This window comes from Embiotoca jacksoni, unplaced genomic scaffold (assembly GCF_022577435.1).
Source record: "Embiotoca jacksoni isolate LCO1_2020_lvr unplaced genomic scaffold, fEmbJac1.0.p SCAF_22, whole genome shotgun sequence".
In the NCBI taxonomy this organism is placed as follows: Eukaryota; Metazoa; Chordata; class Actinopteri; family Embiotocidae; genus Embiotoca; species Embiotoca jacksoni.
This window is the reverse complement of record NW_027185363.1, coordinates 6,276,306-6,385,812: the sequence shown is the minus strand read 5'-3', so window position 1 is coordinate 6,385,812 and position 109,507 is coordinate 6,276,306. Positions and strand designations below refer to the sequence as shown.

The 109,507-nt window shown below is 38.5% G+C and overlaps 4 protein-coding genes across 14 annotated transcripts in view; 3 read left to right on the top strand and 1 right to left on the bottom strand.

Moving 5' to 3' along the window:
- Positions 1–5,667, top strand: part of rb1cc1 (RB1-inducible coiled-coil 1) — a 14,528-nt gene extending 8,861 nt beyond the window's left edge. For 2 of the 3 annotated variants that reach the window (XM_069157540.1, XM_069157539.1), the window contains exons 16-23: positions 906–1,014; positions 1,311–1,602; positions 3,123–3,171; positions 3,264–3,311; positions 3,741–3,799; positions 4,019–4,146; positions 4,447–4,517; positions 4,761–5,667. In XM_069157540.1, coding sequence (XP_069013641.1) covers positions 906–1,014; positions 1,311–1,602; positions 3,123–3,171; positions 3,264–3,311; positions 3,741–3,799; positions 4,019–4,146; positions 4,447–4,517; positions 4,761–4,838 — 834 coding nt within the window. In that variant the 3' untranslated portion in view covers positions 4,839–5,667. The remainder of the gene's footprint in view (positions 1–905; positions 1,015–1,310; positions 1,603–3,122; positions 3,172–3,263; positions 3,312–3,740; positions 3,800–4,018; positions 4,147–4,446; positions 4,518–4,760) is intronic. The other variant, XM_069157541.1, reaches the window with a different exon arrangement.
- Positions 5,668–12,341: 6,674 nt separating this feature from the next.
- On the top strand, positions 12,342–54,977 carry st18 (ST18 C2H2C-type zinc finger transcription factor). 6 transcript variants are annotated; one of them, XM_069157533.1, is made up of 23 exons: positions 12,342–12,435; positions 13,442–13,616; positions 32,454–32,569; positions 35,557–35,608; positions 36,464–36,494; positions 36,712–36,899; positions 40,800–41,513; positions 42,232–42,366; positions 43,255–43,345; positions 43,441–43,533; positions 44,070–44,278; positions 44,508–44,707; positions 46,658–46,903; positions 48,154–48,275; positions 48,857–48,919; positions 49,261–49,329; positions 49,764–49,826; positions 50,227–50,307; positions 51,655–51,876; positions 52,050–52,138; positions 52,271–52,374; positions 52,464–52,607; positions 52,743–54,977. In XM_069157533.1, exons 1-23 carry the CDS (start codon positions 12,382–12,384, stop codon positions 52,881–52,883), a joined length of 3,402 nt encoding a protein of 1,133 aa, XP_069013634.1. In that variant the 5' UTR covers positions 12,342–12,381; the 3' UTR covers positions 52,884–54,977. The 6 variants fall into 6 exon arrangements, with proteins under 6 accessions (XP_069013634.1, XP_069013633.1, XP_069013636.1 ...); XM_069157532.1 differs by having other exon boundaries at positions 52,461–52,607; XM_069157535.1 differs by having other exon boundaries at positions 12,343–12,435; positions 48,154–48,266.
- Positions 54,978–58,016: 3,039 nt separating this feature from the next.
- pcmtd1 (protein-L-isoaspartate (D-aspartate) O-methyltransferase domain containing 1) lies at positions 58,017–73,442 on the top strand. 2 transcript variants are annotated; one of them, XM_069157530.1, is made up of 6 exons: positions 58,017–58,241; positions 64,493–64,957; positions 65,305–65,407; positions 66,378–66,549; positions 70,206–70,329; positions 70,672–73,442. In XM_069157530.1, exons 2-6 carry the CDS (start codon positions 64,651–64,653, stop codon positions 71,043–71,045), a joined length of 1,080 nt encoding a protein of 359 aa, XP_069013631.1. In that variant the 5' UTR covers positions 58,017–58,241; positions 64,493–64,650; the 3' UTR covers positions 71,046–73,442. The 2 variants fall into 2 exon arrangements, with proteins under 2 accessions (XP_069013631.1, XP_069013632.1); XM_069157531.1 differs by lacking the exon at positions 58,017–58,241 and adding an exon at positions 63,641–64,030.
- A 1,579-nt stretch (positions 73,443–75,021) lies between these two features.
- sntg1 (syntrophin, gamma 1) lies at positions 75,022–109,258 on the bottom strand. 3 transcript variants are annotated; one of them, XM_069157528.1, is made up of 20 exons: positions 108,733–109,258; positions 99,554–99,839; positions 98,743–98,792; positions 98,158–98,232; positions 96,723–96,857; positions 94,788–94,844; positions 94,544–94,601; positions 94,403–94,446; positions 92,992–93,033; positions 92,565–92,667; positions 91,879–91,961; positions 91,428–91,558; positions 88,915–89,044; positions 84,526–84,564; positions 83,325–83,441; positions 81,135–81,206; positions 80,490–80,642; positions 80,212–80,304; positions 76,890–77,000; positions 75,022–76,791 (listed from the first exon to the last, which is right to left on the bottom strand). In XM_069157528.1, exons 3-20 carry the CDS (start codon positions 98,767–98,769, stop codon positions 76,609–76,611), a joined length of 1,653 nt encoding a protein of 550 aa, XP_069013629.1. In that variant the 5' UTR covers positions 98,770–98,792; positions 99,554–99,839; positions 108,733–109,258; the 3' UTR covers positions 75,022–76,608. The 3 variants fall into 3 exon arrangements, with proteins under 3 accessions (XP_069013629.1, XP_069013627.1, XP_069013630.1); XM_069157526.1 differs by having other exon boundaries at positions 99,554–99,744; XM_069157529.1 differs by lacking the exon at positions 98,158–98,232 and having other exon boundaries at positions 99,554–99,744; positions 108,733–109,257.
- Between the last annotated feature and the right edge of the window lie 249 nt (positions 109,259–109,507).

The window sequence follows — 109,507 nt, the reverse complement described above, 5'->3', positions numbered from 1 at the left end:
TACATTTTTGGCTGCAGCTTGAGCTTTGGGAAACACTGGTTGACATTTTTCACCATTTCCTGACATTTGAGAGACCAAACAGCTCAAATTGATTGAGAAAATAATCGAAGGATGTTATTTGCTGCCCCAGTGTGAATGCGTTCCTAATTGCATTAAAGCACTGCTTCAGTGAATGCTAAACTAAGTGACTATTTTACATTGCGATGCAATTCAATGTAGCAGACAGTACTTATTCTGTGAAACCTTTAATTTTTAATAGTTATTGACCGTTCCCCAGTCAGTTACACTTTAATTTCAAGTTGAGCTTTCAACATCTACTGACCAGCCCTTCAATTCATTTATCTATCAAGTGCATTTTTTTCTGTGCTGGCAATAGTGTTAGTCTGTCTGATTGCTTTGCAACGAAGGAAGCCAAAAAGGCAGCAGAAAGGTTTTATTCTTACTTTTCCCTCTTGCCATATGTTTTGTACTCTCTCTTGATGTTTATAAAGATTTCTTTGCATCTCTCTGCGGAGTTGTTAGACCTCTCTCACCTCCCTTCATAGTTTCATCCTGCAAGACTTTTGTTCTGCACAAAATATTGCTTAATTAAACAGTTGTTCCCAGTTTTTGAGCTAACAGTCAGGACCACATTATTCTATTTCATTTTTACTTTATTTTTTATAACCAGGTATAATACATGAAAAGATCAGATATGGACAAACACAAAAATATCAAATGTAATAGTAACAGCCTGCAAATTAACTGTAACTCCCGTAGCTGCAGGCTGACCTGCATGCTTAGAACTAAGCCAGTGAAAAGCATCCTCTGAAATAATTTGTGCTTTGATATAAATTCTGTGTTCTCACCAAAACGATTGTTAAGCTTGTTAAAATTTTTAAACTGTTGTTGTTTTGATTGTCTAGACTAATTTCAACACCGTTCTAACCCGAGAAAAGCTGAAGAAGGAGCATATCATCAATGAGCTCTCAGAGCAGTTGCAACAAGTGACCCAACAGCAGGACAAGGACAAAGGTGAGTGCTGTACTGTACATACCTTGAGAAGAGTGGAATCATTTTTGCCCTGTCGTGTGAAGGAATCCTTTGGTGCAAAGTCTGTGCTAATGTTAAAAACACACTTCTTTTTGTTAAATGCAAGCTGTTGAAATACAACGAGCTGGTTATTATAATCTTGTTAATAAGATACTTAATGAATATTCATCAGTTACCCCTTTCTCTCCTACTCACTGCCTTATTTCATTTTTAAGCTTTGATGGTATGTTAACATGTTGCGTCTGTCAGTGCTTCTTATTCATCTGAACTCATTGCAGCTCTGATAGAGACACTGTCCGAGGACCGGGCTAGTCTGATGCAAGAAAAGAAACACTTGGAAGAAGAGCTCAACCACATGCGCAGCACTGCAACGGTCTCCTCTGCTCTCTTTACCCTGAACCCCTCAGCTCAAGAGGTCACAGAGGCTGGAGCAGCAGCTCGAGCTCTGCCCTTTGCTGGGGCTTGTTCTTTGGAGCCCCTGGCTGAAACCGACAGACTGGCCTCTGTGGCAGCCATTCGAGAAGACGAACATGTCGATTCAGCAGTGGAGGCCAGCATGGTGACCGTCCAGTAAGCATCTACTCCACAATAAACATTGTTCTGTTTGAGATTGGTTTTAGTGATCGCACATATAATTCACAGTTCCATGTCTACATGCGCATGAAACCTAGCCTTGCTCCGCTTGCCTATTGCTCACAGGTTCAGTTTGTGAAGCTGGGATTTTAGACCCGAAACCCTGTTCGCATGAAAGTTTGCGCAGACACTCTGAAAGGCAGACCAATTAGTCACCAGTTTCTCTCTCTGTGTGTGTGGGTGGGATGGAAAAAGTGAAGGTAGTTGCAACAGTGGCTGCGGTGGTGGAGCTAGACGAAACGATACGAACAGTTGTAGCAAGGTTTGCAAACATCGAGCAATTGACTCCATTGCAAGAACAATTCAGATTTTTTTTTTTTTGATTTTTTTTTTTTTTGAAGTCTGTAATGGTCATTTACCAACATGATGTTGAACTCGGCTCATATTGGGGGGGACGGTCTCTTTTGTTTACATCTTTGTGAGTTTTGGTACACAATATACATTATTTGGTGGTCAATCACGTTTGGTTAAAGGCTGTTCCAGTAGTTGAAAAATGTACCACAGGCCTACGCCCATTATGATGCAACGACTGGAAACAATCCTCAATGGAGCGTGGTCAGACTTAGTGAAGGGAATTCGAGTTTGGTATTAAGAGGCTACATGAAACCACAATACTGGACAAACATCAGGTGAAGGCAACCCATTTTAAAGGCATTGTCTTCATCTGATTGAGACCTATATTTACTGAGTTCAGCCACTCACTGAACTACTCCACACCTTATATTTTAATCAAGATTGACAAAAGTTTAGACCTTTAGCTAAAGGTTATGTAAGAACTCTGTATTGTAAAACATATTGCTGAAGCCTTAAGATATTTTTTTAAGTCAAAACATTTTGTTTGCACAGAGGACAATTGGTCTGGAAGGGATGCACACAATCTTTATTTACTGTGTGTGTGTTTGTGTGAATTTTACAAACAGCCTACATTTCAACTGTGGATTGTGAATTCTTTAGATTTCAGTTTAAGTTGGACTTTAAATACTTTGATGCAAGGACATACTGTTACAAGGGGTGAGAGACTTTGCGTGTCTGAGGCTTTATGTGACTGGCAGAGTAATTCTTTTACCGGGATTTGTTTTCTCAGCAGGCTAGTATTAAATATATCCACAGCATAGCAGGCCTGAAATAGGCTGCGTTCATACATAGTACAAGTTTTTAAGGATTATATCAGATTGATTGCCAGCCACAGAAACAGATCTTTGCATTACTGAAGAAGAATTTCAAGAGCCAATTGTGTAAACTATCCAAAAACGGATGGACAGAGTGGACATTTGACAGTGGAAGAAAGGCAGGCTAGGATCAGACAGTGTAAGTTTTTCTTTTATTTCTATTAATTTCAAGAACTGTTGTATAGTCAGTGTAGCAAAATCAAAATGTTTGTCTTAACATTTTAATACGTTTTACCTTCTATATTCTGAATACAGTTGACATCTTTTGCTCTTCTGTTGTTGTCGTAGTGATAATTTGATGTCGGAGGAGAAACAGCGGATAATCTTACTTGAGAGGGTAAATATTCATACTGTCATTGCATTTGATACCTCAGACAGTGTTGTTTTTGTACGTCTCTCTTTGTTTAATCCATCTAATTTATCTTGTAGACTTTACACATGAAGGAAGAAGAAAACAAGCGTCTCAGTCAAAGACTGGTCAGTTCATTATTATGACTATGGGCTATGTAACATTTACACCACTAGGTGGCAGTAGCATCAAAGAGTAAAATCCTGACCTCGGAGGCCAAAGAGCCCAGTTAGGAAAAATTTGTTTTTAGCCAGTCATAGCATGTGTAAAGTGATCAAGTTTAGTGAAGCACAAAAATATATACAGATATTAATGTTAAAAAAACATGTGTTTGTGATCTGAAATGATTTAAGGACAGCGTAGATTAGATTTGACTATAATACTCTCAATGGGTAATAATATTAATTACCAAACCTTTTTTTTTTTTTTTTTTTTTTTTTTTTTTTTTTGTGCAATTTTTCAGTCCAACAAATGTTCAAATAAATTTCCTTGGAAGTCTGTTGTCAATATTGTTAATTGTAACGTAGATAATGTTCACTTCATCGTTGTCTTTGCAGATGTCTCAAAGCATGTCGTCTGTGTCGTCACGGCATTCAGACAAAATCGCCATCAGAGAGTAAGTGAATAAATAAACAACACAGGACCTCAACATTTTGTTACTGATGTGATTTCTAGCATTTTTTATCAGCTGAAACTCTCACCATCATTACATGCAGTATAATTATACACATTATTATATAATTACCATTAACGTGCTGCCATTCCTGTTTTTTTAGTTTTTAGAACTCTGTGTCATCATCCCTTTATCTCTTTGCTTATCTTTTTAATGTTTCAGTTTTCAGGTTGGCGATTTGGTTCTAATCATCCTGGATGAAAGGCATGACAACTACGTGCTGTTCACAGTCGGTCCCACTCTCTACTTCCTCCACTCAGAGTCTCTCACTGCACTGGACCTCAAACCAGGTCAGCTACACCCAAACCGTTTGAGATCAAGATGATTATTGTAGTGTTGAGATTTGTTTGATGGTTTACTCATAGAAATAAAATAAAAAGGGATCAGTTGTAGTTTGTTAAATTTTTATACGTCAGGCATTAGTGGATTTGTAACAATAACAGTATTGTTTATGTTCATGTGCAACATAGCTTATACAGAAAGAGTAACAAAAATTAAGCATAAACCTAATTTTATTTGGGGACCTATGTATTCATTAGTGGTTTCCTTTGTGCTCACTGTTTAACACGGTGATTTGTTTTGTTGTTTAGCATCAGGAACCTCAAGACGGCCGTGGGTACTTGGAAAGGTGATGGAGAAAGAATATTGCCAGGCAAAAAAGGTACTTTGAAGTTCTGAAATGTTTCTAGCTCGTGTTTTCAATGTATATTTAACAACTAATTTACTGACATAGACGTGTGTTTGGCCTCGAAAGCCCCTTTTTATTTTTTAGTAACCTTTCCCACACTGAACTGGGATTTTGTTTGACTTCAGGCATGTCGGTAATGTTGTTATAATCCTGTAAACAGTTTGAACTTTCTTTATTTCTTTCTTACAAAGCTGTCTTTCTTCTTTTCTTCTGCAGGCTCAGAACAGGTTCAAGGTTCCTCTAGGAACCAAGTTCTACAGAGTGAAAGCTGTTCCATGGAACAGAAAAGTATAATAGCCAAGTAATGAGCTAAAATGTATATTTATATTGTTTAATTTTTGAACAGAAACTTCACATCATAATTCATAACTTGAAAATCGAATGACCTTAAAAAATGGAAAGAATTAAGATCGGGATCATGCTATTTTGTGTTTCAGTTCAGAATCCCACCGGTTATCACATTTTCATTTTCTTTTTAAACCCAGATTTGTTATTGTGGACCAAACGCTATTAAACGTATTAGGGCATCGCCCTAAACACTGTGGCATTATGCCAGTTGACCTGTGTGTGAAATTGAACAAAATTTGGATGTTAAATATTAGTTCTCATTATCAGCATTTGTCCTTTTGTGGAAAATACTGTGTCATTATCAACATAATTAAATACAAATATACATTTATTATAAATGTTTATGGAGGAATGTTCATGGCATGCATATTGATATATTTTCTTTGATTTACTTATCCAGATAAATGTTGTAGTTGGAAATGTAGTTAATGCTGTTTGTTACTCACAAAGCAGTATGGCCCTCTGTCAATACTGAAATGTACATTATGACTGACTGAAGGAAACAGTCGTCTTTGCAATCCTTTAAATGCACTTTCAAAAACAATGCTTTTGTTGATTTGAAAAAGGGAAGTTAATTGAGCTGTCAGAACTAAGTAAATATATCAGCACAAACTTCTCGCTATCATAGACTATTCATATGTAGAAAGGAATACTTTGTGACTGTGTTTCATTATCGGAAGACATTGTATATTACCCATCAAATCACATGTAACAATAAATAACTGTATTGTAAAAGATAGAGTTTTGAAACAATAAAGGATTGAACCCAGACATATTCTGCTTGTTTTTAATGGCCAATTTATGGGAAGTATATTTGATGCTAAACAATGCCATCGGACTCACCCTTATAATTATTACTGCCAGGTGGAAACTTTTCCTGTATTTTTAGACAAAAATGTGTTTGTTTCACTCGGAGTCTTGGTGAAAATACGCCGTTTACCTGCTGCAAATTAAGATTTCTTTTCATTAATAAATGAGAAAAAACATTTTATTCTTTTACTATGAAACAAAAAAATACACCGTAGAGACTTTTAGTACATATATAGTAAATAACTTTTATAATGATGCTTTTAGAAATTTCTGTGGGATTCAGGACTCAGTGTGGAATAGCACAGTATAGTGTATTCATTTGATTTAGCATTTTTGCTTTTGTGGAAACATTAATGTTGGCACACTGCTGCAGGAAACAGACTTCAAAAAGGCTTCAAATCGGGGCCCAAGAACGATGCGGCCCTCATGGAGAAGGAAGCCCACCAACATCACTTTCCCAGTTCACAGCGGGGAGCATAGCAGCTCTCCGCCGAGCACTCTCTACCATGTGGGTCTAGGGGTGTTTTAACAATGTTTAGCTCTATTTTCTCCATTTAGCATAAGCCTGTTGTCACATTTGGATGGCTCCTTCATAAATTGATGGTGTGATTCCTACAATTTCGGGACAGGCCTGAATGACAAAATATTCAACACAACATTCGATACCGAGGTGGCTGGCAAGCACCAACCATGTGCACTGGACAGGCTCTTAGTGTAAATGTTTACAACCCCCCACTGAGCTCAGTGCTGCTGGGAGTCACTCTCATCAGGCTGAATAGGATTTAACATTGCCATGTGTAGTCTCTAGCTACTTCCACCATTAAAACTGCCTTTGACTTGCTGTCAGACTCCTTTTTATAACATTTGACTCCTTGTCTTCAGCACTAAATCATATAATTGGCTGTTGTTAAGCAGCATGTGCAGCAACTTGCCAGGCTGTGTGCATCTTTGTTTTTGTTTTATAATATTTAATTTAGTAAACAAAAGAAGTAGCAGCAGTTTTATTATGAAAATGTATTTTCTTCAGTTCTGTGTTAAAGAGAGTTGTACTATAAATGAAAATGTAAAAATGTAGTCATCACCTTTTAAAACCAGACATAATTTACAAGGAGGAGAAAGATAATTAAATACACATACGAAGTGAAAATAATATAGATCGTAAACATTTTGTTCGGGTCAAACACAAACATAATGGATGCTACATATATATTTCATACATTTATAACTACACACATGAAAACATATTACGCGAATGAAATAAACCTTTTTTTTTTAAAAAAGCATTTCATTAAAGATACAAATCTGATATCTGGACTGACTTAGATGACAATATTAATTTTGCAAATGGGAGTTACTTAGGCAGACCACAGTTAAGGTACTTTTACAGAACAGTTTTACCTTCAGCCTGTTTAAATCAAAGATAAGACTATCGTAGATTGTTACTTAACGCTAAAAGGAGGTCACTGTCTTGGAATATACACAAAGAAAAACATTCACCTGCAAAAACACCATACTGACTTATCAACAATATATTTTCATGCACATACTAAACATTCTTTTATCAATATCATGCAAAAAGTTCTAATGTAACATTGACTTTCTAAGGCACAAAAGCATAGATTCATCACTTCAGTAATTGTGTAAGGACAGGTATGTTAATGCAGCTTTCAAATGCCATCAGCTGAAATTCAAAGACACATTGTAATGGCTTTTCTTTGCATGTCAACATATGCTGGAGGCAGTTAATTAAGGTTTAGATGAGTAAATGTGAAATATCAAAACGATGTCAAAGACGACTCACAAAGAATGTCTTACAGTCTAAGATCTTGCCCTTTGTCACTGATATATTCTGTATTTGAAGATAATACACAAGTTGTATTTGATTTTCCAATATCTCTGACAGTAGACTAGGTAGATGGTGCTGCAAATAAACAAGCATTATTTGAAGCGTAAATATATGCATGAACTTCAAATGATGGATAAATGAAAATAAATAGGAAAGCCTTAACATAACATTTATATTTTCGAGATCGAAATGGAACGAGTGTGTTGAAGAAGAGCCAAGAGGCATTAAGGCTGAAACTGCAAACCAAAGAGTAAATCGACTTAATGCCATCACATTTCCACCCTATTCATGCCTAAGAAAAGGGTTAGGGAAAGAGATTAGGTTATATATCTGCTGTCAGGGACTGAAGAGACCAAGTAGAGAACTTCACCTAAACAGAATGATGATCAAACAGACATGCTTTAACAGACATGCTTCATAATCTCATCCGTTATTGTCCCTTCTCTGCCTTGACTACAGGTTCAGTAGAAAATCTTAGACAGGGGCAGATTAAATGTGTGATGAAATGTCTGAGAAATATGTGAGAATGCGCACTATAAGGATGGTTGATTTTCTACCCACATGACGAACATAATCACTATTAGTAACACATATCCACATAAATATGATAATTCAAAAATTTAAACACATTTATTGGGTTTATATTGGAAATCATAACCATCTGATGGCATAGTTTTATGGATAATTACCGCCATAGAGATAATGCAGCATATGAAAGGAAAGCTTTGAGGCTTCTCCACTCACTGGGAGGAGAGTGCGTAGGTTTAGTTGTGCATCTGAGCTGTACCCAAAAGGCAAATATGTGGAAAGTTTGGTGACAAGCATCCAGGCATGTGGTTAACAAGATTGCATCTGGTGAGCAGAAAGTGTAGGATATAGCTTAACTACGTATTTAAAGGGCAAATTATTTTCACATTAAGTTCAATGCCATCGGTAATCCTTCCAAATATAGATGGAACTATTTCATTTTCAGTGGAAAATAATTATTCAAATACCCTATAGTGCAAATCCCCTTAATTTAGTGCATGACACAGTTTTTGATTTCCTACCACAGAACAAAACGGAAAAGAATCCAGTAAACATTAAAATCTGTTGTCTTATTTTGGTAATCTGGCTGCTTACTGACAAGTAAATAATCAATACAAATAGTTCTGAAGTGTCTGAAAATAGACAGGCGATTTAAACTGTAACTAACAGCCATGCATTTTCCAGCTGCAGTGCAGTGTTGAGGAAATGACACCAGCTTTGATGGGCTGTATAGCTTTTGAGATGAGCCTCTTTATGCCGCTTGCAGTTCCATTATGGCTTTGTTCGAAAGCTTGTTTACCTGCTGATAACATACACTGGTGGATTCAGGAGCACCGATCCAAAATCTGCTGCCAAAGTCACTCAAGTCTCATTGTACTGCAGGAGGGGAAGAATGAAATGTTTATGCGGAGGGGAATGCAAATGCTAAATGTGAAATCAAACTATGGGACCAATAAGGGATCAGAATAACTTTGCCAGGTTTTATTTTTAGACCGGTTGCAATGCTAGCTTTGTGGCACACTCTTCACTTTAGCCTCTGTGCATCTGTGTGCTTAGGTTTTACTCAGTGGAGAAATGCTGTTCCAATTGAACAAAAATGTTAAAAACTGTAGGTTATTATTTTTTCAAATAGACTTGGGAGAACATAATCTGATTCCATCAAGCTACACACGGCTTTGTCCTACCTGACAGAAGAAAACCTGAATATGTCGCTGTTTGTCTGTGATAATGCTTAATTTCAAATAACCAGCAGATCAAAAACTGTTCATCAATACTCACCGTAGTACATCACTTGAATATTTTTGGATTTCACTGTTAGAAAAGCTATGGTCTCGGGTCAAAGGAATAGCCCCTTGGTTTGCATATTAAAGAGGATTTGCTAGACCTCTGTTAGCCATGCATCCCCATGCAGGCAGGTCTCCAGGGGGCCAGCAGGGCCCCACAGACGGGCAACTAGGGGGCCAGGTGACCCTGTCTCTGAGGTTAGCAGGAAACACTAAAGAGGGATGGGCAGGGAGCTGAGGAGCCACTGAGTGCGAGTGTGCAAGGCTGGTGATGGCAGCTGTCAATGGTTTGGAAGGAGAAGCAGACAGATTGTGCGTTCTGTTGGTGCAGCCAGTTCGCCACCTGGCAGGCTTTTCCTTGTTAGAACTTCTTGCTGTTTCTGTTCTCATCAGAGAAATGTTTTTCCTCTTATCCTCTATGTTCAGGGGAAGTTAAATTTGTCAGAATGTTTAAAGATGTTTAATGAAATGCAATTGTTTAAAGTATGCTCTGCGCATTGTGCAGAATTGCTGCTGCTCATGTTTGTGATCAAATACAGCCAGGCTATATTAAAGCTATATTAGATAATGCATACCTTGCTATTCATGATGAACTACATAATCAAAATACTACATACAAAAATAGATAATATAGAGTTTGTCTCCTTCATCTTGACCTTATGCGGCATTATTTTACTGTCCTTTAAGAATTTGGGTATTTTTTTAAGGGTGGGATTTGCTTTTTTAGAAATTATCTGTAACTTTCCAATCCCATCATAGCCATAAATACTGCTCTGTTGTTCAGTTGTTACAAAAAAAATGCAAACGGAAACCATGAACAGCTTAAAAGTACATTTAAAAATCAAATTTGGCAGTCAGTCCTTGTTCCAACAGGATTAAAAAAAAGTCTTTCATTTGATATAAATATATGCAAAGAGAGTGGTGTGGTGATCTGGGTGCCAGAGGTGGCGCTTTACTCTGGATATTCTGGCTTGGGCCTGTAAGGGACATAAATTAACATGAATTAACACATGCATGCAATAAGAAAATAATTAATTCAAGTTATCAGTCACCTCTTCCATTCCAGGAATCTGATTGACAAGATAAAGTAATGTGCAAACTGCTTTTCAAAGCTAACAGCCTGGAGCACCCCTCCTATTAGTTAGTCATTCCCTCAGTATCACACCCGGAATCTGTCATTTCACAATTTTCTCCTATAATGCATATGTGCCGCTCTCACCACTCCACTACAGCAACTGCCATCTAACAAGTTGACACAGAGAATGATACAATTCACGTCCAGTATTCAGTTCCATATACAGCAAGCATCTGAGGCAGACGGGTCAAGAATATGGTACATTCTGTTCTCTCTCAAAAACGCTTTTCCAGGACTCTAGAGAGCTCGATGAAGCTCCCATGATATCCTCCAAACACACCTAAGAGGAGTTTTCAGGGTTTTAAACTCTTAACAGGTGTTAAAATAGTTTGTAGAAATAAAATTATGCAATATTTCCTCTCTGAAGATTGACGCCAGTCTAATTTCTGTAGATCTTACTGTGATTCTTGATAAGCATTCACGTTTTCCTAAAACAAACACGTCTCTTTTAAAGAGTAGCTCGCACAGATATCAAACAGCACATAAAACACGCAATAAATGTACAATATAGTGTTATATACAATTTACTTTAAGACAGGGCCTCAGAGCCATGAACAAGGTTTTAAAACTGTCACATTCTTCATTAAACATATTTTGAATGTGGCTTTTTTATTTCTGATAGTTTAATTAACTTTATCTGACAAAACAATTAGACAGCCATTGTGCAAAGTACAAATACACAATGCTGCACTTTATTGGAAACTCTGGATTTGTGTATTTCTGAATCAACATGAAGAGATTCTCAAATAAGGTTTTTATTAAAAATATAGCAATTTCATCATCCATTAGAGACCACACAAAGTTTAGTCTATAGCTTAACAACTTTTGTTAAATAGGTCAGTTGAACAATATTAATTTCCATATTAGCTAGTGTAGCCTGTGCGCAGTGGCATAGAATAGGGAAGAACTCTGGTATGCAACTTTATTTTTAATGGCCATGATGAAAAATTAAAAAAGGGCAAGAATGTTGTAATTCAAACAGCCATATGACAACTTGAAGTTCAGTCTATTCTTAACCTTCTTTTTTCAATACATCGGGTAACTAAGCATCTCAGACGGTTAGTATTGTCAGCTCGATTAGCAAGGTGTTTAAGGGGTTCTTCTTACAGAAATAGCTTCATTCAATAGACCTTATTTCCACTTTTCAAGCTTTATTTAACCAATCTGCTTATGAGTTGAGCAATACCTGAGTTGAAGCTCATTTCACATTATAGTAAGCTAGTTAAGTTGACTAACTAGTCGAATTTCTGTTGAGTAGCACAGTCTAAAATATTAGTTTTATTGGCACAACTGTTGTTGTTTTTTCAAGCTTAATTTGTATCTGTGTCCTTGCTGGAATAACAAATTGAATGTTCTGTGTTGTGTCAAAATATAATTTAAATATTTTGTTAGCTATGTGCTATGTTTTTATCATTGTGACAATAATGTGCCACTGCTTACCGACTATTATCTTACAATCAAATTCGTTTTCAGAAATATCGGTGGTTGAAATTTGCCAACATGTTCATGAAGTACTGTACGACCAAGGTGGCGAGGTAGAGCAAACTGAAAACCAAAAAGGACACTTGTGCAATTTCGGGAGAAAGAGGGGGGAAAAATACTCCAGAGGGACGATGGTAGCACAAAAGTTGTTCTGTTGCCTGTGAGTGTGGTGTCAGCCGGTCCCAGTCCCAGCGGCCCTCACCGTGCACTGTGCAGGCCTGACGGGAAACTGACTGCAGCTCAGGACATGGCCTCGTTTGTTCACGGTCCCCCCTCTCTGAAAAGAGTTATGCTGTCTGTTTTGAATGGACAGCGTTTTTCTTTGTGTGCTCGATCAAAACAGAGGGCAAAGTTAGTCAGCAAGTTGCATAGCTTCTGCATTCTGATTCTTCAAGCCTCTTTTGTATGAAGTTTAGCACAATGTTTTACACTGTGTTTGACCTGAATGGCATGCTGGAGGTAGGAGCATTTTTTTCAAACTACAAAATAGAAAGAGGTAGAAAGTAATTTTTGTCATGAGATATTACTCATTTGTGTCTCTGTGGTAGAATGAAATAACCAAAATGATCATACAGGGTTAAAACCCTCGGCTATAATACAGGAAATGACAGAGTGCAGTGTTTCTGAAATATTTATATGCTTTTATCTGATCTATTTCCTAACCACAAGGTATTTGCCTGTGAATCCCTGGCACTTTTGATATTACCTGAAGGCAAATGGTATATAGATTTATACAAGTTATTTACAACAACAGCCAAGCCATTCCTCTGGAAACTAGGCTGCAGATCAAAGGATTGTTTTGATCTCTACTTAGCATATTTGTTTAACCTAGCCAGTGATTCTGAAAAGTGCACAAGCTTTTCGGTGATATGCAGAGCACCCTTTATCCGTCTTTTTCTTCTGTTAGCTCTGGATTTAAGTACTTTCTGTATTTAGGAGACAACTGGATTTGCCAGCTTTTGAAATTTAGTTGCCCACTGCTAGCAGTCTTGGCACTCAGAAATAGATAACTAGGTATGTTCCACTGCTAATCCTGATCGGCCTTGTAATAGTATTTGCGGACTGTACAGCACTCAATTAGGGCATAATGTGCTATTTTTATTTCCTTTAAGTTGGATTAAATGTGAAAACATGTTTTTTTTTTTTCATTTTCCATCTACTGTTTACTGTGTGGGTACTTTGCAAAGTATTGTTTTATACTGTTTCAATCAGTACGACTCTCTCCACACAGGATTGCAAAATGTCAGGAGAAAAACAATGTCCAAGCGCTCTCTAAAAAAGATGCCAGGGCAATCAGGAAATTTTCTGGAATGCTTAAGAGAATGCATATGCACACAATGCCCTAATTCTCTCTTACTTTGGGTTTGGGAAAGATGAGCCCAGGTTTATTGAGAGCCAAAAAAGGGGGCAGATGGCTCACAAGAGGGATAAACCTGGGAAGTCATGCTGTAAATGTGTTTTACAGAAAACAATGAAAGGAGCGGACAAAGCGATTGTGGCAAAGTCCTTTAGAAAATGGAAAAGCAGCTCTCTAAGGTCCAGGACCATGGAGAAGCCGGATGAGCCGTCCGAGGAGAGTAAGGAGGAGAGCCTTTCCAACTGCACCTGTGAAGCCCCCCAACTCGGCAAGAAACCAGTTGGTAAAAGTACCTTATTTTCTTATTTCAAGTCTATTCATACTGCCCTGTCTCTCAGCTTATTTTTCTTGTGGCAATTTTAATTATTACTGTGGTGACTTGTTTTTTTTTGTTTTTTTTTCAATTTGACTCTCTGGCCCGCCATATCCGGTGAACAAACAAACCACATTGTTGGGCAGGAGAATTCCTTTTGAGGGAAAGTGTGTCTCCGATGATACCGTGTTGCCAGAAAAAGACAAAGCAAAAAATAGCAAACACAAAAACAGTCACAGGTGCATGGGAAAAAGAGAGAACCGAGTGAATGGTCACTGCGGTCCCCAGGAGGTCTTTCAGTGTTAGCCAGTGCGGTGGGTGGACTTCTGACAAGGACGTTGGTTAGCAGCCAGGTGGAGTGTGTAACTGAGAATGCTCCTGTTTATTCTTTTCACATGCTAATGTGGCTCCTATGTGACTTTAATGCGGCAAAACTTTTTCTTGGAGTTAACATTTTTGTTGTTTCAGTACCCGCTCTTGTATCACAGTAGCGGACTGATTCAAAGGCTCCACACTCTTTTATATAAGTTTGGGGCTGTGCCAAGGATAGAGATACATCAACTATGCTGTACGTAAGGAAAGGAAATACACTGGTTGAATATTTTCAGTGCAAACAGGCACAAACATTTTACTTTCAAGTGAAATAATGTCATTATTTGTCTTGTGAATATACATATGAAACATACTTTCACAGTTAAATAGCCTATATGAAATTACTCTGGATTTCTGAAGGTGTTTCAGTGTTTATATGAAAATTGGTATTTAGTCTTCTCTCAATGATAATTCTATTTAATTTAGCATTTTTTTCTTAGCTAATTTGGAACATATTATCTTCTATATTTTAAGGGTAGAGTTTAAAAAACAACCTAAAAGCAGGCTTTCGACACTCTGTAGTAAAAGACTACACGAGGACCCAAGTTCTGAGCAAATGCACCCCTATGTGGACAAAATAAGAACAGTGGGGTATTTGGATGAAACACACAGGCAGTCCTTACTGGGCCATTGTCTCCTATTACAAGTATGCTATCTAACTTGTTAGTATAATGGGCTATCAATATTGCAGTTAACATACACTAAAATATGTCTTAAGCTTCCCAGTAATGTTTCTTGAGACAGTCTAATGTCTAATTCAGGAGAACAAAAAAGGCAATATGGCCTCACACTATGGGTCTTTCCATACCTTGTAGATCTGTACAATCTGTAAATAGCTTCAAAGCCATTGCATCTGCCATCTGCACTTCTAGGAACTCTTCTGCATAACCATTAAAACAAGCTGTCTCAGAGGACATCATTCGTATTTCAGCCTCAACCCTGAATTACTGTGCGTTCATTATAATTATAAGGGAGGAGTGTTGCCAGGCTAGCCTGCAGAATGCCAGGTGCACACTTCCATAATCTACCATTTTAAACAACTCAGAGCATTAACAACAGTATCTACATGCTATTCAGCCATTAGTTCTCTTTGGCTTTCATGCTAAAACTCACATCAGTCATCTGCGCATTTTGTATGCTGCAACAGACGTACAGGAAGAAAGTGCAATACTTTGTAGTGTTCCACTTTCCTAAGCCTACTTAGGTTATGTGACTGAGCCATGCCGCTGTGTGAAATTTTATCCCGATACTGGCACTGTATCCTTGTGAGGGAGTCTTGTAAAATAGGTTTACTTAGCGCCTTTGCTGGCATTTTCCGAAGATAGCAAATGCACACACACTGTCCGTGATCGGATTAACTGTTCAACAAAATGATGTAACTCTTTGTCTTTCTTGTGTGGCATAGGTTTCTCTGCTTAAGTTTAGTGGTCATCCAAAAGAGAATAGGAACACTTCAAATCCAGTCACCGCATAATAATCCTTATATTATAAATATAATAGATGACAGCCTTGGTTAATCATTCTTTCTCACACAAATGTGATATGTGACTGCCCAGAGTGAATCCCCCCCCCTCACCCCCCAAAACAAACAAAAAAAAAAATCAAGAGATTTTTTTTCAGATACTGCCTCAAACTGTACAACAGCAGTCCTTAATTAACACAAATTCTAATTTGTAAGGCATTTAATTTTGAACTTTGCCTGGTGTTCCTCTGTCGTGCTGAGGCGCAGGATTTAAATTGCATGTGATAAGTGTGAAAGATTTTTTTAAGCATCCAATACAGTATAAAGTATGCCATGCCAAGTACATAGAGAACATGAATTTGCACCTGAGGACATAAAGCTATACATCCAGAGTCACAAGGTGTGTCAAGACAAAATGTTAATTACACAATTTATGATAGAAATCAGCTGAAATATCTCCATGGATCTCGCTTATTTACATTTTAATTACTACTATTACTTATTCTTATTTTTTGGATGTGACCATAGCAAGCCCAATTCCTTCCCTACACTAGAAAGAAGCAAAATGACTGTTTTCCACTGGAGGTTTAGATGCTTGTTTATCACTTTTAAATACCATCATCTTTGCTGAAATCCCCTCTCAAAAGAACCTTTCACTTGCTGGAATAAATTCAAATTAAAATTTAAATCCCTCTTTGCATTTCTTCAGCCTTTTTTAAAATAGCTGCCTCCTTTTAGAAAGCTGTTTATGTAGTGATCTGTTCATAATCCAGTTTGTTTCTCAACAGCGAAAAACACAGAAATCGTATTATCACTATCTTGGAGAGATGATGCGAGAAATCAGGAAGTATAAATGTCTGGATCTGTGGAAGTTTTCAAAGTTGTAAAGCTGAAGAATATGGCAAAAGCCTTTCAATAAAGTAGTCTGTAACACTGCAATTTGACTTGCAAATATACAGAAAAAACATTGTGCTGCAAAATCGCAAACACATTTCACCAACCTTTTGAAAAGCTAATGTAAAGGTAGACAATACGTGCTCACTCAACAGATACACAACATTTTGACATGTTTCAGAAAATGTGTCGACAGTATTTCTCATATACAGTGGATAGATGGCTCATCACAAATGTTGATGTGAGTGACATATAGCTATTGAAGCCAGAACTGGAAGCCTGGGCACTGACAAGTCAGGCTGATCTCTGTAAACAGCTCTTTCTAGTCTTAGGAGGTGCTCACCTCCCAATATAATGCGAAAAACAATATCTAATCAGAAATGTAACCAAAATAAACAGAAACAGCAAACATTTACATGCAATGCCTTTTGACAACAATCCATTTCAGATGTAAAATGACGCAGAAGAGGCCATAGGGAAATTTAATTTGCTCAATCTAGATTGGATTTATTGTTTGGAAACAAATTATAATTGTGTCTCCAGAAAGTTAACCAAGATCTAAACAAAAGGAAATCAATGACCCACCCCCATTAATCACTCAAAGCCAGCTACTTGTGCTGTAGAAACTTACTTCATAATCAATTTCTTTGTTTTGCTCAAAGGGCATTTGCATTTTAGTTCATGTCAGCAAGCTTCCTGTATCTGGTGCAATCAAAAATTGCAAGCCATCCACATTAATGGAGTTCTTTCTATTTACTCAAGTGCATATCTCTGAATACTCAAGATGATTTTAGCTTATTATGCATACAGCCCTACAAATTTGTTGTTGAGTGTCAGACTTAACTTTTGTGATGCCTCTCATGCTTCTGGTGTCATAGAACAAAACATTTTTTGGAGGCTACGCCTTCTAACACATTTTTCTTTTAGTTGTAATAACAAACAATCACTAACCAATATCTGATCCTTCTTGCAACTGAGCACCCCGAGGACTTGTGAGACCAGACAGTAATGCCTCCCGTTAGTTGTGTCTAGACATACTATTACGGCCACCAAGGTCATTATCAAAGCACGCATTACACACACCTGTTACCATTGTTTAGATGCTCCTTTTTGGCTGAACATCCAAGCTCCTATCTCGCCATTTGTAGGCGTGTCTGCTTCATTGTCTGCCTGCCTGAGTAGAAAAGATGGGCAGGGACCCCCACAGACACACAGATCTAGACCTAACCTCTAAATTACACAACAAAGTGAGTCCACGGCCTCTGAAAAGGAAGGCAGACATCGATTGACCAGTCAGGCATTGATTTGTTAAATGTAAGCAATCAGATGCTCTGGGCAGTAAATATAAGGAAGCAGTTTTGACCACTACCACTAATGCTGGTCAGTTTTTACTGATAAAATGGATTTAGACCTGCAGTTATAAACGTGAATTTGAAATTTAACCAAATTGGATTATATATCTACATGATGTTAGGAATTACCAGTGATTATTTTTTATGAGCGCAATGTATGGCTATTGATATGATTTTTACACTGCAAAAACTTGGACCAGTTAGATATAAAAAAAAAAATTAAAAAAAAAATAAAAAAAATGATGATGAAAATGACAAAGAGAACAAATAGAGACCAATAATAAATGATTCTTTACATTGGAACTGATTGGGTAATTAATTCACACCTACTGTTATATAGGTAATTGCGAAATTCAGTTATATGAATCAAAATATTTTCTATATTTACAAAGCTTAAAAAGTATGCTCTCATTTGAGAGTAGTACATGTATAGAGCAAGTAGTTAACCTAGTGTAATAGTTGTAGAAGTAGTAGTTGTAGTCGTAGTAGTAGTAATAGTGGTAGTTGTACCAGCAGTAGTTGTCGCTAGTAGTAGTAGTTGTTGTATCAGCAACTGTAGTTGTAGTAGTTGTAGTCTTAGTAGTCATATCAGCAGCAGCAGTGGTAGTAGTAGTTGTATCATCAGCAGCAGTAGTAGTAGTAGTAGTAGTAATAGTAGTAGTAATAGTAGTAGTTGTATCAGCAACTGTAATTGTAGTAGTTGCAGTCTTAGTAGTTGTATCAGCAGCAGCAGTAGTAGTAGTAGTAGTAGTAATTGCGTCCGCAGTATTAGTAGTAGTGGTAGTAGTTGTAGTTGTATCAGCAGCAGCAGTAGTAGTAGTAGTAATTGTATCAGCAGTAGTAGTAGCTTACATGCTAGCAGCCAGATGCTCATATTTGAAGGCAGTAAATGTAGAGAACAAGTTGTGTCCACTAATGAATGATGCTTTTCATTTGTACTTAAAGGGTTTAACCATTTTTTTCCCAATCCGTGGGGTTCTAGTGAAAATGTATTTCCGTGCAATTAACATAAAACATTAAATCCGATTTGTACATCCTAAAAGTCAAAGTTTAATCACCTTTAACATCTTTTAAAGCTGCATCTTTGACTGTAAACTACTACCTGAGTATGTTATTCCCTGAGAGGAGGATTTAGTGAGTTTGAACAAAAAAAAACTCAAATATAACCACAGCCCTAGTTCCAAAGGCATCAGTTCAAGGCAGAGATAGAAAACATCCTATATTTGTCCATAAAACATTTAAAATGTTATTGAAGTGTCTTCAAAGGACACTGAATAAACATATTGTAGGGTTGCCCACGGTCACACGCAAATCACCCCAAAGGGGATTGCTGGGAAGTAATCTAATCATTTCTTTTAACTGAGACACAGTGACATGCAGTGTAGATAATGATCCCCATGAAAAATGTACTGTATTTTCAAAAGAATATTCCCTGTCTGTTGACATTAACATAAAGATAGTTCTACATCCCGGAGCCATATCAACAACATGTACTTATGTTTGGTTCCTTATATTTGCATATGCAAATATTTGTTTAAATTTTTCTTTTTTAATTCAGTCCTTTTATGTGACTTTGTGGGATGAACAAGCGGCATCAAGTGGTTGCACAATGAGGGTTCAGCACCACCAAGAAGAAGCATTTGTGTCATTTTAGACCAAGCTTAAAGCATTATAGCTGAAATTAACCACAGTTTGATATAGATTTTTCAACGTCAATCATGTTCAATGACACAGTGAATATGTATTGTTGTTTTGCTGTACGGGCTGCCATGTGAAATTAGTCGTGTTGCTTTGTTCAAATTAAGGGGTGGGGTGTTGAGTGAGGGGGTTTGTTGAAGTTATACCGCTGACATTTTGATCCTGCAGTGCATTAGAAGAATTCAGTCAAACGTATTTGTGTAGGTTTCACAGGAGGAAGGTATAGTGCTCAAAACAACAGGGTGCTGTGACACTTCACTTTGCTTACATAATTTGCGGCAGAATGCAAAAAGCTTTTAGACACAGATGTGACCCATTGTAATACCTTTCTAAATGCAATCAAACACTTTCTACAAATATGAGCAGGACTTTTTAAATGTGAACCCTTGTTTGACATGTAATTTTGTCCAACCCACTCCTCTTTCATTTCTCCATCAGCTCTCTCCAGTTGTGCCCACATTTTCAGTTGATGAAATAGCTTGACAAAACACTAGTTTATGTTGTACATCCGCTCTGAATGAGCTCTCTCTTTTTTTGAGATTTGAACAGATGTTAGGGCCAAAAGAAAATGTTACATTTTGTAATGGTGTTGGTGTGTAGTCTTCAATATGAGGCTCTCTCACAATTTGTTGAAATTTCTCAACATGAGTTGATTCTTTCTGTGTTTTCTTCAAACAATGCTGATGTGTAGTCCAGGACATGAAATAATCATCCCTTGAACAAGGTTGTTGTGCCCTCACAGCGAGGTCGTCATCATCAGCAAACAAGGAACATGTTATTTGATAAGATGCTTAGATAGATGATTCTTTACTTTCATATGTTTGTATGATTATTGGGCACAAATGTTGAAAAGAGGGTAAAACAGAACATGTCTGCTCTCTTTGTATATCTCTTTCAGTGTACCATGAATTGGCTCTTGAAGACAGTTAGAAATTAGACTTTCAAATGAGGCATTAAACAAGGTGATGATCAACTGCCAAACCTTAAGTAATGATATTCTCTGTCCTCAAGTCCCCAGCCTTGCATAACCAAATGCACAAATCACAGAAAAAAGAACTGAAAATTCATTATTATTACATATTGTGTTCACACGTCAGTCCCTGGGGACCGGGGGGGACATCACCGACAGATAAGCGTGTTTGGGTGGCCCCTACCATCAGCTGGGGAAGGGCTACGCTTGGATCTTGGGGTGGGAGCCCCCCTCATGGGTATCACTTATTTTAAATCCTGAGCCACACCAACCCACCCCCCTCTTTTGCCCCCCTCGCCCCAGGCTCCACCCAGAAGTGTGGTTGCCTTTGTCATTGTAATCTGGCCCTGTTTGCTAAACGCTTCCACTGTTTACTCTCTGCTATGGGGGCTTGTATGAACAGGAGTCAGCAGGACGAAGGGTGACATCACATTGGCTGGGGGGTGTTTGAAAAGCTGCATTTGTGATTTCTCAGGGCCCCTTTCTTCTTTTATTCTTCCCTGTCTCTATCCAGGCCTGTCGAACGCATGAGCTAACTCAGGAGGCTAACATGGCCTACAGGGAGGAATTACACCTAATTACTTGAATAACTGCAAGGCAGCAGCTTTCCGTAGTCACCAAAAATCATTTCCAGGTCTCTGCCTTTTACTGATAGCCAGACATCTTATGACAGCAAACCCGAGACAAAGCTTTTACATTCAAATGGTCCGGGAGAAATGAAACAGACTGACAGGTACAAACATTAAAAAGGAGGGGAATCAAATTAACAGACAAGGATTTCATATCATCTATTTTTGTTGTTGCCGTAGCGATAAAGTCGCAGACATTGAAACTGGTCTGTTGAGCCATTGTTATCATCCCTGGCCATCTGCTGCTGAGGAGTGACATTCCCTCTCATTTGCATGATGAGTGATGTATGAGGAGCTTGGGAGGGCATATGCCCTGGTCTTACGACAAAGCAAGTGAAAGTTTTTTTTTTCAAACACATACAATAAGGATCGATATATGAATAAGGCTGGAGTTTAAAATAGGAATAAATCACCTGTGAGTCTAAATGTGTGTTCATGCGTGTGTTTGCCTGCATGTAGGCTGTGTTCTCAGTAAGCGCAGACAAATCTGTGGTGTCTGTGCATGTGTCTGCGTGAGTGTACGCGCGCATGAGTAGAGGCTAGTGCGCGCATCTGCCTTCTTGTGTGCCTGTTTGTGTGTTTTGCGGATGTGGGAGTAGAGCGAGGAGGGGGGTTGGTGGCTGTTGATGTGCAAATGTGCATCATGTTGAAGGGCTGTGAATGGGGAGGTGTGACGTAAAAAGAGACCCGAACGCAGGTGCTTATCTCGAGGCTGTCAAAGGCACAGTATGTCATATTCCTGGGGACTACCTTTCAAAGCCACAGCACCAGCTCAGCTATCAAGAGACTGGGAGAAAATCAAACTTTTTGGATCACAGCACTAGGTTGGTGTCAAAGTTCTTTTTATTTAATATACTGTCAGTTTGGTCAGCATTTATCATCACTGATACGCTGTATCGCATATGTGAATGACAAGCCTTTTAGCTCATGCTGTTAGATGCTGTCCTGTGAAATCCAAAACAGGAGCTGAAATGTGCAAGTGTTAGAAACTTAGTTAGATTCATACTCAGATTTTACTCAGCTGCTAAACTCGTGTTTTGTGGATTTTACGTGATTATGTGAAAAAAGAATAATGCTGGCAGTTGTTTTGAACTGTGTCAGGGGGTCTTTAGAAAATGTTGCTCTGACGATGAACATTGGTTGCCTTGATACAAATCAGTGTTCTTAAAATCTTTGCTGGAAAGCGAGTGCAGCTTCTGTCCAGGTTTCAGACAGTTTGAGAGGAGATTAAATGGCTCAAACTGCTTTTTGAGAGGCATGACCTATTTTTGATCATCCAGATAGCATGGGATACTGTCTACCTAGATTAAATTCACAGCATTTGTGTGTTGTATAAGCTTGTCTTAGAAGAACACATGTTCGTATTGTGTGAAGACACAAAGCATTGTCAGGTTGCCTGTGGCTTTGACAGTGACAGCTGTACATACAAGAACGCTGAGCCTAATGCACTTAAACATTGACTCTGTGTTCCAATAACATGTTTGAGCAGTCAGTCAAGTATTTTATTGCATCCTGTTCTGGCTTTCTGTCATATGTATTGTAAGACTAAAAACTATATGCTGTCGCTGAATGTAGTTTGACAGCAAAATAATCCACAAATCAGTTTTTGTGTTGTGTTATGGTCCGAGGGCAAATCTTAGACTTGTAGAAATTCCGCCATGCCAAAGCATTACATTCTGTTCTGAATTTTTATAATTATATCCACTGTAACTGTGGTAAAGTTGGAGAACTATATGCTAATGCTGAATGCAGAATGATAGTAACACAGTTTACAAGTGAACTTTTGTGTTAGACGTGGGCAAGACTTAGCTTTGAACAAATTGAGAGGTCAAAGCACTCAGCAGTCTCCCAAGTAACTATTGATTTAGGAGGATAGATGCTGGTTAGAAAAGTTCATCATTTACTGGTAACTTGTGGCACACTAATGGCTCAGAGTTTACTTGTATGACCCATCTTTAAATGTATCTTTGCGATACAAAAGTAGGATTTTTTTTGGATTTTTTTTTTAAATAGGATAAAGTTTCAGACAAGGTTAGTTTATGAACTTACAGCCCTCCTGATATAATCACAGATTTTCTGTTCTTTATTCTTTTGAGTAACAGAATTTTAAGAATATAACAGAGATTTATCCATTATTTATAGAAACCAACAACTCTTGTAATTTATTGCCATGTCTTTTAGAGACATTATCCTCAGTAAACGAGATGTTAAATCATTTTTATGTTGGTGTTATTTCGCCGATTTTACTCAGTGGTAAAATAAATGTAAATGTCAGTTGTCATTCTGCCTGTTAGCCTAACTTCATTATCTTATTTCACTCAGCACGCACCTATCAAAAAACAGAAAAAAAGAGCCACAAAAGACATTAGATAATACATCATTGTGTAACAGGGTCACACTTCAATAATCCTTTGAAAAGTTTGAGTAAGTTATACATTGATTCAAACATATGAAGAAAAGGCAGACATTAGGGAGGTTACAAAGTTACACCTCTACACGTTGTTTTAATTATAAAAGCAGCACAGGCTGTGGCAGGGCTGTGTGGTAAAGCAGTGATAAGTAAGAGGCATTATTCCTCTCTGCTCCACACCCTCCTCTTCAAAGCACAGGGATGTTAGTTGCTACACAACAAATTAATGTAACCTGTGTTTGCCTCCATGGTACCTCCTGCCCAACAAAACTGGATTCACAGACTCAATCACATAGTTGCAATACACTCTAAACGTCTGTGATGGAAAATTTGATTTGTGTCTATTTACATTTATTTAGCAAAGAAACAAAACCAAAAACCCCCCAAAAAAGTTATTCAAGCTCTGGCACCTTTTAAAAAATTTCCAATCGCTTGTTTTGATTAGAAGTCCATCGCCGTCGGGTATTCACATTGTAAACGCCAAAATTAAACGCCAAAAAAAAGCCTCCGCATACATGCCAGCTACAATACACATTGTGTTACCTGTTTTACCCCCTACTCAAACTTCAGTTAGTTAATCCAGGAAAATGAATTATGTGGATTTAATTCAACAAGGTCTCAGAAATGATCCATCTGCTGTTGAGCAGCTGGTGAAAGGATAAATGTAATTAATTACTTAACTTTTGAACAGTATTCCAGAAAAACAGTGCTGTTTGTATGTCCTGCTGGAAAAAATGTAAAGCAACAGTGTGAACAATACCTTTAAAATGAGTTATTCTCTCAGCACCGTACCTTTAATATTTTAAATAGTATTTTCATGCTGCCTATAATGTTTAAAATTGCTCTTAGAATTTTTCTTTTATATAAAGTGTCAGGAATTCCTCAGAAGTGCAGCATATCACTTAAAATAAAAATAGTAATATTGCACATATTAAAAATCAACATATAAAAAGAAAATATCATAATATATAATTAATCGTATAGAAATATAGCTAACATAATCCTCATTACATAAACTGAATTGACTTTAAACTATACTGACTGCTACTATAGAAGTACACTGATTCTAACCAGACATACTAAATACTAGACATTTAATGATATTTGTAACATTTTGAAAATCGTATTGAAAATGTTTGGTTTGTGTATAATGTCACTCTTATTTTCTAGCTTGTTAGTAGTACATGACAAAATGATCTAAAAATCTTACCAGTGTTGAATCAGGTGGAATTTTTCCTAAAACAACAATAATTGACAACAAAAAAAAGCCTTTTAGTTAATACTTATATTTACTTGACAGGGCAAGTCTATGAAATGTTCCCAATTAATATTACATGGGATTTTTTTTCCGCCTTTCTTTTTTCTAAATATATTTCAGAATTTACCTTGATTGTAATGTACCTCATTGGCTGTGGTTTTGTTTGTTGGCCTAACTATAAAGGATCTGCTTATACCCTTGTGGGTTGGGAAGAATTAGGATTTATGAATTTATTTCCTCTGTTGTATTGTTTAAACAGCTTTGGTTTAGTTTTGATCCCTTCCTCTTGCCTTTGAGGCTGTTCCACGGTGTCAGCTGTTGACTGATAGTAAGAGAACTGCCTCACAGTGTGAATGAAAGAAAACTAGCGGTTGGTAAACACTGATAAGGGATAAATAGAAAGCGGTCAGGCAGAGATAGTTCTGTGGGAGCCCAGATTGTGTGCGGTCTGTTAAAATGAGATTCTGAGCCTGTCCTTTTTATTCTTCCTCCCCTCCCCTCCCCTCCCCTGTGCGGCGTTTGTCTGGAAAATCTCCAGTGACCCGGCTCGGCAGTCCCAGGCTGCAGTATTCTCTTTTTGTATTTGTTTTGTTTTCTAACAAGGGTCAAGTTGGCCAATAGACATGTCCCTGATGCTTATAGACAGCTGTCATGACTTCAAGTACTTACAATAGTTACATTTTACATGCATTCATGGTTCTGCACCAAGCAAGAGGTTTTATTAAAAAAGAAAAAAAAAAAAAAAAACTAAATCTGGTCACCATTTTGAGACCTCTAGTCTTTTTTTTTTTTTTTTTTTTTTTTTTTAATACCTATTGTCATATAATTTATCTCCACAATGTTTTTTGATTTTTTTTTTTTTTTAAAAAGCTGGGTGGCATCATGTCTAAACATGGATCTATCCATCCTTTTTGATATTATGTATGTGCTCAAAGTATTATCATCTCCTCAAGGCTATATGTATTCTGTATATCACCATGATACTTTAATTACAGTCATATAATTACACATTTGCACTCTCCTCACTACAGATCATGAGGAATATAAATCTCTTTTTCTAATTGAAATCACTCTAAATATCTGTTTAATTCTTTTTAGGAGCAACCTGTTTTTTTCCCAGCAGTCATTGATTTTTTTTTTCTTTTTTCTGGGGTAAATCTATCTTCTTTTTTTTTTGTCATTAAAAAGACCTTCAGAGGTCTTACCTTGAGGATCACCATGTGGTGTATTTACACAGAAAATAATTCAGCCCATTGTAGCCCAGCAGCTAATGAGATTGGTTGTTAAGTGAATGACACAAAGGCTACAAAAAAAAAAAAAAACCTTAGCGTTTCGGGTGAATATCACAGTGTCCCTGCACACACACACACACACACACACCCCTCAAACCAAACACACTCTCTCAGCAGCGAGACTCTGGACTACCCTGTACCCCACCTCGATATCCTTCTGCTCCGTCTCCTCCCCGATACCCCTGTGAGATGCAAAACAAAGGCTAAAAGGGGGCATGGTAAGTCGAGCTCGCAATTCTGCCCTGTCGGACATGTTAACATGAGTGCATTCAGATGTGAGAGACAAGTGATTCGGTTTGTCTGCGTAAGGATGTGCTGTGCTGTGTTGTGCTGTGTAAGCCTCAGGCTCAGATAAGTAGATTCGTGGCCGGGTCAATAACAGTGATGCTGTTTTATATGACTCAGAGAAAGATCACCACATTTTACTTGACCATTCTTAACTTCTGAATTGCTGCTAAAACTTTTCGCCTCCTGCCTTCCTGTAAGCTACTTTCTAGCCTTGTGCTTGAACTTTATGTTAGTTTGTATCGCAGCTATGACCATCTTTTTATTCACAAAAATATAATGATTTTTTTTTCTTTAAATGTCTGTGCCTGTATTTGTTAATGGTAAGCGTTACTCTAACATTATTGTTGTCGATCCTTGAGTAAAGCTTCACTTAGTGTTGTCCAAAGGTTTATCTACAAAGCACTGAAACGTATAACAGAGAAAAGGCTGACAGCACAAGAGAGGGTCTTGTTAAGCACCCAAGGATATATCGATTGCAGAACTGTTTATAGATACTCACTCAAAAATGAATAGATGCTAGTTCAACACGAACATGCACATTTTGAACAGATATCGTTTACCTCTCCTTCGACTCCTTATTTTGATCATCAGAATAATAGCACTGGAGCATCAGTGGTGATTGCTGTAATACAAAATTTAAGTGCATTAGCTTATCATGCTCTACTGTCAAGCTGGAAAGTGGGTTAAAGTCCATCGTGTATATTAAACCCTGGACTTAAGTCAAATTTACATTTTGTTAAAGATTACTCCTTTTATTGATGCATATAATCATATTCATGGACCATCTGCTGATTTGGCAAGCATGGATCAAACTCACAAAACAGCCCTGCTAACCTTTTAAGTACAAAATAGTCTGGCTTAACTCTGCTAGCACAGAAGTGTGTGTGTGTGTGTGTGTGTGTGTGTGTGTGTGTGTGTGTGTGTGTGTGTGTTATGTGTGTGAGTGTGAGAGATTGTATGGATATTGGATAATACTTAATTTAGATCCTCCAGGCTGCTCATGCCATATTTTATTTTATCATGATCGCTTTGGTAGCCGACCAGGACGTGTGTTTGAACAACTGAGCAAATAATGTTTGTCTGACAAAAGGCAAAGCAAAATCTTGGTGTAAGGAATCTGATTAAACTCTTGACCACAGTGTACAGCTCTGAGTTTATATCTGTCACCATGGTTACGTGGATTTCACAGTGCAGCATGGCACACTTCCACCTGGATGTGAATGGCTGTACGGGTCTCACCTCTTGACTGTAATAAAACACTGCTTCAGGCTTTTTTCTAGTTTTTCCGATAACTGATTTAGTCCTGAAGTATCTCCCAGTGTGTGTTTCACAGAAATAGGAATTCACCACTGGGCATCCTTACCGCGTGAAATACTTATGTTCGACTCATTCCAAACAAAGCTTACGCAGATTGAGAATTCATATGCCAGAGGTAAATCCGAGTTAACACGGATTTATACTGGCATGAGTTAAAGGACTAGAGTTTGTAATCCAGGTGGCCAAGGGATTTTACCATACAGTGGCAAAAATCACTTAAAACTCCCCCAACATCCTGAGCCACTGAGCTCAGTAAGCAGACAGATTGTTCAGAATTGATGACAGCACAACTATATCAGAGCTGGACTCTGTGTTTGTGTGTGTGCATGTATGTGTATCCGCATGTTTGTGTGTATGTACGTATGCCTGTGTTTGTGCGTGCGCGCATATGCGAACATGTTTGCTTCCTATATGTGCTCAATTAGTACGAAAGGGGCTGTTTAGAATAAGACCTTGACAGATTGGTATTATTTTCTGTAACAGGGTAGGGGAGGTGTGTTGGGAATACTGCCTTCTATCTGCATACATGAGTGGTATAAATAAAAATATAGTAAACTCCATTTCAAAAGCCACCGACTGATTATTAAATTGATCAAAGTCAATATAACATCCAAATATTGATGTTTTAAAAGTCTTTGATCGCCATAAACAATACATTAAAGGTAGTGGTTGAAAAACAAAGGTGCATCTTTATGAGTGTGGCTTAGTGTGTGTGTGTGTGTGTGTGTGTGTGTGTGTGTGTGTGTGTGAACGTGCACACCCATGTGCACATGTGCACATGTGTGTGGAGGACAGAGGAGCAGAGATAGAGTGGAGTTGTTTAATGACAGGAACAGCTGACTCATTTAGAGAGAGCAGTGAAAGGTAATTAACCCTGGGAAAACTACAGCTGCCATGCGAGCTGTTCACTTCAGCGCAATCTGATTAGGAATCACTGCTCGAGTCCCTGACTCCTTTCAGACGCTGTGTGTTTGAGGTAAACTTTTCCCTTTGCCCCGGAGAGCCCCAGAGCACTGGAGACCTGCCTTTTGTGACGGGGGATTAGCTGGAACGGTTACTACGTTTCTCCAAATTGCAGACCACCTGGTAGCATTCATGCAACCTCCTCCATGAAAGGGGCTCCTTGGGCAGGAACAATGAGCAGGATTACTCTGCTCATTGTTGCACCAGGGCTGGAACTTCTTTTTCCCCAAACACCTGTCCCCAAATTAGACAGGTTTAAAAAAGCATGTTCATGACCAAATTCAAAGATCCTAACTAACATGAGAGTGGTTTGGCAGGTTGGAGCCTTGCCAATGGATGAATTGTCTGCCGCTCCATTTATTATGCTATTGATGGATAGTGTAGTGAAAGAAGATACAAATTTTATTTGCCTCAATATTTTGGTGTTCTTAATTGGATTGAAATTCACAAATAAAATAGCATATCATCTCGGCGCCTTTCATACGATAAGGGAACTAAAAGCACCAGAAATTTGGTCAAAAACAGAAATTGGCTCTTTGATGTCAGAAGAAACAATCTGGACTTGGTGCCTCTGTGTGGTCCGGCTCCAGATGAACTCAATTTAGAGGGAAGGCTTTGGGATGACTTTGGAAAGCGATTACAAGATTCATAAATCACCTCGGCAAAGGTGTCACCATCTGACTCTTTTATGGGACTCTTGCTAACTCCGTCCAACAACAAGTTTCCCCTGTAGTTATGCCATCATAACAAATCATTGAAGCGATAGTGGCTAGCCAGGCTCCTAATTGTCTGTTAAGAATTCTGTGAGCTGTGTTCTTTTATTGAGGCATCTCTGTCTTGGAGAAGTGATAAGATGCCAATACGCTTCTCTATAAAAGTACTCTTTGGCAAAAGGCACAAACACTTTGCTTGGCCGTCAGGGTAGCTGTGAGGCTGTTATATCTGAAATCGCAGTTGACTTCAAGATTTTGACTGTGTCTGCATGAATCCAGAAACCTCTATTACACAGAGGAATGCTCATAAATTGCTGGCAGAATAATTTTTTTTACGATACTGTGTTATTTTTTTTTCCCGTTATTTGAAAGGGCATATACGTATACACAGCTCATATAGAAGCCCAATATTTTTCTCGTCAGTTTGTACTAGATAAACTCCTAATATGAAAATCATTAAGGAGAGCGATTCAGTTGAAAATATGTAAGAATATTTTAAACAAAGAAAATGTATTGATGCTTTCAAGTGTGGCTAAACTGTCAATTTTACTATTAAGGCAACAAATAATTAAACATTGTGAAATTTAAGAAAAAAAAAACACATTTTAGACATACAGTAGACTTTTTAGACTCTTCTTGACCCCGCCCCCTTCCTAAATATATCCCAGCTACTCTACTCTTCAGCTGTTTTGTTTGATGAATGTGTTCTGGTGAATGTCTCTTGTTCGCAGGTCTCTCTTGGAAAAGAGATCTTTATCTCAATGAGACTCCCTGACTAAATAAAGATTAAATAAAAAGAAAAAAATGATGTCCAGCTACTATTTAGGGGATCTGAGACAAAAGAAAATTTAAGTTGTTTCTCTAAATACTCTCTGAAAAGACGTTGATTTTAATCTCTGACCACAGATTAATTTACTCACCATGAAACCATTTGCATCTCAATGAAAAAATACAAAAGCAATCACTTGTGCTCTCTACAATTCTACCTGCTTTTCACAGAATAGGTGTGAGCACTTTCTGAGCAGGTACATCGCTGCCAGCTCACCTTTTCGCTTGAGCTAGACAGGCTGTATGTTTAGCTGAATCTCTGCACACTCCAAACCTCCTATAGGATAAATACGAATTGTGATCAGTTCACTATATCCTCACAGACATTCATTACAAGGAAATATGAAAGTAAAAGGTGCTATCTCCTGCCGTTTTTTCTTTATTATACATAAACAGAAAGCACTTAGCATGTAAAATTAATGTGAAAATTATTCCCGGGGTAAACTATAAACAGAGAAGTTACCCCGCACATTTACCCTTTTTTCTCCTTCCCCTAGATCAGAGTGTAATTGCCAGTAATCAGGTCTGTTTGCTGCTGATAAAACCACTCTGAATGCGAGGAACCCTCTTTGTGTGATGACTCAATTATGCCAGAAGTGGCTCATCAAACCTGGCCCATCAGCTGCTTTAATAAATAAGGAGGAAAACTTGCTGCAGGCGCATTATAATTCCATTCATTCCATAATTAAATCCATTCCAGTTTTAACCCTTCACTCAGTGTGCTTCTGGAAGAGGAAACAAAAACAAGGAGAGAGGGGAGGGGGTGAGCACACACCAGACAGTGACCTTGCACAGAGCACCCATCCGTTCCCTATAATTCAAAATGATACTGTTGAAGAAAGGTTAAGAGAAAAAGACTCGTGGAGAAAAGGATGGGAATCAGTTAGGACGCGGCTCCTGGTTTTTTTATGTATGCATTGTTTCCACACACAGCCTGAGACAGTAATTATATTAAAAGAGTAATCTAATCATAACAGTTGGTTGGTTGAGTGTGCAGCACTGACATTTTGAAATCTTATTTTGCGTAATCTCATTTGCCTCTATCATCTCGCCTGTACCCCCTATCTAAAGGAAATGTAAATAATGTAATTAATTTTATGGTCTCTAGAATCTTACTTTGCTACTCTGGCCTGCTTTATTGGTTTCAAGATGAGGTATCAGCACAGAGTTTTTTACTCCATCACAATAATGTCTGTGTTAATTACACGAGAGTGTCCCAAGTGCACGGATAAGCTGGGAACAAGGGGGACACAAAGACTCAAGGTCAGTGATGAATATCCACAGCAGCTGCACAGTATTAATAGGGCATTATATGAAAATAATAACAGTAGCATCACTTGCAACAAAATGTGAGAGTGTGGTTTGAGTAATGTCAGGAGCGTCGGGGTGTTTTACAGACATTTGCTCTCCACCATCTCAGCTTGGATCCAGCCTCTCTGATAATGGTGCGAGGCAATGGTTATTCATGATTGCTGGACTGGGAAGGTCTCTCTCTTTTTCTATCCCCCCCAGTCGCAGCCCATTCTCTCCTCTGTGGTGGGAATGCTAGCAGATGGGGTTAGGGGGGAATGGGCTGGGCTCAAGGACAGCTAGCAGCCAGATTAACACATAGAAAATCTCATAGACCCTCAGCATCAGGCTGCCTCCTTTCCCCCCTGAGAAATCTGCCCTAGACGCAGGGAAACAGTCCTCTGAGAAGCATTATTTATGTTGGACTTGTGGTGTGTGTATGTATGTGGGTGTGGTGTGTGTGTGTGTGTGTGTGTGTGTGTGTGTGTGTGTGTGTGTGTGTGTGTGTGTGTGTGTGTGTGTGTATAAGGGGGGGTGAGGGGGAGGGGCAGAAATATGATTCAGCAGATGACAAACCAGCCCTTATAGTAGTGAGTCTTTTTTCATATGCAAATGAAACTGAGTGAATAAACCCCCACCCTCCCCCTTCTTTTCCCCCCCAGTTTTGTTTTTCTGGGGAAACGCTCTGTGAGCTATAATTAAGATGTTTTTTTTTTCAAAGCTAACAGAAATAAATAATTCCATAATAAGATCTGTGAAGTGAAGAGGCTTAATGTACTCATTGTGTTCATCCTTGTTTTCCCTCTTGGATGTTTTGTATTAATTAGAAGCAAGCAATTTGATCTCTGTCAAGCAATCAATTTGCATCGTATTCCTTATTCCATGTGAGATATTAATATGCTCTTTCCACCTTTTTCTGACTGCATGTTCACACAATGATGGAACTATATGAATAAAAACCTTCCAAAAGTTGGTTTAGAGACATCACTTGATTTACCATAACGTAGAATAGTTACATATTTGAAATTAAAGCTTTATATATTTTTGTGTTTTATGTTTTTTCTCTTACAGATAATGAATTACACGATCACTTCCTGAGAGGTAACAAGCGTGAAAGCGTCAACCAGGGTGAACAGTGTGGATCTGGCATCTTATCCTACGTAGCGCTCGGAAAACTACAATCAAAGGTAAATAATCTGTCGCATAGACAGAGGCTTACATTCTGAAAACAAAGTCGAAAACTAGTTTTGTCAGGAACAGAACGGGATTCATGGTTATGTAACAGTGTTTTGGATAAGCAGCATGCTAAGTGGTGGAGTGTCACTGCTCCTTTGACCATGCTGATCACAAACTGAGATTGTTTTTTACTTATTGCAGAGCTGTGGGTGGCTGGCAGATAATATACTCTTTAAAACGCTTTGCTGAATCTGCTGTTCCTAAAGTGATGTTTGCCTTCAGTTATCAGGTTCTCTCATCTTGGATTTGTACCTGATAAAACTTTCATCATAATGGAAAGTTTAGAGATATTTGCACTATGAACTGCTTCATTAAAAGGCCTCTCGGTTTGAAGACCAATAGCAGTATTTTAACTGCCAAAATCATTAAACTCTTTTTTAAGGCTTGGTGAGGTTAAATTACAAATATAGAAATGAGTGGAAATCAATGGCTGCCTGTAGATGAGATGAAAATACATTAAATGTCAAATATGAGGCCATGTGGAGAATACTCGGAGGCAATGTCCTATTTTCAATAAAACATGTAAAAGTGCTATTATTATTCCTAGTGGCCTTATTCCATGTGTTCACAGTTGGAAAAGCGATTCTATAACAATCCCCGTTTAATGTGAGCATTTGGAAACTACACAAAATTTAACGCAGGAAAACAAGCCAAAAATATTGCCAAGGGAACAACATTTAGATTGAAATGCGCATTGTCGTGACACACAATATAGTATAATTTTCGGTTTAGAAGCTGAAAAAAATAAACAAAAAACACCACTTAAAGTATATAATCTGACGGAGTTATTACAACAAAAGAGTATTGTTTTATATTTAGGCTGTTGGTAAATTATTAAATTAGTTATTACGCTGGAATACGAATATTACTAAGTAAATATTTATTTTCTAACATTTTAGGTATGATTTTACTTTAAACCACATGTTTAGCATTTCTAAGCAGTGTGTATGTATGTATGTATATACTTAATAAATTCTTTATACTACAATGTAATTTAGTGATTAGCAAATAAAAGGATATTTGTATTTTTTAATGCTTAAGGTTTGTAAACAATTAAAACTTCTCTGAAGACACATTTTACAATGGTACAGCCTCTCCTTATGGGTGCTCACAGAAAGAGTTGTAATTACTGACAAATGTGTTTACAGTATACTGCTTATTATTGCTAAATATACTAAAGCATTATCATTTCCCTATATATCCATAATGAAATTCTTAATGTCATTAATCAACATCATATAGCACTCAGTAAAATATGATGCACGATCCAAAAATGTGTCTCATAAAATAATGAAAAAAGTTTATAGCCAGATTGTTTGGGCAATGTCAAATAAAAGCTCCTGTTTGACCCCGATTGTATCTCCACACTCTGCTTTTGTAAACACTCGGCGTCACATGTTTGTCCATGTTGTTACCAAGCCAGGACTACCTGTTAGAACACCACGGATACCGACCAAGGCCTCCCTTGTTGTGTTGTTACTCGTCAGTCCTTTTTATATGAATTAAATATAAACTCTACTCACTGCCAACAAAGCATCAGACATATATGGGAGATTCCATCATTTAAAGCTTGTGCTGAAAAAAGGAAGGTCTCAATTTTCTTTAAACTGAATACTGTTTGTAGCCTACAGTCAAAAAAAGAAAGAAAAAAAGAAATCACAAGTCAAACATACAATACAGCCTAAACCCCATTGAAACGAATTATTTTTCCCTGGATTGACAGGCTCTGAACTGACTACAAATTAAGGAATCGCAACTATTACACATTTTTTGACAATTTGTGTAGCTTTGAATTTTGTTATTATTATTGTAATTAAACTTGCGATAGCATTTTCCCATTATTACACTCATAATATTCTAATAAACCAGAGAAAATTTGAATACTATAAAAAAAAAATATAACTGGTTTCATGCTAAAATGCTGTTTACAAAAGAGGAGTTCATCTAAAATGTCACCTAAAGAAAGGAAAAAACAACCCTGGTATTGTTATGAGTCAGTGGTGATATTTCAGTGCACTGATAACATCATTTGAACTTTGATTAATGTCCATGTTACAATCTCAGGTTTCTTGATGTAAGAGCAACGTTTTGCCTTCAGAACAACAAATTTATACAAAACGTTGGAGCATGTCTGTGTGGAAAAGTGTTACAAACTAATGAGGTACATTCATTTTTACAGAATGTAATCTATAGTGTTTGGGAGTTGTTTGTCTCAATAGGCTGTAGTAATCAAAAGTAATGAACCTATTATGAGCAGGACCTCTGAGGGCCCGGCGTGGCATTAAGAGTGTGGCACATAAAAGGTTTATTAAAGGAAATTAAGGTCCATCACTGCCACACCTGCTCCCCTATTATAAATGTATGACAGGTCAGTGCCTTCAATCACAACAGCAAACGAGAGAGAGGAGTCATGTTTCCCATTACCAGGGAAAAGTAACAGCATATCCTATGACTCACAGATTTCACTGGCCTGTGACCACTATACACCACCATCAGCCTGGAATAATTATGTTTAATAGGTTTTATTTGGGACCCACAAGCAACAGCCAGCGAGAGTGGATGGATTTTAGCAACTATTTTTGTCTAAACACACACTACGAGGTGCTGTCCGTACTTTAATGTCATTATTTAGTGTCATTATATTTTTCCTCACCTTTGAAACTTTTTTTCCCTGGCATTATACCATATGTGTTTGCATATTATTGGTGTTTTAGGAGCTCTTTGTGATGTTGTTGTGCACTAAAATAGATTTTAAGGCTCAGTGGCTCCCTGGGTGACTCCATGCTTATCTGCCCAAACTCAACAACAATCTATTAAGTGTTTGACTCTTTGTCTATTTAAAATTAAACGAATAAAAAAAATAAAAAATAAAAATCTTAAAATACATTCAAATCTGTCTTTTAGTGGCTCATATGTATATTCAATATTTTATTTGCAGATGGATTCTGAAGGTGAGGAGCAAACCCTGAAATCATGTAACAGTAGCACAGGTGAGTGCAGCTTTCAGTTTTAGTTTGCTTTTAACACACACACACACACACACACACACACACACACACACACACACACACACACACACACACACACACACACGTTCCACTTATCATCATGGGTTAGGGGTATCAGTTCAACAATCCAACTTTATAACTGTCAATTTTATGTATTATCTTACCAGTCTGAAGAGCACTGCACCGCCATTTCATTATTCAGAGGGGAATAACTTCATTAAATTGGAACACTGGCTCAAATTAGTTAAGGAGTGTGTATATATTGTGTGATTGAAAACCTCTAGACTGGATATGTCATTATGGAAGTGTTCAGGGCCTCTGAGGCCTTCCTGCTCACTCTGGAGCTATTACTACATCTGGGGAAATTCATGAAAAGTGTTATTATTGGTTGTGCTTCATGGGAGTAGGGGGTAGAACTTGTGAATGAGATTTATGCAGGCCTCTGGGAAAATTGATTTACCCTTTTAGATCATGTTGTCAACGCTGTCAAAGGATGGTTTCCCAGAGAATGAGCAGACTGAATGAAAAGCTTTTCAGATCAATGAAGAGGCCACTTCTGCATCCTTATGCTGATTATAGCCAATGGCATTGTAAAATGGAAGTAAAATCTATGGTAAAAGGTTGGATAAAGCCCGATTAACTCAGGTCTCGTCACCCCTAAAACATTACCTACAAAACAAATATTTACTGTGCATTGTAAAATTTCATTAGCAATCGCCCAAAAGTAGTCTGCCGCCGTGAACCTTTGATGAAGAGTATGCTGACAGATGCTGTGCTACTGTAGTGGAAATGTAAACACGACTTTTTATCTGTTGTTTCTTGGCCTTTATTTCACAGGGCTGGCTGATTGCATCACTGAGACTCACAGGTAAAATTGTATGATGTGAACACGCTTTTTCATCTTCATGCCAAAACGGGAAGTATTTTACTCCCAGGTTCTACATGTTATTTATAAAGAGAGTTTTAACTTCATAAAATATTTTTAAAAAATACATACAATTTTAAGAGTTGTACCTTTGAAATGAGCCAACTGAGGCCACTGTTGACCCTGCTGTGCTTTTTGTCCGTTCCGCTTTTCCCTTCAGCCCATATGTGTCCATGGCGAGGAAGAGGAGTGCCCAGGAAGGGGTGCAGGGCGCCCCCATCAACAAGAGAAAGTCCCTGCTGATGAAGCCCCGCCACTACAGCCCCAGCGAGGCATGTGAAGAGGAGAGTGAGGACCTGGCACCGCCACAGGACAAAGAAGAGCTGAGGAACATTGACACTCCAGCAGGTAAACAGATGTCCTGTTGTTTTGTCTGTTTTGATGAACAATTGACGCTGAATTTTAAAATCCCATCTGTTGCATTCATATTTCCCTCCCTCTGCCATCAGCCAGCAGCCACAGTCATTGTGCAGTGGAAGTGAAAGACTACACTGCTGGGTCCACATTAGTTGTGTCTCACGTCCACAAATTGAAGTTTTGACAGCTGATCTGCCATGATATTTTTGGCGTGGCTTTACCCTTTTTTGATGAGGCCAGATTTCAGACCCCTCATCTGTCCTGTTTCAATAGCCAGTCCAAACCCATTGAATCCATAGAATGAAAAACTGAATGGAGGCGTGCACCAGTTCACTTTGATTTAAATGTAACTATCCCCAATCTTTTATGCAGCATGTTATTGAGGTTTGCCCTATTGTGAAAAAGAAATTAGTTTTCGCCATTGCTTGGCTTGTGTTTTCTTCTTTTTTTTTTTTTTAACAAAGATTTCACGTACCCACAGGAACACTTTATCAAGAGCAGTTTAAAATGGTTTATTTTCACTTATGCCACTGTCCTGTTCACAAGCAAAAAATATTTTCTTTTTCCTAATGAATTGAATTTTGGGCATTTTGGCAACATTCGCTCGTGGTGTACATGTGCATTCTCGCCCACTATAATCTGCACTGATTTGGTATATTTTTAACGATGTAACTAAGCAACAAACGTAATTGTCCCTTTCAAAAGCTTTTGTTAGGCCCTCTAACACAGTCTAATACATAATTAGGCATAATGTCTACAGCTCATTATAGTACACATGTGTGTAGTTAAATGGACCAGGAGAGTAGCTCACTGAATTGTGTGGATTCATTGGAAATGGAATTTATTTGTTTCCTGGGTTCATATTACATTACAATTATCAAAGTAATTCAATGTGCATCATCAGTTTTTCCTTTTGTTCTTGTGTATTCCACATACTTTTTCTTTTTCTAACTGATTGACTGCGGTGTATTTTTCCTCATTTTAACCTGATATTTTGTGGAGTAGCTTCAAAACAAAACAAAATCCGCCCAGAATTTGAAAAAAAAAAGTCTGAAATGTGTCAAATGCACACGAATATCGATAAACATATTCACAACATATTTTGCTGTTATTGTCAGAATGGGGGGCTATTTTCTGTGGAGAAACAAAAATTGGAAAAGTGGACTGCAGGCAGTAAGAATGTTTGCAGTGGGAAGCTGGTCATATCTGCATTTTAACAAAAAGGGAGAAAAATAAGCCTCTCGTTTGGTTGAGCCACACTGCGTTCAACTCCAGCCAACTGCAGCCCTGCTGCAGAGTGCTGGTAATGGCTATTCTGGAGTACAAACTGTTCACCTGTTCCAACACACAAACCACCGGAGGGATCCAAGTTTTTTTCCTCCATCTCTTTCCTTTTTTCACTGCACTTCTGTGTGTGTGTGTGTGTGTGTGTGTGTGTGTGTGTGTGTGTGTGTGTGTGTGTGTGTGTGTGTGTGTGTGTGTGTGTGTGTGTGTGTGTGTGTGTGTGTGTGTATATGTCTGTGTGCTTGTCTGACTGTATGCGGCTGTGTCAGGTCTGGGAGTCCATCTGGATGAAAAACAAAACCCTTGTTGCTTGCCTCATAAATGTAAATACGTGTAACTGGCTTTAATTTTTCATTCAACAGGGTCTGTCTTTCGACACCTCTTTCTAAATATTTTTCACAGCAGGAAATAGATAATAACACATTGTAATCTTGCCCAAGCAACATGCATATGAAACCAGACATGTCAAATTTTGCGGCGCTTAACGATGCACAAAATCATATATTTAGAATGATAGTTAGCTTTTTTTTTTTTTTTTTATTAGTGTCACATCATTTCTGTCTTATTTTAAAGCTCTTTTATTGAGGATTAAGTTTTAGTGCTACTCCTATTAATAAGTCGCAGCCGTCCGATAATGCCTGTATCTGTATCGTCCTCTGCACTGTGTGATCTGATTCTCACAATCTGTCTCTATCTGTCTTCTCTATCTATCGAATCCTACTTTTGGTTTGGTCTCTGTCTGGCTACTTAAGAGGATATAGACCTCCAGTCCAGCCCTTTACTGAAAGTCAAAACCCTCACAGTGCAAAGAGCTTTAATAGAGCATAAGTATGAATGGTTTTGGCGGATCAAGAGAGATTTTGTTGAATCAATCCAGATGATAGCTTTCCATTGTTAATCACTGACCATGACATAATATGATCAGTGGTGTTAATAAAGTGTTGTTTCAGATGCATATTGGGAGATAACCGTAACCCTCTTTGTCTGTTCCACTGATCAGACTTTCAGCGCATAAGGCTTCACACCATCTTGTGGCTTTCTGTACATATGACTGGGATTTCTGGATTTATTGTAAAACATGGACAGCCAAAGGTCAATGCAAATTAAATTTTTGAGAGCACTCAGCAAAATAAGCTGGAGCACAGAGATTATACAAAAGAGATGTAAAAGTTAAAAAGAACAGCATTTATATTTTACTGATCTGGAGTAATAGTACTACATATATCACATATGCTGACTTATCACACCAAGAAATATTTAAAAATGCCAACAGCGAAAAACGGACTAATTAATTTTAATTGGAATATATTATATAGTATTGGAAACAAATTAGCATTTTTTTGTTTTGTTTAAAGCATTTTTAAATTATCTACCTTCTCCAGCTGGATGTTGCATTTTATTGGCCTGTCATTGGCATTTAGTATTTTTTTTATTTAGAAATATTTCAGATCACCCAGCCTCAGAAAAATTAGGTAGGCAAAACAGTGAAAGATCTTAATATGCTCAATATAAGCACAAATACAAGCAGAACATATAAGGTGTGGATCAGCAGCTACTCTGTGGCTCCACATAAACCATACACATTATACTTGTATAATTTCAACTTTAAAAAAACACCTTCTTTAATTTAAGTAAATGTTTCAGTCAAAATTACCAATACCTTTTTTTGTTAACTGTTATTTTCATTTCAGCTGTCAAACAATTTGACAATCCCTCATTTTCCATGTAAAGGTACTCATCACCATTATTTTAAGAAACTGTAGATGATTTTAAAGAATCTAATCAAAATTAAATTTGCACTTTTTTTTTTTAGCAATTTTGATTCACGTTCACTGAGTAAGCCACTCATTTGTGGCTACAACTGCAACACTTTTATCAAACAAATATTATTGTCAGTTTTTTTTTTTACTGAGGTGTATGGCTGGCTTCTCTTTAAACCAGATTCTTACCACGCACACAGCAACATCTTACATAGATTTCTCCCCTTGATCTCCATGTTTGTGGTCTCCTCCATCTGTGTTTTCAGGAATCCTCTTCACTTTCCTTGTTCTCGTCCCCTGAAACAACAATTATGTGTTTGGAAAATCCGTTTTTTTTCAGATGACAACATGTTGCTGCTTTGCTTGCACTTAAAAATACACATAACTAATTAAAAACTGATGTTTTCCATCCAACGCACTGTAAATCCTCTCATAATCTTGTGCTAAATCTATGTTGGGTTGTTTCTCCAATTGGAGACAACAACCAATTGGAAAACAATTGTGTCCCTCATCTCTGGGTTTCATGTTAAACTAGCAGAAAGAAGGGTTATATATGTTATCCAAAATATGTTTGAAGAATTGCTTGGAAATCTTGCAACCAATGATTGTCATTTCTATTGGAGCTTGTATTCCTATAAATCCTCTAGATTGGTTATAAAAACATGTTTTTGTCAAGATATTACTCATAGAGAAGTAACACAAAATCTAAAACCTTAAAAGGATTTGCAGAAGATTATCATGGACATAGAAATCTTATCCTGGATGTGACTGAAGGGTCACAAAACAGTAAGTTTAGTGCGCTAAGACTTGAACACACACAATAATGAGTGTTGTTTTGTTGTTTTAGATGGAAACTTAAATGCAGTCAATGGAGTGACTAACAGAAACGGCTGCCATGATGTGGCAGCAAAGTCCGGCAATTCACTGGGATGGTCTGAAGTTGCATCTGATGGCTCTCAACAGTGTGGGCCGGACACATCCGAACCTCTAATGGATGAAGATGATGAGGAGCTTCTTAATAACGAAGAAGAAGACCAAAGTCAAGACAGGATGAGCGCCACATCATCGCCACAGAGTCCGTACGGAGACATGAGGGAAGCTGAGTGGGAGCCTCTGTCTCTGTCTGCCAAGGTGAACAGCTCAAACTGCAGTCCTTCGAGAGCCTCCGAAGACCTTTCAGGCAGGAACGGCCACGTGAAAGAAGAGCCCCACTCAGAGTTAGGTGGCCCAATGGGAAGAGCGAGTATCTTTCAGGCCGAAGCTTTAAGATACAGGCTGCTCCCCACAGAGGAAGACAGTGAGGGGGAGGCAGAGGCGGAGAGACCACCTCGGCTAGATGGCTGGGCTCTGGGTCTCCATGAAAGAGGCCTTGAAATGGGCCGAGGGAGAGTGAACCTGAGCCTGTTGGAGCAGGCCATTGCTCTTCAGACAGAGCAAAGACAGGTCCTGCACCATGCCTACAGAGAGATGGACCGGTTCCTCATGGAGCAGATGACCAATGAGAGAAGGCACCACAGGATGATGGACATGGACAGCAGACTCACCTATCATGGTGGAAAAGGTATTAACATGAAGGAAATGACCTGAGATATACAAAATGAAGTTGAGACAGTTCAGAAAGAAAAGCAGTAGCTGCGCACATGTGCCTTCATCCAGTCTAAATCAGATAGACCACTTGTGATTTGTAAGATTGGGTGCTCAAAAAACATTAAAAGGAATAAAAGAAGCATATGCAAGGGGAGGAGGTAGAATGAGAGGGAGGAAATCCTCTTAAGGACTAAAAACATTTTGGCAACAAGTGAAGTAATAAATAAACAGACTAAAATAAAGAAGAACAAAATTTTCCGATGGAATTGCTGCTACTCAGAATATTGGATTTTGATAGGAATCAACTGGATATTTAACCATGACCATAAGTCTTAAATCCTCCTAAAGTACCTCTCATGTTTCCCTCTGATTCTTCAAATGACTGCAGCTAAATGTGTAATCCTAGATGTAATCTTTCGATGGATGGGCATTAAGAAGTGAATGTTCTGTGTTAAACTGCAGCCTTAACTAAAATGACAGATTAATAGATGCATTTTGTGAAAAGAGAGTGTCTGGCTTTGCATGATATTTCAATCTGTTGATTTAGTGTATGTACAATATGTGTGCAGAACAGTACAAAAGCATGACATTATTATTTCTTCATTTCTACGTTTAAAGACAGACAGGCTACAACAGTTTGGTGGTTGTACTGTATTTATTTATTGTGAAATCTTCCTTTATTGTCTCTACAGATTCTCCACGGACAGATAAAAAGGATATAAAGTGTCCAACTCCTGGCTGTGATGGCACTGGTCATGTGACCGGCCTTTACCCACATCACAGGAGTTTGTCCGGGTGCCCTCACAAAGTCAGAGTTCCCCCGGAGAGTAAGTAACATAAGCAGTCGTGTGTATACTTTCAGTATAATGGATGATTTATACTCAGTTTTAGGATTCATAATCAGCCGCAGCTACTGAAATCCTCTTAGCGCGAGCCCAAAGACAAGAAAGACCTGCTTATATGTTCAGTTCAATTCAAAGATGTGCACAAAACTTTTCAAATAAACTTAAAGGATTTTTTTTCTCTTTCTTTCTCTCTTTTTCTCATAATGTGTGAATATTGAATTCTTTTTTTTTCCCCCCACATTGGCGATTGTTAAGTCATTTCAATATAACTCCATAAACATTCAACATTAAACAGTAATGTTACAAAAGGAACAGAAAAAGTAATTAACTTTTTCAAAAAAAGCACATGCTCTTAGACTGGAGGCAGTATTTGCAAATCAAAGGGCTAGCTAACGCAGTATTCAAAAATAAATAGACAACTCCAACAAACTAATTGGAGGATATGTACAGAAGAGAAGTTTCTAAGGATACAGAGCGGACCTTTAACGACGCGTTTGTTTTGAAGAATATAATCAGCTGTCTTGTTACGCTCCTCTTTGCACTAAGCTATTTACATTTCAGCCACATTACAGCATTCCTCACAATGAGAAAGCTGTCTGCTTTTTTCTCCAGTCTGTGTCTCTGTAGGATCTTTGCTCTATAGGCTCTAATGTGCCAGTTATATAAATCATCGTTTAATGTATGAAAATGTAGTTGTTTCATTTCCAAAATGCTCATTATATATGTGTATTTTACCAGCGTAATCTTTAAGCTTGATTATGTCTCACATGTTGAATTATTTTGGAAATGTTTCTCTTTGCTTTATCTGAGCTCCTGTCATCTGTCTGTTCTTCATCACCCCCCCACCCCCACCCCCCTCCAACTCCCCAGTCCTGGCCATGCATGAGAACGTCCTCAAGTGCCCTACACCCGGGTGCACAGGAAGAGGCCATGTCAACAGCAACCGTAGCACCCACCGGAGGTACATTCACAGGAGAGAACCATTAGAAAATCTGCACCCTGTTTGGAGACGAGCTGCAGTATCAGGCTAACGTGTTTGATTTCCTCCCCGTACAGTCTCTCTGGCTGCCCCATCGCTGCTGCAGTGAAAGTCTCCAAACCACAGGACGAGAGCCTGAAATGCAGACAAACACCTGACCGCTCACCGAGGTATAATGCACGATAACACACGGGATTTTCATTGCTGTCAGTGTGGTCACATGCAGAAAAATAATAACAGTGCAGCTCTGTAGTGGACTGAAGTCCTACAAGCATAACCGAGGTTATGCAAAATAGTGATAACCACTATTATTGTTGAGGAGAGAGAGAGAGATATTTTAATTCACTGATCCCAGCAGAACACACAGTCTATTTCGAGCTTTCCAAGCAGACATAAGCAATGGTTGCTGGTCCTGTGAGTTCCTCTCTATTAGAGATGATAAAAGAGCAGAACTCTTTGTTCCCTGTGGATATATCATGGGCAGCATGCCCACTCCTACTATATTAATTAGTCTGGCAACCTGGCTGTGGATCTACAACACATCAGATCCCAGACTCTATGTGTACAAAAGCACTGGCATCCTTCAATGGTTAAAAACAATGTCGACACTTTACTGCTTTTATTAACTTTTCAGGCTCCTGTCTCACATTTTTTAGCTGATTCTTTTACGCAATAAAGCATTTTCTCCCTTTTTGCCTCCTTGTAGAGCCATCGGCTTAATAAAGAAGTTTGAGATGAACCAGTTGAACTACCGGCTCTCTCATCCAGTAGCAGCCTTGCAAACTAGCCTCACAAAAGACATGGACAAGTACAGCAGAATCCGCTTTGATTACGCCAGCTTTGATGCACAAGTCTTCGGCAAACAGCCTCTGATGGGGACCAACCAGGACCAGGAAATTCCCCATTTCCCTGATTGTGAGTTTCATATATTTTGACACAAAAAATTAAGTTATTTGAAAATTGGAAGGTGAAAAAAATTTGCCACAAAACTGATAATAATCTACATATCAAATTGATGCATATTATATATTTTTAAGGACTGAAAACCACCAAATCCCAATATTGTTTTCTTTCTACTTTTAGGTTTTGCTTGAACACCTGGTGCCTGAGTAACTAAATGATCTGGTAATTATTTGTCTTTTAGCACCTCAGCAGTATCCTGGCTTCCTCAGTGCTCCAGGTGGCCGGCTGCCCACCTCTGGTCAACACAGCCCGCCGAGTCAATTCAAAAAAGAAGACGGTCTCCAAGCCGCAGCAGCGACAGCCGCCATCCTTAACCTCTCCACCCGCTACCGGAAGAACATGGAGGCTGTCGCCGGCCGGCCCTTGGCAACGTCCACAAAGGTAATCAAATTAGACCACTTGGAAAGGTATTTAATGTGGTCATTTTAAAGGAACTCTGATTTGTGTATAAAAAGGGAAGACATCAAAAGACAGAATTTGGCAAAGACAGCTTGGCATTCTGGTGGCAGAAAAACAAGGAGCTTTCTACTCTATAAAGCTTTAACGTACACAAATGCAAATTTGTGTAATCACATTAAAAGAAGAAATACAATCAGCCTTCTTTCCCAATTACAACTACTAGTCTTTTTTTTTTTTTTAAATAAAACATGTGGTATTGTATTTTGTTTCGACATCAGCTGGCATGTAAAAACCTTGAACTGTTGTCTGAAAATGCATCTTGCCCGCTGCAGATGGCAGAGGATATTTTGCTTAGTTATATGATCCAGCATAGGCTGTGTGTCTACACCAGATAGTCTTTAAAAGCATTCTAGCGGATTAAGCCAATCAGCTGAAGGAGTTAACATCTCCAAAGTTTAATTCACACAAAATCCAAACTCTTCTTGGAAACGTGTGCATATCCAAAATCTCTTCTGCTGTCATTAGCTATAACACGGCTTTGTATTCAACTTCTTCCCAACTCACTTCATGATTAATATTGATCACATTCTGTGGGTTACATACATGCACACTGTACTGTAGATGATTCAAGGTTTCCACACCTACACAGCACAGATCCTTGTCTCCCAGCTTGTTGAGCTGAGAACGTGGCCCTGTACCAGGTACCAGCCCACTGAATGAATAAAACAGTGTTAGCAAGTTAATCATCTGTTCTCGTTTACAGCTTAGTTGTCTTGGAGAGACGTACAAAATAAAGAACAGCTTTCAGGTCTGAAAAAAAGGGGCCATATTTAGAGTGTTATATGTCATCTGATGCTTTAACTAATATGCATATGTATATTATGCTTTGCAATATCACATACAAAAGAGCACAAAAAAGCAGGCCTCGAAAGTGTGAAAATAAGATAATTCTACTTATTTAACAACTGCACAGGCCTAAATTGCATTATTAATTTGCCAATAATGAAAAACAAAGAGTTTTTGTTTTCTTTTGCAGAAAAACGATATTAAATCAAATCAAAATAAAACACAAAAAGTCTTGCACATCCTTTAGTTTTACATTGATGTTATTTTGATTCGGTACACTCATCCTCAAATGGCTGGATAATTAAACTGGACAGCCAAGTCCAATGTTCATGAAAATTATCCCCTTTAATTAATTTGAAAGGCTCCCCTTTGTTACAAAAAAAATAATGATGTATAGGGTTTAATAAAACATATGCATTGACTAATTGCTTTCATTTATGGAAAAGGATTTTAGCTTTTAATGAGGCCCAACTTTTAATACCATAAAACAGCCATAAGTCATCATGCTATTGCGTTTCAGCACAAAAACGACAAACACATCTGTCAGCAGGGAAACTTATGCCACATTAAGCTTTTTAATTTTTGCTATAATAATGATGACCTAAAACCAACAACCACCCCCCTCCCCCCAGCTGCCATCTTGGTTGTGTGTCCTAGAAAACAGATGACACAGCTGTCACTGAAAAACTACACACCAGTGATTATTTTTTTTTGTGTTCAGCAGAATTAACGCTGGCTTAGTTTGGTACTTTGTCTGGGGTGAGATAACCACTGTATGTATTATTTAAATACATTGTTTGTTTGCCCTGCGTTTTAAGTCATTTTTCATGTTTACCGAGAAATGTTATTGGGTTCAAGTTTCCCATATCACTGCTGTCATATTAATGAGGCGTCATACTGTCTTATTTACATTCCTGTGAGTGTAATTAGAAAATGCCTTCTACTTTCATCCTCTGATTCATTTGTTTTTTACGTGTTAGCACTCACGGTGATGATTGACGACATGCTTTATTTGCTATACCCCTGTACAACATGTTACACGTGTGAACTGACTACATGTTGAGGATTCGACTTTGTCGTCTTCAGGACATGCTTATAGAGGTGGATGAAAATGGCACCCTGGACTTGAGCATGAAGAAGTGCAAGGAAAACGTGAAAGGCCCAACCAAGACACCTTCGGACGACCTGCTGTCTCCTCCCGAGTCCACTTCGGCCAAAGGCGGGAGCGTTCTCATCAGCCCCGCCTTCTACCAGCCGCTGTGTGAGAGAGACAGCTGGGAGAGCCCCATCCCTGTCAACTTCAGCAAAACACACGTTTTACAGGACAAAGAGGTAACAACAACAAAAAAACCACAACAACTGACACTGTGAATTTCATAAAAAAAAAAAAACACAAGATTTGCATTAATCAGAAATGTGAGTGGTGTAGGATGAGGCTGTTAGGGTCAAATGATGCACAATTTACATGCCGCAAAACAAAGACATTTCTGTTTCACAAACTGCTGGAGGAGGAAGGTAAAGAGTTTTCCTGGTGAAAATACTCAAAGTCCCTCCAGCACTCATTCAGATTTAGCTGTTCAAATATATTTTCAACAACTTTCCTCTGAAATCAACAAACTAAACTCCTCACTAAAATAGTTATCTCAGAACTCTCTCTCTGTTTTCTCTGTAATTGTCACTTGATTACACAGCTCTTTTTAGGAAACTGGAAAAAAAAAAAAATCTTGGGGAAATTTATCAATTTTATTTCCCAGCATGAATTTTCTTTTTCATAGCCCTTTTCTTACTGACAGGAATAAAACTAAACTAAGAGTTTTTTCTATGTATTTATTTACTTTGGTGGCCTAGAGGTCATCAGATTTTGTCTAAAAATAGTCAAAATAGTCCGACTTGTGCTGAAAACAGTTGAACTAGTCTTAAAAAATACGAGAAAAAGGTAAAAAATAAAGGTTGTAACTGTAGACTGTAAAATCCCCCCAGGCTGCTTAAAAAGAAAACAAAAAAATACAGATGTCCTCAGTGTTAGCTACGGCCCTGCTACTAAGAACAAAAAAGTGAAATAATCTTCCCACTGATTGACATACAGTGCTTGTAAGAACATTTATGTGTGTGAATGAATATTTTTACACTGAGGACGAGTGCTAATCTGTTCTGCACACATCTCTCTTGCCCAGGGGTCTGAATGAATCTTAATCTGGCCTCTAAAGGTTTCTTCTCTTTTATTTCACAGGTGGTATTCATTTGTAGTAGATATCAAGAGCTATCACATTTGCCCTGCTTTTAAATCACACTCAACATCTGGTGTCTACACAATCCTGTCTGTGGAAAAAAAAAGAAAATCCATACGTCACGGCCATACATCATAAACACTATGTGGATTAAGTATGACTTTAAATGGATGTATGGTTTACTACAGTTTGAGTATCCTTGGGCATAATCTCTTTGCCTTGCACTCTAACCCTCAGGACTTGTTTTAAGAGTATTATACAGGGATTTAATTAATTATTCACTTTTAGGTCATTGCAGAGTGAGGTTTGATATTTTGGACAGTTAAGGCCACGTTATTATTTTCTCTTTCTCAGCTGGAGGATTATGACCAGGTCTCCTTGGAGGACCAGCACTATCAAGGAGACGGCAGTATGTTAAGCCCCAAAGCCAAGCTGCTATTACGAGATTCAAAGAAAGAGCTTTTGAGGTATGTGAGGTGAGATAGAGAAACGTCTCGTAGCATCTTTATTCAGTCATACATGTGTAATGTGATCTTCCCTTTTTAGTTGGCAGATAGTCAGCATTAATAATAAAAACGTATAACTCCAAACCATACATTTGATACAAGTAGGTCAAAACAGACAAATGACACTCACTGTTACATATGATTGTAACTGGTATGTCTGCAGGTTCATGTGGAGAAGAAATGTATCTAATTGGAAAGTGAGTTTCCTCCCTGTATGTCCTGTACAAGCTTAACACAACTCTTGACTCTTGTAGTTAGAGTGCATGCTCTGCTGGGTCTCCTCGCGAGAAAAGTAGGATCCTCTAGTTTGCGCAGCACAGCACCCCCTCAGATCTCCTCAGTGACATCCCAAAAAAATTATTAAACTGAATGCCGAGCAACATAATAATAATTTTTTTTACTAAACTTCCCGCTATACTAACTCTTTTTTTTTTTTCTCTATAATGCCCGTGAAAAGGTTCTCAGTGTAAAAGAAAGATTCAGTTCAAGCCTGGCAAAGTCTGTGGGAAGTGGAGTAATCTGCGTATTAAATGCTTTGTGTTCTCATGCAGCTGTCCGACCCCAGGCTGTGACGGCAGTGGCCATGTGACGGGGAATTATGCATCACATCGGAGGTACTGTAATTAATTACACTCTCATTAGCACCAGCTCGCAGATATATAGACAAGGGAAACAGTGCTTATTGTGTAATTATGTTGATCATTACATCTGGAAACTTGTCACATCGCTCCCAGAGTTTTTTTTTTTTATTTATTTTTTACATCATATGTCTTTTTTTTTTTTTTTTTTTTTTCAAATGTGGTGACATTAAAAAGCTTTCTCACAAAGAGGATGCAGAATTGTGTTTTCAAATAAGTTTTTATAAATATGCATTGAGACATTGTATTAAGATTATTTAATTCAACTGTGATCAAAGAGTGCATTAAAATGACTGTTAGCTCTTTATCCTCTCCAGTGTGTCTGGATGTCCCCTGGCTGACAAAACACTCAAATCACTGATGGCAGCCAACTCTCAGGAACTAAAGTATGTGTACGGAAAATTGTTATTGTTGCTAAAGGATTTTCACGTTAAACTAAGCAGCTTGTTTTTTTTTCCTTTTCTGTCTCTTTCCTTCCTTTTTTCCCCTTTTGCTTTGCTTTCCTTTGCTTTCCTTTGCTTTCCTTTGCTTTGCTTTCCTTTCCTTTCCTTTCCTTTCCTTTCCTTTCCTTTCCTTTCCTTTCCTTTCCTTTCCTTTCCTTTCCTTTCCTTTCCTTTCCTTTCCTTTCCTTTCCTTTCCTTTCCTTTCCCTCTCTTCCCTTCTTTTCCTCCCCACTTCACATTATGCACAATGTCTCTGTAGTAATCACGAAGTTGTTTGCTATTTGTACTACTTTTCTGCATATTAGCATGAATCCACTGCTCTGCTCACAGTCTTTTGCTGTAAAAAACACCTGGTCTCTGTGTCTCTCAACCTGCAGGTGCCCAACACCTGGTTGTGATGGATCTGGACATGTGACTGGGAACTATGCTTCGCACAGAAGGTAGCTGAGAAAAAAAAAATCATCACAACTGAGCATGAAATACATTCGTCAGATGCATGGCATTCAAACAGATGGTGAAAGTCTCACTTTATGCTGCAAACATGTTGCACTTTTTGATTTCTTGTTTATGGATTCATTTGGCTGCCTTTATATTTATCTATATCTCTCTGTGTCTATCTATTCATCTGTAAGTCTGTGCATTAATTTATTGTTTTAAATTCAAATGAAGTCCCCTTTCAACTATGTGCTACTGCACAGTAAAACTTATTTTTTATATCCTAAAAACATTTGCAATTGAAACTCCATAAACCTCAGAGCTGCCTGTACGATTTTAGCTTTGGTTATAACTCTTGAATAGATTCCCTTCATATTAACTCTCTGTCTCCAAAATATTTTTCAGCTTGTCAGGATGTCCACGTGCCAGAAAAGGAGGTTTGAAGCTCACACCAAACAAGGATGACAAAGATGAGCAAGAGCTTAAGTAAGAGATTTTTTTTCCTTCATCCTATGCTGTCATGATTTTTTTTTGTTTTAAAAATAAAACAAGAAAACATTGTGAGAATGCATCATGCTTTTGTGCCCGGGGCATCAAACCTGTAGGCCATTAAGTTAAACAAAGAAAATAATACTTCTCTTGTCCCAACATTAGTGAATTATTTTCTAAGGATTAGCAGCGTGTTTTGGTAGGATTTTTCCAGGGTTTTGTGTTTTTCCTATTTTCTGAATGCAATATCTGGCTTATCACTCTTCACTGAGTGCTTTCTTTATAATTAAAGTATATCAAGAAAATGTCAAATTGCCGATGGCATTGCCCTCATTTGCAGCTTAATCACTGTTGTCTGTGAAAGTGTTATTGGAAAAACAATAATGTAATTGATTTGGAGTTTAAATCCGAAGTCAGATATATGAGCCCTTGTTTACTTATACATCTGGACACTGATTTTTTTCTTTTTAATTACTAATGCAAGGGCATGAGCTTAGGAATTAGACTGGAATAGATCTCATACACATTAAGAGAGAAAGAGAGAGGAAGGGGGAAGGGTAGCAAATGTCCCTAGATTATTGTAAATAGTGGGCCATATGGCATGCCTCTATTGTCCGGGTGCCTTGCATCAAGCTACCTACCTGTGGTGGATGTAAGTAATGGGACTGGTGTTGTTTTGTCCTCTAAGTGCTGCTGCTGTGCTGTTGAGTAACAAAATGCTGAAACAGGCTTTTTGCAGGAGCACTCTGCGGCATGTGTGCCATTTGTATCATCTCAGGTGACCTTTCACCTTTATCAATAAGGGAGAGGGTTAGCCACCTCCAAATTACATTCTTTCGCATGAGGGGATACATGACAATTATCTGTAATTCATGTCACTCCATTACTGACCTGCAGAAAACAGGCCTGAAAATGCAACTGACAAACTCTTAATGATATTCAGCAGGAGTTGTGCGTATATTTTCAAACACAAATATCACTCAACTCCAAACGTATGCACTGAACCGAGCATTCAATCCAACTCAAGTTTTAGTGGATTAGTAAATTGTAGTTAATGCGATTATTTGAGTCCATTTCTAGTTTTGGCGACTTCATTTTTAATCAGCATTTGGATGGATTAATCAACTTAATGGTTAACAAATCTTCCGGTCTAGTTATTGAAAGAGATTTTTTTTTTTTCAAAATGATCTCAGAGAAGGATTTTTTTTTGCAGTTTAACAATAAAGTAGTTGTTATTTTTTTGTACAGTCGAATGATGTTTTAAAAAAACAAAACTTATTAAATGCAAGCTAGTGTGTTTACAGGTTTCCACCGTCTACAACTTTTTGTTTGTCTCTCTGGTAGGTGTCCAGTAATTGGATGTGACGGACAGGGCCATATATCGGGAAAATACACATCCCACCGCAGTGCAGGCAGTTGTCCACTCGCTGCCAAAAGACAGAAGGAGTCGTCCATCAATGGGCTGCCCTTTGCCTGGAAGGCCAATAAACAGGAACTGCCCCATTGTCCCTTGCCTGGCTGCAATGGCCTTGGACATGCCAATAATGTGTTTGCCACTCACAGAAGGTGAGGTCACCTGTCCTCCATTTTATCTCCAAACAATACTGCTGGTCGACATGTTGCATTCTTACTGCACAATGGCACCTTTGCTCCCATTCACATTCTCTATTGAAGCTAAAGTTTGTCAGTTTGGTGATATCGTCCTGCTTAAAACTGTCATCTGTGGCCTGCTGAACTAGCTTGTCGGGCTGCCCACTGAACGCACAAAGTATCAAGAAAAAGTACTCGGAAGAGGAGATGATGACTATCAAACTGAAAGCCAGCAGCGGTAAGCTACTCTGACATCGTGTGCGGTGTGAAAATACTTAAAGATTTTTGTAGAAGATGCACGTGTATTGCCATAAAAATTTCACTATTTTCTGACTGGACATGATAAATTTGATAATATCCTTTAACCCAGGTGTTGAAAACAAAGAAGATATTCAACATTTGGATCATGAAATTAAGGAACTGAATGAATCCAATATGAAAATAGAAGCAGACATGATGCAACTCCAAACCCAGGTAAATATTTACTCTCACAAGTTCTTCTTAAAGACGAAGTTCTGAGGCCTTTGCTCGCCTAATTCTTCTCGTTTTGTACCCGAAAGCAGATCTCGTCAATGGAATGTAACCTGAAGACAATTGAAGAGGAAAACAAGATGATCGAACAGCACAATGACAGCCTCCTGAAGGAGCTTGCTCGCCTTAGCCAAGCGCTCATTAACAGCCTAACAGACATTCAGCTGCCTCAAATGGTACAGTAAGCTTTGACCACAGACTCCACTACTACTCATTGTGTCTAACCTGTCTTGAAAGATATCTCATTTTCTTCATATTGTCATTTCTTGCTGTGCTGTTTTCACTAATAGTCAAACATGTTTTTGTTGCAGGGACCCATCAGTGAGCATAATTTTGAAGCCTATGTGAACACATTAACTGACATGTACAACAACTCGGAGCATGAATACTCTCCAGAGTGCAAGGCCCTCTTGGATAATATCAAACAGGCTATTAAGGGCATCCATGTTTAAGCTGTAGAGCTACCAAGAGGTTTCTTTGACTTGGGATAATGGCACTAGATAGCTCTATTTTACTGAAGAGTGCTGGCTTGGCTGCATGTATAAGACAAGGCTTTTGAAAATGTGTTCCCAGAAAATACACTGCACTGAGAAAATTACCAGCCAGATTTGTAATGCTTTTACTGTTTCTGCATTCACTCGATATGTTTATCCTGGTGAGATTTTTTACCCCTTCTTGCACTTAATTATTTTGTATGGTTTGCTTGATTTTAATCTGTATGTGTTCATGTCATTCTTATATTATCGCTATTTATTATTATATTTGTTCATCAGTGTATTTATTTCCTCAATTTTTATTTATTTCTAGATCTGTAAATGCTTAATATTTGAGAAATCTGTTTGACTTTCTGCACATTGTAAATTACATAGGAGCACATTCCAATTTCATGGCATACTTTCGCCACCTAGTGTTGAAAAACCTATATTATTATTATTATTATTATTAGACCATAAGTTGGATCTCCCTTCAAAGTAAAAGCCTACCAAAACTAAAAAGCATCAGTATTTTTAAGCATTGCTTTTGCTTTCTTTATTGGAAACTGAATGTATGGCAAGACAAAGTGAACTCGAGATAAAAAAAAAAAAAAAAATTAAAGTAAAAATGCAATGCAACTGTACTGTACCTTTTTCTACTGAAACAATAAGAGCTGAATGCAACCAGGAAGTGACACTGAGCAAAAATGCAACATCATTCGGTGAACTGAATGTCAGATTCTGCTTTGCATAGCGTGCCACAAGAAGAGTGCAACAAAAATCAAAAATTCACTTTGTCAAGATGTCTTTTTTTTTTTTTTTAAATATAGATATTAAACTGCCTTCTGTGCACACACTTTGGAGTGTGCATATAGTATGTGCCTAAATGTATATGAATCCATAAAAATATAAGTACTATGTTTTGTGGTAGGACAGTATTATGTGGATGGTGTCTAATTTATTATACAGTACAATTATTTTCATAGGAGGAAACGTTCCTGATGACTGTTTAAATACCGTTGTCTCAGTAGCTGTAATCTCAGTGTCAGGTTTTGAAATATCACGACTGAGATTGAAAGTATGGTGTTTCATTTTTAATTTCTGCTAGCATGGAGAGGGAAAAAAAAAAAAAAAAACAGAGGGACTAAAAAAAAAAAAAAACATCTACTCCTGTTTTATCTAAAACTGCTTACAGGCCTTAACATTTCAACCAGTCTTATAGTTTGAATGGGGCAGATTTGAATAGTAGCTGTTTCAAAACCAAGCTGACTACCACTACAAGTTGCATTTCAGTTTCAATCATTAAATGCAAAGAAATAGAAAAAAGAAAAAAAAAAAGAAAAAGAAATCAAAACATTGACAAATGATAGTTGTTGGCTAATCAGTTGTTTGTTTGCATCAATTGCACTTTTGTATTTCAATTATTTTGTGTTTTTAGTTCACCATACTGCCATTGCCTTCAATAAAAAAAAAAAGAAGGAAATGGGACGCTGTAGTCATATCGCGGTACTTTACATCTGAATTTTACACGAGGTTAATCCCCAGAGAAAAATGAGTAATTCATTTGAGCAATACATTTTTCATTTCAGCAAAAAGAAGTCAAAGACATGTAGCCTAGGACATTTTGAAGAAAACAAATGTAACAGCAAAGGAGCCAAATTTCAGAAAAATATGACCGTGTTTTATCCAAATACTCAATATGTTTTAAAGAATTTTAATCTTTTAAAAACTGAATCACACTCTTTAAACCTAATAATCTTTTATTTATAATTTCTTATATTTAATTCCTATACCACACATTGTTTGCTCAGGAAGTTTTGTGAATAATATTTATTTTTTCCCTGTTAGTATTTGATGTTTTGTAATGTGAAATGCTTTTTTTGTGGGACAATATTAGTATGATATGAAATTGTACTGTATTTTCTTTTTCTTTTACATTAAAATGTAATGCTTTTTTTTCAGTTGAGGTAGTTTGTAAATTGAAACTTCCTATTACTTTTACTATTTCATAATAAACAGATATGCGCTGTGTTGTACAGTTTGTGTATGGTAGAAATAAACTTTTCAAATGTTTGTGTGGTTTCTCAAAGCCTTTAAATCCACCGTCAGTCTAACGTGAAGCCAGTTCTCCCGGAAGTCAAAAGGTGTCAGCTTTCGTGAGGCATTAGCATCACCTAGTGGTGAAGTTTACACATTGCATTTAGAACAGCAGGGACTGGGTCAATGGAGTCATGATGCTGACAGCTCTTGTTGTGCAGCTTTAAAACTGAACTTTACAACTAAGAAACTAACAGGGTGATTTTTTTTGCAGTAGATTTTTTGTTTGTTTTTTGTTATCGTTAACTACCAGCAATTTTCTTGACTAATCAATTCATTGTTTGGTCTATATAAATGTCAACGAAGGGAGAAAAAAAAAATTCCTGAAGCCCAATGTGATGTCATCTCATTGCCTCTTGTGTTTGGTCAACAATTAAAAGACCAAAGATATTTAGTTTATTGTCACACTAAATGAGGAATAGCAGCACATCCTTAAACTGGAGGAATATGTTGAATAATTCTTACAACATAAATGGTCAACCATATATGAAAATAACCAATAAATATTCTGTTGATTTCTAAAGAAACTAGTTTTGGTCACCCAGTGGCAAGTGAAAGATCAAAGAGGCCAACATATAAAAAAATATACTTCTACAACAGTTATGAAATATACAATCAAATTACTAGATATTAAAAGAACATATCTGTGTAGATCAAGAGTCTGTCCTTAAAAGAAAAAAACAATACAATACAACAATTCATAAGTAATTAAATGACCGACAAAAATTTTTACATTTAAAAGCTGGCCGACTAAAACAAAAAAGGGAAAAGGCCTTGACTCATCACCTTTTAAACTAATAAAGACAACAAAAAGCTGATTACCTTCAAACTGAACTTGCCTACAGGCTCAAAGGAATCAGGCGTGAAACCAATAACAACATACAGTGACTTAAAGAGATGCAACACCTTGTCAATAATCAATCAGTCACTCAATATACGATTAATGGGCAACAATTTTTAAAATCAATTAAAGGATTTATTCTACATTTTTGTGACATTTTGTTAATCAAAATGATTATTTGAGAAACTCATTTAGCGATGTGCAATAGTTGGCAATGAAAATAATTGTTAATGGCAGCATTACAATGACTAACATCGTGCAGATGGTCCAGAGATAATGGCTAAAATACCCTCCAGTACATATTTAAATCTCAGTTTGAGAGAATAAGAAAAATGTGCCAAAGTCAACACAGGAGACAAAATGTTAAATCAAAGTTCAGTTTGTGATGGAAGAAACAACACAAAATACGATTGTGGCCGACATCCAGTGCACTACAAACACATTTCCTGTCGCACCACATAAGGCTGTGTCTTCCTGTATTGTATACGCTGTGTGTGTGTGTAGATCGTGAGAGTGATGATGGGGAGCAGGTATCTAAACCAGCTACATACACACTCTAAGTATAGATGTGTGTAGCCGTCTATAGCAGTATAGAGGATGAGACTGATGACCTCGGTATCCTGACTCCATCCCCGGTTTCATGTGTCAGAAATAAAGTGTGACGCTTAAAAATAGGCCCTACTAGGAGTGGATCTTGTTTGATTAGTCAATAGGCTTATCGAGCAGCCCGTAAGTGACATGATTAATGATGATGGATGAGTGGGTACTCAATTACTAGACACACTCAAATGACCCCAAATAAAGTGGTCTGCATCCTTGTGTGTTTGGTACTTTTAATAGTTTGTTGTTGTGTAAGTGCAGCTCAATACCTCTGTTACGCAATTACACCACAGACTCAGGAAGTAAACAAATTCTTCACCTTAGATGACTACTGGTAGAAAGGCAGTACTTCACCCTGCAAAAAGTATTTCCTGTGGCATAGTCCTCCCACATTTTGTGAATTTTACTCTTAAATTGTGTAAAATAATAATTTCCTTGCTGTGAATTAAAACATTTTTTTTAATTTAATTTTTTTTTAAATCTGTTTATCTGATGACTGCATCTGTAAAACACATTGACAGCCTGAGTGACGACACTGAAAACAGAATAAATGCGGCTTGGTTTAAAAGTTTCTAATTGTCTTGAACTGACTGTGTGTGCTGCCCACAAACCCTTCTGGTAAAAGTCTATCTGATCTATAATACTTGTATTTGACCATAGATGAGGACCTGTCTACTGCTTAAGAAATTACATCTTCAGTACAACAGAGGGTCCATGTAGCTGACCCGTGAAGACCTCAGTGCGTCTGCTTCCTTATTAAACCTGCTGATCGTCCTTTCCCACACTACCACAAGAGGCCACAAACCATCTGCAGGCTAAATTTAGGCCTTTCCTTAAGGGAACTCTGTGAGGTTAGAAGGTGCAGGAGGCTTTTCAGGATCTTTTCTTTTTTTATATTCTCTTGTTAAAGCCATGATAATGAATGAGCTTTTCACATGGGACAGAACTTTTTCTCTCTTCACAGGTTCTTTTTTTCAATCATTAGGAATTGTGTTTATCATAGGCAGACAGACAGAGATAGATAGATAGATAGATAGATAGATAGATAGATAGATAGATAGATAGATAGATAGATAGATAGATAGATAGATAGATAGATAGATAGATGGTATTGGACAGAGGACACACTGATATTTAAAGTATAAAAATAGCAAATTACAAAATTAAGTGCACAAATAATTCTATATTGATATATGTTTTCTTTTTCCCCATCTATTATTTACTAGTAGGCTGACAAAAAAAAAAAATTCTATAATAAAAAAGAGTCTAAAAGATAAACAAGTAAAGGGCAACTAATTCAGGAATAATATTTAATATACTTCAGCATTGTTAGAGATGAGCTTTCAGTTTCAAGGTAAATGTATTGTTTTAGGGCAAATATAATGAAAATATAATAACATAGAATGCAAAAAAAAAAGTGCCGATTTTAACCTGCATGAGGCAACACAGTTTTATAAGTAAATAGATAGATAGATAGATAGATAGATAGATAGATAGATAGATAGATAGATAGATGGATGGATGTGAGCGGTTGTGCAACAGTGCTTCCCTCTATCGACAGTTTTAAACCACGTGACCTGTGTTTACATCCTCTGCTCAGCTGTTTCTTTCTTCTTCCACTTCGTCACATCGACTCGCCGTTCATACTTTACCTAACCAACTAACTAGTCAGCCCGGTAAACCAGTCCTTAGCTTCCCCCCCGAAGAGGCTGCTGTCGTCTGAACGTGTCCGTCGCTGTACCCGTCGCGTTGCACGAAGCATCCAGTTTACCAGGAGTGAGTAAATGCGACACGGCGCTGTGAGTATTTTTTTTTTTTATTTTTATTTTTTTTTCCTTCATTTCTTCTCAGCTATCTGCCGTTTGTCTGTCCGCTAAAGCCAGGTTTGTCCAGCTGGGCTGCGCGTCCCGGTAACACTCGTGTTAAGTTTTTTTTTTTTTTTTTTTTTTTTTTTATAATGGATGTGCCACTTTGCAAGACCGGCTGTGCTGGCGCGTTTGCTCGCGGGCAGGATAAGGAAGAGGCGAGCTTTACCTAACCCTGCTTTGTCTCTCGTGTTGACGATGGCGCACTCAGGCCCGCAACAAGCTAACGTTAGCCGGCTTAACCGCAACTCGGGCGACGTTGTCCGACACGCAAGATGATTTAACCCCCCAAAAAAATACCTCCCCCAAAAGTCTGGAACCGACATTTGTCCCCCCCCCACATGACATTTGACACACGGGACATTATCACGTCAAAGTGCGCACGGCCCGTAGCAGCGGGGCTTTCGGGGACACTTTCCTGCCACGAACGTGCGATGAGATGCATCATGCGGAAGAGGCTCCGAGAAATCAGCGACATTTTTGTTGTTGTTGTTTGGGTTTTATTTTTTTTATTTGTTTGATGGATTTCTTCCCCCCACCCCCTACACCCCCTCCCGCAGCAGTTATGTAAACCTGCATTGGCTGATATTTATCGAAACGGTTGTAGGTAGTTGCCGCTACAGACTGGGGGTTAATCGCACTGCAGAGCTGACCGAGCAGCTGCGTTTTTGGTCGACAGGTGGAAACAAAAAGCTGGGGGGTGAAAACACGCCGCAGCTTCTGTCGGGTGTTTTTTTTTTTGCCTCGCCGCCGCAGTGGATGCTTTGGACTCGCCACGTATTTCTCCCCCCCCCCCCCAACAAGACGTGGACGAGTCTGCTCGAGGAAGAGCCGCGATTAAACGAGGCTTTCGAGAGCGCTTTCTTGAAAAACGCTGTTGTTGTTTTGCTCCATCGTCACACGCAGTGCGAAGAAAGTGCCCGCGTCGCTGATTGGCTGACGGGCTGCCGTCTTTGTGTGGCAACTGCAGCACGTGACCAGGCGCCGCGCTGATTGGCCTCGTCGGGTGTCAGTCGGCGGAATTTTTTTTTTTTTAGCAACATCTGGCGACCGCCGCTGCATGGGAAACTGGGAAATATAAACACACGCGTAATGGTGGAGGAAGAGTATTACGATTGTTTCCCTGAAGTAAAAAGTAGCAGTGCAGCGAATTAAAAACACTTCATCACAAGTCCTGCATGAAGAGATCCTTCTGAAGTGAAAGTACTCAAGTTTTAGCTACAAAATGTAGATGAAATATTAAAGTAAAAGTACTGGTTTAGTCCCTCTGACTGATATATTATTACATACGACCAGTGGAGGAGGTATTCAGGTCATTTACTGAAATAAAAGTACTAATGCGAAGATGCAATGCGAAAATACTGTGAAATACTTCGCTATAAGTAAACATTTCCCAAGTAAAAGTAGGCTATGTGAGTATTATTAGCATAATTGAAGTATCAAAAGTAAAAGTATACACAATGCAGAAATTGCTCCCTGTCAGTGTTTTAGTATTTTATAAATGTATATAGTCAAAGTCAACTTTATTGTCAATCCACCATATGTACAAGAAATACAGAGATTGAAATGTTGTTTCTCACAGTGCCACGGTGCAAAATAAAAAGATAAAACAAGAAAAGTATAGATATGTATATGTATATATTACTGGATTAGTATTACTGCTGCATTAATGTGCATTTTACTGCTAGAGTTTATCATTTTAACAACTTTAGGGCTACTGTAGGTCTACTGTTACTGTACTATAATCTACAGTAATGCATCATATTCTATTATATTAGGTTTGTAGTGTCTCTATCTCTGAAGACTCAAGTAGCTGCAAAAAATATTTTTTTAGTTTTTTTTTTTTTGTTTCTTTTTTTAGCTTGGTGCATTTTCCAGCAGATCCAAGTAAGTTGTTAAACTACTTTATTTAGCTTAAGAAGTTGCAATAAAAAGTGTGAAAACTGGGAATTTTAACATAACCGTCATGCCACAGAAAAGATTAAGAAAGATTTAACGGGAACCAGGCGATTAGCGTTTGCGGTATATCGTCAAGAAATAAAGTGTTGGACAAGTGGAAGATTTTACCTGCTTGTAACAAGATGAGGATTCAGGCAATCATCAGATTCATTAGTATCAGAAGACAAACCAACCAACGTTGCTCTCCCTGGAGCCACGCCATTAGTGTGGCTAAATTTAGTTTTAGTACATATTACAGAACTATTGTGTTGAATTACAGTCGAGCGTACGGATGTTTTCTATTCTTCACAGTGCCGTTCCTTTCAGTTGCGTCTTTGCACAGATAAAAACTGTGCTGCTCATGATTTATAATGAATTCCGAACACTTGAGCACTTCTGGGAAATTTGCATTTGTAGAACATATTTGCACACATGTTGTTTTAATAATACATTTGACAAGATTGGTAGCAGAAAACATTTCCCACTCAGCCAGGGTTTATTGATTACACCCCGTCAAGTCTTTTAATGTCGTCTCTTATCCTTCACTGGGAACTTTACATGCTCACATTTTTCCTGCAGTAAAAATGGGACTAAACGTTCACACACCCGCTTCAAGGAAGGATTTCTTTATGCTAGTTGGATTAAACAGTATGAAAATTATTCACAAATACTCTCTTTATTCGGTACATCTGTACAATCTAACGCAATTCAACACAGCTGCTGTGAAATAGAATATAGCTGTACAAAGTTAATAGTTTTCTTATTTATTGACACCATTGAAAATTCAGTTATGGTAACTGCTGACTTCAAAGTAATCAATAAGTAATAATCCAATAGTTTTAGCATGTGTTTTTAGTTTTTACATGACAGGGGCAGAATAATAGAAACATCTCTGATCAAGTTCAGTAGTTTACTGCTATTTTACTGCTATTGCTTTTCTATTATTCTATTATTATCTTATTGCTTCTGTATGCTGCTGTAGCGAAAAAAATTTCCCCTCGGGGATTAATAAAGTAACTACCTAACCTAACCTAACCTAACCTAACCTAAAACTCCATCTCTATCTACGACCTCGGTGTTAAAGCATGGTCAAATCAACACCTCTGAGGCAGTGTCAACAAACCTGGACATTATAGAAGTCGTAAAAGTAAACTTTATGATAAAACAGCTTTAATTTGTGTACGTGTTCCTAATAAAGTGGCCACTGAGTCTATATTTTTAATGGCTATTGTTGCTTATAGGAATTACAATTGCTTGAATTCAGGTATTACAACACCAGAGCACATTCTGCCCACACCTAAAAGCGAGGCTTTTGTTTGTAAGTGGCAAGATTTATTGATACCTGTGTGATTATTTTTTACTAATGCAATTGACATTAGAAAAGTGCTCTGGTAATAAGCTGCAAAGGTATGGACCGAATGTTTTTTTGCTTACATTTACTGCGAGTTGTCTCTGAGCGTACACTGTAGATGTTGGTAAACATCTGGATTGTCCAGCGTACCTCCTCCTGTTTGACGGTTGATCAGCTGTGCGTCCGTCTCAGTGTGCTGCCCAGATAGGCCTTTGGTATTTAGTTGCAGCACCAGAGCTGATCGCGTGCAGCCGGAGGATCTGTTACATGTTTCGTCATCCTGCAAAGTTCACTGAGGTGTTTCTAACCGGGTCATGGCAGCCCCTCATGACCCGAGATGACGTCGATGTACTTTTCAGTGAACGCCAGGGGAAAACCCAGGACATCATGTGTGTGTGTGTTTACCAGGGGATTCTTGTTTACAGAGAGGTGTCTTTTCTGTTTAAAACAAGCTTCACGATAGCAACAAATGCGTCTGTCTTAAAGGAGTGGTTTGATAATGACCCCCTGTTTCAGGGTTGTGGATTAACAGTGGTAAGACTGTTCTGCAGGGCCCCAAAAGCAATTTACTTGAACACCTCCTCTGACCCATTTTCCTGGAATTTCTTTCAATGCCTACTAAGAAGAAAAAGGGGGGATAGGAAATACACTGCTGTATGTCCAGTGATGTTGAGAGCGAATCAATGATTCTTTTTGCCTGCAAGAAAGAGCCAATGGAAAATTACCTCCCAGGCCTCTGACTACAAAGTCACCTCTGAATTTAATCTTTATTAGCTGAGTCAGATGTGGAGATGCTGAGGAGGCAGAGAAGGAATTCAAAACTTGTCTCCCTCGGCTGCATCTCAAGCTAATGTTACACAGGGTTGGATATTTCTGCTATCAAAGCATTTATAAAATATTTTTAAAAAAAACAGCATGTGTTGGGGAATTTTCTTGTTATTGCGACAATTGTACTTTATAGTGAGGTATCGCAAATCCAGTGGCTCATTATTTCTAATCTAAGTATCTTCTAAAGCCCCAGAAATCCTATTTTATCTAAAACACAGGCCTATGAGGTTCTCATATATTCATGTGGATAAACAATGTTATGGAACAGAAACTATCAGCAATTTGAAGCCAGTGTTGCGTCACCTCTGACTTTCTCTGCAGACATCAATTTTCTGTTTCAATATAGTTGGTCAAGTGTCCTCAAAATGCAATTTAACCAGTCTCTGTACACCTGCACATGTGACATGCACACCAGAGGAAAGCATAACTAAACATAATAAGATGAAAATAACAAAACAAAACTCTTGCACTTTCTCTCGATTGCTGCTGGTGTGTTTATTATTTTATGATGTCTCGGTTTGCAGATATACACGTACAAAACTTTTTTCAAGAGCATAGCCCCTGCATGTGGTTTGATAAACTAGGGTGGGGCAATATGATGATATATACTGTGAAGCAACATTTTGCCATAATGGTTACACAATGTTATTCTTTTCCGTGTAAAAGACCATCAGGCTTATATGGAAATATAAGATTTGTTTATGATTTTAGCTTTTTCAGTTTTGGCTAAAAAAAAAAAAAGAAGTCATTTTTGTCTGCTTGTTTTGTCTATTAAAATTTTGTAATAGATCATGTAGAAACTACCTTGTTATATTTCAGTATAAAGTTACTTATGCTATAAGCGGGTGGTGGGGTGGGGGGGGGGGTTGTCCATATTGCCGTCCCCTAATGTCAGCTTTATATTACATCACTCTACATTTACCCTCTGGACGCAGCCGACTCCACGGTAGTGTGTGACATGACATTGGAGCTGTCAGCTGCAGATGTTTTTGACTGACAGCATCTTAAATTCAGGGAATTCAATCTTATTCTGAAAGTCTGCAACTAATGACGATTTACACTTTTGATTCCTCCAGCAAAACTTGGATTTGTTTATAAAATGTCACAGAAAAGTTTAAACATGTTCATCACAACTTTGTAGGGTAATATTTTTTTTGTAATATTAAATTGCTTGTTTTGTCCAACCAGCAGTTTAAAATTTAAAGAGGTTCAGTCGATATTGTACAAAAACCTTTGAATATTCACTTTTAAGTAGCAGGAAGAAGTACATTGTTGGCATTTTTCTTTGATTTAATTGATTATTGAATCAAATCAGCTAAAACAAACATACACAAATTACATTACACGTGCAGATCTTTTGTGTGGGGTAGATTACAGTACTGTGTTATAGAAATGATAAAAATAGGTTTTACTTTGTGAGAAATAGAGCTTTTTTCTTTTTTTTTTTACATCAGATATTTTTTCAGGTTACTGTAAGAAAAGCAGAGGTACCAATTTACAATAATGATGGTTTTGTTCCATTCAGCCTTCCTGGAAGCCATGACACCGAGCCAGCATGTATTGTTCCAGGGCGCTTGAAGCCAAATTGAATGGAGACATTATCAAGGTTATTAATTGTGCTTGTGCTCTTCCTGCTATCACATGTCAGGTATCTGCTGGGAAAAGGGTCTACAAACATTTAATACAACTTAACCCGTCAGTATAAGGGGAGCCTCTGTGTTGCTGGGTTATTTAATTGTTTTCAAACATGACAGTTTGATAGATATGTTGTCTGGAGTAAATATTCACACAAACGCTGCTAAAGTATTTCCTTGATCCTTCTGCAAAGGTTCTGCAAGATATAAATTGAAGAAATCTTCATCCTGAAGGGAATTAATTCATAAAACAGTCGTGAAGAATAATACTTGCTCGCTTATACATTTTTCATCAAAAGCCAATACAAGTTGTGGATTAATAAATCTTTCCTTTTATCAGCATCTTAAATCTTCACTTAACTTGTATATTTAAGCAGACACTGTATTCTCAAGCAGGCATGTTGACATAATGTGTTTTTTATCATTTCTCTCAGGTCACTTGTTGCCTGGACATGAACGTCGTCTGAACTGACATTTGACGAGTCACAGCGGCAGGATCCTTCAGCCAGACGTTCATCTCCATGCCACTCTGAGGAGGAATCACTCATCCTGAATACGAGTTCGACCCTTGCGTGTCTCGTCTCTTTTCGCCATGGGGGGAGCTGTGAGCGCCGGGGAGGACAACGACGACCTCATTGATAATCTGAAAGAGGCTCAGTACATCCGCACGGAGAAAGTTGAACAGGCTTTCCGGGCCATAGACCGGGGCGACTACTACCTGGACGGCTATCGGGACAGTGCCTACAAAGACTTGGCGTGGAAGCACGGGAACATACACCTGTCTGCTCCGTGTATATACTCCGAGGTGATGGAGGCCCTGAAACTGCAGCCGGGACTTTCTTTTCTCAATCTGGGCAGCGGAACCGGCTACCTGAGCACAATGGTTGGACTCATCATAGGTAGTAATCTTTGTTTACTTTTTTTTTTTTTTTTTTTTTACTACAGTGTATGAGAAGTGCTTAGATCTTCTGCAATTATCACTTTTCAAATTCATCAAGTAACGTTTTGGACTATAAAATGTCCAAAAAATTAACAGTTTTTAAATCCCAAGTCTACAAATGTTGTTGTGAAACACAAAATTAAAGTAAAGCAGCAGATTCACATTTGTGAAGCCGAAACCAGAAATTGTTTGACTTTTTTTTATCAGTCACTAGTATATATAACACCATAATAGGCAGCATTTTGACACTGCAATGATGGATTTTTAAGAAAATATTGTTCTGTTGGGTTTTTTTTTTCTCTCAAGGGCCATTTGGTGTGAACCACGGAGTTGAGCTCCACAAGGACGTTGTTGAATATGCCAGAGAGAAACTGGAGGATTTCATAAAGAATAGTGACAGCTTTGATAAGTGAGTACATGCTTTAAAAAGATTATTTCATTTTTGAGAAATTTGCTGATTGACAAATCCAAAGAGGAAAAAGTCAAATTGCTGTTGGTGCCAGACTATTTCTTGGCCGCGACCAGAAACCCTCCAAGAGTCTCTGGTGGTTGCCTGCTTGTAGCCAAGAGACAGCCTGATACATAACCAACCTTAAAACAGCAAATTGTTAGTTTTAGTATGAATTAAACAAAACAAAACAAAAAGCTGCTGGTGGGTGGATTTTTGATATTGTTGGACGGAGCCAGGCTAGCTGTCTCACACCTTCAGTCTAAGCCAAGGCAGCATTCAGACTGATGTTAGCCAGTCAGTCAGTCAGTCAGTGCAGCGACGGTGACAATACGACGGGCTCCAGTACAACATGTCTGTGTTCTTACACCAGACTCAACTTTTGATGCAATGCAGCGTAATTTGGCGAAGCACTGCGACGGTCCTCCACTTACATGCAAGAGCTCATCCCTGGTAGATTACCTTGTAACTCGGGCACATTATTTCTAATGTCTACATTTATAGTTTGATAAAATATATGCCGCTTTGAGTCTTACAGCCCGCTCTGCAGTGGTTTGGCCTTTAAGCCTTTAAAAGCGGCGTTTAAATGCATTAATCTGTTCCTAAAACTGGACTTCCTGGGTTGTTTTTCATTGTCAACATGATAATATAAAACAACTCAGGAAGTCCCGTATGATAAAAAGGTTAGCTACGCTAACTGGTTGCTGGCTCCAGCTGACAAACGTTTAAAAAAAAAAGAAAGAAAGAAGTGGATGTTTCCAAACTACAGCTGTTAGTAACATTTTCACAAATTAAGTATGTTTATGTCCCTCTTCTAGTTTGAATAATTCTGTCAAAGCTTAGAAATGTGCTGAAGACGGAAAGAAAAACATGTTTACCGTGGATGTTTTGTATATTTTATTCACTGCACTTCTGATCATTTTTTGCACAGGTTTGAGTTCTGTGAACCCGTCTTTGTGGTGGGGAATTGCCTTGAAATCTCAACAGACAGCCACCAATACGACCGCATTTATTGTGGCGCTGGAGTGCAGAAGGACCATGAAAATTACATGAAAGTGCTGCTCAAAATTGGAGGCATTCTGGTGATGCCTATAGAGGATCAGGTGAGTGCGACAAGCCATCAGGCGGGTACAGAATCTACACATCTGAATTGCTATTCAAAATGCTAACACCATAAGGGAAAACAAGGTAAAATAGCTTTGACCTACAGTACAAGACTGGTTATGCAACTTTCCCATGCATTATTGAGCCTCAACTGCCCCTGGATTTAAGCAGTGGTGTACAGAGCACACACAGTGCCGTATAAATAAATGTTTTATTTAAAATGGCGGATGTGTGAATGTGGACAGACTGCGGAGCATGTAAGAGGGCATTTAGGATATTTTGGGATCGTGGTGGTGAAATGGTTGACAGGAACCCCCTCTTCCTTTAAGGACGGTAAAGATTGTGACAGATTCATGGTCAGACTTTTAGGCATTTTAAAGCATTTAATGGAAAAAGGAACTGAGGTAAAGTAAAGTAAAACTGGGCTTAGATTAGATGTGACCCAGAGTTTGGATGTTTATTTATTTTTATTTTTTTGTCAAAATCAGAAAAAACAATGATTCATCCCTGCAGGGTGATTGTTTTGTAACAGTTGCTCAAGTTTGTGAAACCAGAGAGTTGGGAAGACGGGAAGGAAAGACTATCTGTAACATTCAGTGGAGCGTTTAGCCGTTAATACTCTGTGGATGAATGTGCTCGTCTGGCTAACCAGAACTCCGTAGAGGGTAGATGTCGCATATGATTGAGAGGAGTTCTGACAGCATCCTCCTCTCTGCGACTGCCCACATACTTTCCCGCTCCAACCCCAGGATTGAGGCGGCCTTCAGAATAAGTGTGCTGACTTTTTTTTTGGTGTCATCCACCCTCAGCCTTTATCCCCTGCAGACCAAAGCGTGGAAAATAGCAGCGACCACCACAGACTCAGAAAATGATGCCGCATACATTGAAGGAGCAGAGCCTCCACAGGGGAGAAAAAAAAAAAAAGAAGCTGATTCTGGCCCTTAGTCCACCACCACCAGCACCCTTTTGTTTTGCTGATGTTGAGCTGCAGATGGTTTGGCTCACACCAGTCCACAAAACTGTCCACCTCCTTCTGGTACTTCAACACCCCCCCCCCCCCCCCCCCCCCCCCCCCCCCCCGATGCATCCAACAACTGCAGAATCATCGGAGAACTTGTGAGGGTGGCAGGCCTCCAGGCCGAAATACACTCTGAAGTGAGTTCACAGAGGAAAATATACTTAAAAGAAATCATTTAGACATTAAACTGCATTTTTAAAGGAATGAGAAGGCATTAGTAGGAATGAAAATAGCCTGCACACTTGTGAATCATGTCAGAGAAAATGATTAAACATAATTTTGATCAGAGATCTTTGTAAGATTTAGCAGCTTGAAAGCTCTACAGCCCAGATTCGCTCAGGCCATGACCACACTAATGTGAATAATTTTTAAAACATCTTTTTCTCTCTATTGTGGCCTTTCATCAGCACCAAGCTGACAGTCTCCCTCTCCATCTCCTCCAGAGCTTTTGAAAATTACTCTCCGGAGTGGACGAATGTGAAACACTCACTGCAGTGAGAGGAAAGGCAGTACAGGGGCCTTTTTGAAAATGCAGATGTATCATGAAGGACTGTCTTCAAAGACTTCTCAGTGTAGAACCAACATCAATATTGAAATGTTGTCATCTGTATCTCCCTCTTTTCCCTCATTTTATATGCCTGCATTAGGAGTATCATAATATAGGCGCCATCTTTAACATAGTCACTTGTGCAGGGGTTAACCCTCTAAAACATAAAAGGTTTTTCATGTATTCACCAGAAATTACCCTTAGCATTGTTCAGCGGGTTGCATTTATGAGCTTTAATTAAAATACAAGTTGAAAAAAGTCCAGTTTGAACGGAAAAATGGAAACCCCTATGTTTTAGCTGTATTGAAAGACTATATAATCACACAGAGACTTTGCATTATGAATATTATATAGCTAAATGAGACGCTCCGGCTATGAATGGATGAACTTTGCTTCTGGCTTTAAGGCATCTACAGTACCAGCTGGTATTAATGCAATGCAGTCTGCATGCCCCCCAAACCATGACACCTCCGCCCACCGAGGAAACATGTTATTACCATGCCTGTTGAGTCCGTCGCCTCCTGTGGTTTTAATTGCGTTTCAAGAACTGTCACACTGAACTGGTAATTTCTCGTTACGGCCTGAGCCTCCGTATAGCTGTCATTTACTGACGGATCTTGCACGGCAAACTTACATCAGCAGACATTTTAATGATGCGTCTGATGGAGCTGGACGTTACAATATACTATATAGTAGAAATACAACAATTAATCTGTCTGTCTTTAAATAATCAACGGACTCTTTAAGTCATCTATAAAGCATAAATGAGAAAAACTTCAAGGCTCCAGCTTCTCCAATGTTAAAATTTAGAAATGATGGTAAATTAAATCTCTTTGAGGTTTGCCCTGTTGGTCTGAAAGCAAGACATTTGAAGACATCACCTTTGGCTGTGGGAGATGATGGTCATTTTTTATGAACCAAAGGATTTGATTTATTGAGAAAATACTTGTCAGCTTTATAAATTAGAAAAATAGTCATTGGTTGTAGCAGTTTTTCTACCATCAGAGATCATTTTATGGGAGCTTTCCATCTAATATCCCTGGCAATGTTCGGATGGTTTGGACAGTGTTGCAAAAACTCTGCTGGATTTTGAGTGAACTTTTAATTTTGGACGTTTTTATAGATATTTGTGAATTTTCTTTTCTTTTTTCCCTATTTATGCACGGGTTGTGCATAAATAAGCTGTGTTTGGCTGGTGCTTATTTCCTCTGTTGAACTCTAGTATAGTATCGTGATGTCTTTGAGACAACCTGATAAAAAGCGTTTCCATAATTTCTTTTGGTTTAATTTTTCTGTATAATAAATTCCTTTGAATCGTCAGGTATTTAAACCCACCAGATTAGACAAAAACAGACATTTCTGTCTGTCTATTTTATTCATTAACAGATTCTCAATTGATTTTTTTTTTTTCCCCGATGAAATTTAATAGATCTTAATATAGCTAGATTTTGCAATGTATATTTACACTCTGATATTGCCCCCACAAATTTCCACGTTTTTGCGCACGTTTGAATGAGTTGCCATCACATTTACGTTTTGATATTGCTCAGACGTGTATCAGTCTTTTCTTTAAGCAAAGTAGGTTTGCATATCAAACAAGTGTTGAAATAGAGTCAATGTTTGAAGCACTTATTTGATGTAGCAGCACATATACATATGGAGGGAGGACCTGTTTCTCTCCCGGAGGTATGGTTACTATTTCTCTGGTTACACAGCCATAATGAACACCTGGAGTTTGGAGTGGCATCATTAGGTGTGTGAATGTCAATAAGCAACTACAATATTTGTGCACGGATAATTGCTACGGTGTATTGCCGCTGCGTATCGAGAATCGAACACGGAAACTCTTTCTCATAAGAATACTCCGTATGCAGGTGGTAAATTTGCAAGATTACACGGTTGCAGTTAAATATTGACACTGATGGAAGTTCACCAGCATGTGTGCAAACAGAGACATAACAGAGAGTATGCCCAACATTTTAAAGAGTCTGTGCTGGTTGAGGGCCTTCACCCATGCTCCTTTATGTAACACAGTATTTCATATTTTATAGAAGTCGAGTGTTGAGTTCGGGTTTTGTGTCTTTATGCAGCTGACCCAGATAACCAGAACTGGCCAGTGCACATGGGACAGCAAAAACATCTTGGCGGTGTCCTTTGCCCCTTTGGTCCAGCAGAGCAGGGCTGATGGAGAGAAGCCTGACACTGTCCAGCTGCGTAAGTTACCCGGCCTCAAACGAACAAAGAAACTTACTCTTGGTCTTTTATTATGCCTAACTCATCCTGAAGTTTAAAGCTGGCAGTATATTAAAGTCATCAAAGTGATGTGACGAGACGATTCCTTAAAGCAGTATTAGCTTTGACACATGAAGCTCGGCCTGCAGCTGCTTCACAGAGCCAGTTATTTTCTTTCCTTGATCTACGAAGACTCCGTTTTCTCTTTCACGTCCTCACTTGTTTATGCTGACCTAGTTGGGGGACTGGTTGCAGTTTTATGGATTATTTGTATTTTTGTGGCGCATCGCCCTGAAGGACCGTGTCATCTCTCTTTGTCCTCAGCTCCAGTGACTGTCCGCAGCCTTCAGGACCTGTCTCGGATCTACATCCGCCGCACCCTCAGAAACCTGGCTAACGAGGACAGTCAAGGCAAAGAGATGGTGCAAAGAGTTCCCCAGAAACGCAAACGCAGGCGTTGCCGGCGGCGACGCATCAACACTTACGTTTTCGTAGGCAACCAGCTGATCCCCCAAATGGTGGAGAGCGAAGAGGAGGAGCACAACGAGGAAGAACACAAGGAAGTGGAGGAGGAAGAGGAGAGAGACATTGGCGACATAGAGATCCTCAAGCAAGCTAACGTGTTGAGAGACCAAATAATGGCTTTACCGCTGCCTGAGTCACTGAAAGCATATTTGCTGTACTACAGAGAGAAATGACTGATTCACTTGATGTCCATCTAAGTGGGCGCAGCGCCTGTTGAAATGCTTTTCTTCACCTTTTTTCAGTACAAATGTAGCATTATTTCCATTAAATCTTGATGGCAAAACTGTATCGGAAAGAGACGTCATAGATAATATTGGATAATAATGTTATGATTGTCATTTTCATTTGATTTGTATATAAAAAAAAAAAAAAACTAAAAAAAAACAATGTACAAAGTATACTAAATGGACATAGTTTCAGAGACCAGTTTTCAGATTTTATGTCAGGATTTCTGCAGAAGCGTGCAGATTAAAAATTGTATTAAAAAAAACAACAAAGTTCTTACTATATTTGTTAAAATACGATCATGCTGAGATGAAGACTTTTATTGCACCTTTTTTTAGAAGCTTTAACTTTACTATCAGTGTCTCTTGAAGGTGAAAGGAGCGAAAGCACACTGAAAAGCAAACAAGGCCACACTCTCCCACTTTGAGTCAAAGAGTAAGACGTTCTTGCGTAATCATGAATGGGGCACTTATGTTGTTACTCTTCTTGGTATTTCACTTTAGGTTAATGTGTTTTATACCTTCCTGTTACAAGAGCTCACTGAAAGACTAGATTGGTTCATAGATTTTTCTACAGGGCACCTTTTTAATGTAACTTTTTCTACAGGGTGCTAACATTTTTGTGTTTTCTCACCACATACTACTTGATATGATAAGGTGTTGTAAGCCCTCTCCTCTCCATGGTTTTCTTTCCATTGTGGTTGCATATAATATTTTAGTTAAATCATATCAAAGGTTTAAAATAAAGATGAAATGGATGACGTGTTTAAGGGTGGTTCACATTTTCAGCTTTTTTTTTTAGAGGGATGGGGATTTTAGAGGGAAGGGGGTGGCGGGTGTTAGTCACTAATGAGTACATGCATGAATATATTGTATATGTCTTGGGTGTTCCTGACTTTGCTTCTCATCTTATGATTGGTCACGGGAGGTGATGTCCCAAGTGATCAAGTTTGAAAATCTTTCTTTTAAAAAAAATTTAAAAAAAAAAAAAAATTTGGATTGAAGGAGAATTAATCAATTGGATGGCCTTGAGACAAATCTTCTGTATAGTACTGCTTTTTTTAATTTTATTTTATTGAATTTTGTTTTTATCGACAACAATGCAAAATCAGAATCGTTGAGGATTTTGATGCCTTTTATATCCTGGACGATAGACATGTCCAACAACGCACCTTAATGTGCAGTTCTCAAGTGAAAAAAATAGAAAAAGGTGCCATTTTTTGGGCTTAATTTGTATTGTGGACTGGACTCATTGTAATGTAAATCCTGTTTTAAGTACAATTTGCTTGCAGAACTTCCCTTATAGTGATGGCTTTTTAAGTGCCAACATACACTATCACAGTAGGATTTCTGTGAGTCTTTGCCGACACAGTAAATTCACCCAAACGATGGTATATTTCTACAGAAAACATTCCACAGTGAAAAAAGAAAACTGTATCACCGATCTGATAGCTCACACTTTTTCTTCACGCTTTACCGTCACCGAGTTGGAAAGTTCCTTCGTCTTACTTTGAATGCATAATTTAGTATTCCAAAAAGCTGAGTTGAATGTTGTTGATATTAATTCTATTCAATATACAAGTGGTATATATGTATTGTTATCATATGATTCTGCACACGGTTTAATTTGCAGTTGATTTGTTGTAGCGCCCTCTTGCTGTACTGTATCTTGACACTGGGAAGTCTGTAGATCAAAACTCCACTGCTGTCTGTTAAATAGATAAATATAATAGTGTGATAGGTCTTAATTTTGTTCTGGTGTAATGAGAAATATTTTGTTTGAACACGGGGCTGATTATTCTATTTGTAGTTTTTGTGTGTGAAGAGGTAACATTTATTTTCTGTAAGGTTTTTTTTCTTTTTACATTCATTGCAGAGCTTTGCAAGTAAGCAATAATGGAATAATTTTTCAGCTCATAATTACCAATAACAACATAGGCCCCTTTGATTTGCGTAGTATCCATTAAAATGTACATGACCAATTACAGCCATTGAACAGTTTATATACCGTTATCTAAAATGTAATTGCTAATTAGAGAGCACATTAAGTATTGAAAGCAGGGGACCTACAACCTCGACTCTCAGGTCACGCCTTGCACCAAAGTTAATGGAACTGCTGTGATTACATTTAATGTGGATGAGATTCGACTACAAAAATGGTACCCGCTAAATACCGAGTCATATACAATTCTGTGCTCTTATATTGAGTTAACTTATTAAGAGACAAAAAAGTTATTTTCCTGTTTTATCAGGCTTAAGTTGATTTCTCATAGTGTGTGCAGTCCATTTTGAAAATGTGTTGTTTCTCCGTAAATGTTTGGCACAAAAATAAAGGTCACAATCACATTTTGTGTCTTCTAATCATTGTAATTGTTTTTTGGTTTTTTTTTTTGTCTTAATAAAGTATGTCCAAACATGGCCGAGGAGACAAATGAGTCCTTATGACGAGCAGAAACGCACAACTGGCAGCCTGCTGAAAAAAAAAAAAAAACTTTTGATGACCTTTTTTTTTTTATATTTCTGCTTTTACGTGACATTGTAGCTGCTGGTTCTTTCATGTTGGACTAATCTTTTTGAATGCTTCATTCTAAAGCTGGTGCTAGTCCATGGAAAAATTCTGTAAATTTTGTGACAAATAAACTTAAAGCATATTTCTAAAATCAACTTGGTATCACGCCAAAGCGTGTTCTACACCCGGCAGTCCACTACAACATACTGTGTCAGTGTCACGTTTTGCCTCTCCTAGCTGTGAAAAAGCACATGGTTAGGTTTATAAAAAAAATAAAACCACGTGGTTAGGTTTATAAAAAAATAAAAGCACATGGTAAGGTTAATAAAAAAAAAACAACCACATGGTTAGGTTTATAAAAAAATTAAAACCACGTGGTTAGGTTTATAAAAAAATAAAAGCACATGGTAAGGTTTATAAAAAAAAATAAAAGCACATGGTTAGGTTTATAAAAAAAAAAATAAAGCCACGTGGTTCAGCTTGTGCACCAAAACAACTTGGTTGTGGAAAGAATCCTTTAGACCTGAAGCCCTGTTGCTATGGTGAAAGTCCTAGGTTGGATCCATCCAACCAACCTCAACCTACCTCCCTACTTTACCACTTGCATACTTAATCAAATTATCTCTGTCACACGACCGTCCTCTTACAGCATAATTTAATTGTGATTTGCCCCAGTACAAATGTTTTTCTTAGGCCCTCTACCTATCTCTACCTGGATTTTTTTTTTTTTTTTTTTTGACAGTTAGCCGCCCACGGATGCCACAGATGCCACAGCTCACCGGGATTTTATCCCCGTCTGCCCGATGGTCAGAACACTGCAGAGAGCTGCCTGTTTGAGCCATGGTTTCATAGCTACAGTTAGCACTTACAGATGTTTACTCACCAGAAACATAACAACTTCAGAATCAACCTTCATTCCTTTACTCACCAAGAGCAGGTGTCTCTCCAGCGGTGCACAAGTAAATCTTGTTGTGCTCCTCTTTGCCAAAACTTTCAGCCATCTTTGGGTTTTTTGTTCCTGTTAAATAATAGCAGGAGGTTAGAAAACACTGCTTCTGGCTGGCTGGGCGCTACGGTGACTCACTGTACCATCTTGTGGTATAAAGTGGTATTATAAGAAAGAGCAGCCTGAGGCTAGCTGGTTAGCACACTCAGTTCAGTAGATATCTCTGCTGCACAGTACATAGACATCTCTGACAAAACATCAACACTACTGTTTCTACAGACACTGTCGATTGGTTTTGTCCATTTTTGAACATTTTAAACTAAACAACTTACGGTTGCCCCTTTAAGAAACTTCAACATTGGCCTCACTTTTCAGAACCGGTGACTATAAGTCCAGTTGTATATAGAGTCAATGTTAAAATCAGTGGTTTACCCACAAACGGTGGAAAGTAAAGCCGATCACAACCGAGCCATGATATAAAAGGTCTCATTTATTAATTTATTACAGAGCATAAATGTTAATAAAACATCGGCAAAAAATAAAATCAACCTCCCTCTCTACGTCCTGTGTTATAAGGGTATATGCGACCAAGATCATTTTAAAGCACAAAAGCATCACTCGGACTTTCTTTGCATAGACTGCACCATCATTAGTTTCCAGCAGACACTCATATCAGCTTAACAAGGCCGCACAGTACGAAGCACTTAACTGACCCCATTTAATTTGCTATCCCCTAGAGTTTACTTACCCGTGGGCCTCTTCTGTTTGGACTCCTCTTTGTAAATGGAAGGTAAGAGCATGACTAATTGTTCTAATTGACCTGAACTCTTTTTGAATGTGATAGTTAAGTTAACACTATGCAGCATTCAGAAACAGTTTAATACAGAGTGAAAGTTTAAAGGGGAATCTCAAACCTTTGGAGGCCATAATGCTACATATTTATATTTTCCTCCCAGTGTTTTCTCACTTGTAAAGTTTGTCTTTATTATATTTACAAGCTTAAGTCGAAAACAAAAAGATAAAATATCCCCAAAAATACACCATAGCTGATTGTATTCCTCTAAATTGGTCCATAGAGTAAATGATGAAGAGAGCCACCGAATCATTTTGGGTGCACATCAAATTAACAAATGCCATAATCCCTCAAGTAATCACCATAATTCATAATTCTTCGAGTTCCTTTGAATGTCAGTGTTTATTTACATAATCAAATTTGGGGGGGGGGGATGCTATAAACATTATGGAAGGTGTTTTTTTAATCATTTTCAGAGTTTTTTTTTTTTTTTTGCCAGATTACAGCATTGTTGAAGTGTCTTTCTTCATTTATACTATAAAAACTACACTTTCATATATCCTTTCTGTCCAGTCATCCAGGAAATAGATAGCTATATTCTTTCCTCTTGTAGGTATGCGTCATATAAAGACAAAAGAAAAAGGAGGTCCAATCGAAAGCGTCCATTTAAATGCTTCCAGGTAACAAATATGTAATTAAATTTAGTCAAAATTGAAATAGTTTTATATTAAAAGATTGATGTTGCCATTAAACTTTTAGTTGAACTCTAATCAGTTGAAAATTAATAAGAGTTTTCACCTCAAAGACAGAAAAAAAGAGACATAAAGTGTCATAATACCACATCAGTTCATTATATCCAGTGTCCAGACTTTTCCTTGCAGAAGTTCAAGTGATGTACCATCTGAAGTGGAGAAAGAAAAGGCTCAAATCTGTATCGCTGCCTTTTTTCTTTGTGACGTGTTGATTATAATGATGTCTGAGGCTCAAGAAAAATACATAATCACTTAAAAACATTTGTGAATCAACACATTTTGCATCCATCGAGTTTTTCTGTGAAGTTGTTGGAAATAGTGTTTCTTGTCTAGGTCCACAGAAGTCTGCAGAAAAATCAAGTGTCTCGCTCACAAAGAGGTCTTTTATTCCACCAGAGTGCACAGCTGTCCCCACGTAGTTCGAACTTCTTCCTGTCCTGCCGTCCACCATTTTAGGCCGTGATTAAGTGCAGCATCTTTTTTTAAAAGGGGTCCCAAGAGAGCAGCAGCTGTCAAGTGGCGTATTTCAGTTTAGGTGTCTGTGAATTACACGAGAGACTGGAAAGAGAAGGAATCCCAGTGGTTGTCGCGGTGCCTTGGCTCTCCACAAACATCGGGTCCAGACAAGCAACTTTGGCAGCAAAAAAAGCGTGAATACAGTGAAGCACGGCGAAGAGGTTTGAGAACTCCAGCTCCTAAAAAAACACAACAAAACCAATACCCAAGTAATTTGTTTTCTATAAACCTGTTGTCTTGAAAATCTTGTAGCATTAAACATCTCAGATTTAATTACCTTTGCTTCAATAGATTTGGAGTCTTGATTTTGGAATAAAAACTTGATCTTGCTTTTTCCATCATCAGATGATCCTTTTAGTTGGGAAAACTTGTATCTCCACAGCACTGCCTGAAATGAAAGATGACATCAGTGTAACTTAATACAAAAAAAATACAACTATTTATCTTTATTTACTGCAATCGATTTTGTGAATTGTTCCTTGTGTCTACTGTTTCATTAATAATTAATGTAAGAAATCCACATGGATCCAGTGAGAAATGGGGCACGTCAGCGGATCAACCACGTACCGGTTGCTGTGAGATAAAAACGTGTTATTTTTGCCAGTGGGAAATTTAACCAGCGACAGCAATTTCACCTGAAAAAGCCAAGCTTCAGTGATTCAATTAGTGCTAAACTGAATAAACAAAACCCTCACCGAAGGTTGGCCACACTTTTCACGTGTATAAAAGTTATGTACATGCTGCTGCACTGTTCCTGACACTGTCATCATTACTTTAACACCAACCTAATTAAATATAAAAGGAGAAATGATGTTTAACACACCGTGCACAAGATATTTTTTCACTTCAGTCTTTATAAACCGTAGCAGACATTCATGAAACACAATCAGGGTGTAACAGGAGAAGTGTCCCCTCTTCTACTCTGCCTTTGAAATTCAATCCAGCTCTTGCTAACCTTGTTAAAAGTGAAGATATCAGCGTCTCCTTCATGTCACAAGCACTTCAATTTTATATCTGCATCGTTTCTTCCATGTACGGAAGGAACGGAATCATTTTCCTCATTAGGTAACAACAACTCTCAACTCAAAATCTGCACAGCTCATGTTAACGTTGCAATGTTGGTATGTTCAATCTCCAAGTACACAGAGTACAGTGAAGAGATGTTTGTACTTTGAATATTTATTCTTTACTACAGAGGTAAAATCTTGTCCTCTATATTTTACTTCATGACATTTACACATTTATTTGGAAGCTGCAATCACCAGATCATTAGCAGATTCATTGGCAGCCTGTCGGCACACTGTGTGGCACATCAATGGCACCTCAAAGCCACTACAATTTTTATTCATTTTATGTAATTACGTCCGCCAATCTAAAGTCAGCCTGTAACCCAATTTCAGTCTTATAATAATAAAGATTTGTAAAGACTGCACATTTTTGTTTTTTTTCCTTTTTAGACCTCTTTCAAAAAAGACAAAATCAAAACCTAATTACATACAATAAACAAAACAAAAAAACTAAGCACAATGTAGATGTTCAACAACCATCCAAGAACATCACATTACAGCTTCTGACCTGTCCTGAAAACAAACCAGTAAATTTGGGCTCGCCCTCTTAGACAGCGAGTCTTCAAATGCTCACAGTGTGACAGAGACATGACACTGAGGTGACACACTACCAGCTGGTGCCACGCGAAGAATCCCGGTCTCTCTTTTGTACAGATTAAACAGCACTGTGGGCACTTTAGTTTTTATAGAGGTGGGCATGTAATACCAGAACGTGGGCCTTAAGGCAGCATGAGCAATAAATCAACCAGCAGAAAACACTAAAACACCCGAACAGATAATAGATTTTTTTTTTTTTGGCCTGCGAAGACTATACGACTATGATGCATTTTCCATTTCATTTGAAATCTGATTCAAATTTGATTTTGTTTAAGGACAAATAAACATCAAGCAAAAAAACTGAATGCTGGTCTTGAAATGGTTTATTTTTCTGGTGTCGGTGTCTAGTGTCTTCTCTTTTTTTTTTGTTCCCATGTTGCTTTTACATTTTGTTTAGATGCCTTTTATGTTTTAAATTTTATGTTTTATGTTTTATATAAAGCACTTTGAATTGCTATGTTGTTGAAATGTTCTACATAAATGAACTTGCCCTGCCTTTTACAAGAGTAAAGGATCTGAAAACTTCTCAAATCATTGCAATAAAGCAGTTTAAAGCATGATTTGTCATTCAATATACACAGAAAGAACTTTCCAACACACAAGTTAGAAGCAATTCTAACATTTACAATATTTTTTTCTATGTTTGCTTAACTTTATTTTGTTGGAACTTTTTCTTTTACTCAGATAGGTGCAGCAGACAGGAAAGGGAGCAGGAAAATTAAATGCAGTGAAGGTCAGGGACTCACTGCACAGTATTTGCACCCGTGGCATGCAGTATGCAGTTATGGACCCTCTCAAGTCGCCCTTTTCATGTTTGTTTCTTGGTTTTTGTATCTGACCATTTACGTTGTTAATTCAACGGCTCAGTGTAAAGTCGCAGGTGTCCTATCTGCCTGCAAGGAGATGAACCCTCCGAGTCTCTACTCACTCACTCACTCACTCAGGACCTCAAACTATATTTAAATATTTTGCTTTATGTATTTCTTATCGGAATTCATTGAACAGATTATGCCCACATAGTAAGGGCTTTCAACATTTATCCATTTATCCACACATTTATAGTGTAAAGTGTCCCAGATGAGCTGTCTTTGGACTGTCGGAGGAAACTATAAACGTGAGAACATGTAAATTCAACACAGGGAGCTGACAGCCAGCTGGCTATGCTGTGATTCATGTTTTTTAATGTTATAAATAATTCAGCCCTATGTCTTGTTGGTTTAATCTTTTTTCTGTATGTTCCAATTAGGATTTTTTTTTTTTTTTTTTTTTTTTTTTTTATATACAGAAACGTTGCTTCTGATAACAACTAGAGATGTGGTAAAACATCTCACCGGGTCCTGAGCCAGCAGATTTTAGCTCTACTTGTCTACTTGTTATATTTGTGTTGTTTCTGACTGAAAGTCTTACTAACATGGTTGCTGAAATTAGCCAATAGCAGCTTTTAATTATGGAGTAATCCCACCCCGTGTATTGTCTGCAATTGCAGTTTACATATGGATTGTGTTTTGTGCAGTTCTCTCAGTAAACAATGCTCTGGCAACATTTTTCATCATCCTTGGGGGACATTGTTGCTTCACATTGTAGGAATTAGGGCCAAAATCTTAGAGAACAATATGGCAGCGCTTGTGTCCTGCTCATCCACATAATGTGCACCAGTGGAGTAGTCTGCGTGGCTCTCAGATTTGGGGAAAGGCCAAAATGAACTGCAGGCAGGAGTGAGAGGTTTGAGCTGGGGGGAACCAGCCATCAAAACAAATGTGCTCATACTCCCAAAATGCACACAGTGCAGAATAAGTTAGCAGCACAGAAAAAAGAAAAGGGGAAGCTGAAGCATCGTGATTCATTTCATCACACTGTGTACAACACTGTTGTCTGAAATCTCCTACTGAAATCATCTCTTTTTAATATTTTTGGTGATGACTGTCCTCCACTTACCTTTGAAGCGGCATCAAAGCACACAAAGCCCATGCTGAAGTCAATTGTAAGTCCCATAAGGTGGCTCTCCATGATACAAGCATACGTTTTACACTACAGAACAAGAGAACAGGATGTTACCCACAAGAGCTGCACAAGGACACAAAAGCCTCTTTTGATCTGCTGGAAACGTCATATGAGCATTATCAATCTTTGTACTAAAACAACTGAGCTGGAACCGTGTGCTTGATTGAAACCATCACCATTCCCTGCACGTTCCCTATTGCTTAGGTGCAGACCTGTATCCGCTCCACCTCCAGGAAAGTGGCCATCTGAAAAGCCTTTTCCCAGACCAGCAGCTCGCACTCCAGCTCTACGCTGAAGAACATGTCCTCCCCGCTCTCCGTCTGGACACTGAAGCACTGCTTCCTCTTGTCCAGAAGGTCATTGTCCTAAGAAAAAACACAGAGCGGCTACCATGTGGATCAGAGGCAGATGGGCAGACGGACGTGCAGATAAAAAAAAGCAACAGCGATGTAGTTTCCTGAAGCCAATTACAAATAAACAGACAACTACTTTAATTTAATTTATCTTTTCATAACTTTATGTAACCTGAGTGGCAGCCAAAGGTCAGCCTGTATCTGATTGAATATGTGGATCTATATGAATTAAGTTTACCATAATAAGTTTCTAGATAATGACTTGCATATAAATTGTCACTATCAAATTCCAGGTGACCTCGAACCTGCAGAGAATGAGAAATGAAATGTGAACCTTGAGTGTCTCTATGGGATTGGAGATGAACACATGGAAATAAATCAGTGAGTCAGACAAGTGCATTTCTCAGATTTTATTTGCTACTTTATATTCTCTCAGTGTATCCAGTGAGAGACACGCTGCTCTAAATGTTCAGGCAATGAAATATATAAAAGAGACTGTCTTACCTTTAAAATCTTGCACATTATCTCATACACAGTAAAGCTTTTCTCTGCTCTCGTCCAGTCCCATGTTGTCACCTGAAAAAAACACAAACACATTTATGTTTGATTTGACAAATGTCTGTTAAACAGGGAGAAAGCATAAAAACTGTCCCTAAAAGTAAAACTCATACATGTTTTTTGTTTTTTTTTACAGGTAGCTCATTTAGAATTACTTTCAAATGAAATTATTAACCATGCCCTTTTATACATTTTTGCATTACCTCTCAAGCTTTCCATTTTACAGTGCTCAAGGTAACACATATTTACTACCTTTGCAGTTGTTTTTGAAACCATGGTGCTTTGATTTTACATGAGGTAAACAAAGTAAACAAATAGAAGAGGGTTAAAAATCTTCTATTTATGAAGTAGCTGGAACATTGAAAAAGTCTCAAGTCTCAGTTTCAAGATTTTGAAAATGATGTTTTATCTTTTTCAAACATTCTTGTTGTTTATCTTTTAGATAAACTGATGGTTACCTCTGTGGCGTGAACGTATGCCAATTAATGACAGTATTGAGTAACTACCTTGCAGTTGTCAAGTTTCAGTTTACATCCATATCTGTCCAGACTCATATGTAGTGAAGTCTTTGAGGAAATTTGGATCAAATATGGTTGTTGCTGCAAAGAAGCTAAAACAAAATTTAAACCTTAATGCCTCACACACAGGAAGGAAGAGCTATACAGTCAGCACAGTATCAAAGTGAACAGATTTATATTCAAATGTTTGTTTTCAAAAACGATCCTTCCCTTTTAAAAGGAGAAACGGATTGGAGGATCAGGGAGAATTGATGTCTTGCGAGCAAAACTCTATCCAATGCTGATGTTCCTGGAGTGTAAAACAGCATCTATCATTACTGTAAGATATAAACAAGGCACGATGTTCCAGTCCTGAACCAAGTGACTGGGAAAGGGCATTTCAGCTGTTGCCATCTTTCTATTTTGGAGCCACAAATGATCATATTTGGTTGAGCATGGGAGGAGTGAGTGATGAAACGGACTCGTTCCGATTGGAAACCCGAGGACCCTGCGTCCCGCCCACTGATAGTGGAAACCTAATTGCACCACAGGCTTGTCAATCAAACAGACATGCCCCCAAATTTACCACACTTTGAGCCCTAATATCTAATTAATGATGGGATTATTTTTAGGACCAATAAAATGGAGTGACCTTTGCTAACAACACCAGAATGAAAAATGGAAAACATTTATTGACATTGTATTTCATGAGAGAAGTCTAATGGGAGTCTAAGGAACAGTAGCCTTTTTGGCGCTAACCCCTAGCGGCCCTTTGCGGTATTGCAGCTGCACTTCCACATTGCCTTCATTTTTTAGATCCAAGAGCTACGTCCACTTTTATATATAGTCTATGTCTTGAACAGGTACCTTTGTAACATACTGTTTAACTCCATAATGGCATAGTTGGCTAACAACATGCCCCTTTGGGAGAAATGCTCGGTTATCGCTGCAGGTAGTAAGCTGGTTAGCTTGGCGTGCTAACATTTACAGCTTAAAATGCAGCAGATAAACTCACTTGTTATCAATTTGTTTTGCTTTGTTTTTTGGGGGGGGTTTTGAAAAAGTTATATATATTACAAAAAAAACCACCACCCTCCATACACTGTCAAGCACACTGTTACGGGTGTGGAAACTGTCATCTTGCCATGTGAAGGGAAATCTTCGTCACAGGTAATTAACTCGTCTTGAATAATAAAGAAGTTGGTCTTGAACACTTGTGAACACACAGGCTGCCATATTCCACCATCCACTCACATTAGTGATTTCCATTTATATCAGCACATTCACGTTGTGCAGACAATTTCAGCTATCTATCAATCTTTTCCCATCTCCAGTACCATCGACAAGCTTATCCCTCTTGTCATAATCACCTAAGTGGCTGGCAGAATGTAAACAGATTTAATGATCACCATCAATCAAGTGGAAGATCAATGCAGCACGAAAGATTATGAGTGAGCTGCTTCCTTTTTTTTTTCTTTTTTTTTTTTCCAAACGTGAGATCATTTTCTCCCTCCACAATACATTAGCATCAAATGAAAAATCCCCCTGTGGAGCTGAACAACATCAATTCAAAGACACGTGTTTGATGTATGAAACAGGAAGATGGTGTAAGACAAATGCAGATGAGGTGAAAACTTACTGGAGGTGCTGAGAACTTGAAGAGGGACGAACCCCTCAAAGCGAGGAACTTTGGTGAATACATTCGGTCCTGAACGGAGTCGTGCTCCTTCTCGTCGATCCAGCCCATGTAGATTATCTACCAAATGGTAAAGAAGACAGAGACGCGCATATCATATCTTGTATTTGTTTTTGTGTGTAAAATTAACTAGAATGATGAATGAACCGATGTCTAGCAGCAATTGGAGCCTTCAACTTGTCCAGTCGTCATAAAAGTAGCCCTTTGTTTTCATAAAAGCTTGACAGATGTTACAGGTTTTTACAAAGCTTGAATTACATTGGCATGTACAAATAAAGATTTGAACTGAACTGAAATGTCCAGTTTTCTGTCTAGCCTGTAGAGCTTACAAGGGCCATGTAAATATTATTGGTATTAACTGAGAGAGAAGGAGCCAATCCATTAAAATGAAGCTTTTTATCCGCAAAAGGCTGACATTGTGCAAGAAGTCTGATCACTAGCTGCTATCTGTTCAGAAACATAGTGACACAGCAATCTATAAATGTATATTTCATCATACCCCCAAGGAAAAGGTTTAAAAATTTGTATTCACCAAAAAATAAAGAGGGTACACAAACAGGGAGATGAAGAGAAAGAAAGCAAAAGCTTCCACTGGTATATGTTCTAAGACATAATTTCAGACATCAAGTGTATCACACCATCACTGCTCATTAACGCCATGGTTTGATTTCAACCCAACTAAAACATTAGTTTTCTTTTCCGTTTGGAGTTTTTTGACGGATTTACAAAGCAGGCGAGTGAAAGATTCGGGACAGACGCGTTTCACGCTGTTTAATTTCTTAACTGAATTGTCAAGTGAATTCTCATGTTTTTGTGGAGCAGCAAGCAGAGTAAATAAGTAACAAAGAAGATCCTCACTAAGGCGCTTACTCGCCATGTTTAGACTGAAAGATGATGCTGCGAGTTAACTGACTGAAGGCACTTGAGTTGTTTTCTGATCATCTCTCAGTGGACGTACTTTAATGATGCAAACCCTCATCTTGTGTTGCAATAGCTGGCAAGACAGTTCTGTGTCCTTTTTCTGACTGACTGACCTGGTTAGATTTACTTCTGATTTTAAAGATGAGGATAAAACACACAAATTAAAGTCAACCAAGGCAGAGCGACGATCTAAAGAAGAGACCGGAGGAGGAAAACATCTTACCTGCTGGTTAACTGGAAAATTTCGGTTTATCTTCTTCACCTGTTAAATTTAACGAGAACATCAATAACTCGTTAGAATAACTCCTGCTAACAATCACACACCAGTTACCAAAGTAAAGACATTTGCAGGGTCCCAAAGGGCCTCGCAATACTTCGAAGAACTAATAAACATGAATTACAGTATCCATGCTAACGTAGCACTGAAGGAACACTGTTAGACCTACTTCATTTATTCAATGCATGCAAATTTCACAATGAGATAGATAGAGTCATTCCCGCAAGGACCCGAGGCTCTTCTTAAAAAAAAATCCATTAAAAAAAATCCATTCTCTCTGTGGTAATAAAAGCGGTGAAACTACTGAGAGAGTAGTCAAGCTTTAAATTAAAACATTCTGCTCAGATCACAGGTATCACTCGTCCCTAATCCACACTATACTATCAATATAACTCTTTCTTAGGAGCTGAGCACCAAATTAAGTCGTGCAGACCCGATTCCGTCCTCCAATAGAGGCGAGAACAAGTCACAGCAGCTTATTGCGAAATGCTACTGAAGTCTGAGTCCAGAGAGAAAACGGAATGTTTTTTTATATTCAGAGAATGAACAGAGAAGGAAACGGTCAGATAACTGTCAGGATGTGAGCTCGGTTTGAATATGTGGGAGCAGCAGCGGTGGGTTTGCTCAGATTCAGCTAATACTCTGCAGGTCTACCCAGTTCTAACACAAATTAGGTTCAGCTCAGGTGTCCACTCCTTTCACTGTATCTAAAAATACAAACAGGAGAACTTCGACGGGAGTTTGTAGGCTTCCCAGGGCTGGAAAGCACTGCATTAACTCTACAAATACTGTATTTAAGTAGTTTTACGTGATGACAGTGTTGGAGGAAATGCTCAGATTCTTTATTTAAGTAAAGTGCTAATACCAGTTTCAAAAATAATCCATTACTGGCACAACTTCTATATTTAAAATCCTACTTAAGTAAAAGCACACCAGGTACATCTGAGGTGTCAAGAGATGATAAATAGGGTGGAAAAAAAGAAAGAAAAAAAAACTCCCATGCAAATTTCTATTCTTTTTTTTATTTTTATTTTTTTACTTTTCTCTAATCTTTGATGCTGTTCTTCCTGTTCAGCAGAAAGATAAATTACTGACATCATCAAAATTCATGACGACTTACAGTTGAGTTTTGTGACAGAGACGCCCCATCAACTTTTAAGATTAGACAAAAAACCTTTTGATGAAGCTTATAGTTGGCTGGCTTAGGTGATCCTAAACCAATCACGTAGTTATGCTGCGGGGAAATCTCCCATAATGCACTGATCACCTCTCCATGCATTTATATGTCCCATTGCATCTCATTAACTTTATGCCTTCTCTTCTCCCCCATAGCTTTGTGCTTTTTTCTGCAAGAATCTCTGGCTCTGGAGCTGCATGTTTCTGATCTGCCGTTAATATTGTTTATTGTCTCTCTTTGCTGTTCTTTTCTCTCTAAGCGCTCCCCTCACCCCCACAAGTCAAGGCAGATGGCTGCCCACATATGACTCTGCTTCTGCCTGAGGTTTTGGACATTTTTCCTCCCAATTGTCGCTCATGTGGGAACTGCTGAATTGGTGGCCTCCTCTCTATGTAATGTTGTTCCATTGAAAGGACCTAACCATGTTAAGTGTCCTGAGATGACTTGTGTTGTGATTTGGCACCGATAAATAAACTAAAATTGAACTATAGTGCACCAAACATGAACAAACTGCATAATCAAAGGCGAACAGGGATCACAAGCAAAACCTCGCTGACAGAGGTAAACAGACACTTAACAGTGGAGCTGCTAAATGCCACTGAAGTACAGCTTTGAAAATTGCTACAGAATTGAATCAGCAGCTCTGAGCCCAGGTCTCAGCAGAAACTGTTCAGTCTGAGCTTTGCTGCTAAAAGCTGGAAACTTAAAGCAGAGCTGTGATAAACAAAACACTTGAGTCCAAGGTCAAGGCACAAAGACACACCACCTGGTGTAGGGAGAATTACGCCTTTAGAAAAGGCAAAAGAGTAATGAGTCATTAGCAATGAGTCATAATTTAACCTAATTCCCACACTGATTTGATTCACAATCACATTTGAGAGGAAGACGGCAGGAAGACTTCAGCCTACAATATCTGCCATACAGCTGACTAGTGGGAGTCGTTAAGGGCGATAGAGCAACTTCCTTTCATAATGTCTCCATACTCCTCCCAGTGATGTCTTCAAATGCACCGCTAAACAAATTCAAGAGTGCTTTCATGAACACCGGGATGGCCTCGCTAGTCAGCCGACCTGAACATCACTAAGCCTTTATGGGAATTTGTGGAGCGCAGAGAGCCGAGTGGATTTCCTCCTCCATTATCGCAAAGAGAAATTGAGGCATTTTTTTCATGACGAATGGTTCAATATTTGAATCAAAACAGATCAATTCAACTGTAAGACAGCAAACGAAAAAGGACTGATGCCTCTCTGCAAGTAAAGGATGACCGTACTCGTCATTAGGGCCTAAAATCTTGATATGTATTTAAGTGTTTCTGCTGTCTTGTCCAATTTTTATCGTTCTCAAGGTCCATTATTTTTTATTTTCTAAAAACGTTTAGGAATGTAGATGATTTCATGATACAAGCCCCCAAAAATATTGTTTTTACAGTTCAGTAGTTTTTAAGGTCTTTGTGGGACTCTGGATGATCTGCAGCATAATCAATCAATCAGTCATTCAATAATCCAGGTTATTAGTCCCTTAAGAGTAATTGGTTTTGCAGCAGTGAAATTAAAGCAAGATGAAATAACAAACCATATAAATAAACCATATAAAGGACCTGACGGCTTGCTCTTACATTTTAGTTATATATCCATGGTCCCCTCAAGATGAGTTGTTAATTAATTGCTTTGCAGTTAGCTCCATCCTCCAAACAAAATTTTAATTTGTCCAATATATATATGACAAAAAACCTGTCAAGTTAACAACACTCCCACATGCCTCAGCTGGACTTTGTTTTGATGCTAATTAGAAAACGTTAGCAGGCTAACATGCTGGAGTTAGTTGGTGAACATTATAAACATTTTACCTGCTAAACATCAGCATGTGTGCATTGTCAGTGTGAACACGTTAGCTCGGTGACGTTAGCATTCAACTCAAAGCGTCACTGTGCAGCTTCACTGAGCTGCTAGTATGACTCTTAGTGTTGAGTCCTCCTTTCATGTTTCTATTGATTTTGCATTACTTGAAAAAATATTCACACGCAAGAGGAGCACTAAAGGAAAAGTGTTCTTAAGCTGTGGGAGACATAAAATGAGACACATCAAATGAGAAGGAAGCTTGACAACATAAAACCTAGTAAAATAAAACTACACCAATAATTCATTTAGTTGTCCAAAAATCACAAGATGTCTTTTCTAGCAGCAGAAATCTGTACATCTTACGTCTATCTCGCTACTATCTCACTCACACATCTCGGTAAATGCCGGAGTGAGAATGCATTCATTCATCTATTGTTGTCGCCATTCTGGCAGTGAGACGAGTTAAATACGTCCCTCACTTCGTCCACTCCAATTAACCAGGGCTCCATTATTCCTTCGACACTCTCACAAACACAGCCATTGCTCACTCACACACACACACACGCGCACGCGCGCACACACACACACACACACACACACACACACACACACACACACACACACACACACACACACACACACGTAGGCAAGAGACACATAATAATTACAAATCCCTGCTTCTCACTGTGGCGTGCCATATTCAGACTCAGACTGCTTAAATCACTATAGACAGCGACTTCACAATTCCTATAAATATTTGAAGTTTAGTGCACATTTAGTTAAATGTGTCAAAATGAGGTTCCCTTAGATTTTGGAGGCGATTTGACCAATGATGCCGCTTGTTAGCAGCATTTGTAGTTGACTCCCCTGATGAGCATTATCACTCATCTGGAAATACAGAAACAAGCTTTGTTTATTCCAAATCAACTGTGGTCAAGCTGAAAGAAATATGTTCACAATAAAAGAGGGAATACAGCATCGGTATTTCTTCTGCTCTCGCTGCCTCGTGGTGTCATTACAATATAATATTGTATGATGAAATATAGATAAAACAAGTGCAAAGGGTTAGCTTGGAGGAGTAAGTACAGTACCATGTGATTGCTACTTTTGTGACCTCAGGCTCTTAGCAATAAGAGCGTGCTTTATTCAGAGTGAAGACACATCATTATGTTTCTACAGTACTTAATGGCATGACATTTGCAAAGGGACTGTTAGACAATCCACAAACTGCAAGTGTGTTGCATTATCACCCAACCCAATATCATACTGGTTTACCTGGGGGACGGTGAGAGCAAACAACTATCATTATTTCTTACTCACATTGTGCTTGGTGAGACCGGAAATGTTGCTCGCTATCGCCTGAAGCCAGTCCAAGCAGTCCTCAACTGTGGGAAACTGTACGACTCCACTGCAGACTCCGTCCACAGCTATGACCTGGAAAGCATTTTTCCTAAGAGAATCAAGAAAAAGTAAAAGATCAGCGGAGGATTTTGTATTTTTATGAACTTACCATAACTTTTTTGATTGATTATCAGCTGTTCAGGAAGACATTAGTTTCCATATATTTTTAGAAGGGGTTTAGAAGCAATTTACAAAGGCCTTGCTTGCAATTTTTGATTTCTTCAGTTCTATTTATATTTCTAGGTGGTCAGAGTTACATCATAAGATATTATTCCGTTTCATTTCATGCCAGCATGTAAAACTCTGGGCAGACTCATAAAAAAATTATTCTTCCGGGATTCTAATGACACAAACAAGGATGTTGTGGACCTGTTTTCTTGCATTTAAAAAGTTGCTTTTTAGCAAACAAATCTAAAAGAAAATAAAGAAATTGTTTGACATTTAAAACAATTTCTTAAAAAAATTCTGTCTGTCTGTCTGTATTTTACAGAGGTGGAGCCAGGAGAGAGTTAGCTGAACAAGATAAAAAAAAATATGCCAACCACCAAAGCTAAAGCAAATTGAAGCTAAAGCTAATCAACAATTTATATTTGGTTAGCCTAAACACATGTATAAACAAACATATATAAACCAAATTTGATGTTTCTATTTTTTTTTTCTTGACAGTTCATCCTACTTCTTTTGGAACAGACTGTTCTGGAAATGTCATAACTAAAGAAATCCCAATACAACAGAACTTAACTTTAACTTTTGCCTCATACTGGTTCAAAGTCTAAACAACAAATTTAATCTTCATTTTGTTTTATTATAAACTGAAAGATATGCTTGTAATATGGCAAATAAATAAAAAATTTGTGGTATCCTTACGCAGTTTTCAGCTAATGAGCTAAAACAAGCCAAACCACAAACGCAGTCCATTAAAGTCCAATCCACAAGATTACTGTTTCTATCATTGACCATGCAGCAAAAAGGAAAATGCATTTATTGACAGTTTAATGGATTATTTGGCAGAACTAATGCAAGTATTCTTTATCTGGACCAAGGGGGTGAAAATTATTCATTGTTGCACTTTAGTTTTGGTTCCGGTTCCTGTTTACACAGATTTTTAATAAAGGAACCAAAAGGAGTAAATATGAAGTCACACAGACTGATAGATAACTCACTGACTGTTCTTTTTTAATGATGTCACTCTGTACTGTCAAGACATACGTGGAAAAATACAATTGAGGTGACTGAAAGCAGGTCACTCTACACTTTGATGCTTCTTATGTTCTCAGCACAAAGAGTACATCGACTGTCTCCTCAGAGGTACAGGTAAAAAACGAAGCGTCTATTATTCTGAGATGATTATTGTGCTGTCTTTTTAATTGACTTAATGAACTGACAAAGTACACAGAAGAAACAACACAACAGAACTCAGTTTCATTGTCTGATTTACACGTCGCGTATAAAGACTGATTATAACCTCAACTCCTCAACTGTTCATAAACATCAGATTAGTAGTGCATTAGTAGTTCAACTTTTTATTCATGCTCAAACACAGATCTATTATTAGACTGCAATTACCCCGTCGTGGTTGATTTGCTTCTGACCAACCAGTCAAGTTACAGTTTACATCCATGTCTGTCCAGAGTTATAGAATATATGCAGTGAAGACTTTGAAGGATTTTGGCAAATAAAGCTGATTCTGACTGAACACAAAATTGCAGCTCTGACAGCAGACAAGGCTTCAAATATGGATGTTTCTGCAAACAAGCTATGAATTCTAAAACTTCACACACATCTTGAGTCCGACAGCACAGAAGTTTCAAGGTGAACACCTAAAATCAGCATCGGCAATTCAGTGTCTGAATAAATATGAAATATGGTCAATCTCCCCTTCTGATCCTGAGAAGAAAAGGTTTTTTTTTAAGGGTTAGGGTTTTTAAGGCATTGCTGAAATATCACAGTCATGAGAATGGGTTTTATGTTCGTTCGTAGAGACGGACAAACAATGTGAAAACCCTTCAGCCACAGCTGTTACCAGTGTGGAGGCATACAAATACAGTGGTTGGTCTGCTTTGTGTGTGGAATCGGCTTGAAGGCAGACCAGTTTGTAAAAAAGGTCTCAGCCCAGTTGTTTAGTCCGCATCAAGGTTCTACTGACAGCGTTCTTACTCGCCCAAACAAACCAGGAAAACAAGCTCATAAGCCAAGTAGGTGAGGAGTGAAAGCCTCCTGCGTTTAATGGAATATTCTACACAGTTGAAAAAAGCACTGTACTGTATGGCCTATTTATAGTTCGAGCAAGACAGTGTGCTACATTTGAAAATTCCCAAGCATTAAAAAAAAAGTAGGAGATCTCAGCACCACCATCCTGTGGCGCCTTCAGGGGAGAAAGAAGCTCTGCAAGTGACACCGATGACACTTCAAGATGAAGTCCCACAGCTCACCTGCAGACGTCAGAGCCGGGGATGTACTGCGACAGGCGTGAGTGTAGCAGAGGAATAAGGCGCAGGTCCACCCATCTCTTCTCCCAGCGAAGCCCTGAGGACGTGGGCCAGGACGAGCAGGACAGTGTGTCCTGTTGAGGTGTGAAACACAATTTAGAAGAGCTGTTCATTTTCCACCTCGCACATTTCAAACAGTTCACATGTCAGGAGCCTGAGTCCTGTTGCCGCTGCAGGTGCTGTTGTGTCAGATGCACGGGCAGGCCGAGCGAGCACAAGCAGTAGATTAAAGCGGATTCAACCTCCTCAAAAGATAAAGATAGAGCATCCCGGTTATCAGCGAGCAGTGACAGTTGCATGGAAACAACTTTCTGGCACTGGGAGCGCTGCTGCATGGTTACAGAAGGATAGTTACAGAATCTGTCAGTCAAGAAAGGCGCTAATGAAAAAGTACCGTGTTGTTAGGATGGTAGTTCAAGTGCAGGCCGCTATCACACAGGGGAGAGGAGGTCCCACTACTCTGGTCGCTGGGGATGCCTGAAAGCACAGCGGGGGCACACACACAAAAAAAGCCAATAAACCCTCCAAACTTAGAGCAACACCTCCGTCTATTTTAAGGTTTCCAACTGCAGTGAATCATAGCCGTCAACAAAAAGTGTGTTATTTTGTTCAGCTACACTGTCGGCGCCTGCTCTGTGCCAATTTATATTCAGTTGACTGGCTGGACGGCCAGTCAACCTGGCCTATATACGCATATAAAAGGATTTTTATAAAAGCATCCATGTCTTATGATAGGTTGAAGCTTTCCCATGCAAGAGTAATCAATTGCACCACAATGAACAATGTCAATTCTTTCTGTTTAGTGTTTAGCTGCATTTGTGAAGATTCAGATGTGTTCTTTCTCTTGTTTTCTCTCTTTAACAAAGTAGCATCTTTATTTAGTGCCTAACAAGACAAGCAAGTCCAAAAAATTCAGTTGGCAGCTGAATTTATTTTTCATTATTTCTCTCAAAATGGCTCAAATTTATTGTTTCCAGGACAACCAATTCATGTCAGAAAATAACACAAGCTAAAAATCCTGTTGGTTAATTATTTTCCACAGAAGTTCCAGTGATTGTGGACTTAGACCAAGTTTCTTACATGTGCAGTCCTCACACAGGGGCAGTTTCAAAAAGGCAGGCGTCTTCTTTAAGAAAGACACCATGAGAGTCACTTCTTCACCAGCATTTCTCAAAACCTGGACCTGCAAGGTAAAAAACACAAGCTTGTTTTTTTTTTATTGCAGAAAGCTGTAAACTGTGCGGTTTTCTGACGATTGCTCGCTGTGATGAAACGTGGCGTGCTAGTGTCTCGCTAAGAATGGAAATCCAAGATAAGGGGTTTACACAGACTGCAAGTTTTATGCTCCTTACTCACACATATTTCTTACAGATGCATTTAAGAGGGGATGAAAGAGAAAAATTGTCTTTGCATGTCAAAAAGATATAAATCATAAAATGAGACAAGATAAGCTGTTGAAAGAGTTGTTGCAGTGTAAGAAACTGTGAGATATGAGCTGACAGCTTACCACTTCTTCATGGCGATAGCTTCTGACGTTTATTCCATTTATCTGGAAACAACAGTAACACGGTTAACCTACACAATATTGCTGGCATTATATCACTGCAGCCTGATCTTCAAAATTATTGACAAGGCAAGGACAATCATTTTTTGGGCCTCTGCACAAAAAACTGTTGCCATGAACACAGAGCATCTTTTTGAATATTTCCTTTGCATCGCATAAGCCGACTGAAAAAAAGAGGTGGGAGATCTTTTTTTCTGGCTGAAATACATAGCAAATAAAAAAACCTTTGCCTATAGGGATATGTACTTTTTTTTACACCGTTTTGTGGACATGCAGCTCATGAATTATTTAAATTCACCTACAGACAAGTTTTAAGATGTATATAAAATACTTTATTTTGGACAGGAATTTGTGTCTGTTATGGTTTCTCCACAAAATATCTACTCCTTCTGGCCCATTAGAAATTCCACTACTATGAATACGCAAATATATTTCATTTTTAAAGTTGAACTGCTGGACACAAAAAGCTTTATTCTAATGATCTAAAGCGCCTGGTGCAGGTGCATTTAGAGCGTGTCCAAATCCACTTTTTCTACTTGGCAGATAATAAGACTAATGGCAGATAACCACAGCACAAAGTAAGGCACACGGTTCAAAGGGCTGCTACTTGGTCTCTTTATTAAATCACAGGTGTGTTTCAGGCGTAATTTGAAATCAGAGTCTCATCTCCCTTCAAAGCCAGGTGTGCTTGCTCCTGGGCAGATTGCTATTGTAACAGCAGATTTGACAAGTAGTAGGAAAGAACGCTTCTCTGCAGAGGAAACAGATCTGCTCATGTGCAGATTGATCAGATTGATGAGCACAATAACAATCTTCCATATTGCAATCTTACTGCACCTTTGATTTAACACCAGGTTTTTCTTGATTAATCATGCAGTCAGTTTCTGCCACCTCAAGATAAAAAAGCACGAACAATGCGCCTGAACACAATTTTAAAGACCAACACGCCCACGGTCACTCAAATGGGCAAAAGTTCATTTGATATTTATTTGCTATATAAACAGCTTGGGGATTGGATGGAAACATGACAACTGTCTTGGTCAGAAAGTAGCACAGACACTTGCTTTCCAAGTTTCTACATCATACATGTATAAGTTCCACTGGAACAGGATCGGCTCACAGACTATTTGTAAATGTTACATATCATGCTCACAGGCCTTTAAAATGAGATTTTCAGTGAGCACACAGAAACTTTCCTCCTTCAGCAGACAAACGTGAAAACAGACTTTTAAATTCTGCTCATAAATCAAACTGCACAGTGGAGCTCAAACATTCAACAAGAGGAAGATATGGAGTGTGTTATTTTTTTAGGGCAGGCTGAGATGTGTAAACAGACATTACTGCAGCATGTTACCTGCAGGATGCCGTCTCCAATGAAAAGCAGCCCAGAAAGTTCAGCTGGAAAACAACAACAACAAAAACAAAATCTCTTTAATAAAAACAAATTAGAGGAGTAAAAACTAAGGGATTGAAAACTTTTCCAAAACAGACATACCTTTTTGTTCTTTTGATATTTTGGATATCACAACAGGGATTTTATGCTCTGCTCCACCCTAGAGAGAGAAGTCAAAATGAATTGAATAACATCACAAATGCAGAAGAGGATAGTCTCGAGTGACAGCAAATCCCTGAGCTGATGCTGTTGTTGCAGTTTGACAAGGAAATGATCAATAACACTTGTTCAGACTTAATTTAAAGAAGTTGGGAGGAGCAGCCTAATCAGCAGGGATCTAAATTACCTTGATGCTCAGGCCAAACCCTCCAATCGTCTGCCTCCTGATCGTTACAGTTCTCTCCTGCAGTTAGAAAGAAGAGATGAGTTCAGACTGAGGCTGAACCTGTGGGAGAGAAAGACACTGATAAAATTAGGCATTCTAGAACATAAATTTTTTTTACTTCTACATCCTTATTTGTTTCTGTTGTGTCTATGTACAGCATGGAGTCACACTGTGATGATATGAACTTCATCATTTTCTGCTAGTTCACGTCGATCCATGGTTCTCAACTGGAGGCTCGTGACCCAAAAGGGTGTTGCATGGTCATTTTGAGTGGGTTGCAGATTAGTGCAAGAAAAGAAAAGTTTAATGTAAAAAGAAGTCAGACTCTCATTTTGAAGTCTACAGAATTTCTGATGATGTGCTTTTATTTTGAAGGACATACATTTCCCATGACACAGCATGCGTGCAGTAGCTATTTACTACCAGTGTTTTCATGACAGTAACGTTCACACCTAACATTAACTAACATCAGTAGTTAGCTCTCAATCAAGCATTTGTAAACATGACAAAATGCAAATACGACTGAGACTACATTAAAAAAAAGTTTTTTTTCATTGTGGAAAAAAGCCACGAAAACAAAACTTTAAGTGTGTTGTAGGCAGCAATATGCTCGCAAAATAAAAGCATAAATCCAAAAATGAAATGCCATTTAGAAACAAAACACTACGCTTATAAAGGCAAACCTGTTGAGTACTTTTAAAGATAACTCCAGGAGGTGACAAAAAAAAAAATCTAAAATTTGGGTCCCAACATCAAATGAGGAAGAATGTGGGCACTAAGGCTAGTGTTGAGAATCACTGACAGACGATTGTGAACAACATGAGAAGAAAATTCTCTTTACTAAATCTGGAAATAATCTGGATACCACACAAAGTCTCATGTCCACTTGTATCCCAAGGATGTTGTGACACATTGCCTCATTTTACAAATGTTTGTTCACAGTTTTCTTGTAATTGTCTCATGTGTTTGCGACACTCCCCAATGACATCAGGACAGCAGAAAGTCTATACATCTTCCGCCGCAAACTAAAAACACACCTCTTCCGACTTTACCTTGAATAGTAGAACTTTAGTAGCGCTTAAAATGGCACTTACTTATAGCACTTTGTAGTTTGGCTTTCTTGATGAAAATTGTACTTTCTTGATTCTTGTTGTTCTGGGTTGTGTACCCTCATGGTTGAAATGCACTTATTGTAAGTCGTTTTGGATAAAAGCATCAGTGAAATGTAATGTAATGTGATTCATTTTATGGAAACACATCACTTAAATAAATAGATGTTGTTTGATATTTTAAATTTAATGATCTAAAAACAGCATTTTGCACAACATTAGTGCAGACAGTGTGTGGGAACTCAAAACGTTTTATTTAAATGCAAAACCTGATCACCGAGCTAAAAAATCTGCACTTGGACTTCTTCACACGCTAAAGTTGCATTTGCATGAGTTTGCCCTTTATCTCGTTGATTAGTTCGGGTGTTTCAGAGGACACAAACCTCCATTTTTCTTTGAAGATTCTTATCTAGTGAAATGTTATTGAATGAATAATGCCATTTTGGGGAAAGGTCATGGACTCGGGTCTCAGCTGAGTCTTTTTTTCTCTATAAGAAACGGTGCATTTATTAACATGAAGGAAAAGTTGTCAGATGGGATGACAAGTGAGATCGACAGTAAATGTTGAACTCCAGATCCAGTAGGTGAATCCCCGTTTAATGACTGCATTTGATTTATGAGGAAGAGATTAACTGATGTGGGTCTGCCATTAGCGCAGACACTGAGTGTGTTCTTTGTATCTTTGTGTTGTAACTTTCACTACTGCACTGTGCTGTATATGTAACTCATCTCCGTGAAGTGTGGCGCCCCAGCATTCGGTAATTATGACAACGACCGGGTTACTTACGCTTGAATAAAAAGGCTCTCCTGACACACAGATGACATCTTGTTCTTGAATGGTCAGAATATCTCTGGCCAAGTGTAGTCGAATATTAAACGGCTCCTCATTACCTTCTTGCATCAAATAAATCCCAGTCTTTGTCTGCGAACAGAGAGATAAAATCATTCATCATTGCTCCATGACTAAATTAACTGGCCATGAAATGAAATGTCATTGAGAATACTCGTTACAGGATGAACATGGAAATTAGGAAACAGAGTTCTGGTGGTGTCTATTATTTTCCTTTTTCTAACACTTTCTTTGTTAATGCTAATGTTGGAACGAATAACCATATTCAGCTTTCTGGGTAATAAACACACATTTAGACAATTAAAAAAAACTAAGAAAAGAGTTGATTTATGGTTTCAAATAAAAAAACTCTCAAAGAATCATCTTATTGTGAGTCCTATCAATATTTTGTGCTATTTTTTTTTTTAGCTTTGTATACATCCATACCGAGACAAAGACACTCAAATTATATTATCTCATTCATTCTAAGTGTAAGGTTGATGACAAATTAAGAAGGTGTGAAATTAAAATCAAGTTACATTTGAATTCCCCTGCTTTATACAAGCTAGCGTGAGGACTGTGTGTTTCCAATGAGCTGTTTAAAACATGCTAATCTGCATAAATTTGCATTCTGCATATCCTTCCTCCTCCCCGGCTAATTGTGATGCCTGTTCTGTCCTTGACTTAAAAAGGTCTGAATAAAAGAAGCACCTTCACCTGACAAGACAGCTAATAGAAGGAAGCCACCAGTGTCAGCATCCTTGTCACCCGAGGTACGCCACTCATCAGTTAACAAGACAGTTGCATGGCTGCTATTCTTAGAGACAGTATCTCTCAAACTGCAGGTCAAACTTGACTCAAAGTCAGTTTGCGGAACACATTATCTTTCACCCGTAATGAGGAATGTGAGGAACTGAGCCTCAGCCGGCAGCTGCAGCATGAGAAATGAAATGAAGGAGGCATTAATTCACATTATTTGAGGTAATGCATGTCTGTGCGAGAGTCATTAGCCAAGTGAAATGAGGGCAGTAGTGCCTCTATATTAGCCGGTTCAGGCAGCATCTCAGGTGACTGAGCGTTGTTTGACCTGCTGCGGCGCTCGCATTGTACATAATTTGCCTTATCTCTTATCCTACTTTATGTTTTACTGTTACTGCCCTCTCCAAACACCCCACCATCACTATCTACATCATTGTCTTCGATCTGATAGCGTGCACAGGACTGCTCACTGTGCAGACTACATAGGAGATCTGATAAGGACATCTTATTTCAACCGAGGGGCATGTTATTGAGGGGAGCAGTGGACATATCCAGGACTCCCACATGGGGAGCATCTTAAAAAAATATTTTTTTTTCAGCAAGTTTGAAATATTATGGATGTTAAGAAGTGCACCTGGTATAGTCCATACTCTGGGTTGGACTTCAGGCGAACTCTGAAATTGTTGAAAGTGTATTTCCAGAAATGGAACTACATCGGTCAACCAGAAGAGAAAAGAAAGTCAGGAGGGAGAATGAAAACAAGCTTCAGGGAGGCAGCTCATTAACAATTTTTCAGAGGGGTTTAATATATCAATATATTATAATTCTATGATAGTTGGCTTGGTGATAAATGAAGTAGTGTTGGCCGCAGTTTGAGAGTGAATGAGCTGCGGGTCCATCATCTCCATCCTCTCTCCTTGTCAGACAAGGTGAGCTCATAAAGTGGCAACCAAAAGACAAGTTATCATCAAGAGGTGTGTTTTATTGTATAGTTTTATCAATTGATTCAGTCCTTTGTACAATGGATGTATAAAAATGGAGGGGGAGCAGTGAGGCTGCATGTGCACAGAGCCCAGATTTACAGTATGTGCTAAACTGCTATTCTAGCCACAGGCTTTCAGATATACTGCGATGCTTAATGCTGCTTTCCAGGGCTGGAAAATACCTCTGCACTTTCTATAATCATGTTCAATTGTACCATTGATTAAATCCCACCAACCTCTTCATTTGAAGTCTTGAAATCCATGTGCTACTATGCAGTGAGGGATACTGCAATGGAGAAAAACAAGACGGAGTTAGACTGTGGAGACGAACGCTTAATGACACGACCGACTTGCTGCAGCAGAACCACATGGCTGACTTAAACCGGTATTGTTAGCAGGAGGCCTGTTCTCATTATAGTCCTGCCTTTCTCATATAGAACCTAGACAATGCAGAGAAATAGATTTTTTTTTTTGTTGTTGTTGCAATGTGCTTCATCTAAACTTAACTGTGCAAAATCCCCACTGAGCAATCTCAGTGAAAGCCCTAGACCATTAAGCATTAATGAATAATTCATTAGCAAAGGTGAGAACCCAGGTATCCTAATAAATGTTTCAATACCGAATCCAGTGCTCTCAAAAATGAACTGTTACAATGTCTGTTGTCTTGTAAGAGCGAGCATAAAACTGAGCCACAGAGGAAAATGCCACAATAAAAGTATCACAAACAGAGACATATCATATATATATATGATATATATATATATATATATATATATATATACATATATATATATATATATATAAAAAGGAGTAGTATGCCCTATAAATACCACATACTTTTTTTTTTAAATAATCTGGCTTGTTTAAGTCAGATGGATACACAAGTAGTCACGAGGAATGCCGGGGAACAGCCTCATTTACATAAACCAGTTCCACTCAGTTTTAATCAGACATGACTGCCACTTGACTCAACAAAACCTGTGCAGAACAAAAACGGCTCATACTTGAATTATGGAACCTGTGCTGCAGAGGGAGCCGCAGACTTACCTCAGCAGAAAGGCCCCCAGCTCTTTGTATTTTCAGGTCTAGCCATGGAGCAGCGACTTGATCCCTGATCTGAGCCGTAGCAGAGGGCCTTCCCAAATCATGGCTGTCACACTTGGGTGGTGGGAGACCAATGCTGTCACTTCTGCCGGCTGTCTGTGGGTGTTGCAGGATTATTCCCAGTTGAGCCGGGGCTGGAGAGCAGAATGAGGGTTATCGCACAGTGAGGTCTCTCTCCCGGAGAAGGATGTGGCTACGGTATCATTCTGATAATAAAACCACTCAAGAGCTGAAACAAACACGAAACAAAAATGTAAGTCTTCGAATAAAGCTCAGAAACAGAGCTGAATGTTGTTGATTACATGCTTCTGCCTGCAGCTGAAAAGATGTAATCTACAGTTGCCTGCGATACAGACAAGTGTGTTTTCAATGTAACTGCTGCATATATGTGGGGTGTTGCTTGAATCAGAAGCAATTCACGGCTTTATTTCCCAAATAAGCACCTGGCGCAGAAGAAGGAGATTGAAACACAAACTCCCGGTACTCAGCCTATGATAAAGGATCCTCTCAAATACCTCCCTCATAAAAAAAAAAACCCACAAAAAAACAACTTGTGGATTCATGTGCATGAATGCCAAAACGCAATTAATTTATATTCTTCCATTTTCTTGGATTTTTGTATGCCGCGCACAAATTACTTTTTTAAAGTGTTTATTAAATTCCAATAACACACCCTTGAGAAACCCTCCTCGTTAGTATGCATTGTTGGCTCAATGCCACCTTTTTTGTTGAGCTGCAGTGTTGCTACTATGATCATTGTTCAATAAGATTGAAGGGAACTTACACAATATGCATTTCAGGCTACATTTCATGCAAAAATCATTTACTCCTGATTATACAGTAAAAGTAGCCTCCGTGAAACTTGCTAATGTTATTTGTTAAGCACTGTGTGGAAGAGAGAGAGGGAGAGAGACTCAGAGTATCTTTAAAGATGAAGCACGGGATCAAAACAGCAAAAACTATCAAAAGCTTTGACCCTCAAAAAAATGCGACTTTGAACCAAATACAAATCTTAAGTCAAAGCAAGAACACCAGATGTCTACAGATAATATCATCCTTTATCGTTTGTGTAAAAGAAAAAATATCACCCACTTCAAAAGGACGACATTTCCTAAAGCACTTTGATTCGTTAATGGTAAACATTTGGGCCGTTTACCAAAACTCTGACTTCTGCTTGGTTTTCTTTATACGCGTGTCGCAGTTCGTGGTTTTAATATCAATTTGAACTAAAATAACCTGTGTTTATCTTATAGTTATGCATTTTGCATATTTACTGTTGTATTTATATGATTGTTTTCTTAATATGATGAATTTAATGTTTTGCTGTCTGTCATGCACAACATTTATTACAACAATACACCTACATACAACCAGTAGCCGGTTTATTGTTAGAAATTAATTAAATATGAGCGAGAACTAATGTAGCCTACAACAACCAGGCAATGAATGCAACGCTGATAAACGGTCATGATGTTCAGTTTGTGCTGAAACTGGTTCAGAGAGGTGTTGATTCAATAACTCACAGGAGAGAGCAGTTGACTTTAAAAGCCCCTCACCAACACACATTTCTCAAGGTGGTTGTAAAGATTTACAAGCTCATGTGCATAGGTGTAATGCTGCCAGAGTGCACCTGAATGATGCTCTTTTTATTTTTTTTTTCTCAAAGCAGCGAGATAAAATGTTGACAGTTCTCCTGATCCGGTTGAAATTCATTTACATTTGTTAAGTGCTTGAAGATCCAATCATCTCTAAAGCGTATTTTGAGCAAGAGAGCCAATAAAAACAAATGAAGTGGCTGAAGTAGATTCACGATGTCAACTATAAGCCTCATTTTGATCCGCTCCCATTTGCCATGTTAAAGTTATTGCATTATGCGTTAATATCATGCGGCAACCAACCATGATGTCGCCCATTGGTTTGTGAACTGCCATCTCAGCCATCATCTTACATATTTAGAAGAGTTGGCGAGCAGCCAGTGGTGGATCTGACTCAATCTGATTGGGAACCCAAGGACTCTAAGCCCCGCCCACGTGTGGCAGAAGCATGACTGCACCTCAGCCCTGTCAATTAAACCAGACACGCCTCCAAGTATACATCTTTTTTGAGGCCTAAAATCAAATTCATTACAGAATAATTTTCAGATTGACCACCAGAAAAGTAATAAGAAGGAGTGACTTTAGCAAATGACATTATAATGATTTGTGGAAAAACTGTATTAACTTTGTATTTCATGAGAGAAGTTAAATGGGAGTCTATTGAGGCAGAGGCTTTTTGAAGCCAACCGCTAGCGTCCCTCGGTGGTATTGCACAAATTTGCACTGGCTTCATTTTTCAGACCCAGAAGCTATATCCTCTTTTTTATACAGTTTATGGTTACAACAAATTCAAAACTTTCTGCAATTGCTTCGTACTAAAAACCTTTTAGTGTTTCAGCAGAAAGAAACCTTTCATTTCTTAAACTTTAGAGTGAGACGTGGAGGAACGTGTTGTGACTGAAATCAGGACAATCCGACTTTAAATGAGTATTGCAGAACAACCCGTGAAAATCGCAGGATTATATTGTTGACTTTATTAAATCAAAGCGATGGAACTATACATTATTGACTATTGTACATACACTAGGAGCAGTGGTTACACAACCTCAGAAACAGCAACAACTTGACCGTATGCTCCTGGACTTCAACAGATAGCACTACACCCCTGCTCATGTGTCTGTGTGTTGGTTGTTTTAAGGAGATTATTACCACTGTTGAGATTTTGTAATTTGTTCTCGGGTCTCTTTTGCGGAACAAATCTTCATCTCTGTGAGACTTCTTCAATAAATACAGCTTGACTAACTAATTGACTTTACAAAAAAGGATGGAGGATGTGGTTTGTGGTGCTGTTGAAATGTATCGCATTATACTGAGAGCGGTTTCTATTATTTTGTCCATGCAATGTAAATCAGGGCGCAGGGACAAAATTTTCAATGTAATCAACTGCATTCGCTTTAGCTAGACGTTCTTAATTAAGTGGCATCTAAGTGAAGCCTGGCTCCGCCCGACTATTACTTCAAATTGAATTAGAAACACAGGATCACAGCTTCTCTCTCTCCACCTGCACCCACTGTGTGTCAGAGTCCAGCCAGCTCTGTGTAACGGCTGCATGAGAAATCCTGACATCATTTGTGGACCGGCTTTAAAAATGAATGTCTCCATGTGGTCAGCTGAAAAATGTGTCTGCATCTCTGAGATGAACACTTTGTCTTAGCAGGTGCCCTCCCATGTCCTGTCAGACGCCAGCACTTCCTTTTTTCTTTTCCTGAGAGAATCCAAAGATTAAATAGGCCGAACCTTTTGTGCCTTTTAAGCCGAGTCAGCGGAGCTCCTTTTACAACCACGCCATCAGATATTTTCAGTCCTACCAATTTGCCAAGCGGTATTTTTCAAATAATGCTCTTGTCTTTGACACAATAGCGGAAAACAGAGAGAGAGAGAGAGAGAGAGAGAGAGAGAGAGGAGCACAGCGAGATTGCCTGGATGATGTGGAGATTGTAACGTGACATCTCCATCTCATAGACCTGAGGACAGCTGTGGCCCGTACCGGATGATGAATGGCCGTTCGTGCGTGCAGGTGGAGCAGCTGTCCGCTGAGTGCTCCAGCAAATGTAGTTTTACAACTCGAAAATTTAGATGGTTTTCACTTACTGTACGTTCATTTGTTCTACGACTTGTAGCATATGGTGCCTGAGAGTGCAGCTTTTTAATTTGGAGAGAGATGATGGCAGATATTATGTTACTCAAATATTATGGAATCCCAAAAGAGTCCTGCTCAGCAGCAACAGCATTGCACTGACAATATTTCACATGATGTGCCAGTTCATGTTTGAAAACATTATGAAATTTCTGTTTTGAGCTGCCAGCCTCCTCTGCTGTTCAAAATGTACACCTTTCTGTATCCAGCCTCCATCCTCTGAATCAGCCAGTCTTCCCATAGATAAATTGTAGAATTATCATAATTTATTTAGCTTATTTTACAAGGAAATGTATTTTCTCATTTGACTTTCAATGATCATTTTTGATTTGTATTCACAATTCGCTATCAAGACCAAGATTTGTATGTATTTGTTTTGACAAGAAACTAGGAGCTGTAGCAGCCCAGTTTTTATGTAGGTGTACAATATGTATGGCATAAAATGAAAGTTTTAATTTTAGAGCGATGAAGTGATCTGTTTTGATTTGGCATCTCTGGAGAATATCTTCACTATATTTTCCTTGGTTTTAAGGCTGCAAATTTGTTAGAATTTTCTCATGAAATATAAATACAAAAATTTCTGATTATATTTCAGCAACCAAACCTCAGTAAGTTTTGACATGGATGGTTTTGTTTTATCAATTGCCCAAAACCAAAATATATAAAATGCACTATTATTGAAGACTAAGAGAAAAAGCTACAATAACATAGAACAGAGAATTTGGGGCATTTTGAGCTTAAAAATTAATCAACTAGTGAATTTGCTGATTGTTTTCTCAATTAACTGTTATTGACATAAATGATGTCCGTACAAATTTCCAAGTGTCTTCTTTAAATTTGTTATTTTGTGACAACCCATAACGTGTTCAATTTACAGTGATATGAAAGACAGAAAAGCAGCACATGTTCATGTTTGAGAAGCTCCAACAAGAAGAAGAATTTTCAGATGACTCATCATTTCCGCTCTGTGTGATTTATATATGAAGAATTGTGTTAAAACTGTTATATGCAGGTTGCTCTTCACCCAACAGTTTGTGACACATTAATAAGGTCACTCCTCAGTGTTACTCCAGCGGTGAGCAGGCTCGTGTCGAGAAGCAGCTGTTTGAACAGTTGTGTATTTACAGAGTACATCTTGGATTCAACGGGGCCTGTTTGGTGCGCCGCTGGAGGAGCTGCTTCTCTTTCTTATCTTCCAGATTATGTTTAATATCGATCACCGAGGCAAGATTTGAAGAGTATCTCATCATGTTTCGCAATTCTTTTAGCGCATTTGTCAAAAAAAATACACCTTTCATTACCTCGTAAGTCAATACCTGAGACCACGGTTACAGCCAGCGGCGCTCTCCTTGCCACATGCTCATGAATGATAGGCAGAGGAGTAAATTAGTGATGGATACGTTTATAGACTGAGCTCCTGACCTTCCTGACTATGATGTATGTTTTCTGGCAGCAGGGAGCCACCAGATATCAGGTGCATGCCAACTTAAATCAGTGAGAATCATTTCACAACGTGATTGCTCGTTACATCACTGGTTATCAGGGAGGAGAAACCAACAAAAGCGTCATTATAAATTATAGAAAAACTCAACCTGCTGCATGTTTGCTGCTGACAGGTGCTCTAATTGGACTGTAATCTTTTTGTATTTTACACAAGATATTAAGGTGCAACACCTGTGAATAAAAACAATGGGCAAGTCAAGCATGTAATTTTACATGAGGGTCTTAATTAGGTTCAACAAATGAACATGCAGCCTTTATATCACATTGAATTAGGGAATTAATTCACTTAATTAGACTACAGACAGTATGTATGAATCGATCCTAAATGCATGAAGTCATTTTTGATTTTTAACCAGTGAAGCCTGAACTGCCTTGCAGGAGAAGACTTCGGGGCCTGGAAATGGCACCATGCTGTGTGTTGAGTACATGAAAGGATTAAAAAGCTCAGCATATTGCTGAAGGCCAGGCTACATTGAAATGATTCAGTACTGTCGAGGGGCACATCTGCTCACTCACTAAATATAAAGCAGGAAAAATATCTGTCAATTGCTTGGGCAAATTGTTTATAAATTCAAACTGCATGACATGGAACAAATTACTGTCTTCAGGATATAAATTAAGATCTATGAATCATAACGTTAGAGAGTAGAACATCTTATTGGAGAGTAAAGCACCATTTAGAAACTTAATTTGCTGGACGATGATTCCTGCATGATTCCTTTATTTCCAGGCACAAATTGTGGCATATCCTAAGGGACACTACCCACAAATTATAATGACATATATGTTGGAAGGTGACTATTTTCATTATTGATGAGAGTAAAATATAAGACAATGCTGAAAATGCCCATCAGGTTACCACAGGCTAAAGTGTCATTGCTTTTTTTTTTGTTGGATCTCAAGTCTAAAAATGAAAATACATTAAAGTTACTTAAGAAAAGCAGCAAATCCTCACATTTGACAATCTGAAATAAGAAAAAAATGCTGAAACAAAAGAACCAATGATTAATCAATTACCAGATTGACCGAGTAGTTGCTCCAGCGCCACACAAACTTGCGATGTGGACAGTTTCACAGCTATTAACAGAAACTATGACGGCCATACAGTTTGTTCTGCAACCATAAGCAAAACTTGTGAAATGGGTTAATTGCTGCTGGAGGCTGTTTTACTATTCTCAGGTTGAATTAATTGCAAATGCAATATGGAAACACAATAATGTACAAGACCACCTCCCAGCAAGGTTGAGCTGTTGCATTAGAGCGCTGTCAAGGCAGCATTGCTTAACGAACAAGCAGACTCTCCGCATGTGTCAAACTTGACCTAGAATTGTCCAGCCCGGGCTACTCGAGACTGTAAAGCATAAATGAAACCCTGCTCTCCCTCCAACGAAACGTTGGAGGTAAAGATGTTACCTCCGAGGGTTTTGTCACTTGTATGTTAAGCAGCATGCTGGTCTCGTAAATCATTCTGGATCTAACCCATTATTGGTTTTCTTGTGGCAGTCATCACCTTCGCGTAGCTCTCGGTGAGTTAGTCTGTGTTGCAGTCCCGCACCTCTAAATCACATGGGCCGGCGTATGAGGTGCATATAAATGAGAGTTGTGTCTTCTGTCTTCCCCGCCATGAAGAGTTTGGTGTGCATTCGCTTCATTAGCCGTCAGTCTCCGCTAAGCCAGACTAATGGTTTTCTTTTTGCATGACAGTGACTTTGTGCCACGGGCCGCTAATATATTTCCCCCTGCACTCCCTCTGAGAAAAATATCTACAGTTTCTTTTATTTGCGTTGCTCATACATCACACTGCAATAAAAGCATATGGCTCCTCCTCTGTCAATTCAACATCTGGAGCAGTTTGTATGGATGACCAAACAGTTGCTATAAAAGCTCCCACAGAAACATCAGGTGATGCATTTTTCTCTCTGCCGCTGGGCTCTGGGGCTAGATTGTAATGAAGATGTCCAGCCTTACAGTGACACATTGTAGGCTCTCGCAGCTGCCCTTTAGATAGAACAAACACTGCTGGAAAATGTTGAAGAATCACTCATTTTTTTAAGGAACTGAAATACTTTATTTAAATGCACAAAATGCTGTTTTCATCTCTACCTTTTACTCGTTTTATCCTCATTGCTACTTATTAGTGTTCCTCTGCTTCTGCTGTCAAGTTTTTCATGCACATTTGAAACACTGCACTTGTTTGTTTTTTTTTTTTACATAGAAATAGGTCACTGAATAAAGCCACGTTCCGTTAAGAAATGAACGTATGCTCAGGGTACGGAGCGTGTAACCCTTGAATATTTAGAACAACTCTGCTAGATATCGAGCTACTGGGCGATGCTAGGGGAGGCGAACAGCACTTTGAATGTGTTAACATACATAATTGATGTTAGTGTGTACATTCCCTGCTTCCAGTGATGCCTTAGGACAGATTATCCCACTTGTATATTTCAAGACGTTTAACTGGTCCGGATTTTTAAATGACCCGGTGGGATTCAGCTGCAGGAGAAATGGCAGATAAGTGTGGGGGACCACTTCGTTGAGCAGTGCAGATATTGTTTCCAAATCCTCGAGGACGTGTGCAAGCGAGATTTTGTTGGGTGTAACTTTACGTCCGTATCCTTTTTTTTCCCCAGTTATCAGCAGATCCAGAGTGCGAGGATTCACACAAGTTGTCCCTGGCACTCTCTCTCCCCGTCTGACATATTGACCAGAAATGACTGACACCATTTCGCTCAGGCCTGATTTTCTGCCAGTCTACTTCTGACACTGCCAAACTGCTCTTTTGATTTAGGACATAGGCAGAAATAAGGGGGGAGGGGACGCGTGTGCCAGGGCATAAAATTGCCAATGACATGTCAACGTCTTTCCCTCTGTAGGAAGTGAGACCTCCAGTACATCAAACAGATTGCGCCTGACCTATGACCAGCAAATGGATCAGCTCAGCTCAGCCCGGCTCAATATGCCTGCATGGGCACAGAGCTTGATATGTTGAGGGTACCAACCTGAAATCTGAAACGAGGAGAAGTCAAATTTCTACATCTCAGTGGGCTTCTTAGATACAAACCGCACTGATTGTCTGTCACCTTGCCGCCAATAATGGATACAAAACAAGGCTGCCTAATAAGCACCCTGCCACACCAGTTTATAGTGAGAAGCATCATAAATTCTGTGAAAGACTGGAGGGTTCAGGAGTTTTTCGCGAGGCTAATAAAGCACAGTGGGCCAGCTGCAGCAGCAGAAGCAGCAGCAGGCTGAAACACTCAGGTTTATCACAGATGGTCGTAGCCTTGATGCTTTTTTCCAAGAAACTGCGAAGGACCGAGAAACAAGGCGCAGGACTGACAAGCGATTTCTGAATGGCTCAGTGACGTGTGAGCTGTCAAATGGCCTAGTTTAGAAAGTAGGAATGTTGTCGATTATTGGCATCCAGTGCAGAAAGAGTACTTTAACGCAGCTGAATAGCACTGTGGATGAAAAGAGGTCTGCTGCCACTGCACTGGCTGGAGGAACTGCGGGTGCTGCTTGTCTACCTGCACTGAGCCTATGTAAAGGTCTCTGCAAGCCGCGCACATTGCCTGCATATCATTTGATAAGGAAACGGTGTTTCATCATGAGGCCCATCATAAGTTAACTGTTCCGCTCAGTGCATCACACAAATGGAACTATTAGTGGTTGCGAGGCTTTATTATCCATCAGATCATATAGATGATTGGCACATAAATCTTAGTGCGCAGCAATAAAGCAAATTACATATCAAAAAAGTAAATTGTTCATGGATTAATGCTTCGTTTCGTGGATGTTTGGCATAATAATTAACTACCTACGTCCATCATGCACCGTAAAACGAGGCACTGTACGTGTAAAAGCGAGAAAAGGTCTGTGAGGCTTACCTGATTTTCTGGTAACAGGTGGCGATGTCTTATTAGATCCCTGTAGACTCCGATCGCTCATGAGAGGGGTTTTTCTTATTTTAATTTATGCAACGGTTGCTAAAACATCTCTGTGAAAATCACAATGTATCCCTTGTGGCAGCATCGCCCACACGGCATCCTGGTCCACTACACTGTAGCAATGTGCAAAAAACCGACAGAAAGCAGCCCGCACTCGCACACAAAACCAGATTTGTCCATATTTCCTGGGCAGCGGTGGTTTCAGGGATTCCTCTCCGTCGACATCTCTGGCAGAGGGTCCAGTTTCACATCTCCGTGTCTGTCTCTCTCTCTCGCATCGTGCTGCCAAAATGACTGAAATCACATGCGGCTGGTTCAGCGCGCGCGTCAACCGTCTTCGCTTACCCAAGGCACCCGCACAACTCTGGATCCATAAATATTACATGATTCTACTTTTTTTTATTATTATTATTGTTTTCAGGGACGCTTGCTGCTCTGTCCCACGTTACACCCCGACTAAAGACGCACAAACAGTTCACAAAGCGGTTTTTCCATTTGCGTTCACTGCGGTCTTGTGTGTGTGTGTGTGTGTGTGTGTGCGTGCGTGCGTGTGCGTGCGTGCGTGTTCTTGTAGGCTACGCCTATCTTTGTGAGGACCAAGTTGAGTTTTCGACCTGGGGAGTGAGGACGTTTGTGGAAAGTGGGGATATTTCTTTCTGGGAGACCTTATAAGGGCTGTTTCAAGGTTCAGACTTGGTTTTAGGGTTTTCAGGTG

What these genes read in the sequence shown, in the direction of transcription:
- st18 (XM_069157532.1), top strand. Translation starts at nt 12,382, where the DNA reads ATGAAGTTTAGCACAATGTTTTACACTGTGTTTGACCTGAATGGCATG. An exon ending in AATTCCCCATTTCCCTGATT is followed by an intron (nt 44,279 to 44,507) that starts GTGAGTTTCATA and finishes TTTGTCTTTTAG; the next exon opens with CACCTCAGCAGTATCCTGGC. An exon ending in TGATGCAACTCCAAACCCAG is followed by an intron (nt 52,375 to 52,460) that starts GTAAATATTTAC and finishes TGTACCCGAAAG; the next exon opens with CAGATCTCGTCAATGGAATG.
- pcmtd1 (XM_069157530.1), top strand. Translation starts at nt 64,651, where the DNA reads ATGGGGGGAGCTGTGAGCGCCGGGGAGGACAACGACGACCTCATTGAT. An exon ending in AATGGTTGGACTCATCATAG is followed by an intron (nt 64,958 to 65,304) that starts GTAGTAATCTTT and finishes TTTTCTCTCAAG; the next exon opens with GGCCATTTGGTGTGAACCAC. An exon ending in TGATGCCTATAGAGGATCAG is followed by an intron (nt 66,550 to 70,205) that starts GTGAGTGCGACA and finishes GTCTTTATGCAG; the next exon opens with CTGACCCAGATAACCAGAAC.
- sntg1 (XM_069157528.1), bottom strand. Translation starts at nt 98,769, where the DNA reads ATGGATTTCAAGACTTCAAATGAAGAG. An exon ending in CCCGGCTCTGACGTCTGCAG is followed by an intron (nt 89,045 to 91,427) that starts GTGAGCTGTGGG and finishes TGATTCTCTTAG; the next exon opens with GAAAAATGCTTTCCAGGTCA. An exon ending in GCTTTGATGCCGCTTCAAAG is followed by an intron (nt 77,001 to 80,211) that starts GTAAGTGGAGGA and finishes CTTTCATTTCAG; the next exon opens with GCAGTGCTGTGGAGATACAA.